The sequence below is a fragment of the Pyrus communis genome, chromosome 17, assembly GCF_963583255.1.
Source record: "Pyrus communis chromosome 17, drPyrComm1.1, whole genome shotgun sequence".
Classification (NCBI taxonomy): domain Eukaryota; kingdom Viridiplantae; phylum Streptophyta; class Magnoliopsida; order Rosales; family Rosaceae; genus Pyrus; species Pyrus communis.
In genome coordinates, this window is record NC_084819.1 from 5,947,606 (window position 1) to 6,091,784 (window position 144,179).

The 144,179-nt window shown below is 35.8% G+C and overlaps 9 protein-coding genes and 2 long non-coding RNA genes across 12 annotated transcripts in view; 8 read left to right on the forward strand and 3 right to left on the reverse strand.

Annotated features, from left to right (window-relative positions):
• Positions 1-58, forward strand: part of LOC137721682 (ethylene-responsive transcription factor ERF027-like) — a 1,386-nt gene extending 1,328 nt beyond the window's left edge. The window contains exon 1 of the mRNA XM_068460706.1: positions 1-58. This exon is cut by the window's left edge and continues 1,328 nt beyond it. The gene's annotated coding sequence lies outside the window, so the exon portion shown is untranslated.
• Positions 59-29,056: 28,998 nt separating this feature from the next.
• LOC137723338 (dehydration-responsive element-binding protein 1A-like) lies at positions 29,057-29,860 on the forward strand. Its single transcript, XM_068462504.1, has 2 exons — positions 29,057-29,579; positions 29,628-29,860. The coding sequence occupies exons 1-2, from the start codon at positions 29,057-29,059 to the stop codon at positions 29,858-29,860; spliced, it is 756 nt and encodes a 251-aa protein (XP_068318605.1).
• Positions 29,861-33,654: 3,794 nt separating this feature from the next.
• Positions 33,655-36,457, reverse strand: LOC137723673 (uncharacterized). Of its 2 annotated transcripts, none has more exons than XR_011066943.1 (4): positions 36,218-36,457; positions 35,350-35,402; positions 35,161-35,266; positions 33,655-34,563 (listed from the first exon to the last, which is right to left on the reverse strand). It is a non-coding gene; the product is annotated as an uncharacterized lncRNA (long non-coding RNA). The 2 variants fall into 2 exon arrangements; XR_011066944.1 differs by adding an exon at positions 35,617-35,726 and having other exon boundaries at positions 35,161-35,402.
• Positions 36,458-39,055: 2,598 nt separating this feature from the next.
• On the forward strand, positions 39,056-39,739 carry LOC137723440 (dehydration-responsive element-binding protein 1E-like; the record flags this gene model as incomplete). Its single annotated transcript, XM_068462637.1, has 1 exon — positions 39,056-39,739. A coding segment is annotated over one exon (684 nt), but the record flags the coding sequence as incomplete, so codon positions are not given.
• Positions 39,740-64,122: 24,383 nt separating this feature from the next.
• LOC137723265 (uncharacterized) lies at positions 64,123-69,495 on the forward strand. Its single transcript, XR_011066885.1, has 7 exons — positions 64,123-64,701; positions 65,011-65,079; positions 65,235-65,321; positions 65,784-65,857; positions 66,212-66,304; positions 67,152-67,191; positions 67,263-69,495. It is a non-coding gene; the product is annotated as an uncharacterized lncRNA (long non-coding RNA).
• A 10,540-nt stretch (positions 69,496-80,035) lies between these two features.
• LOC137721934 (uncharacterized) lies at positions 80,036-80,503 on the reverse strand. The gene has a single exon (XM_068460953.1). It carries the CDS (start codon positions 80,501-80,503, stop codon positions 80,036-80,038), a length of 468 nt encoding a protein of 155 aa, XP_068317054.1.
• Positions 80,504-85,875: 5,372 nt separating this feature from the next.
• Positions 85,876-90,112, forward strand: LOC137723789 (uncharacterized). Its single transcript, XM_068462979.1, has 3 exons — positions 85,876-87,190; positions 89,022-89,151; positions 89,432-90,112. The coding sequence occupies exons 1-3, from the start codon at positions 86,423-86,425 to the stop codon at positions 89,932-89,934; spliced, it is 1,401 nt and encodes a 466-aa protein (XP_068319080.1). The 5' UTR covers positions 85,876-86,422; the 3' UTR covers positions 89,935-90,112.
• A 505-nt stretch (positions 90,113-90,617) lies between these two features.
• On the forward strand, positions 90,618-93,742 carry LOC137723499 (UDP-galactose/UDP-glucose transporter 4-like). The gene is made up of 7 exons (XM_068462692.1): positions 90,618-91,119; positions 91,714-91,742; positions 91,978-92,179; positions 92,262-92,504; positions 92,625-92,726; positions 93,192-93,299; positions 93,401-93,742. The coding sequence occupies exons 1-7, from the start codon at positions 90,994-90,996 to the stop codon at positions 93,635-93,637; spliced, it is 1,047 nt and encodes a 348-aa protein (XP_068318793.1). The 5' UTR covers positions 90,618-90,993; the 3' UTR covers positions 93,638-93,742.
• Positions 93,743-96,212: 2,470 nt separating this feature from the next.
• Positions 96,213-103,049, forward strand: LOC137723311 (suppressor protein SRP40-like). Its single transcript, XM_068462474.1, has 9 exons — positions 96,213-96,354; positions 97,394-97,545; positions 97,887-97,974; positions 98,459-99,164; positions 99,651-99,695; positions 100,753-100,850; positions 101,660-101,785; positions 102,100-102,189; positions 102,654-103,049. Exons 1-9 carry the CDS (start codon positions 96,298-96,300, stop codon positions 102,762-102,764), a joined length of 1,473 nt encoding a protein of 490 aa, XP_068318575.1. The 5' UTR covers positions 96,213-96,297; the 3' UTR covers positions 102,765-103,049.
• A 368-nt stretch (positions 103,050-103,417) lies between these two features.
• LOC137723310 (calcium-dependent protein kinase 26) lies at positions 103,418-106,706 on the reverse strand. Its single transcript, XM_068462473.1, has 5 exons — positions 106,606-106,706; positions 105,280-106,104; positions 104,873-105,169; positions 103,969-104,388; positions 103,418-103,829 (listed from the first exon to the last, which is right to left on the reverse strand). The coding sequence occupies exons 2-5, from the start codon at positions 105,866-105,868 to the stop codon at positions 103,567-103,569; spliced, it is 1,569 nt and encodes a 522-aa protein (XP_068318574.1). The 5' UTR covers positions 105,869-106,104; positions 106,606-106,706; the 3' UTR covers positions 103,418-103,566.
• Positions 106,707-140,749: 34,043 nt separating this feature from the next.
• The window catches only part of LOC137722688 (DNA-directed RNA polymerase IV subunit 1), a 12,141-nt gene continuing 8,711 nt past the window's right edge, over positions 140,750-144,179 (forward strand). Inside the window, exons 1-6 of the mRNA XM_068461749.1 lie at positions 140,750-140,974; positions 142,590-142,716; positions 143,340-143,466; positions 143,550-143,674; positions 143,905-143,976; positions 144,053-144,179. The exon at positions 144,053-144,179 is cut by the window's right edge and continues 59 nt beyond it. Of these exons, the coding sequence (XP_068317850.1) occupies positions 142,630-142,716; positions 143,340-143,466; positions 143,550-143,674; positions 143,905-143,976; positions 144,053-144,179 (538 nt within the window). The 5' untranslated portion in view covers positions 140,750-140,974; positions 142,590-142,629. The remainder of the gene's footprint in view (positions 140,975-142,589; positions 142,717-143,339; positions 143,467-143,549; positions 143,675-143,904; positions 143,977-144,052) is intronic.

Here is a 144,179-nt window from a genome sequence, read left to right on the forward strand (position 1 = left end):
AGATATGCTTCAACTTCTTATTTACAGTGGATGTCCTTGTCTCTGTGGATCAATCCTCTTCTAGTGAGCGTGTTTGGATCGATGTAGACTCTTCCTTCTAAATTTTTCAGGCACTGCTTCTCTTTGCAAACTATCAAACAATTATATATATATCATCAACAAATTAAACGATGCCAGCCAAGATAGCTCCTCCACAACGTAATTAAACTCAAACCTCAGAACATGATGAGAATGGTAACTTATTAGTTCTCGTACGTAAAATCTAGGGCTGATTACATTTCACGCTTTTCAAGTTTCGGGTGCTCTTTAAAATGGAGCATGAAGTTTCATTTTCTCATTCCATACTACAAGGTATTAAAATTGTAACAATTTATGGCTTTAGCCAATTGATCATTCACTAAATTGATGACATGATCAACAAGAAACCTTATATGGGCTACTGTTTAAGCCACATTTGTATCATATGACAAAAATAAAGAAGCTTATCATCTGAATGGAAAATTAGATATTTAAAACGACAAAAGATATAAATTGATATAATTTCAAAACTTCAGAGTATAATATTAAAAAAAATTAGAACCTCATAATTCATTTTAAAATTTAACTCAAATTAAAAGGTGTGAAATATAGTTGACCCAAAATCTATGAATATAACTCACTGGCAAAGGTGGGTTTTGAAAAGCAAGCCAAATCAGGTGCAGTTCTCCTGAGAATTATAAATAGATTAATACACAGAGTACAATCAATATTTGAAATTCTTTATTTTAATATGCTTTCTCAGTCTAATGATCTAATCATTTCATTCACTAGCTAGGCAGTTAATATTCGACCATTTCCGACCTTCCGGAACACTAGCTAGGCAGTTAATATTCGAAGATTTTAACCTATAAAGTGTCAGTATCCCTTTATGCAAGATTGTAATTTGAAAGTAAAGATTGTGGCTTCGAGTAACGAGAGATTGTCTCTCTTTTTAGTTAAAGTTCTACACTGTTCAATTGTCTGCTGCAATTCCGCTCTCTCTCTTTCAACGATGTCTTCTTGACATCTTTTATGTGGTAATATTATGCTTATATTCATGCAACCTTGAATATTCAAATGTGAAAAAAGTTAAAATTTTACTATAAAAATCAATTAACTATATATATTTTCGTAAGCACCAAAAGCAAAGCAACAGCCTCCTCACTTTTTTTTTTTAACACAACAGCCTCCTCTCTAACCCTAATAAAGGTGTTAGCCGGTTACAAACTGCTAAAATGTACGGTGAGGGTTGGCACAGTTAAATCATCACCACCGGATTCACTAATCTTGTATCAAAAACTCAATAGATTTACCATACTTCCGCTGAATATTGAGTTATTCTCAGTTATTGATATTTAAGTATAAAATTGTAATATTATCCGCATGTGTTTAATTGCAACCGCACAATCAAATTAAAACAGATCGAACAGTTCCCATACTATCCCCATTATTTTTCAGCTAAAATAGAGATTTCTCTCCTTAAAGAGCCAGTATGTGTGTGTGTGTGTGTGTGTGTATTATCATATTCATTTCGTAATATCCTCTGACCTCTCCTTTGGGGAAAAAAATAAAAAAGTAGCCAGTAAAAAATAAAAAATTAAGTTGTTACGAGATCAGTCTTTACCAAATCGGTCAACATCAATTCCTAAAAAAAAAAAATCCTCAGACCTCTGGTTAGGACGTCGATTCTCAGTTCAGTCTCATTAAATCGGTCAACATCTTATCAAAATTTCGTCAACATTTTTTTTATCATTCTTACCTTAGTTAGTGAGTTAATTACCTCATTGTATATCTTGATTTTAATTTTTCAAGTAACTCCAACCAATCGTTATTATTCAAACTATTCCAATTAATGAGTAAGACAAGTAAACTATTTGCCCAAAAAAAAAAAAAAAAAAAAAGGCAAGTAAACTAGATTGGGAGGAATTCAAATCAATAGAACTACCCTTAGACTTAATCATGTAATCAAAGTATTTGATTAGCGTTTGAGTAAACGGTGATTTGTAAAAAAAAAAAAAAAAAACACAAAAAAGAAAACGTTAACATGATTGTTGCCCATATGTTGAGACCACCTCCAACCCTTGGTCTAAAACCTAAAATTTTTAGCCTAAAAAATTTAGGTTTTAACCCATAAACAACCTGCTCTAACTGTCACATCCCGGCCCGGGGCGGATCACTTCCCGGGCCCGACTCCACCACCGTAGCACGATATTGTCCGCTTTGGGCTTACCATTCCCTCACGGTTTTGTTTTTGGGAACTCACGAGCAACTTCCCAGTGGGTCACCCATCATGGGATTGCTCTAGCCCCCTTCTCGCTTAACTTCGAAGTTCCTACGCAACCCGAAGCCAGTGAGCTCCCAAAAGGCCTCGTGCTAGGTAGGGATGGGAATATACATTTAAGGATCACTTCCCTGGGCAATGTGGGATGTTACAATCCACCCCCCTTAGGGGCCCGACGTCCTCGTCGGCACACATGCGACCAGGGTTAGGCTCTGATACCAAATTGTCACATCCCGGCCCGGGGCGGATCACTTCCCGGGCCCGACTCCACCACCGTAGCACGATATTGTCCGCTTTGGGCTTACCATTCCCTCACGGTTTTGTTTTTGGGAACTCACGAGCAACTTCCCAGTGGGTCACCCATCATGGGATTGCTCTAGCCCCCTTCTCGCTTAACTTCGGAGTTCCTACGGAACCCGAAGCCAGTGAGCTCCCAAAAGGCCTCGTGCTAGGTAGGGATGGGAATATACATTTAAGGATCACTTCCCTGGGCAATGTGGGATGTTACACTAACCCTTCTGGCCTATAATTTTACCCTCAGATTATTAAAGAATGAATTTAGGCTAATTTTTTTTAAATTAACTTTTAAAAAAAAAAATATGTAGACTATCCTATAATAATTTTATGAACATCTTAACCTAAAAATATTTAAATTCCGATAAACATTGAAAAATCACTAAACACATGATGAAACACTATAAAAGAATATGAAACACATGATAGAGATGTATAAACACAAGACACATGAGCAAACACATGGTTTTGGAACATGGTAGAAAGAAAAATTGGAAGAATTGTAGGAGAAAAGTGAGTTTTATGTGGATGTTTCAACAAATATATAGGTATTTATAGAGTTTTGGGGTGAATTTTGAGTTAAATTATTTTATAATTATTTTTTTAACCGTTGAATTTAAATTTGGACCGTTAGATCTTTTTTTTTTTTTACTGTTAGATTTGATCATATTCAATCTCAGTCGTTGGATTCAATAAATTTATAAATATAAAACAAAAATATTAACTAAATTAAATGTGGACCATTGGATAACCAACAGCCCATTTGAATGTGAGTCGTTGATCAACCAAAAGAGTCGTTGAGCTCAATTTTATTGGCAGACAAGTGGGAGACAAACCCATGTGGGTGGGGGCTCCACCACTAATCCTGGCCTAAATCCTGGCCTAAATCTAGTTTTTTTTTTTTTTTTTTTTTTAAGTTTTAGTTTTAGGTCCAAATTAGAACTTGGGTTGGAATGGATTGTGGGGAGAATAGAAGGGGAATTATAGGTTTTAGGCCATGGGTTGGAGTTGGCCTGATAAGGAAAGAAGTAGAGATTTTACTATACAATCAATTAGCAATATTAAGGGTAACTCAACTTCTTATAAACACATGAAAAGTTTGGTACATTTCTAGTGTGGCAATGTAGGACATTTCTTCAAATCCTCACACGCCATTTCACGTGTGATAGATTTTCAACCCTATAACAAAAAATTGGATGACGTGGAAAAAAAAAGACCATTGAAATTCATGTATGAGTCAATATGCTCTAATATCGTAAAGAGATTTGAAATCTTATTATAAAACAATCGATAATCTGCAAAGCATCTTAACTCGTTTAGGACATTCTTTAGCATCCTCACCCATAATCCTTGCCCTACTGGCTTGGTATGATTAAGGTTTTGTGTTATATCAATGTTATACCATGTTCATCATCCCTGACTGAAACCATGTTTGTGTAGTGTGTGTTTAAATCATTTTACTACTAACTGACGTGTCAAGCATTGAAAGATTGAGTTCCAATTCTGCAATCACACCCATGAGGGCCTCCGGGACGATTTCATCTCTTTAAGGAGACGCACATATCTGTCAATTGTCAAATCAGGACCTGATGAAGTAGGCCCTTTTTCTATGTTCCCCACACAAACAAGCTCAAAGCACAAAGCGATTTGTAGCAATGCCAACAAGTTTGACACTTGTAAAATGGTCAGACCTCAGCAGCATGTGCACACACCTAGCCAAAGCCAAGTTGAGGACAATGCGACACCTATGGATCGCCACCATATTTATGCCATACGAGGAGATCGTTCTTGATATCAAGCACTCTATTTTCATAAGGGAGAAATATGTGTATGTATTACAACCATCGTCACGTAATGTTATTACCTTTATTAATAATATAGTGAAAAGTAGGAAAAAGAATTTAAGATCTCAAAAAATGATCATCATACTCAAATAAAGAGGGAGGACATGAATGATTTTCTTAATTAAAAAAAAGTGAGAATTTGAACTTGAAATGCGATGGGTATAGCAAAATTGCTCTAAACACCATAGCAATCTACTATTTGCTGGAAGGAGATGTGTGTTATTTGAGTTTAACATTTGAAGCCTTAACTTGTAAGTGAGAGGTTTTAAGTTCGATTCTCGCCAAAAGTGAATTCGAACCAAATTATTATGGATAGCCCATTATGAGACTTGACTCACTTCCCCACCTCTTAATATAGATAATGTCACATGTATTTAAAAAAAATTCAAGCCCTAACTCATTTGTTCATTTTTTTTCAAGAAGTTTTTGTAAACAAGATTTGAACTAGCTAGTATGCCTCAATCAGTTTAACAAAGTAAAACTAAAGTTAACTTTTATTGATTGTAATTAAGCATGATAAAGCTTAAAATTAACCGATAAACGCAACAATCATCAAACGACTTAATCCATCAATGTCTCCTAGAGAATGTCAAAGAAATGAGTTGAACGCCTCTTTTGATTTCAAAAGTTTTTCCTTAAGAAGGGGCCTAGATTGGTTCACCTTGAGGTCGGCTAGTGCTCTTTAGATGTTATTATATTGGCTGTGGAGCAAAGTTTCACCCCCAAAATAGAAAATAGATTTGACCCAAAAAAAATATTTTAAACTCACATCATTGATCATATCTCCCAATGCTCTCCTCTCAAAACACAAAATATTAGTTTGACCAACAACCGAACACACTAGAATGAACATATTAGAATAATAAAAACTTATCCATACACATGATATGGATTAACATACTCTAATACCATCGATACATATTAAATAATACACACTTTTGCATGTTTGTTTTTTAGTTGAAAGGTATTGTTCAAGATTCCCTAATCATATTGGTTATATATACATGATATGAATCATGTGAATTATAAATAGAAGGAATAATAAAGTGTGGTAGCAAGTCGGCCATGCATGCATATAATCTGAAATTAATCTAAAGGGGTAGGGCAAATTCAGTGTGGAAAACTTGTAGTTGTAGGTACCTTTCCTTCATTCCTAAAAATCAAAAAAGGGCAAAAAGTATGTCTGTTGGCTTTTCTCAGATGCGAAAAAACAAGTTGCAGTTGAAATCCTTGGAACAATTTTGAATGAGCGAACAAAAGAGAAAAGAGTACGTTCTTTGACTGTGGGGGAAAAGTATAGCCGACATCGCCTCCCAAACACTTTTCTTCTTCCTAACAATTATCAGTAGCAATAGGTGATACATCGGTCCCTCGTCAGCCGCACTTTCCATACAAACCATGAAGCAGACAGCTACAATCTATTACAACATGTTTTCTTTCTTTGGGTTCTAACTTCTAAAGAATTCTCCAAGTTGTTTATTGAATAATAAGAATGATAAAACCCCAATAGCACCAAAGAATGAATTTATAGGCTACTGTAGCCCTAGGGTTGCTAGGGATCTAAGTAAACAAAATACCAAAAATGTCATCAAAATTTAGAATGTTATTTTTGTGAAATTTTTACCACTTCACGTAAAAAAAGGGTTAATAAAACATTTGATATGTTTTGTTTCTAGCTGTATATGAATAAAATATGAACTCACGTGTTATTGTTTGAGTAGAAGAGTAATTAATGTCACATAATTGTATTCTAGATACACAAAAAAAAATTACACGTTACTTTGGGCTTGTAAGCATTAGAATTCAACCAAAACTTTCGACTCTTATCGTGGCGTGATTCTTTTTGAAATATTGGGTCATTGGCCTAAAATGGACACCATAGCTCTAAATCTACATTTTGAACTAAATCATACAATTTGCACTAAAAGACATAAAAAAAAAAAAGTTGATTCCATTAAAAATACTACATTGTGAAAAAAAATGTAAGAATAGGGAAAACCATTGCCAACAGTAAGAATTCTTCCCGAAGGAATGAACTTGTTAAGCCTATCCTATAGCACTTCTTAAATCAGATGCTACCATGTTAGTTGGTTTTACTTGTATATTTTGGTACGTACTTACATGTCTCGATTTATTAGACCCATTTAATTATTTTTCCAACTTAAACTCTAAATGCTAAACCGAGTCCAAAAAAACCCCTTAAAAAATATCAAATGTAGAACGACATAGAATTTTGAAAATAAACATAAAATATTACCCCATTAAAGAGAGAAGAAATCCTATTTATAGCAGAACATGCTTTGTACGGTTGTAATAATTAGGGCACAATTGGACCACGACTTGACTTGGGTAAAAAGCAAAAATAAATTGGTAAAAAGTTAAAAACAATAAGGGAAAAAACATTTAGTTAATCAAGAAAATGACAATAGAAGGTGAGCTTCCCAAACCCAAACGCCATTTTTTCATGTCTTTCCCTCTTTTCTTTTTTCTTTTCACACGTTCGTCATTTTCTCTTCTCTTTTCTTTAAATCTATAGTTTCATTTTTTCTAAGGGGGAACTTGATGTAAGTCTAATTTTTTAGCTAATAGTAGGAATAGTCTAGTTTATTAAAATAGGTCTAATTCCTTAAATTTAATTATTTACTTATCAATAATTATCTCTTTAATGATAAGATTTATTATAAAAATCAAATTTCTTCCTAATTATCTCTTTGATTACTTCGTTTTTTTTTCTTTTTGTTATTTCTTGTTCTTCCTCTTGGTTTAAACCCCATTAATAGATTTTATTTTTAATTTTTATAATCAACCTATATCACAAGTTAATTGTATTTATCTACTATATGACAGATTCTTTTTTATAACCAACTTGTCACAGATTAATGTGTCTTGCTGGTATGTATGTTTTTTTTTTCTACCTTTTAGTTAGGCTTCATATCTCACGTATAGGTATAATACATTCATATATTTGTTACTTGAGTTAGCGTAGTACGTTTTGCATATAGATTTATGTTAGTACAGGCCCTTTTTGCATCAAGATCAAATTTCATTGTTTCTTATATAACAAAGTATTCCTTCATTTCATTGAACCCAATTAGATGTCTTAAATATTTCTAATTTGGCTAATATTTTGCAAGGATGATCTATGAGGTACAACTTGAAAAATAGAGGTTCGGATCGTTAAAGTTCGATGTGGTGTGGACCCCATGCCTAATCCCTATTTTTTTAAAATAAAAAAAAATGGAGATCTGTTCCCTTAAAGGCTTCCTTTGTTAGTATATTAGTTTTTTTGTTATAAGATATTAATTAGATTTTTTGGAGTTGGAAAATGCATAATATTAGAATATTTTAATTGATTTTTAATATTTTTAGAAAATATAAAATGAGTATAAAAGAAATAAAAACATATAATCACCCCTGAAAACACTCTATGTTTTTTGACCTGAATCTAAAAACCCCTTTTTTCTAATAGAATATAATTTTCCAAATACGTTGTAATCAAAGAGTGTTTTTCTTTTCTGAAATCAGCAGAATTATTAATGATATCCAATATGACACAAACGCAAATTGGAAAAATAGTATGGAGTTTGAAAGGCTTTTAGGGTTAGTTTACTTATAAGTAATGGGAATGAAAAGAAAGAGAATGAGTTCCCTTCATGACTTCTCCTGCATTAACTTGCATGCAAGGGCGGAGGAACTATAAGGACACCATAGGCCCAGGCCTACCCTCATTCTTTCACCCTTTTAAATAAACATAGTATCATACTTCTTTTAATTTACCAAAAACTCTTAAATTGTATTCATCAATGGTTAAAATAAGAGGTCTCTTTTCCTTTTCAATCCCAACACTCATCCTAAAACTAAATTTACATGAAAAACTTGGGGTTTTCATGGGTGATGTTTTTAAGGAAAACTTTAGGTTTTTAAACAAGGCATGTTTCTAAAAACTTCAGGTTTTGAAATAATTATGAACTTCAAGTTCAAATGTCTCTGCAAACAAACACAATTTTATATACAGAAATATGCAACAAGAAAATATGCAAATAGATCTTCAAGTCTTGATAATAATTGAATTAATTATTTGGACTTTGAGCCAAAAGTAAAGTGTGGGTGAAAAATTATAAGATCCAAATTGTCTAAAAATAAACAATTAAAATCGGGGGCCCAAAATAATGGGCCAAAGCCCACAAGTGGGCTTATCAAATTGGTGCCGTGGTCTAGGCCCAAAAAAAAATGAGTTGTGGTGGACACGAGCTAATCAGGCCCCAAAAGAATTGGGCTGCAAGCTCATTATCAACTAACGGGCTGCAGGAATAGGCCCAAAAAAAATGGAAGGCCCATATGGGCATTGATCAGGTGCAATAAGGAGGTAAAAAGCAAGCTGGGGCTATAAGCCCACTCAGAGGCATGCTCTCGCGGTGTAGTGCACCAATGTTCCAGCTTCGGGCTGGAATCTAGTGTGACGCAGATATATGAACCCAGGGAGACGCAATCCAATACATCGCAGGACACAGGGACACCATAACCATAGGCTGGTGTCGCGAGCTGAGTGCAATAAAAGCCTAATTAGGTTTTGTGATATGGGCCGAGAGAAATAAAGCCCAAGCGGGCTTAGGTCAAGTCCAAAACACCCTAGGTCAAAACTGGATTGTGTCGCCAAGGAAAGAAAGCAGTGCCGCCGCTTCAGGCGGCTGGGTTTTGAGACAGTTCTCGGTGCAAGGTCGTGGGTTCGACGGCGAGCCATTTCCGAGTGACGAAAAAGGTACCTCGATGTCGGGGGATGATAGGAGCATATTCATGCGACTTAAATGGCTTGTTTTCATGCATTTACGTTATGTTTCTTTAGTTATTTTAGTCCTTTAAGCTATTTTCGTGTGTTTGTAGGTCCAAAGGGCTAAAGGAGCAAAAAGATGCATTTTGGAGAGTTTTGGAGCACTTTTGGGCTAAGGATGGATAGCTTATGCTTGGCGCCAAAGTGTTGGACGAAATTGAAGACCTAATTGAAGACCAAAGTGTTGGAACCTTGTTCCCTTTAGTTTTAGGACATTTAAACCTTTCCAATTCCCTTATGCCGTGCATCTCCACCTTTCTCCCAAAACCATACACATGCATTCATTATTCATTCCCTCACATGCTCCCATTACTTATCATAACCACTTATCACTTATCATAACCATACACTTATCACTTATCATACCCATAATCATCTACACCTTGCAGCCACATTCATCACCAAAGAAACCATCATTTCACCACATTCCCTTGCATTCCAACCAAAACCGTGCACATGCTATCACCATGCATTAACATGCACTTGTTCCTCCATCATTCCATCCTTTAAAACATTGCACATGCACTTTAATCATTCAACACATGCACTCCATTCTTTAATCCATGCAGCCACACATTCAACCACATGCATTTCCACCCACATGCTCTCCCATTTCAGATTGCATTTCCATTCACACACCAACACATCCCTTTGTGTCGTGCAATAATCATTCAATTCAGCCATTCCACATGCCATTGTCATTCCACTTTAGCTTTAATTCACATGCACATTCATTCATTCAGAAAATACATCATTTGCCATGCACATGCACTTCCCACTCTTTAATTCATTTCAGCCACATGCATTCCCCCTTTAAGCCACATGCATTCCCATCCATTTCATCATTGCAGCCACATATAGCTTTAATTCACATGCTTTCACATGCATTTTCAGCACATTTCCATTCACACACCAACACATCCCCTTTGTGTCGTGCAATAATCATTCAATTCAGCCATTCCACATGCTATTGCAGCCACATGCATTTCTCTTTTCATTTCCAGATTGTCCCCTTGCACATGCAGCCACATATTCATTGCACATGCATTTCCAACCCACATGCATCCTTTAATCATTCAAACATGCAGCCACATTCCCTCCTAGCTGTCATGTTCCCCCCATTTCACCTATAAATAAGCATCCATTGCAGCCACAATTCACTCATTCATACACACCTCAATTCATCCCACACTTCCATTTCAGAAATTCATCCATTGTACATACCACAAACACTTCCCCCTTTGTGCCGTGAGTCTCCCTACAAATCCAAACACCATCCTTCCATTTTCACCACTACCCAAACCATTCACACCATCAAACTATCCTTAGACCTTGTGCTACAACGAAGAGGAAGAGAAGAGTGCCTAAACGTTCATACAATTCAAGTTTGAGTTGTTGGAATGTTTAGATGTTTCTTTGATTTCAATGTTTAATTTCAATACTCTTTGTTTTGTACGAATGAGGAATGGAAGAGAAGAGGACCTAAACGTTCATACAATTCAAGTTTGAGTTGTTGGAATGTTTAGGTGTTTCTTTGATTCTCTTTGTTTTGTACCATGAGGAACTAAATCCCCCTTGGTTAGGGGGTAATTCGAAATATATGTTTATGCTTGCATTTTGATTTGATTACTTCTAATTGCGTTTCATAAGTTGTGGATTCAATTTGTTTAACTGTTTGATTGATAACTTATTTATGTATGTTTATTGAGAGTGCACGCTTAATTTTCATGCATGAATATGACGCTAGAATATAAGTGAGTTTCACCTAATAGTTACGAACTTATATTCACAAGTAGTGGAGGTTGCTTATAAACAATCGCGTTAAACGAATTCTTGGCATAAGTTTCATGCAATCATAGTAACGAATGCCCCGTCAACACTTATAATTTTCATAGAGCGTAATGATTCTTGCTTGTATCTCTATTATGCAATCATGTAGGGGACTTGTGGGGAATGTTTTGGGTTGTCGTATGCAATCATCCAATTCAATAACGTTAGGAAGATTTGAAGGTTAATTAGTGCATCACAGTTAACTTGGGGTGTTGAGAATTAATGATTTGTTGAAATGCAATTGGAAATCGTTTATTATGCAAGTATAACATGTATGGAGATGAACCCCTTAGCCATTCTATCATCCATTCATTCCATTCCATCAAATTCGTTTTACAATCTGTTTAGTTTATTAACTTGTTTTGTCATTTCAATTTTCGTATAAATCTAAATCCCCCTTTACTTTATTGTCCAATTTAGTTAGAAAGTGTCTTAGTTTATGTTTCTAAGTGTTTTGATTAAATTTGTTACATAAATTCGTCCAAATTCACCAAAGTGCTCAAAACTGCCCAGAAAGTGATTTTAAGGCAGTTTTGAGTGTTTTGGGTGATGTTTGAGTCTTTTCGTTTGTTTTAGTGTTTTAAAGTTTAGTTTTGCATTCTTTGAGTCTAGTATAGTGTTTCATATTGTTATTTTACGTTTTTGAGTCAAATCCAAGTGGTTAACAATCCCTCCTAATCCCCGGTCTAGAACGATCCCTACTTATACATATACTACAATTTGACGAAAAGAGGGTTTAATTTGTGTGCGTATAAATTTCGCATCAAGGGAAAAAGAAAAAGGGAAACCATGAAATTCAAACTTGAGTTTCACCCAAATTCGATGAAATTCTTCTGGAATTTCAATGATTTTTGTTCAAAATCATGACACCATGTCGGATTTTGCCAAAAATTTGTACAGCAAGGCCGTGGTCTCACTGCAGGCGAGTTAGGGCATCTAGGTTTGATGCCATATGCGTCGGGGTTTCCTAGTGGAGCATGATGGCTCTATGCATGGCTCGGTCATGGGTTCGAAAAACCCTAAAAAAATTCATTTTTTTTTCTTTTCAATTAATTCAATGCATATTTAATCAAATAATTCAATGTCTGATCTGATATATGATGCAATTCATGGCAATATCAATTCACATAATTCAACAATTATGGATATAATGCATACACAATTTATGTAGAATCTAAAATTCAAAAAAACGTAAAGCTGGGTCATGCATTATGGTGAATGTTCATGCTATCAAGGCTGCAAAAATATCGAGATAAAAATCGTTGTTTTGAAAGAACCTGATTGCGTGATGATATTGGTGAATTGGTTTGATGTAGAAAAACTTCCAAGTCAGATTCCGAAGCGCAGTAATAAGAGCGTGCTGATAACATGTTGTGGCCTATATTTAACTTACAATGAGAGGGGGCCGGCGGCACTGAGAAAATAAAGAGAGATGTGTTTGTAGGGTTATGTAGAGGATGATGATATTCCCCCTACACAATGCCTTTAATTATAGTTATAAGAGATAGAAGAAATCCTTTCTCCAATAAGGAATACAAGTCCTAATTGGGAAGAATAATTAGAATCAAATCAAATCTAAGATTTACACAATCACACTTAAATAAGAAGTTTATAGCAGTATAATTATTGTTAAAGTGATTTGAGTAATTTTATGCAAGAGTATATTAGTAATCAAGTTGTTTTCATTCCGATTCTTTAGAGTTAGCAAACAATGACAATGAGAACCCGTTACTTTTTTATTTTAATTTTATGTGGTTAGTAAACAACTTAATGGGAATGAGTTCTTTTTGAGAACAAGGAAAGTGCATTCCAGGGCACATAGGCACTTTCCTTGTTCTCAAAAAGAACTCATTCCCATTAAGTTGTTTACTAACCACATAAAATTAATGGGAATGAGTTCTTCGCATACCGATTCCTTACTTTTCCCATTCTAATGGCACATTTACGTAAGGGTAATCGGAATAAGAAAAGGGAATTGAATTCTGATTACGGAGTATTCGGGTGTTTACTAAATATTAAGGAATCAAAAAAGTAGTGGAGCCCACACAAAACAAGGAATCCAATTTCTGAAATTGGAGGAACAGGATTCCCTAGTTTTGTGAGGTATTTGAATTCCTCTTTTATTCCTATTATGCCCATACTTATTTCTTATTATCCCAACATTGCCCTTCATTTGACACTCATTATGTCATTTTTAATAGATTAAAAAAACCTATTTATATATTTTTATATAGACAATTTTATTATATAAATTTAATTAAGAATTTAATATAATTAGTTAGTATGAAAATAATTTATTTATGTAAGGGCAATTTAGTCATCAACTTAGTTTTCATTCTGATTGAAGTGAATTTGTAAACAACTTATATGGACTCAACATCATTCTTGCCATCTTTTAATAAATAAATAAAACCTATTTATATATGCTTATATAGATGAATTTTATTATATAAATTTAATTAATTAGTATGAAAATAATTTATTTATGTAAGGGCAATATAGTAATCAACCTAGTTTTCATTCCGATTGAAGTGAATTAGTAAACAACTTATATGGACTTAACATTATTCCTAATCCGATTCCAGACAGTTTTAGTAAACAATTTCAACAAGAATCTGATTCTGATTCCACCTCATTTCAATTCCTCTTCAATCCAATTCTCCCTCAATCCAATTTCTCTCAATTTGATTACGGATTAGTAAATACGTCATAAAGTTATCTGAGATAAGTAATTGAACCCTTACGGTTTATTGCTTTTTATTTTATTTTTTTGGGAAAAGAGGATGAGTGATCAATCTGACCCAAAGGCAACCCTAATAGATTTCATATCCATCAGTTGTTCAGAGTCATCTGATACAAACGAAGGTTGTTGAGGATGTTGTGGACTCTTGTTTAACAAGAAAAGGATGAGTGATACAGTGTTTTAGTTGGATATTACATGAATGGCGTAGAATAATTAATGACCATCAGATTAATAAAATGGTTAAGATTATTCCAAATGCATGTAAATGCACTAACGCTAAATATAATCTAAAAAAAAAAGACAAATATACAAATATGGTTAGGATAATTAGGGGCACAATCTGGTTGAAGACTCGACTTGGGTGAAAAGCACAAGGGGGTTAAAAACGAAAAGGGAAAAACATTTATATATAGTTATGAAAAGGACAATAGAAGGCTAGCGTCCCAAAATGTCTGTGTTTTAGGGGAACAGCTTTCAATGTAAAAACAGTCACATCCTTGAGCCTTCATAATTTTGAAAGGATGAAAGACAATGTCAATGTTTATATGTTTGGGGCCCCGGGAAGAAGAAACGAACTCCCCTCACAGAAGGCTGAGAGGTCCTCAAACTCAGCAACTATAGTGGTCCACGGAAGATGGCTTCTGAATGATCACAATTATAATTATCTTCTTTTGATTTGTAGTGGTCATGATTGTAAACATGTATTAGCATTCATTTGTTCAATTTGATTCATCTTTAACTTTTCAAGATGGGGCACTTCTGGATGAACATTCCACGTTGAAGATTTGACAAACTAAATTACAATTTATATACAAGTGATTCAATTCAAAATTACAATGAGGTCTTTTAAAATAAAACACCACACATCCTTAGACCATTTGGCCCATCTCTCAAAAACTTTAACACTTCTAATCTAGAAAAATTTGAGATTTTCCTTGTAAGGTTTAAAACACCAAAGAAACAACTAATTTAGAGAGCCCAAACAAATGGGTCTCTGTCTAGAAATACCAGAAAGATCATCAATGTAGACAGTAGGACGAAAGAGAGTAGGATTCGCTCTCCTCCTAATCTTTCTCCCTTTTCATCCCCTCCTATTTAAACAGTTGCGATTACACTACGTCTACATCTTGTTTTGAATTTTTTATATAGAGAATAAAACAAAAAGAAGAGTGAGAGAAGGGGAGAGAATCCTACTCCATGAGGAAAGTGCTAAAACCAGCTGCATCCCATGCCAAAAGTAGAACCCTTATTTATTAGGATATACAACCATTTTCCACTTCCTCGTATGTAAAGTTCGATTAAAAACCACTATGGAAGAAGAAATCGATCGACATCACTGATAAGTACGAAGATGAGTAATGTATACAAGTTTTTTCTGTGTTTTTACGAGTTACTCTGCTATTACGTTGCATTGAAGCTCCAGTGGAGAAGGCTCAGTAATATAATTGACACATGTAATTGTGTTTAAGTGAAGTTACCAATACATGCACGGATAGCAACCTACTTTCTTAAACTTCAAGTTAATTTTGTGCATTTGAAAATAAACTAGGTATACAACGGTAAAAGTAGAACCCTATTGCAGTCTTATTTGTTTAGGCATATGATCGTGTAAATCATATCATATATCGGATATTCTTGTGCGATTCTATCATATCTCTTAGACTAGATATTATCCTATTAGAGTTGTGATCTTATTGAGGTAAGTAATTTAGCTTCCCTACTACTATAAATAAAGGCACAATGGGGGAATAACACACACCTCACAATTACACATCTCTCTCTCTTCTCTCTCTATTGCCGCCACACCCCCTCTCTGTCCTTTATAATGATTCAGTAAATTAGGCCTACAACATGTTATCAGCACACTCTTGACCCTGCGCTAAAGAGAGTTTTGATCTTCAATCAGGTGAGTCTTACATTTTAATCATTCTTTTTATGATTAATTTATTATTCTATTGAATTGATCTACATGCTATTGATTCAATTTAATTTTTCTTTGTTGGACGTGATACTCCGCATTGGACATGCAATTTCGGCTTTCCGAGAAGAATCTTCTACAAATTCAAGGCCTCAGTTGTTTTCTACCAATCAAATTATTTTATCAATATATATATATATATATATATATTGTATATTTTTCATATATTTGTCAATATATATATACACACACGTTTCATGCATTACGCAATTTTTGCTATGTGAAATTTGTAAGTCAAAAGAATCGAAAGAAATTATAAGCAATTAGGGTTTTTAGCTACTGAACTGCGACCTCAAGCTGCGCCGTGCCGACGCCATGAGAACCACGCCAAGCCTGAAGCTTAGGTCAGCGACAGGGTAGCCCTCTGGGCTTACTACTCAAATTGGACCAGGTTTGCTGCTTGGATCCCCAATGCATGGGCTTAACGCCCTCTGTCTATTCCAGAAGCCAGCAACCTTTGTTGGGCTTCTCACGACTTGGCCTGCTTCTCAAAAGCCAACTTCGCTGGGCTTTTGTGTTTTGGACCAAAAATTTGAAGCAAGCAGCCAATAGGCTTCCTTGGCGCCACTGCCCAAAGCCGACAATTCGTTCGGCTTCCTACGCGCCTCAATCCACCATCCAGCAATCCATGCGTTGTTGGGTTTTTCTCCCAACTTGGCCCGCTGCTTTGTAACTTGATAGGCTGCTGTTGCTGCCCTTATACCGAGCCCAAAGGCCTGCAGCTTGTTGCAGAGCCTTGACCAACAGCAACCAGCAACCACATGCTGGGGGGTGCGTACTCTTTTCGACCCAAGGACATATTTTGGCTTCCCACTTCATAACCATACCCATATAATTTTTGGAACGTTTTGTTAACGCTAATTAAGTTATAATTCACTTGTTGTTCGGCTTGCCGCCAATCAAAACTAATATGACCCGCATGTCATTATTTTGCTTCCACGATCAACCCATAGTCCCGATCTATTGAATTTAGTAAAAGTGACCAGCAGTCCATTAATCTAACAAGACGTCCAAAATTATTGGCTTGAAGCCCACTTTTGGACATTAACGATTCAATATTTTATTTCTTTTCTTTGAACCGCTGACTCTGTTTCGTAGTCCTGAAGCACTCATACTTGAGTTCGTAAAGCAACCTAAATCCACTACACTTAGTTGTAAATTATATTATGTGTTCTTACAGGTACCTCCTTTATGAACCAAAAGCTCAAAACTAAACTCAAACCTGTAGTTTTGAATTTAGTGCCTTTGAAACTTGAAGTTTTCATAAAACAATACACCCATGGAAACCCGAAGTTTTTCATGTAAAATCATGTCTTAGACCCGAATGTTCTAACTTTGATTGTTATGGATGTCTTATTTCCCATACACTATTCACAATTTTGTTCCTCCATTTAGTGGATTGTCGAACCGTCACAAGTTCAATTTCATTGATTTGGTCGTTTGTAACAAAAACTACATTATGTGGGTACAAGACGTGAATCTTGACTTGACTATCAAGAAGCTAAGAAACCATTACAGCCAATAATGGCATGAAAGAGCTGAATAAGCCTCCACCATAATCTTCATTCGAAGCCTTATGCCCGAAGCATTGCAAACGGAAATACCTCCTGAACAAGGATTCCATGGCTCTTTGGCTCGCTCTATGGACCGTCTAATCATGAAAGATATTGCATGAAGCATACCATGATTACATCCATAAATGAGTACAATTATGAAGTTTATAAATCTAATAGAATTCTGACGAGAGAATATTTTTCTCATCTTCTCATATTTTTAACTCGCTCCATAAGCAACAATATAGAGAGCGGAAGTTTACCAAATTCTCAAATCTAATTACTACCACAAATATAAGAGAAATGTATAAACCCAGCTTCGGCTAGAGTCTACCGAACAGTATAGACCCAGTTCGGCTAAAGTCTACCAGATGGCTCGACCTAGCTCATTCAAAGCCCACTGAAATGTATGCTCTGCTTTAGCAGAAACGTACCGAACAAACCTCTCCAACTTCAGCTGGAACCTTTCAAACCCAAGTCAAGGGTCTGTCTCTTTCACAATCCAATTTCAAGTTTGTTTTTACAACGTATTGTATAATCAGGCCGACCAAAGTATGGCATCATGCTTGAAGCATGATCGTTGGCACCTTAGGCCTAAAACTTCAAGAATAGTGGATAATGTTCCCAAACCTCAACCCTGTAGAATCTATTTGTCTTAATGGAAGAGATCATTGGTTATACACCAGTTTGTGCCCCTACCAATTTTGTTTAGGAGTATCATTCTCGTAGTCGATATTGAGACTAATTTTGCTCCACCAAACACCATTGGAAGAGCAGAATTTTGACATGAATGGCCTTGTTGGCCGAATCCCCTTATTAACTTTGGTTTACTTTGCGAACATTTTTCTATGTTCTTAGATTCACATTTGGTGTTTGTTTTCGTTATGGATAATCTTAGCGATATTGTCCTCGAATATGAGTTAATTGAATCATGTTTATTATATACATGTGACCGAATTCAATTAAACACGTGATTAAGTACGAATGTGGGAAAGTTAGTTGTCTAGATGATTGCAATATTACGCACACTAACTTTACACCTAAATCACATCTCTTGCAATGACTTTAGGCTTATCTAAGTTGATTAAGAGCATGGCACGCTCCTCGTCATATGAATGGTACTACATTACCATTTAAGAGACCTTATATTCTCCTGATTCCGGAAGAATGTTGTTGAGTTTTTAAGGATCGAAAGAACAATGATCATAAATGAAACCACTGAAGAAAATGGAGTGGAATATTTTTGCACCACCTCAAAAAATGAACCTGAAGCTTTGCTTTGGGGCCAATAAGTTGTCTCTCAACTCAGAACACACCACATATGCCCAGCCTGGAGCCCAGTGACTGAGCAGTTTACTTGTTTTTGGCACGACCTTTTGGGACACTTAGGTTAAACAATGATTCTACGACGCTTCCTCTTACCCCAAGTAAGGGTTTATGCTTATAAGTACACTTTTCCAAGCTCGCGCGTAGGAAATTTGATTTCTATATCATCCACTGCAAAGATATGAAACAACCTTCTTTTCATGGTGGATTCAAGGGAATATATGTGGACTAATCCAACCAAAATGCGAACCATATTAATACTTATGGTTTTGGTTGATGTATCGACAAAATGGTCACATGTTTGTCCACACACATTGCTACTAAACCTCCTGGTTAATTTTAAGGGATCACCACCCTACAAAGTCTAGAAAACTGGATAACGCCAAAAAGTTTATGCCGAAGGTTTTCGACAAGTATTTCATTTCTTTTTGGTTTATAATTGGACATCGAATTCCCATGTTCACCCCAAAACAGCCTCGCAAAGTGATCATAAAGCGCAATTTAATAATTGCCCGAACCTTTGAAACACACCAAGATTTCGATTTCTGCCTAGGGCCATGCAATCTTTTACGTAGTTATGTTGGTCCACCTTGAAGCCCATTTCCACCCAACCATTTATGGCATTCAAGTTGGTTAAATGGTACGAGCCTGATGTTTTCGTATTTAAGCATTTAGGGTGTGCATTCCCTGTGCCAAGTTGCGTTGCCATAACGTACCATATACCAGCTACAAACATGCCTACAATGATAGACATACTTAACGAACGTCGAGTCAACATCCCCTAATGATGTTTTCAATTATATGGTAGTTACCGACATAAATGAAAAGCGAAGATATCGAACAGCGTTCCGCTAATTAGTGATAATGTAGAACTGATTAGACAACCGAAATCACAATCAAGGTTAAATTCCTTACCAAAATGTTTTTGGATCTATCATTCCTATGATGCCCAAGGTAACCCTATTGTGTTACAAGTGGGAAAGGAAGCGTAATGAGATGAATGAAGTAGTGCGATATTATGTACACCTTACGGCCTAAGGTTTCTCTCAAACTCTATATGATTGACAATAGCATTATAAAATGTGGTTAGTGTTTCTCCATGGGGATATTAATATGGAGATTTAAATATAAGTTCTCAAAGAATTACATGGACTGGCTCAAATAGTTCTAGACCACGAAACATACTCTCAACTCGTTTGAGGTGTTCACTTACGGATTGAAACAATCCATCGGATGTGGTATACCCGTCTAAATGATTATTTGATCATATAGGGATATGAAATTATGCCCTTGCGTGTGAAACTATGAAGTTTTATTCCAAATTGCTAGAGTTGCAGTTTATGTCATTAACAAAATCTCACTAAGACTCTAGAAGAGCTTAAGAAAATTGTCTCACATCTAAAGACGAAATTTGAGATGAAGGATCTTGGGAAAACTCGTTTATGCCTTAACCTGAAGTTGAAGTGTTGTTCTAATGGTACTTTGGTCTACCTGTCGAACTACACCCTAAAGGTTTTACCCTTGAACATACCTATGATCTTCCAACACTATATACAAATGAGACCCTTGAAGAGGTTATGGAATCCGAAGTTCCATATCTAAGTTCAACTTTGCACTTTGTTGTACTTAGCTCATTGAGTTAAATAGGACATCTTCTTCGTTGTTGATCTATTAGTAAAGATGCAGCACCGCGCCTACCCAGCAACTACTAAATTGGTATTAAAGACGTTTTACCGCTACCTAAATGTACTACCGATTTGGGCTAATCCCAACGCATCTTAAACAGATCCGACCCCTTTGATCCTCGAAATGATGCTTGCCTTGTTTGTTATGCTGACGCAAGTTACTTATCAAACTACCACAAGACACATCCACAAATGGTTATGTCTTTACCGTTAAGAATATCACAATATCTTAGAGGTCCATGGTATGGCCTTAGCTATGAAATCTTTAAACTGTTCCAAGACTCACCGCACTTCACGATGCCGCACGTGAAACATGGTTAAGAGCTCTTGTTGAGCATATTCGAAGTACTTGCTGTTTTCATTCATCGTTGAGTCCCAACGACGATCCATGAAGACTATGTCGTATGTATCAACCCGACCAAGACATGATACATCAACAAAGTCAACGCCAAGACATATTGGGTCTACATCTACATCAACAAAGCATCAAGAAACTGAAAGAATGCAAGCTAATCCTTAACAACCTTGCCAACCTCTACACAACGTCACTGCTAAAGTCAACCTTCTAGAAGTTTTCCGAGGAATTGGTATGCCTAACTATTTATATGCAATGCTTTGTAGTTCTCATTTAGAAGTTTTGTCAAACTTAGGGAGAGTATCCATAAGTATACTCACTTGATCTTTATGTACTCTTTTTCCCTACGATTAAGAGCATTTTTCTCACTGGGTTTTTGCTACCTAACTAGGTTTTGACTAGGCACCCATCTTGGGCTGGTCATACCTTTGTAAGCTTTTCTACTTGCGTCCAGGAGACATATAGTTTTGACTTAATGCAACTTACTTTTCTCCTTAGTTTATGAATTCTTCTCCCACCTTGGGTTTTGCCACATCCAGGTTTTGTGAGTTTTACCTTTTATACATTCTTTTGTTGACCTAAGACTTGCATTCGCTCATTATGTCAATGACTTCATCAACTGTACTTACTTCATCGCTGAAGACCTAATGTGTCATTTTAATTGAGTATTTACACATTCAAGAGGGAGTGTTGCAGTCCTATTTGTTTAGGAATATGATCGTGTAAATCCTATCACATATTGGATGTCCTTGTGTGATCCTACCATTTCTCTTAGACTAGATATTTTCCTATTAGAGTTGTAAACCTATTAAGGGTAAGGAATTTACTTTCCCTACTACTATAAATAAAGGCACAATTGGATGGAATAATACACACCTCAAAATTACACATCTCTCTCTTCTATCTCTATTGCCCCTCTCCCTGTCCTTTATAATGATTCAGTAACTTAGGCCTATAGCAAACTTACAAAGAAAAACAATCGAATTAAGTAAAAGAAAGGGTATTCTTAAAAAAAAAAAATTAACAAAAAAAAAAAAAAAAAAACTCATAACATATCTTGGGCATCCAGAGAATTTCGAGAAAAAAAGGGTGTCCATATGAACCTAAAACTAAGAATGATCTCTAGCCAAAATGTATTAATAGTGAAAATCCTACAACAACTCATAAGATTAAAGGATAATGCTAGGTAGACTAAATTTGTGAATTAAATGACGTGTCACCGATAAGAAATGATTACGTTCATCAACACGTAAGTAATAATCCAATCATCAACTTCCACGTCGTTTAGTTTACAAAATTTTCTACAAATTTAGTCTCCCTAGCATTACTCAAGACTAAAAGAGCACTATCACCACCTCATCAAACCACCACACACAAACAAACAAACAAACAAACAAAAATTCACCAAAAACACTTTCATTCATTTTAAAGTATTTTTTAAATAAAATTAAACTATACTAATTTGGTTAATTCCAATCTTACTGATGATAATCAAATGAACTAGCCCAATACAGCTCACTGAGCAGCCCAATAAAGCTAAACAATGGCTGGATCAAATTGATGGGCTGGACCATCATACACCCTGAGTTGTTAGTTGGACAAAATTGGATTTGGGTGAAATAATCAAACATTTATCTAAACTTTGTTAGGGTATTAACGAGAATTGTCCATGAGTATTAGAATTGTCCATGTGCAATACTCAAGTGACTTAAGGGATCTTACTTTAGGGGAGTAAATCCTTACAACAGTTTAAAATGACTTGATTGGTCACTTAAATGAGGTGGTGAGGTGGTTCAACTCCCATTAATTGTGAGTTCGATACCAAATTATTATGACAGACTCAGTGTATGACTTAACTCAATTTTTCACTCCTTAGTGTAAGTGTATCATTCTATTAGAAAAAATAAATGATTTGAATCTACCACTTAGTACTACAGTTTAGTAATATTCTTCTTTACTCCTCAGTTCAATTATCGCCAAAGAAAAATTTGAACCATATTATTGCTAGCCTATTATGAGGCTAAACCCGTCTCTTCCCTCATTTGTATAGATAATATCGTTTGTTAAAAACAAAAAAATTTGAATCTTTCCATCCATTGCCAATTAGAGGTTGGACATTCTAAAGCCCTATCAATTCAACCCAAAGCATTTCGAATGGGACGCTAGATTTATAGGCATGGAAACCCAAAAAACTAACCACATTGTCCTAGTGCCCCATGGGTAAACCCTTGTCTAAGACTCGAATTAGTTGTCGACAAACAGTTTCTTGACTTCATTCCCACACCTCTCCTCGTAATGGATTACGCATGAATAAGTACAGTTTGGTACTGTTGTGATTTTAAAGAAAGTGGGTATCAAAAAAAGCTATGATCTTTTTAGTGTTTGGTAAACCTCTTAGAAAGCAACTTTTTTTTTCACAATTTGGGTGAAAGAAAAAGCCGAAAAGTCAAAGCAGCAAACCTACGCAAACCGATTTCGAGAGAGGCGAACTTTCTAATACCCAAAATGACCTTAAGCAATTAAATAATTTACACATCATACCCAAATGCTTTTATCATCTTCCATCACCTCTCTCCCCATGGCGCTACCAACTGACCAAACTCGTAAATCCTCTTCGTTAATCCATCAATCTGATCAGACTCAAATAAAAAATTTCTCTTCCATTACAACTATGGTAAAAAACTACGAATTCGCGAGAAGATTACCACACAAATACTAAGCCAAAATTGGTCAGATTCATCTTCCCTTTCCCAGCAGAAGTTCATCTTCAAGCAGTATAAGGGATGTCAATTAACTCAATCTTGTTCCCCTGCATAAGATATGGAACAATTGAAAACTTTTACCTTCTCTGTCTATGCCGCGCACCCGATCCGACAATCTCGATCTCATCAAGATCCGCGGAATTTATTTAGAGAGGAGGTTAGGGAGAGAGACAAGTGAGAGAGCTTGAAGAACAACCCATCAAAGACGGCGTTGAGAGGAGTAGTGCAATGGGCGTAGCCACAGCGCCAGAGTGCAGACTTGCTCCGATGGCAGTTGCTATGTCGGCCAGATGAAGAAGGAGGAAAAATAAATAAAGACAGAAAATTGGGGGAGGGGGGAGAGTCGGGAGACTTCTACATAGATTATTAATAAATGAAGATGGAGAAAAGAAAGATGAGAGACTTCTAGAGAGACTACTAATATATAAAATAATTATTATTTTACATTTAATATCATATTCATTTTAGTCATTTGACATGTCACAACAACTTTATATAAAGGTTTACAAAACACTCTTACACCTTTTTTTTTTTTTTTTTATTGTTAAAAGCACTTTTATTTATAAAAAAAGAAAAAAAAAAGTTTACAAAACAATAAACTGCTTTATTTTACAATTGTTTATTCCTACAACACAACAGAAACATTTTTTTTTTTTAAACACAACAATACCAAACTAACCCTAACACTCCCCGAATGATGTTATTTCCACTTTTGTCTCCTACAAATTTTGGACTGGATTGGCCGGACTACTACTCCTTGGCAAATTAAGGCTTATGTGTCTGTAAAGTCTCCCCTCTAATGCACATGTTATTTGCTATATCTAATAACATTTCCAATGGAGATTGTAAACAGAATTCACACAACCATATAGTATTTAAATATAGGGACAAAAGTCTTCTAATGAATCGGAATTGAAATCCTCCAAGTATCTCCAATATATAAAAGCTCACCAAATACATCTAATAAATTCTCAAATATGAGGACTCAAATAAGGACTCAAAGACCGTGCCCTATTTCAATTGCGGGTATGGTGCATATTGTGCAGCAACTGCTACTCTTTTTGTTATTTTTCTTATTTTCTGAACCCACCCACGTGAGAGTCTGTCATTTTGGTTTTCTCTTGTGGGTTTTTTTTTAAAAAAAAAAAAAAAAGAATTCTTAAAAAATCAATTGTAGAGATATTTTTTTATATTTTTTTTTTAGCTTTTATCAATGATCACAATATTCCAATAAAATAAATAATATTTTTTAATATTTTAGTCTCTATATAAAGATTTTTCATTGCATACAATACTTTTTTAAGGACTCTAATATTCCTCAAAAAAAAAAAAATTAAGAAAAGATGTAAGTTCATTATTTTAAAAAAAAAATTATTTTAATAGAAAACAAAAATATCTAAAATAAATAAAACTAAAACAATAAAAAATAGAATTTTCATGAAAATGGCTTGGGCTAAGTTTATTTTAATAAAAAAATCATGTTATAACTTTATTTAATTTAAAAGACTTAAATTTTAATGAAAAACCCTTAAATTTTAATAAAAATGATAAAAGAACTTAAATTTTAATGAAAAAGACATAATTTTAATATAAAAAAAAAATTTAACATGCGGATCCACGCATCATTACACAAACTGTTTATGAAACTTTCTACACGGTTTATGAAACGTAACGGTATTATACTGTTTATGAAACTTATTACACTGTCTATAAAAAATTATGACACTATTTATGAAACTTACTACACTGTTTATAAAACTTAACGGTACTACACTATTTATGAAATTTAATGGTGCTACATTGTTTATGAAACTTAATGATACTACACTGTTTATGAAATTCTACGGTACTACATTCTTCTCTCTCTCCTCTTCTTGAATTTTCTTGACACATTCACACCTTCCAAACACATTTTCTTATTCTAATTTTCTTCGATACTGATCAAATTTTCCCTGTATCTCTTCAATTTCTTAACTTTCTACACCAATTACTTAATTTTCTTCTATTGTACGCCCATTTGCGGCTTCCTCTTCTCCTCCACCTACAATCTTAACTTTCTATACCACGTGTTATTATGTAAGTGGTGGGAAATTTTATTTTTTAACACAAGAATCTCACCACTTGTATAGATACGTGGTGTATCACTCTGTGTTCTAAGCACATTGAAAAATCTCTCATCATCTTAACTACTATTGGGAAACAACACCACAAAAATAAAATTGAGAAAATGTACTTCAATTTAAAGTCTTTCTATTATTCTAAGCAAAAAAAAAAAAAAATAATAATAATAATAATAATGGCTTAATGTTAGCTGACAATGGAGATAAAACAGAGTGGAAATTGGGGGTGGTGTGGGGTGTATGCGCGCCAACGCATGTGGTGTGTTTCTATGTTTTTTTTTGTTTTTTTATTTTGTCTCTTATCATCAAATAAAGTTAGTGGATAGTTTTTCATTAAATTGCAAAGATTTGAAACTATCTTCATTAATTTTTCTTAAAAAAAAAAAATTAAAAAAAAAAAGAAGCCATTTTCATTATTCTTAGGCGAGGCAAGCCTCTCTTCGTTGTAGCATACTGCTAATTTACTGCTCAATGTCGATTTCCACAATTTGCAACTTTTCAACTTCTCCTTGACTTGGGTCACCTACCAACTTGCCGTAAAACTCGGTGCAAATCTAGGATGACTTGGTCAGAAAATTGCATGACCAATTTCACCCGTCGAGCATCTTGACCGTTTCAAAACGGCAAAGAATTGGTGCAAGGTTCCCCTTCTTGAGAAAGGGTATGTCATGACAGCTCAGAACGGCCTCAACATGTGAGCAGTATGATTCCTTGAACCCACCCACCGGCCCTCTCTCTCTCACCGTCTCTCTCTACCCAAACGAGCGATGCAACCAAATTAATGGCAGAGTCTCTCCATCTGCCTCACCAGGTGCAACTAAAACCCTCAATCTTCATCACCTCCTCTTCCCACAAACCCATCTCATCCCTCACCCAACAATTCACACAAAATCCCCAACCTCTCTATCTCCGCTGAGCTCGCACTCGCAGTTGAACCCAAACGTGACTTGGTTCTCGAACTGAGGGTGGTGAGGTGTTGGTTTTTGCTCTGTTTTTAGAGATATGAAGGTCAGTCTTCTAGCATACACAATAATTTCATCGAATCTTTTCTCTAACTTCTGATTTCTGGAGATATGAAGGTCAGTCTTCTAGCAAATTCGGTGGCGAAAAGGTCGCGGGCAAGGGTTGGGTTGCGGACGACGGCGAGGTTCCTTGACAAAGTGAAAAAATAATTGAACTAATTTGTGCCGCAGGATTGCACATGAACGGCCAGGATAAAACCGTCCGCTGGCCCCGCATAGGAAGGATCCGGAGAGGTGCCATCAATTTCAGTGACAGCGTGGTTTAGGTTATTCTTTAAAACAAATTATATTTAAAATATTTTCCTTCTTAGATTAACATTTCTAAAAAATTCTATGTTCTATTTCAACTATGTGGCATATTATTGACAACCACATCAGCAAAAGAGTGAGATTTACAATTACCGCACCATAATTTAACGGTTAAATTGAAGATTTAAGTAACAGATGAAGAAAATTGCAACGAAAATACAAGTTTGTTTATGATATTCAAATTTTTGTTTTTAAATGTATGAGATTTAATGTATATGTGAAGTGGTTTCCTCCAAGTGGGACAGCAAAAATGGACAACCGCCAAAAATATTGCCGCAAAGAACTTAGCTGGGATCCACAGCACACACTTCGCACGTAACACATCCACATCAAAACGTGCCAATTTCAGTACAAAAAGAAAAAAAACAAAGTAAATAATGTGTGTGGTCCTTGTGCTTGGAGTTTACTCATTAATTTGCAACGACTTATACTTTATTATAATATTTTAAAGGTTTTTCAATCAAAATAATTTTTTAAATTTGTATAATTCTTCATTTTGATCTTTGAAATTTGAAATCAATAAAAGTGATATCTGAAATTGTTCACTATCAATCATTTTGGTCCTTGGGTGAAAAATTATGTTAAATACAGATCAAAATGACATAATTCTTTTTAATTTAATAAACAATAGGCCAAAATAATTTGACTAAAATTTAGAGTATTTTTGTTATTTTATTCTTATTTTATGGAGATTTTTCTCAAACTGACTAAAATGATTGATTGTTGACAAACTTATGGATCAATTCTATCTATTTCAAATCTTAAGAATCAAAATAAAGAATTATGCAAATCTAAAGCTTATTTGTAAATCTAATTTGCAAGACATCTTATGCCGTTTTATCAACTTAGGAACGACATCCGGTACTTTCTTAAAAATCACCATCTTACTTCAGTAAGCTTCCTTCTGCCACCTGTCCCCAGTCTTCATATAGTCAAAGTCAAATCAATCTATATATTCTCCACGTTGTGTCAGTTTTTGTGTGCGTGTGTTGGGAACTCCGGAACTTGCGCATATATGCAAGCAACATTTCCCCACCTGGTGCCTCTCTCCTCCCTCGTGCCCACCCATCTTTCAGCCTCACCCGTTGGATTTGAAACCAGGCCAAACCCAAACTGCAGGCCACATTAGGCCCAAAAGTTGGAATGGTAAATCGGTAAATAAAATAAAATCAACCCATTTTTGTGAAGAGTGGCAAAAAGGTAGATAAATCAAAATCAACCTAATTTTACCGTAACTTATGAATAGTGTCAAAACCCGTGAATTGCTATTGTGTCCTATGTGACATATTACTGACTCCCACATTAACAAAAGAGCGTGACTAACAGTTGACAGAGTCTGATTTAACGGTCAAATTGAAAATTTGATAAACGAATATATAAAGTTACAATTAAAATAAAAGTTTGTATATAGAATTGATATATTTTAAAGATTTTGTACGAGATAACAATTGTATTCAAATATATATCAAGAAGTGGTTTCCTCCATGTGAGACAGCCAAAAAGGGACAATCGGAAAATTGTTGCGGCAAGGAACTTAGCTGGGATCCATAGCTCACATAGTTCGCACACAACACATAGACATTAAAAGGTGCCACAATTTCAGTAACAAAAAAGAAAAAATAAATAACACGTGCAGTTATGATGAATTTGGACCAGTATTTGAGCTCTACTTATTATTTTGTAGGCGGTGATGATGCTTTATTGTAATATTTTTAAATTTTAAAATTTTCGAAGTATATTTATATTTGAAAATAAAATAAAATAAAATACGAACATTACTTAGTTGGGTAAGTTTCCTTCTGCCACCTTCCAACGGTCCTCACATGGTCCAAGTCAAAAATCATTCTATATATTTTCTCTACATTGTCTGTCTCACTCTGTTTTTGTGTATGGGAACACCGGAACTTGCCTCTGTGGGCAACATTTCTCCACGTGGCGCCTCTTGACACTCCGTGTGCAACTAGCATGGACCCGGGGCCCACTCAAGACCCTCCCAATCCAAAGCTATAAAAACCACCTCACTCTCTCCCCAATTTTCAGCCTGCAACCCTAAAAGTTGTACTAAAACACACTCTCAACTCACAGCTTTCTCGGACGCAGCAGAACAAATGAACACGATCACCAGGCAACTCTCCGATTCAGCCGAAAAGCCAGAATCGAGTTCCGACACAAGCGTCACGACTCGAAGCCAGCTAACTTCGTTCTCCGACGAGGAGGTCATTTTGGCGTCCAGCACGCCGAAGAAGCGAGCGGGGAGGAGAGTTTTCAACGAGACAAGGCACCCGGTTTACAGAGGAGTGAGGAGGAGGAACAACGACAAGTGGGTGTGCGAAATGAGAGAACCGAACAAGAAGAAGTCGAGGATATGGCTCGGAACTTATCCAACGGCAGAGATGGCAGCTCGGGCGCATGACGTGGCGGCATTGGCCTTTAGAGGGAGGCTTGCCTGCCTCAATTTTGCAGACTCGGCATGGCGCCTGCCTGTTCCGGCTTCCACTGATTCAGTGGATATCAGGCGGGCGGCCGCGGAGGCTGCAGAGACATTCAGGCCAGCTGAGTTTGGCGGAGTGTCGGAAAGTGGGGATGATGAGAAGGAGAGCAAGAAGATGGAGGGGGAGAAGGATTGTGGAGGTGCGGAGCAAAGCGATTGTGGAGGTGCGGAGCAAAGCGATTGTGGAGGTGCGGAGCAAAGCGATTGTGGAGGTGCGGAGCAAAGCGACTGTGGAGGTGCGGAGCAAAGTGGCAGCTCGTTTTACTTGGATGAGGAGGAAATGTTCGCCATGCCAAGGTTGCTTGATAGTATGGCCGAAGGGCTTCTGCTCTCTCCACCTCGCCGTTCAGCTGGTGGCAACATGAACTGGGATGATATGGGAAGCAATGATGACGTCAATCTGTGGAGCTTCCCAAAGTAATAGATATTTATCCAGGTGTATTCATCATCCCTAAGGACACTATGCGTTTATTTTTTCATTTAATTTTTGTCATTAAAAAAATAGTGTCCGTTGTTTATGCGTGTAAAAACAATTATAATTTATATATAGTTTGATTATATTTTAGTCCAAGGGAAATATCTTGTTTTAGACCTCTAAGGGTATTGATGGTACTAAATAATACACTGTTAGTGTGAGATATTTAGGTTCATTATCCATAAAGTTACTAAATTTGGATTGATTGAATATAAAGGTATCTAATTTTGTATGATTAAGATATGCTCTTTTATGGAAATATCTTGCTCTATTTTAGTATGTGGTGTAGCAGTGAAGTGAGGTGCTTGCCTCCATATTACGTCTGTGGCCATAAGTCCTTACACGTGTCAGGTATTGCATGAGTTGACTTGTTTCTTTATACGGGGTTTCATAGATCTGTTGAATTGGTGGCCTGGGTGTTAACTTTCTGAACTTGGCCTTCCTTCCTTGTCCCTGTTTCTCACCCATTGGTTAATCTGAACGTCGTGGTTCTATGTCCCCTTTATTTTATTTTACATGGAAGTGTTTTCAAAATAATCAAAAACGTTTTTGTTAAAAATGTTTTTAGAATTGATTCATAACAAAAATATAAGTGAATCTTGAAAATGCAGTTGGAGTGCTTTTTACAACTAGCTTTTCTTTCAAAACATACTTCAAGTATTTTTTAGAACTTAAAAACGTTTTCACCCATGACGATTTCAATCATTTAAAAGTACTTCAATCGAATTCTTACTTTAATTGTACGTGCTCATGAGAAACCCGGCATTAATCGATTATCATATGGGGAAACACAAGGGACCAGATCCCCAACTTTACTCACACCTGTTGCTGAGGTAGATTATATATTCCACTGCAACACCAAAATGAACGTAGGACACCATAGTCTTACTGTCTTAGGGTTTAGGGTTCAATCCACCTCTTACACAGGTGAACAAAGTTCCATGAAATAACTCACCCAGAAAATACGTACTTTCGAGTAAGGTAGATTAACCCAAGAGTCTACCTTTTACAGAGAAACATAAAAAATGAATGGCACAAGTGAAGAATGTATATAAACAACACCACTGCCAACAGAAAAAAAACTCCAGCCCAAGACACCTGTTACAGAGGAAGACAAACATGGCACCTATAAGCAAAGGTATGCGTGTCTTTTCTCTTCTCTGCCTTCGTCTTTCCGAGTTCGTTTCTTCTTCCAAAACAGGCATGCAGCCGTCTCCTTTTATTTCCCCTCATCGCTTGGAATCTTCCTTTAAATCCCAATTGTTTTGGTTTTGGTCTCAACCCTCCACTTGTCAATTTAGTGAGGAATATGAAGGATAATATTGGGCATAAAAGGGAAGCACGAACTTTCCTACAAAAATGGTCAGAATGGTTCTCTAGCTGGGGTTTAAATCCCCAGCTAAAACGGATTGCATAATTTTGAAATCCGGACAGCAGTCATTATTCACTAAAACGACCATAATTCATTGGACGAATATCGGACTGACATGATTCTAGCGCCATTGGAAGGAAGACTTCCTTAGCTTTCCATCCATATGTGCTATGCAATCTGGTTTCTCTGAATGCATAAATGGCAGCCTACTGAAGTCGCTTGGCAGAAACTCCCACATTTCAGATTTTCCAAATTTTGTTTCACATCTGGGTTTTAGGCATCGCTTTGATATCCCGCAATCTTCTTTTGAACGTTCATGGACCATCTTTAAGCTCTCAAAACTCCTCCACTCAGGCTCAAAATTCCTTTCTTTGCATTTAGTCCTACAAAATAAGAAAACTACAAATAAACTGCTAAAGGATGAAAAACTATTGCAAAGGGTATTTTTAAAGCAAGTCTTTTATCAGTTGGATGAGGAGGAAATGTTCACCTCACCCTTCAGGTGGCTGCATTTTTAAAGCAATGCTGATGTCAGTCTGTGAAGCTTCTTAAATTAATAGATTACACTTTGCGTTTATTTTTTCATTCAATTTTTACCACTAGATAAAATAGTGTCCGTTGTTTATACGCGTGAAAACAATTATAATTTATAAGGTTGTTGCGTTACATTTTAGTTGATCCTAAATATCTCACACTAACGTTGTCTTGTATATACCATTAATACCCTTAACGGTCTAAAACAAGATATTTTATATAAAGTTACTAAATTTGGAGTGATTGAATATAAAGGTATCTAATTTTGTGTGATTGAGATATCTTGTTCTTGTCTGGAATATCTTGCCCTTTCCTAGTATGTGGTGTAGTAATGAAAGGAGCTTGCTTTCCTCCATTATACGCATGTGGTCATAATTGTTACACGTGTCAGATATTGCATGGGATTGGTGCTCACGCGGCATATAATAATAGAAATGGAAAGAAAACTGTTATTAGCATTTCAAAAATCATATTCTACATTCTTTATAAGTGTAATTTTCTTTCTAATTATGGAAAGTTTGAAGTACCAAAATAGATTTTTGAAGTGCTAATAACAATTCCTAACGAAAATCACTTTTTACTTGTTTATGCACCAACACTATAGCTTTCCACTTATATTTACTAAATTAAGTGAAAAAGAGAAAAATTTCAAGAGAACAACTTCAAAATAGCATAAGAATTTGCTTCCTTAATTTGTTATCAAATAGCAATACATTTACACAAAAACGAGAGCAAGTACCGGGTTGTTATATTAACACTCCATATTTGGTTGACTGTACTCACATTTACTTTTTAAATTAAAATTTATCTTAGCACATCCCGCATGTTTTCTATTACTACCCTCATACCTAGAGGTGGAAAATTTTACCAAATTACCATACTAACCGCCCTACCAACCATACCATACCAAATTATTACCAAAAATTTGTACCAATTGGTAATGGTACGGTATTTGTACCGTACCATACTATTTTGATACGGCACTGGTATCCAAAACCAGTACCGATGGTATACCGTACCTACCAATATTATTAATATTATATTATGTATTTATTCATATAATTATTTGATGGCAAAATTAATAAAATTAATAATAATTATTGTAGAAGTGTAAAAAAAAAATATATATATACAATCACTCATAATGACAAACTTTACAACTTTCATAAAGAGGCCAGCTTCAAAATCCAACACTTTAATCCATAAACCTTAAATTTATATTTAATCGTCAATTGTCATTTACGCTTTATTCTTCTTACTGAATTTTATTTTTAAAATTTTATTTTTTGAAAACATGATCATCTGCCGGATGTAAGAAGATAAACAGTTTAGATCTTTGATATCACATTTCGATATTTACGGTTAACTGAAATATAAGTTGATGTCATATAGTTTGTAGAACCTTTATAAACATCAAGCAATATTTTTACTAACCGTAAAACTCTGAACATAATATTAACGATCCAAACCGTTCATCTTCCTGCATCCTCTAATAGATCATGGTTTCAAAAAAGAAAATCCAAAAAAAATAAAATTTGATGAGAAAAATGAAGCATAAATGTAAATAACAATCAACGATTAAATTTTGATCAATCATTTATATGATTATAATGGCGAATTTCAAAGTTAAGCTCTTTACGAAAGTTGTAAAGCTTGTTATTACGAGCATTTATATATTTTTTTACACTTCTACATTAATTAAAAAATATTAAATTTTGGGCAAACTAAGTGGCGTAAAACAAAGTGGCAATTACCATTGGCATACCATACCAACCAAACTATTTGGTATATTGAAAGTTTGGTACGGTAATGGTAATAGATTTTATCGTACCAAATGTTTAGTATGGTAATTGGTACAGAGGTTTTGGTACGGTAATGTACCAAAACCACCCCTACTCATACCTCACACTCTCATACACCCACAATCATCAATTTACCACAAATCAAACTCTTCATCTGTTTCAAACAAAAGAATAACTACATTTTAAAGATAAAAAAGATGAATTAAATTGTTGTATAAAATCTCCTTTCTACCATTTGATTTATATAGACATCCAAATGCCCTTTCAAATTTTCTTGAACAATAACGTTGGATTCCAAACATGAAGCATAAACGTAGGAATTGTTAAGGTCATATCAGTTTGTATAAATGGCTTTCCCGAGATTTGCAAAAGGAAAACATTTGTTTGTTTAAATACTGCCAACGGACGTACATCATTTTATGAAGGATTATAACCAATTCTAAATTCCTTCACTACAACAGAATTGGTCTTTTACGACACACACAGACTGTAAACGGTTGTTCATGACGTGTGCTCCCAAACAGTAAAAGCCCTTATTGTAAAAGATGTTTTGGCAAATACGACGTTCTCTAGTAGCTGTGAATAATTTAAGCAAAACACGTCCTAAATGCTTTTTAAGGCATGCCTTGCGCACCTTAATTGGTATTAGATACGGCGTTGATGAAATGTTGTAATACTACGAAAATAATTACGGCATACCTGTGTGTCGTAATTTATATTTGATACGGCGTTTGTTGAGTGTCATAATAATGTGAAAGCAATTACGGCATACATCGTATATCGTAAACAAAGACTAGCATCAACAATTACTGCTGATTTTGTATACAGTAAGAAATTTGTCACTTGAAAGACTTCACTTTTCGTTGAACACCTCCAAACAAAATCCTTTGAGAGTGAAATACTACTCCTAATGCTTGAACCACTGTAATTGCTATCTCTATCTGCATAGACATAAGCACATGGGGCAAAAGAAAATCTATTATACTACTACATGTAAAAATACACATTTAATCTCAAGTAAGAAATGTGATAATGAAAGGAAACCTAATCATTGTCATACAAACCTAAATTCCTAATTATGCCTTCACAGTTTTATTGTTTTACACTCATACATGTATCAAATGACTAAAATATACACAAATTAGCCCTTACAGTTTTATTGTTTCCTATAACTTGCATAAAAATCATATACTTGCGAGTAGATAAATTTATGAGTCTCTAACATTTCACGCATGAAGAATTGATGCAGCAAGTAGAAGATTGAATATTAGATTAGTGGACATGGTTATCAATTATGATATCCCAAAAAATTCTAAGGTAAGATTCACTGTTTTTTTACCTACTGGCTTGCTATTATCAATTTACATCAAAGTTAGCCATTTATCTGGTTTTTGGGTCTTAATATATTACAAATTCAACATCAACAGAAGCACCAACAAATTTCAATTTTTTTTTCATTTCTTTTTGTTCCATTTTCTTCAATCCAATCAACTTTCTTGGGAACTAAAACAAAAGAACAAAAAGAGAGAGTTCCCAACCTGCCTCAACTTCGTCTTTGGAAACTAGGCACTGGGAACAGAAAGAGTTCTCAACCAAGATACTCTAGCTAGTCAAAGGAGATGGATTCGGTTGGTAAGTTAAGAGCTAGTCAAAACAAAACGTTAACTTAGAAATTGATAAAGACTTTAATACTAATAAAATTAAGTATAAACTTTTCCACTCATTACCACTCCATTTGCAACCTCTTCGTTTAAAAATTCACCAAAGACTTGAATGCTACCTGAAAATAGTAAAAAGAAATAGAATATATAAGTGAATATAAATCATACCAAAGGAACTCAATATAATTATCATTTTTATCCGATAGTACAAACTAAACAAAGTACTACACTATTACTATAACAAACTCACAGAGTCCTAGGCTAAGCAACAAAGTCGATAATTCAAGTATTAGGCTAAGCCCCAGTGTTATTCTACTACCACAACATACTCACAGATTATTTGGATTTTCAAAACAGATTATTTGGAATGCAGTATCACTATAAGTCTGTAACATCTCCATCTCCTTTGCAAAAGTAGAACCTTGTTGAGTACCCTATATGACCTAGAGGTCCGGGACATGCATACAAAGAAACTCAAGTCACTCTGCAATCCCAACCAAATCACACAAAGAGAGAGAGAGAGAGAGAGAGAGAGAGCAAAATTAACAAATCCCCAACACCATAATTAAAACTCTTCAGAATTCTGAAACAGATCTAAGTATGAAACTGAAAAGCAAGAGTTTGCACTATAATTCTACAATTATCTATTCCTTATGATGACTTGTAAACTAAAAATCAAAAGATGTGATTTTGTATTCGATGACAGATCGAAAACAAGCACTAAGTGGTTACTAATTGACAAAGGGTCTTACTGTCAACACTTTAAATAACAAAACCTTAATTTTGCGCTCAAGTTGCCAAAAATTAAACAAATTATAATTAACATTTGATTCCAGAATTGACCAAATCCAAATCCAAATCCCTAAATTCAAATTCAAATACCTAAATCTAGAAAGCCCCAATTTATTTCAATCTTAAATCCCTAATTGCATACCTTATTTGGAACATAGATGGTGGTCAGGAGTCAGGACCGTTGAGTGCAGGTGGCGGGAGAGAGTCGAGAGTCGACAGGAAATGATGGTGGTACCGTGGTTGGAGACGAGAGAGATATCGAGGCCACTGGGATTGGGACATACGAGAGTAAGTCAACAACACTTCGACAAACGGGGACGGATGGAGGAGCTTCGCTGGGAATGAGAGATACGAATATGAGAGAGTGAAAGTCGAGAAAGATACTGTGTGAGAGAGGCAGAGAGAAACAAACAGAACCTGAGATATGTATGGTAAATGAAAGGTGTAGATTGAGGACTGGTTTGGTACTGAGGTGATTCTGAAAAAAGTTGGTATAAAAAAAAGCTGTGAGCTGTTTTTGTGTTTGGTAAACATTCAGCTTCAGCTTTTTTTCACAGTTTTGGGTGAAAAAAAGCCAAAAACAAGAAGCTGCAAAACTCAGCTTTGAAAAACTGGCTTTTTTTCACATTTGTTTTACATAAAAGTTTACCAAACACTATAATACTGCTTCTTTTTTTCAAAAGCACTTTTACAAAAAAGTTTACCAAACACTCTGCTGCTTTATTTCACAGCTGCTTATTCTCAAAGCACAGCAGAAGCAGCTTTTTTTCAAAGCACAACAATACCAAACCAGTCCTGAATATCATGATTTGGATCTGAAATCAACAGTCCAAGCCGGTTACCGGTTCCTCATTTATTAAAGAAAAATAAAGGGATGTTGGGGAAGCTATGTGGGAGCGAGATCTTGATTCAAGAAAAATAAAAGAACGCGCGGGGTGGGAAGTTTAGGTGGGAAGGTATTTACGACGTATTATTCGTGCCATAAAGGCTAGGTACTCAAATATATAGAAAATTCACTTTACGATATAACACGAAGCTTTAAAAGAGAAGGAAAGTACATCGTATAAATTGTCAAATACAGCACACAACGCTTAAGCCGTAAATATTTTTATTTAACGACTTGCATAAAAGTGATGTTGAGAATGTGAGATTATGCGCAAGTATTATGACATGAACTTTATGAATGTCACGAATAATATCATTTAAGCCATGTTGGTCTGTACGTTGTATATTTCAAGTCGTAAAAGACCTAAACTGTTGTAGTGCTTTGAAGGTTATTACCAAACGGCATTGCTTCCATTCTAACCAGCAAAAACATAGAATTTCTTCATCATCAAATAGCCACAATAATAATACATTTGATTATATTTAGAAATTTTACAATATTCTCCACTTTTCTTCCTATTTTTTGGATTTCAATTAGAGCAGGACTTTGCAAAAGGTCAATTTATATTGCATAAGTTGACTTGTTTCATTTCTCTGGGTTTCTTATTTCAGAGGGTGTTAACTTTCTGGACTTGGCCTCTCTCCCTCCTCTCGCTGTTTCTTACCTCGTGGTTAATGAACGCCGTTGCTCTTTTCTTTTTTTTTTTTTTTTTTTTTGTGTGTGTTTAGAAGAGCTTTCAAAATGATTAAAAGAGTATTTACTTTTTTTTTTTTTTTTTATAAAGATGTTTTTAGAATTAATTTATAACAAAAATACATATGAATTTTGGAAAGGTAGTTTAAGTGCTTTCTACAATTAGTGTTTCTTCCAAAATACACTCCAAGTGTTTTTGGAAGCTAAAAACTCTTTCACCAGGTCCAATGACTGTACACTTGTCTTGCTGAGTCAGTTTTGTATTTTTTTATTAAAATATTATTTTTCTTAGCAATATTGTCGTTTTTTTTTTTTTTTTTTTTTTTTGTGTGTGTTTAGAAGAGCTTTCAAAATGATTAAAAGAGTATTTACTTTTTTTATAAAGATGTTTTTAGAATTAATTTATAACAAAAATACATATAAATTTTGGAAAAGTAGTTTAAGTGTTTTCTACAATTAGTGTTTCTTCCAAAATACACTCCAAGTGTTTTTGGAAGCTAAAAACTCTTTCACAGGTCCAATGACTGTACACTTGTCTTGCTGAGTCAGTTTTGTATTTTTTTATCAAAATATTATTTTTCTTAGCAATATTGTCCTTATGATTTAAATTTGTATTATCTTCATCGATTTTTTTTTTAAGGAATTAATTGATATATTTTTAAGGAATCTATTTGTTGCTAATAAGGAATTGATTGATACATTTTTAAGGAACTTCTTGTTTGAATATGTTTTAAAATGACTAAAAGCGCTTTTAGGGAAAATGGTTCTGAAACAAATTATTAGTAAAAATGCAAGTAAATTATGAAAAAACACTTAAAGGTGCTTACTGCAAGAAGCACATAACTTATGTTTCTTGCATAAAACACTTTAAGTGCTTTTAGAATTAAAGTGTTTTAGAATAAAAAAACATTTTCTATACAAATGCTTTCAATCATTTTAAAAGTTTAACCAAACGAGTCATTTGTCATCCAAAACATATAATATCAAACAAATAAAAGAAACTACAAAATACCTACCAAAAAGGTACATGAAAATGGATTTGGATCCTCTCCTAAGCCAATGGAGAGGATTTTTCTGACCAATCATCATTGGCCGTTGGATTTTTATCCAATGGTTACAATTATTATAACTTTAAAAGAATCCCATGTTTGTAGCCGTTAAATAAAAATCCAACGGCTCACGATGATTGATTATGAGGATGCTCACCATTAGCTCAGGAAAGGATCCAAATTCCATGAAAATGAACACAAGTAGGGTGGTTACCTTGAAATATCAACCTCTAATAGATCAAATAAACTTCGAAATGCTTTCCAATATTTAATCCAATATCATATGAGGAAACATGAGAGAAACCCAGGCACTACAAAACTCTCCCAGATCCCCAACTTTATTTAATCGAATATCAACCTGCTGCTGGCTTCGTTCTCCGACGAGGAGGTCATTTTGGCGTCCAGCACGCCGAAGAAGCGAGGGGGGAGGAGAGTTTTCAACGAGACAAGGCACCCGGTCTACAGAGGAGTGAGGAGGAGGAACAACGACAAGTGGGTGTGCGAAATGAGAGAACCGAACAAGAAGAAGTCGAGGATATGGCTCGGAACTTATCCAACGGCAGAGATGGCAGCTCGGGCGCATGACGTGGCGGCATTGGCCTTTAGAGGGAGGCTTGCCTGCCTCAATTTTGCAGACTCGGCATGGCGCCTCCCTGTTCCGGCTTCCACTGATTCAGTGGATATCAGGCGGGTGGCCGCGGAGGCTGCAGAGACATTCAGGCCAGCTGAGTTTGGCGGAGTGTCGGAAAGTGGGGATGATGAGAAGGAGAGCAAGAAAATGGAGGGGGAGAAGGCTTGTGGAGGTGCGGAGCAAAGCGATTGTGGAGGTGCGGAGGAAAGCGACTGTGGAGGTACGGAGCAAAGTGGCAGCTCGTTTTACTTAGATGAGGAGGAAATGTTCGCCATGCCAAGGTTGCTTGATAGTATGGCCGAAGGGCTTCTGCTCTCTCCACCTCGCCGTTCAGCTGGTGGCAACATGAACTGGGATGATATGGGAAGCAATGATAACGTCAATCTGTGGAGCTTCTCAAAGTAATAGATATTTATACAGATGTATTCATCATCCCTAAGGACACTATGCGTTTATTTTTTCATTTAATTTTTGCCATTAAAAAAATAGTATCCGTTATTTATGAGTGTAAAAATAATTATAATTTATATATAGTTATTTGATTATATTTTAGTCTAAGGGAAATATCTTGTTTTAGACCTTTAGGGGGCGTTTGTTTGCCCTCAGTAAGTCGGACTGGACTGGACTGGACTAGCTATTAGTCCAATACCGTGTTTGTTCCATGCTGGGACTAACATTAATGAGACTAAAGGGGACTAGCATGGACAAAACCCTTCACAAAAAGGTCTTAGCGAGACCCCTCAATAACCATGGGACTAGCTAAGACTATCCTCTCTTTCTCGTCCTCGTCATGCTTAACGACCACTCCCGACAGACTCCTCGTCATCTCCGGTCACCTAGATCAATCATTAACTTTCCGACTCTCTTTTAGATCCATTTCACAACCAACTTTCATATAAAATATACCAAGTTGAAGCTGGGAGTGACAAGATTGCGGTTTTACCTGAATCGAGGCCAAAATGTGATCGGAAAATGGCCTGGAAGTCTCGGCCTGTTTGGGCTTCTTCAAATCCATGACAGATTCGAGCATGCAAAGCTAAGATCTCGGTCCAGGGATGGTGATGAATATTTTGGCGGTGCTAACTTCATCCAATTTAACGAGGGTTAGCTGGAAAACACATCGGGAAACCTGCAACTCGTCGGGAAAATTGGAGCCGTGAGGTTCCGTTCGAACAACGCATAGCTAGAGAGGGAGAGAGGACAGAGAAATAGAGACTGGAATCAATAAGGAGTTTGACCAGGAATGAGAAAGAGACATGAATTGAGAGGTCTGAGAGGAAAAAAAGAGGGAGAGGGAGGGATGATGAGAGAAGAGGAAGAGAGTGGGACGGAAATGGTAGGAAAAGATGGAGAAAAAGATAAGATCATAATAAAATATTAATAATTTAATATTAAATAATATAATATTAGAATTTGTTATTATCTAGCTTCTTAGTCCAATACTGCACCAAACGCTTCACTAAGTTAGTCTAGTTTAGTCTAGTCTAAGCCAGTCCAGCTTAGTTCTTGAAGCTAATCCAGTCCGAAATAATCTGGCACAACAATCGCCCCCTTAAGGGTATTGATGGTACTAAATAATACACCGTTAGTGTGAGATATTTAGGTTCATTATCTATAAAGTTACTAAATTTGGATTGATTGAATATAAAGGTATCTAATTTTGTATGATTAAGATATGCTCTTTTATGGAAATATCTTGCCCTATTTTAGCATGTGGTGTAGTAGTGAAGTGAGGTGCTTGCCTCCATGTTACGTCTGTGGCCATGAGTCCTTACACGTGTCAGGTATTGCATGAGTTGACTTGTTTCTTTATACAGGGTTTCACAGATCTGTTGAATTGGTGGCGTGGGTGTTGAGTTTGGATTCTTTCCTAAGCTAATAGAGAGGATCCTCATGATCAATCATCGTGGATTGTTAGATTTTTAACCAACTATTATAAACAAGAAGGTATCTTTAAAGTTATGATTATTGTAACCGTTGGATAAAAATCCAACGGTCTATGATGATTGGTCATGAGGATCCTCTCCATTAGCTCAGGAGAGGATCCAAATCCTGGGTGTTAACTTTCTGAACTTGGCCTTCCTTCCTTGCCCCTGTTTCTCACCCATTGGTTAATCTGAACATCGTGGCTCTATGTCCCCTTTATTTTATTTTACATGGAAGTGTTTTCAAAATAATCGAAAATGTTTTTGTTAAAAATGTTTTTAGAATTGATTCATAGCAAAAATATAAGTGAATCTTGAAAATGTAGTTGGAATGCTTTTTACGACTAGTTTTTCTTTTAAAACATGCTTCAAGTATTTTTAGAACCTAAAAACGTTTTCACCCATAACGATTTCACTCATTTAAAAGTACTTCAATCGAATTCTTACTTTAATCGTACGTGCTCATGAGAAACCCGACATTAATCGATTATCATATGGGGAAACACAAGGGACCCAGATCCCCAACTTTACTCACACCTGTTGCTGAGGTAGATTATATATTCCACTGCAACACCAAAATGAACGTAGGACACCATAGTCTTACTGTCTTAGGGTTTAGGGTTCAATCCACCTCTTACACAGGTGAACAAAGTTCCATGAAATAACTCACCCAGAAAATACGTACTTTCGAGTAAGGTAGATTAACCCAAGAGTCTACCTTTTACAGAGAAACATAAAAACTGAATGGCACAAGTGAAGAATGTATATAAACAACACCACTGCCAACAGAAAAAAAACTCCAGCCCAAGACACCCGTTACAGCGGAAGATAAACATGACACCTATAAGCAAAGGTATGCGTGTCTTTTCTCTTCTCTGCCTTCGTCTTTTCGAGTTCGTTTCTTCCTCCAAAACAGGCATGCAGCCATCTCCTTTTATTTCCCCTCATCGCTTGGAATCTTCCTTTAAATCCCACTTGTTTTGGTTTTGGTCTCAACGCTCCACTTGTCAATTTAGTGAGGAATATGAAGGATAATATTGGGCATAAAAGGAAGGCACGAACTTTCCTACGAAAATTGTCAGAATAGTTCTCTAGCTGGGGTTTAAATCCCCAGCTAAAACGGATTGCATAATTTTGAAATCCGGATAGCAGTCACTAAAACGACCATAATTCATTGGATGAATATCGGACTGACATGATTCTAGCGCCATTGGAAGGAAGACTTCCTTAGCTTTCCATCCATATGTGCTATGCAATCTGGTTTCTCTGGATGCATAAATGGCAGCCTACTGAAGTCGCTTGGCAGAAACTCCCACATTTCAGATTTTCTAAATTTTGTTTCACATCCGGGTTTTAGGCATCGCTTTGGTATCCCGCAATCTTTTTTTGAACGATCATGGACCATCTTTAAGCTCTCAAAACTCCTCCACTCAGGCTCAAAATTCCTTTCTTTGCATTAAGTCCTACAAAATAAGAAAACTACAAATAAACTACTAAAGGATGAAAAACTATTGCAAAGGGTATTTTTAAAGCAAGTCTTTTATCAGTTGGATGAGGAGGAAATGTTCACCTCACCCTTCAGGTGGCTGCATTTACCGGGATGACATATAAAGCAATGCTGACGTCAGTCTGTGAAGCATCTCAAATTAATAGATTACACTTTGGGTTTATTTTTCATTCAATTTTTACCACTAGATAAAATAGTGTCCGCTGTTTATGCGCGTGAAAACAATTATAATTTATAAGGTTGTTGCATTACATTTTAGTTGATCCTAAATATCTCACACTAATGTTGTCTTTTATATACCATTAATACCCTTAACGGTCTAAAACAAGATATTTTACATAAAGTTACTAAATTTGGAGTGATTGAATATAAAGGTATCTAATTTTGTGTGATTGAGATATCTTATTCTTGTCTGGAATATCTTGCCCTTTCCTAGTATGTGGTGTTGTAATGAAATGAGCTTGCCTTCCTCCGTGATGCGCATGTGGTCATATTGTTACACGTGTCAGGTATTGCATGGGATTGGTGCTCACGCGGCATATAATAATAGAAACGGAAAGAAAACTATTATTAGCGTTTCAAAAATTACATTCTACATTCCTCATAAGTGTATTTTTCTTTCTAATTATAAAAAGTTTGAAATGCCAAAAGAGATTTTTGGAGTGCTAATAACAATTCTCAACGAAAATCACTTTTTACTTGTTTATGCACCAACACTATAGCTTTCCACTTATATTTACTAAATTAAGTGAAAAAGAGAAAATTTTCAAGAGAATAACTTCAAAATAGCATAAGAATTTGCTTCCTTAATTTGTTATCAAATAGCAATACATTTACACAAAAACGAGAGCAAGTACCGGGTTATTATATTAACACTCCATATTTTGTTGACTGCACTCACATTTACTTTTTAAATTAAAATTTATCTTAGCACATCCCACATATTTTCCATTACTACTCTCATACTTAGAGGTGGAAATTTTTACCAAATTATCATACCAACCGTCCTACCAATCATACCATACCAAATTATTACCAAAAATTTGTACCAATTGGTAATGTTTATACCGTACCATACTGTACAAGAGAGAGCCAGGCACTACAAAACTACCAGATCCCCAACTTTACTCACACCTGTTGCTGAGATAGATTATATATTCCACTGCAGCACCAAAATGAACGTAGGACACCATAGTCTTACTGTCTTAGGGTTTAGGGTTCAATCCACCTCTTACACAGGTGAACAAAGTTCCATGAAATCACTCACCCATAAAATACGTACTTCCGAGTAAGGTAGATAAACCCAAGAGTCTACCTTTTACAGAGAAACATAAAAAATGAATGGCACAAGTGAAAGAATGTACATAAACAACACCACTGCCAACAGAAAAAAACTCCAGCCCAAGACACCTGTTACAGCGGAAGACAAACATGGCACCTATAAGGAAGGTATGCGTGTCTTTTCTCTTCTCGGTCTTCGTCTTTTCTCGTTCGTTTCTGTTGAAAAAAATAGGATCTAATTATTATATTAAATCATATGAAAATCAAAAAATAATTCATACAATTATATATATCACAATAATGCATGAAGTAACTAATGTTAAATGAACATGATATAATGGATTAGAAAAACCTAGAAAATACGGTCGAGACAAGTGTTGAACACTTTGTCCTTAAGACAAGTTTACGCTCCATTACGGTGCTTATGGTTGATCGGCGCATGTCTCCCAAGATACAACGGCCACGTTCTTGTAATAGTAGCACTTCAAATCACAAGGCTTCATGAACCACAATTGTGTTGAAAACTTTCTCATATGAACTCAATGTGACTCTCTAATATTTAGTACACTCTATGTGTGATTATGTAAAACAATGAAAAGTTCTTTTGGTGACTATAGGGGACTTCCCTATTTATAGAATATGAGATATCTTTGGAAAACATGTGACTGTTCATAAAGAGTCAAAAGTTACAACACTTCATTTAAGTAGACATATCTTTCTACCAAAAGGCTCTACTTCTAATTTCCATTTAGTTAATAAATTTAATATAATAATATTATTATAAAATTTTCCAACAATCCCCCACATAAATGGAAATTGACTCAATACCATGCAAATGACAATATAGACACTAGAGAGAGAATTTAGTAGGAAAAGTACTGCATCGGGATAAGTGGCTTTTGGCCTTGAACCTTCCGTAGTGAATTACTATTGGATTTACTTGGCTAATCAGTAAACGTGATGTCTTGAACTGCTCAGCCGTTTATGTAAACCAAAACAATAGTAATCACACAATACCCTTCCAGACACCTTGTGGTTGCTCGGTTGTGTTCATTTTGGCCCTAAACAATTCTTGTTTCTCGTGAGTGCTTTTAGAGAATTAAGCCCTTCAAAAAATTCTCACAGGAACGACCCCATTCATCACTCAAGATAGGTGACTTCCCATTAAGAGTATCCTGCAATACCCCACTTGTTATTTCCAAGTATAGGAATCATTAAAAGAAAAACTTATCCTAAATACGCTGCAGATAGCACTGTTTCATCATAGGATATGGGTAAGAGATTATCTCCGCAGTGCTCCCATTAAATCATCCACAATTCAGCTGTCCTTTTGAACTTAGATCTTGGAATCTCCAGTCAACTAGGTTGGGTTGTCATTATGGCGATTCTTAAGCTCTTAACGCATTCCCCTCGATGATACAACTTACTCTCTAGTTAAACCTTTAAAAATTGGTACCACTAGGTTGACTACTCATTATATGACCATCACAAACTTATATCCATGCATGGAAATTATTTCCTTTGAGAGTAGTTGTTTTCCAATGTAATTTCTCCAAACATGTATTTTGGACTTGATAAATAATTTGCTAACCTTGGGTAAAATCTCCCACATTTAAGGTATTTGCCAGAAGATCTCCAACCTTTCAATACCTTAAAACTTCAATTATAAGAGATAATCGTTATCTCTTTCTAGAAGCAAGTAATTTTTACATTTTTTTTTTATGTATATCCTATTTCCCAAAAATAGCTAAGCCACCCCAACAATTCCCTCACATTGTGGTTACTATTTAATGCTATCAATTTCTCATTTTTCATGAAATAGGAACCTATGAAGATATATATATATATATATATATATATATATATATATATATATATATATGTTCACTTGGTCTATTTTCATTTATCAGGCCTTAAAACCCTCACTAGAACTTTCCTAGCTAGGAGGAACACTGCTAATACTTTTTGTCTTTAGCCTTTAAACTTTCAAACTTCTAATGCTAGAACCAATTATGTCTAATGTGCCTTCCAATGAGAAAACATCACTTGAGTTGTTATCACTCACATTGCAATTTCATTGGACTTAGTATGACTCATAGAGGATCTTCTAAAGCATGCAAAATATATATTACTGCAGAATCTGCAGCTATTCCTTTAACAAACACAACTCTTATGATAAAAGAGTCGACCCTTTTCATTTGAAAGTGCATATTAATTGCGGTTTCTCTTATTCGACCACAATACATCAGCCATATAGTTGAACAGGTAGCCATTTCCTTAATGGCAACTGACATGCCTCGAGAGAAACTGCCATGATCTGCGTCTCGCCCACTTGGCTTCAAGGTGTGGGACATACATGAAGGTAGGAAATTGAACAAAGATATGTGTAACGCCCCGCCCCGAAATAAAGCTTTAAAATTTCCCAATTCTATTTCCATAACCATAAATCGATTTATTTTTTATTTTCTCCACATATTCATAATTATGAATATATAATTCATATATTTAATTTCCCTTCATAATTATGAATATATAATTCATATATTTAATTTCCAGGGTATTACATTCACCCCCCCCCCCCCGTTAAAATAAATCTCGTCCTGGAGATTTCAATTGTCAAGTTACGAGAATGCACAAGCACTATTTCCACCATTTCTTTTATGGTGAATAATATTATAACCTCTGTCTACGATTTTATTCAAGTTAGAAATAAATACTCAATGAAGAATTCATCGTGATCCCACACATTTTCTCAGCTTTCCAACCGCATTCTTTGATAAGTAAAAATACTAGAACTTCTAACCACATACATTGAAAGAAAAAAATATCGTAAATTCTAGCTGTAAACTTCAGTGGCCAAATAAATATCACAATTTCAAGCCAAGCCACTAAAATCGACAAATCAACTAGCAAAAATTCCAACCAAAATCATTGGAATTTCAACCATCATTACCCGCCACTATATTAAAATAAAGATCCTTCATTTCCGTTACCATGGAATGAAATCAAAATCTCATTCCCTGATTTCCTTCATTTCCGCAATTTACTTAATTACTCATAACAAAATCCAAACAATGCACATGCAGGCACAATCACATTGATTAGAGCCAATATTCTTCTTTCCGCATTCAAGTTTAAATCTTCATTTCCATAATGTATATTTGATTAAAAAGTCAAATATCCTTCATGTTGAGAAGAAAATAAAAAGGAGTAAAAGAGCATAAGGCTTGTGGGATTCCATGCACCCAAATTGATCATGACATCACGTAATGCACTCTGATATGTCAAGAGGCAACAATTTGTGCAGAAAATGGAGCACCAATAAATCTTTTTAAACTAGTAGTGGTTCAATTATTTTCTCTCACGTTGACAAAATCAAAAACCAAATTTCAAGTCATGACTAACGTGACTTAACAAAATATTAGAATTTCATGCCATAATTCGTTAATGGCAAACCAAACCAATCAAATTTGAATTTATAACTTTCTCTTCCCCAAACGTAAAACCCAACTGGGAAAACGTTAATATGAATGAACTCGAAATTTCATTCCACACTTTCAATTTCCAAAAATAAGCAAATCAACGAATTATAATTGTGATTATCACTCACATTCTCTTCTTCCCAGACACATTTATTGGCAGAATCAATATAAAAATTCTACCCATACTCATTGGCAACATAAATATTATAAATTTCCAGCCAAAACTTTATGATTGGCAAAACGAACATAAAAATTTCAACCAAATTCATGGAAAATTTTGAATCACACTCACTGGTTAATGGAAAGAAAATTAAAACTAAATTTGCAACACCACTAATATAAATTCTCATGTTATGGTTCCTTCATTTTTCGCAATTAACTAAATTGCCCACAATAAAGTAACGCCCTGCCCCAAAATATTCACTTTATTTTGGGAAATCATAATATTAGTGATAGGTCCAAACTAAACACTTGTTTATTTAGCCGACAATTTTCACGACTCTTAATTTAAGTTCATTAATTCCACAAGTTCTATAACCTTACTTCTCTTAGATCAATTTTCTAATCTAAGAACAATCCTAAAAAAAACTGTAATTTTTTATTATTTAATCTCATTTATTTTATGGTTGCATCTAACGTCTAGTTAGATTGCCTACATACCCTAAACAGGGATCAAGCCATTCGTAATTCACATTTCCAAAAATTCAAACCAAATCCCAATTATACATTTAAATTGAACATATACCACAATGGTATGATTATTCAACCCACAACAGTTAGATCTCAAAAACATAATTAGAATAACGAAATTCACATAAAAATACAATGTTGGCTCCCTGGCCATGCGCCGCCACGAGTGACGGTCGGCCGCCTTGACTCGTCGAAAAATTCAACTATTTCTAAAAATTCTCAAATTTTACAGAAATGTAGAGAAAATTAAGGTGAACAACCATTATACCTGAGCTGAAGTCCAATTCGGCCAGAAAACACCTGAATTTGGCTGTGAACCGCCGGAACCTTAGAATTTCAATGTTCTTGATTCGCCTCCAAAACATTCCCGATGCCCCAACCAATGCTTGGGATTTGTTCCTGAGGTTGAGGGGAGCCTATTAGTAGTTGTAATTGACGGAATACCTTTCAAAAATGGCTAATTTCTGTCGTGCACCCATTAAACCCACCGGTTTGTTCTAGAAGAAATCAAGGCTATTTCCCCTAAAATCTTTGGGGAAAAGGAAGAGAAAGGATTTGGGATATGCTTATAAGTCTTTTCCTGTTGAAATGCCCCGGAAAACCGCCGGAATTGGAGGCAAAGATCAACAATTTTCGTCGGGTTGCCATCGATTTCGCGGGTCTGCCTGTGACCCGGCCCGCTAGGCTTCCCTCTCCCTTTTCTCTCTTCCCTCCTTTCTCTCATTTCCTCTCTCTTCATTCGGCAGCTCTCTTTTTGTTTTTTTTCCTTTCTTTTCTCTTCTCTTTCTCTTTTCCGACCCCCCTAACATCCACAGCCACTACGTGGCTTATCTACACAAAACTCCAGCAAAATTTGGAGCATTCCAGATTTCAAGGCAAAATGACTATTTTGCCCCTATCTTCGTTCGTTTCTATTTCATTTGTTATAACTCTGTTTCACGAACGGTTTTTGCCTACGCGCTTGTAGGGTCGTTCTCTATCCAAATATGCCAAGAAATCCAATAAAATATATAAGGATAAAATACATCCTCGTAAATTACGTTCAACCAACTAGGGCATTTCCGTCATTTCACTTAACGACAAATTAAAACCGACGTAAATTATAAAAAAATTTCCCAGAAATAAAACTTTAATCAAATGCTCATCTTCAAAGCTATAACATGAATACTATATTTTAAAATTTTATACTCCCATTCAATTCAATTCAAAGCATCATAATTCGCAATATATGCATTTCACTTAATTTCTATCATACTCATAGAACTTATGAAATAAAGCAATATCAATACAATTCATAATTCACACCCACAACTCAATAATATCTCATAATACACACCATAATGTCAATCCAATTCATTTCACTTCATGGTGATTCTCAACATACATATATTTTTCACATAACTTTCTCATTACCCAAAGAACTTAGATAAATCATGCATTATTAACGCAAATCACAATTCCCAGTAACGAAACTTTCATATTTATCAAGGAAATTGCACCACAATCATAATACAATTTATATCTGTATTTCACAAATAAAACATGAATGTCACTTTATTCCTAAAAATATGAATTAATGCAACCAGAATGCATGTCATAATTCACACCAACAAGACTCAAGAATAGTGCATCTCGTAGAGTAGGATCATTTGCTCTGATACCATTTTGTAACGCCCCGCCCCGAAATAAAACTTTAAAATATCCCAATTCTATTTCCATAACCATAAGTCGATTTATTTTCGATTTTCTCCACATAGTCATAATTATGAATATATAATTCATATATTTAAATTTCCAGAGTATTACAATATGTCTAGTGAAATATCTTTTCATCATATGTTTCTCCATGAACGAGAATATGCTCCATTCATGTTTTTCCAAAAACTTTCCAAGAGACCCATCTTCCCATTTGAAAGATTGTGTTCGCTCACACATATAGGAACACAAATATGCATGCCACAAAAAATGCATTTTTATTTCTGCAGTCCAAGAGACACATCTTTGTTTTTACAGTAAAGAAAATATTTGCAATTGCCATAATGTGGCTTTTCGCATATACAACAAAGCCAATTAATCGATACCACTCAAATGGCATCATCGACCTTTTCTGTTTTTCCAGCATTTTTGGAAAGAGGGCATCCCTTTCCTTCACACATTTGTTCGGATTAAAACAATTTGGGCTTGGCAGAAAGATGCAATTTCTAGCCATGTAGACATATACATTATGCACAGATGCATATATACATCATAAGGGTTCACATGTCAAAATAGTTCTACAAAGAAATGTAAGTCATATGTTCAAATAAATTACGTGTCAAAACTAACATTGCAAAATGACATTTTAGAGAACAAACATACAAACAATATCCATTACCTTTCATGAGACACAAGCACCGTTCCACTTTCCAAAGTATACTCACAGGGACTAGAAGCAAATGAAGAAAATATACACAAATATATATTCAAATAATTCATGCAATTATATATATATATATCACAATAATGCATGGAGTAACCAATGTTAAATGAACGTGTTATAATGGATTAGAAAGACCTAGAAAATATGGTCGAGGTAAGTGTTGGACACTTTGTCCTTAAGACAAGTTTACGCCCCACTACAGTGCTCATGGTTGATCGGCGCATGTCTTCCAACATACAACGACCACATCCTTGTAATACTAGCACTCCAAATCACAAGGCTCCATGAACCACGATTGTGTTGAAAACTTTCTCATATGGACTCAATGTGACTCTCTAATATTTAGTACACTCTATGTATGATTATGTAAAACAATGAACAGTTCTTTTGGTAATTATAGGGGGCTTCCACTACTAAGAAACCATTTATTAGTGTCGCTACAATAACCGACAAGAAACGTGTATTACTATCGGATATTAAGCAAAATCCGACAAAAAATGGATGCAGTGGTGGATATAATAAGCCACAGAATTGCCTGCGTCAGAAAATGAATTTTCCGATAGACAATACTCTAAAACCGACAGAAATTGTGTCGGATATAACCAACAGAGAATATATTAATAATGAATAAATAAGAGCATTCTCTATTGGACAAAACCAACAGAAAATATATAAAACCGACAGAACTTGTGTCGGCTATAACCGACAAGGAATATATTAATAATAAGTAAGAGCATTCTCTGTCGGATAAAACCGAGACCAAATATATTAATAATAAAAAATATATAAAAAGGTCATCATCTCTTTTATGATTTTTCTGTTCAAATGTTATGAGCTCTTCCCTTTTATCATTTTTCCGTTCTAATGTTCTAATGTTCTAATGTTCATTCTCACGCCTAAGCCCATTCCCAAGCTTTCTTTCATTCATATGGCTGCCCTTGTCTCTCTCTATCAACTCCCCTTCTTCATCAGAACTTTCTCTACCTCTAGGATCCCTCTCAGTGGACTTCTCCCTGTTCACATCTCTATGATGCTCATCATGTCACTTAGTTCTACTTCTACGATGACGATATTCACCTCTCGCATCATCATCACTCGAATCGCTACTATATCTTCTAGCCATTATCTTATACAGATGAAAACTTCACAAGAGACTAAAAAACCAATAGCTCACCAATTTTCAACACCTGTTACTCAAATCCCTACCATAAATGACATCACACCGTTAGTGATTGCACCTATAGTGGTGCTGAAAGATCCAACACAAGTATAATGCATATAATTCACGAAAATTTTCTCGACTGTGATACTAGAGAGGATGACACATATATAACCATCTACAATAAGCAAAATTACCATATGTTGTATGCTTGATTTACTTAATTTTGATGTTCCGTAATCAGACATTCACAATTTTCGGGTGTTTGAATTTCACTAAGACGAATCTAGATTCCAGCGAGATTGAAAAATAACCACTCTTTCACTTTTTCAATTACGAAAACAGGAAACAATATACAACGTTAAAGGATTTAAGCTGCAAATTGAAATCTGAGTTTTCAAGAACAACAGGAAATAAATTCCACAACTTTATATATATGTAACGCTTTTTACAGAACAACTAAACCCTAAATCGCTAAATCATGAAATTATCCAAAAACCCTAAAATCGTACAAAACTGAAATCTGCAGGAAATCGAAAGCTCAAGAATTTCATACAGAAGCTCAAACTTTCAAATAAATAAATAAATAATAAATATGGAGAGAAGATAAGGATACCTAGCTAAGGAGGTGCTTCAATGAAGGAGAGAGAGTGGAAGAGAAAAGCAATGGAGATCCCAATCACACACAACATTCAAACATCAAACACTTACACAATCAACGGAAATGACCACCATAAATTGAAGAACGAGAAAAGCAATGAAGAAAAAAGAGAGGCTCACTCGTCTGTCTCTTCGGTGCTCTGTAACGGGCTTCGATTGGACTCTGAGGAGTAAAGGGGAGGAGAAAGAACAGATCAAGCAACGACACAAAGAATCAGAGAAAGCAAAAATCCAAAAACCATGTAACGGGGAAGAAGAAACGTGTACGGTGTTTGTATGCTATGGGCCGGACGAATCTGGAGTTGTATGCTCAACAAAAAATATAAAAAAGAGAAGGAAATGAGAGGAGAAAAGGGGGAATGGAAGGAAAATTTTCATTACTGTCGGTTAAAACCAACAGAAATATTTTTTAAAATAAAATCCTATAGAAAATTTTCATTATTGTCAGTTATAAACGACAGAAAAAAAAATGGCAGCAAAAATCCCCCCAAAATTTTGTTACGATTTTAAAAAATAAAATAATAATTGTTTGGTTTAATAAATAAATAAATAATATGTATTTAAATAGAATACGTTTTAAAAATTAAATAAATAATTGTTTGGTTTAATAAATAATAGCTCATGTAAAATATACGATAAAGAAACAAAAAGATAATTGTACAATGAAAATGTCATCACACAAACTAAATATTGCCTAATCAATACTAGAAAAACATAAATAAAAATTTAGCACAAATTACTTTTCCCACTTCAAAATTTAGGCAAATTTAACAGAGATATGCATTCTACGAAATTAGTTTCCATGATCTAACCGTCAAACTTGTTTGTAGATAATACAAGATCACATACGTAAAAATCGCAAAAAAAAAAAAATTAAAAAAAAAAAAAAAAGATATTAGGTAACGGAAACAAAAGTTTTTTACAGTTATAAACGAAAAATCACAATTTAATGGTTATCTTAGCTCCGAATTTGATGATTTTTTACAGCTACACTCCTCGACCCTATAAGAATGCATTGAACGAATTCAATCTTCAATTTAAAATATTTACACTAGTGGATACCACAAAATCTTATTTTATACTTAATGGAAATATAACATTAACTCTTAAGTGTTTAATTAATCTACCGTTTTGACACGATACACATTCTACGAACCTTTTTTCAATGATCTAACCGTCAAACTTGTTTGTACACACTCTGAGATCGCATACGTAAAAAATCACAAAAAACAAACATTCAGAGATTAGGTAACAGAACAAAAGTTTTCAACGGTTATAAACGAAAAATCACAATTAACGGTTATTTTAGCTCTAATTTTAATGATTTTTTTTTACAGCTAAACTCCTCGACCCTATAAGAATGCAATGAATAAATTTGATCTTCAATTTAAAATATTTACACTAGTGTTTACTTAACGGTTATTTTAGCTTCAATTTTAATGTTTATTTAATCTACTGTTTTAATGCGATACACATTCTAAGAAACTTTTTTCAATGATCTAACTGTCAAACTTGTTTGTATACACTACGTGGTATTGTCAACCAACTCTTTTCCATGGTTTACCATTGTACGAGAACAAATATTAAGTTGAAACTAAGATGCCTACAATCTTTCAATCCCTATCATGTAGTCATATGTAACAACCCGACCCAAAAATTTACGTTTTTATTGAGGGAATTGACGAAAATGCCCTAGAGGCAAGAATTTTGACTTTTGTAGACCATCGTCTAGAAAAACGTATGACTTATTCTTTCAGCGTAGTTGTGTAGTACTCGTTGATACGAACGCATAGGCAAAAGCCGCTTGCGAGTCCGAATTATAACGATATAATCATAGACGTTTGAAATTTTTTATTTAAAGTTAGTTAAATAATTGGAGCTCCCATTTTGGTGGGAAGGAAGCTAACCAGATTTTAAGGGAAGGTGAGGGGACCAATTAGGAGGAGGAGAAATGAGGGAAATGAGAGAGGAAAAAGAACAAGGGATCAGCTGGATCCCCTGACCCGCGACCTCGACCCGTTTTCACCATATTTTCCGGTGGTTTTCCACCGGATTTCTCATGAATTAGACCAAGCCACCACTCTCAATCATTTTCTAACCCTTCCTTTTTCCATTATCACCCAAATTTGGAAGGGATTTGAGGGCATTTGAAGGTAAATTCACGGGGGCGAACCGAAGGTGGTGTGGCGGCAATCCGCCATTTCTAAAGTAAATCCCATCAACCACCACCACCATTAGACTCCCCTAGAACCTAGGAACAAAGCCCAAGCAGTGGTGGAGGCGTCAAAGCAAGTTTGGAGGTCAAATCAAATCACACCAAATCTAGGTTTTCGTATGGTTTTAGCAAAATTGGAGCCTTTCTAGGCCAAATTAGACTTGGCCACAGGCGACGATGGTTCATGACGCCTTGATTTTCGAGCTAGAGAATCATAGCGCAGGCTTCAGGTGAGTGAATTTATTCTTTATTGTGTGTGTGTATATATATATATCCATATGTTCTAAAGTACTATGAGATGATTGAGTTTAGATTATGTTATGGTATATCCATATGCTTGTCACCTACAAATAATGAATGTGAACTACGAATTGCTTAATCCCTGTTTAGGGTACGTAGGCAGTCTAACGAGACATTAGATACAGCCATACAATAAACGAGACTAAATAATTGAGACAATGGCCTTGTTTGAGGAATTGAGTAGTGTGAAGAAGATTGGTAGAAAATGCGAGATATAACCTTAGGTTTTGGTAGTTAAACGTTGGTCGTAAATTAAGATGTAAAGAATCAAGAAATTGAAGTAAGGAAAGGTAAGTAATGATAGTTAATTTAATTAGTGTCTAATTGAACATTTCACCGATGATTACTCTCGAAAGTAAATAGTTCAGGAGTAGGGTGTTACAGTTATGCATTTCATGCCATTTGTATATATGTTTATATATCTGGAAATATTATGATATGGTTGAATTTCAGATTTACATCATGGCATATTCATATGTATATTACCTGAACCTAATTCTTGTGAATGCTTTGAAGTGCCAAATGATGCTCCGGACGTCCAGGTAAGCTTTAGGTGAGTACATGTTGATGATAGGGATAACAATGAGTATGATTGTGTTGAGATATGTTAGAGCTCATAAACATGCATTTCGGTGTTAGTGCTCTGTCCGTGGCCAGGGCCTAGCCTTCACATGATTGTTCACTTCCCGCACCACACGCTCACCTTGGATCCAAGGTAGGTGCCAGCCTATCGTACAAACCACTTTAGGTGGTTCCGACTCATAGGTGACTTGCAATACTTCACACAATCTTCACGTGATCGTAGCACTTGTGCGTATTTATTTACATCCAGCCTGTCATACAGACCACTTTAGGTGGTTTCGCCTCGTGTGCAGGAATTGGTTAATGAACTAAATGATGAGATATGTGATGAGACATATGATGAGATAAGGATAACTCATACAGGTCATTATAGGTGACTCCAACTTATATGCTAGCTATGATTGATGAGATATGTGATGAGTTATGGATAAGTCGTACAGGTCACTATAGGTGACTCCGACTTATATGCTAGCTATGATTGATGAGATATGTGACTTATATGCTAGCTATGATTGATGAGATATGTGATGATATGTGATGAGTTATGGATAAGTCGTACAGGTCACTATAGGTGACTCCGACTTATTTACTAGTTATGAATGATGAGATATGTGATGAGATATATGATAAGATATGGATAAGTCATACATGTCACTATAAGTGACTTCGACTTATGTGCTAGCATTGAATGATGTGATATATGTACAGTTGTACAGGTCACCATAGGTGATTCTGACTTGCATGCTAGTATGGTTTATTAAGCACGTGATTATTTGTATTGCTAATGAGATGTTGGATAGTGATATACTTCCGGGTTTACTATTAGTATACTTTGGATTTCATACTTTTACGTAGTATGATTTGTTGGAAACTATATAGGTCTTACGGCGAGGGATTACTACCTTTGATAATGGAAATGATTTTGAAAATCTTTGTTTCGACCACTCACTCTTTCTATTTTTGCACCCCTCCAAGTTCTAATAGCAAAGTTCCGTATCGACGAGGACTTGTGGCACTCCTAGTTCAAGTGGCTCCTTATGATAGTATAATCATTATCTTACCTTACTGTGCTTACTTATGCTCTGTATCACACGTAAAATGGGTCCATACTTGCTCACCGCGTATTTGTGTATATAGGCACTTTTAAGTTTAAATTTATTCACATTTTACACATTATCACATTCTATGGCTTCGTTACCTTCCAGGTGTCGACCAGCATAGCTTGATTCGGAATCTTAGTGGACTTTCCGGGTTGGGGTGTGTCAGTTAGGTATTAGAGCATAAGTTGGGCAATATTACGTTCATCACACGTGTGATGTAAGCATTCTCGGTTCTTGAGGTCTAATGTTTGAATCTTGCCACCTCGTCGAATACTGAAAATATGTTAGTTGTTCCTAAGTATTAAATAGATTTGACAACTTGTCGATGTTTTAAAAAGTTATTTTGGCAAACGCCTCTAAATTATAAGGGAAGAATTTCCCTTCCGAGGAAAGAAAGGGATTTGAGATAAGTTAATGGCCCTGAAGCAGGACTATTGTATTGATTGTTGTGTATCTCAGGGGAGAATCTCCAATCAATTACTAATTCCCTACATTACTGTTGGTGCTATACTCATCATTTTAATGAGCATTTATATAGTCTGCTTTGAAAATGGTTACCTTTGACATCAAATTCCTCAAATATTATCTTTGTGTAAATTGGTACTTATCCTGAGAGATGTGATTTCATAAATGTTATTTTTTTCTTTTCTCCAAAAAGGAAGTAGCAGAAGAAAGTTGAAATTTCTCACAAAATGTTGTGAAATTCGAGATAATCTTCGGTCTTGTCGAACTTATTAACAAATTGTTATCGATCTTTTTTACTATAGTGCTTTTTTCACTTATTGACCAAGGAAAATTAATTTGGTTTGGGATGTTAATCATGAATAAAGTTTTTGACAAAGGAACTATTGTCTCACCTTACCTTTTCTCTACACCTTTCGATGACATTGATCAATTGGAAATCCATGATGATGTGTTCATTAGATATTTTAATTGTTGGGAGACAACATGATGGAGCATTGCTTAGACTTTTCAACAATTAAAATCGTTCGAAATGAACCATTTTATTCATGACTAGAGTCAAGTGTTATTATCTTCCCTTGAAATATCGGATGACATTTTTGGTGTGAACGTGTCTAGAACCTTTATTAACCTGAGATTTCTCAACTACATTTTCAATTGAGATAAACTAAAAATTTCTGATAATGATGATGGAAGAACTAAATCAACTTCTACGATTGCACTATCGTGTAATATCCCGATTGTATGAATATAATTACTATTTAATGCAGCATAAGATATTTGTATACTTGAACACATTCGGCCTATCTTCCCGCCTTAGTTGGAGTTCACATGTATTGTTTTGACGTTTCTTGTGAGATATCAAGAAATGGTTTGAATAGTTATAATCACTTCTCATCTATGAAGGGAGTTGGGAAGTATCATTATACACTTTCAATAAGAGGTATCTGGTATATGTGGAAAAAATGATGATGCTTTGATGTTTATAGATAAACTTGATAAGTCAATTTTTTTATCATTATTGGTCCATAGGGACTACATTTTGACCACTTGGTAAAATTTCTCATTCAATGAAATTGTCAAATTCCCGGGCGTAGACCAGCGTATATTCTAATGGGGAATTTCATATTCACCTTTTTGTGTTGGAAGGTATTCAGTCAATTTTGGGCTCGTGTGTACCCTATTACACTTTGTATTATTTTTGACATAGGCAAACCGTCTAGGGAAGTTTCTATGATATTGACATTTAGTCGTGAACATTAATTTCTCAATCACCTAATAAATACTCTGCTAAACGAATCTTAACCATTGGTGATTGAATGTTTCAGAAGGTATCGTTGTAACGAGATGTCATACATTAATTTCAATTACCTTGTATTCTAGATTTGTTGGACTTGTTGGACCTTCAAACTTTTAATTGTTGTATTGGAGTAGTTTTGCTAAACTCGAGGGAAGATTTGATTTGAACCTGCTCACTAAGGTGTTATGAACTGCATTGTTGGGTTATGTGGTGTGTATGTTGTAATAAATAGTTATCCTTATTTTAGTTGGTTGTAACTACGGTTACAATTTTTGGTTTTGAGTATGGCATTGTTGAGACGTACTCTGAAAATTCTATCCATGGCACATGATTGACAGAAAAATATTATGAATAGGTAGTTGAATGATCGAGATTATAATGCAGTAAATTGTGTATTAATTGCGTTGTCGCCTGGGAAGGCAGTACGTGAGAGCAATTAAGGAGCTAATTGGATGAGTTACACATATGTTCCCAATGGGGGGCTTGATGGTAATATTTCACCCTCGGGAATTTATTACTTACTTATCGGGACAACAACGAGTTGTTGGAATTATGGACTGTAGACCGTGATACTGGAAACTTAATTGTAGAACATGTTAAGCAAGTGGACATCTAGGTCCGTCTACGGTTGGTTATTTAAATTTTGTTTGGACTTAATCTTAAATATTGTTAAGCAACTATTTTAGCTTCACTTTATTATACGTACTTCGACATTACGTTGTTATACATCTATTGTTCTACTTTATGTTGAGAAAGAACTGAGTAACTTAGTACTATACTAAAGAAGAAGGAAAGTTTGAGTTTAGAGGCATGAAAGAGAAATCACTGCACTTTGATCGCGATGGAATGACATTCTCTTTTATACAACATCTCTATTTGATTTTAAATTTCGAGGATGAATTTTTTTTTTAAGGTAGGTAGATTGTAACAACACAACCCAAAAATTTACGTTTTTATTGAGGGAATTGACGAAAATACCCTAGAGGCAAGGATTTTGACTTCTGTTGACCATCGTCTAGAGGAACGTATGACTTATTCTTTCAGCGTAGTTGTGTTGTACTCGTTGATACGAACGCATAGGCAAAAGCCGTTTGCGAGTCCGAATTATAATGATATAGTCATAAACGTTTGAAATTTTTTATTTAAAGTTAGTTAAATAATTAGAGCTCCCATTTTGGTGGGAAGAAAGCTAACCAGATTTTAAGGGAAGGTGAGGGGACCAATTAGGAGGAGGAGAAAGGAGGGAAAAGAGAGAGGAAAAAGAACAAAGGATCGGCCGGATCCCCTGACCCGCGACCTCGACCCGTTTTCACCATATTTTCCGGTGGTTTTCCATCAGATTTCTCATGAATTAGACCAAGCCACCACTCCCAATCATTTTCTAACACTTCCTTCTTCCATTATCACCCAAATTTGGAAGGGATGTTAGAGTATTTGAAGGTAAATTCACGGGGGTGCACCGGAGGTGGTGTGGCGGCAATCTGCCATTTCCGAAGTAAATCCCGTCAACCACCACCACCATTAGACTCCCCTAGAACCTAGGAACAAAGCCCAAGCAGTGGTGGAGGCGTCAAAGCAAGTTTGGAGGTTGAATCGAATCACACCAAATTCTAGGGTTTCGCAAGGTTTTAGCAAAATTAGAGCCTTTCTAGGCCAAATTGGACTTGGTCACAGACGACGATGGTTCATGATGCCTTGATTTTCAAGCTAGAGAATCGTAGTGCAGGCTTCAAGTGAGTGGATTTATTCTTTTTATTCTTTTTATCCATATGTTCTAAAGTACTATGAGATGATTGAGTTTGGATTATGTTATGGTATATCCTTATGCTTGTCACCTACAAATAATGGATGTGAATTACGAATGTCTTGATCCCTGTTTAGGGTACGTAGGCAGTCTAACGAGACGTTAGATGTAGCCATACAATAAACGAGACTAAATAATTGAGACAATAACCTTATTTGAGGAATTGAGTAGTGTGAAAGAGATTGGTAGAAAATGCGAGATATAACCTTAGGTTTTGGTAGTTAAATGTTGGTCATAAATTAAGATGTAACGAATCAAGAAATTGAAGTAAGGAAAGGTAAGTAATGATAATTAATTTAATTAGTGTCTAATTGGACTTATCACCGATGATTACTCTTGAAAGTAAATAGTTTGAGAGTGGGGTGTTACAGTTATGCATTTCATGCCATTTGTATATATGTTTATATATCTGGAAATATTATGATATGGTTGAATTTCATATTTACATCATGGCATATTCATATATATATATATATATATATATATATATATATATTACCTGAACCTAATTATTGTGAATGCTTTGAAGTGCCAAATGATGTTGCGCACGTCCAGGTAAGCTTCAGGTGAGTACATGTTGATGATAGTGATAGTAGTAAGTATGATTGTGTTGAGATATGTTAGAGCTCATAAACCTGCATTTCGGTGTTAGTGCTCCACCCGTGGCCAGGGCCTAGCCTTCACGTGATCGTTCACCTCCCGCACCACACGCTTACCTTGGATCCAAGGTAGGTGTCAGCCTGTCGTACAAACCACTTTAGGTGGTTTCGACTCGTAGGTGACTTATGATACTTCGCACAACCTTCACGTGATCGTAGCACTTGTGCATATTTATTTACACCTAGCCTGTCGTACAGACCACTTTAGGTGGTTCCGACTCGTGTGCAGAAATTGGTTAATGAGCTAAATGATGAGATATGTGATGAAATATATGATGAGATATGGATAAGTTGTACAGGTCATTATAGGTGACTCCGACTTATATGCTAGCTATGATTGATGAGATATGTGATGATATGTGATGAGTTATGGATAAGTCGTACAGGTCACTATAGGCGACTCCGACTTATATGCTAGCTCTGAATGATGAGGTGCGTGATGAGATATATGATGAGATATTGATAAGTTGTACAGGTCACTATAGGTGACTCCGACTTATGTGCTAGCATTGATTGATGTGATATGTGTATAGTTGTACAGGTCATCTTAGGTGATTCTGACTTGCATGCTAGTATGGTTTATTAAGCACGTGATTATTTGTATTGCTAATGAGATGCTGGATAGTGATATACTTCCGGGTTTACTATTAGTATACTTTTGATTTCATACGTTTACGTAGTATGATTTGTTGGAAACTATATAGATCTTACGGCGAGGGATTACTACCTTTGATAATGGAAATGATTTTGAAAATCTTTGTTTCGACCACTCACTCTTTCTATTTTTGCACCCCTCCAGGTTCTAATAGCAAAGTTCTGTATCGACGAGGACTTGTGGCACTCCTAGTTCAGGTGGCTCCTTATGATGGTATAATCATTATCTTACCTTACTGTGCTTACTTATGCTCTGTATCACGTGTAAAATGGGTCCATACTTGCTCACCGCTTATTTGTGTATATAGACACTTTTAATTTTAAATTTATTCACATTTTACACATTATCGCATTCTATGGCTTCGTCACCTTCTAGGTGTCGCCCAGTACAGCTCGATTTGGTATCCTAGTGGACTTTTCAGGTCGTGGTGTGTCACTTAACTATTAGAAATTTCAATCCCTATCTTTCAACCTCGAACTATCACAATTGCAATTTAATTTCCAACACCTATCATAGTAAAACAAATTAAAAAACAATTAAAGGTTAACAAAAATATGTTTATCTACACTCTTGATTATTTATTAAATTCAAGTTTTGTATATCCTCATAGCAATTAGAGTGAAATATTTACTTAATTAACATAATATATACCTATATAGCCATATTACTAAATATATTACCAATTTATGGTATATTAAATATTGTCAATTTAACATAAATATTTACAAATAATATTTGTCTCAATTTCTTCATAACATAATTGAGTGAATAAAATAAACTAATGGAACACAAATATTCCTAATTTATCTTACTAATTAACTTAAAATCTCTAAATAAATGAAGATTGAAGATGAAGAGAAGAAAAAGATTGAAAATGAAGAAATCTGAAGAGCAAGAGGAAGAAATCTGAATGAACAACAAATTGAAAAACTTTTGGCGTAAAAATAATAAAATAGTGAATTTCTGTAGGTTATAACCACCAAAAAACTAAAATAATAACTGCTAGAAACTAAAATAATAAAATAGTCAATTTCTGTCTGTTATAACTGCTAGAAAACTAAAATAATAACCGCCAGAAACTTCAAAACTGCCAAAAATCTAAAATAAAAACCGTCAGAAAACTAAAATAAAAAAATAGTCAATTTTTGTCGGTTATATCTGCCACCATTAACTTCAAAACCGTCAGAATCTGTTAAAAAATATTTAAAAATAATAATTCAAAAATACTGGCGGTTATAATACTTTTATGGCGGTTGTATCCGCCACTAAATATCAGCCAAAATTTTATGTTGGATATAACCGACATAAATTCATTGTTATCCGACACTAACTGAATAATGTGTCGGATATCTTTTATCCGACATAATGGCTTATTAAACTGACACAATCATCTGACACTTAAAGCTAATATTGTAGTGTTCCCTATTTATAGAATGTGATATATCTCTTTGGAAAGCATGTGACTATTTATGAAGCGTCAAAAGTTGCAACATTTCATTTAAGTAGACATATCTTTCTACCAAAAAGCTCGACTTTTAATTTTTATTCAATTAATAAATTTAATATAATAATATTATTATTAAATTTTCGTAACAGTTTCTTCCTCCAAAACAGGCATGCAGCCGTCTCCTTTTATTTCCCTTCGTCGCTTGGTCTTTCTTTAAATCCCAATTGTTTTGGTTTTGATCTCAGCCCTCCACTTGTCAATGTAGTGAGGAATATGAAGAATATGAAGTAAAATATTTGGCATAAAAGGGAAGCGCGGACTTTCCTACAAAAATGGTCAGAATAGTTCTCTAGCTGGGGTTTAAATCCCCAGCTCAAACGGACTGCACAATTTTGAAATTCGGACAGCAGTCACTAAAACGACCATAATTCATTGGACGAATATCGGACTGACATGATTCTAGCGCCATTGGAAGGAAGACTTCCTTAGCTTTCCATCCATATGTGCTATGCAATCTGGTTTCTCTGGATGCATAAATGGCAGCCTACTGAAGTCGCTTGGCAGAAACTCCCACATTTCAGAATTTCCAAATTTTGTTTCACATCCGGGTTTTAGGCATCGCTTTGATATCCCGCAATCTTCTTTTGAACATTGATGGACCATCTTTAAGCTCTCAAAACTCCTCCAGGCTCAAAATTCCTTTCTTTGCATTTAGTCCTACAAAATATGAAAACTACAAATTATATTATATTATAAATATACTAACAGTATAACTTTGGTTTTAATTCCTGTTATGTCCGTTTAGACTGAATTCACTGTTACTTGTACAGTGTATATCCGATTCTACCCCGCCTATTTTGCTGTTATTTCAATTTTGCTAGTTTGCTTTGCTGTCGAACGGAGAACAAAATGGGACGCCGCTTCAATCTTTCTCCAACTGCCTGCGGACTCCATCAAACCCTAGAACGAGAAATCTTAAATCCACAACCCAAAACTCAGGTAGATTAATTGAAGAAAGATGGCTCCATCAGAGCGGGCAAGATGGCTGGATGAGTATAATCCATTTAACTTGGTCAGACGGCACTGCCGTGAGAAACACCTGTTTGTGGATGAGATAGTCTACCAAAAGAGTAGGGAGGGCAACCCAGAAGGTAAATTGTACTAAAGTAGTTTGCCCTCTTCATCTCCTCAAATAAATTTGATTATCTATCAATTTCCTTGAAATTATTTTTGGTTTCAAATTTGTATCGATTGCTAGGGTTTTGGAAGGCTGTATGGATTTGGGTAATTTTCATATTATTTTGGGAGTTTGCCCACTTGAGGTAGAGCTTTTGTACACAGATTTTGGCTTCAGGCCAGAGTGTTTGCTAATCCGAATTGTTGAAGAGGATTTTGGGGATTGATATCTGAAAGGGATGAATCTCTTCATTTTCCATTGCTCTCAACCTCCGACTGCAGAAGGAGCTCAAGTTCCTCCTCACCGACCCTCCACCTACCTCGATTGCTGCAAGCAAAGACTGTAACAAAAATCACAGACGCAGAAGACGAAGAGAGAGAGAGAGAGAGAGAGAGAGAGAGAGAGAGAGAGAGAGAGAGAGAGAGAGAGAGAGAGAGAGAGAGAGCGGAAGCATGTCTAAACGTCAGGACGACCTTGATCTCCTTCTTTCTTTTCAAGACGGGGTTTTGGAAACCCCTCTTGGTTCTCCTTTCCATTCGCCAAGTATATATAAACCTCCCTAATTATTTGGGTTGCTCATTTTCTCTATCAATCTTGAAAAATCGACATGGGTATCTCTCAAGTCGAAAAGTTGATGGATATCTCCCAAATCGTTGAAATGTTTGTTTAGTGGGTATCTCTCAATTTCAGACTCACTGGGATAGTTTAGTTCTTGAGTTCATGACTTTCTACATGATTTAGATATCTTCTAATTTCTTGGTTTTGAGTTAAATATACTTTCTTAAGGATATTTAAGTTACATGTTGCTAACCCAGTTAATTTTTTATGCTATATTTGCCTTCTCTATAACAGGTCTTGGAAATTGATAAAGAACAAATGGTTGATTTACTGAGAAAAATAATAAATGAACAAAAACTAAAGGTATGAACCTCAGAGTGCTGTTTTTTTGGTAATTAGTTCTTGAATAATCTGTAGTAACAATCTTAGTTGTTGAGTTGCATGTATGAAAATTTAGCCCTTTGTTTGAAATTTGGATTGTATGATTCAAATTTTATTGTATTTTGTTCAATTTCCAGCTTCGAACTCAGAGAAGGAGGTGGCTGTCATCGTTCAAATTCAATTTGAAATCGTATTTCTGAGCATGTTGTTTTATCACTGATCAGGTAAGGCTCAATTTTTTTGAATTTGTCTTAATTATGGATTGCATCTGCTGAAGAATATTTTAGGCTAAGCTTAATACTAATCAATGTAGCTTCAAATTATTTTATTTTCAGTCTTCAAATTAAGACTAAAGATTTAACACAATATAGTTTCAATTGTTAAAGATAGTAGATTGAGGTTCTTTGAATCATGTTGGTATTGGTTTTTGGCATTGAATTTTAGTTTTGAATGTGACTTTTATGAAAGAGAATAAAACTATCCATTCCATCATTAATAATTTGTATCAAACTCGCCATTTCATAAGACTCGAACCACAGAACTGTATGAAAAAGAATAAAACTGTACCTTACCATTTTATTTATGTTTGATTACATTGGTTATTATTACTAATAGTTACGTTTTGTGCATATTGTAGCTTTCATTTTAACTTCCTTAAACTTTCTTCTGCTTTCCCTTTCTTACAGGGTTTTATTTAAGACAAACTTATACATCCCAACGCAAAGGGAGAGAGGAGGCAAGGGCTGGCATTGTTGATAATGTAAGTGAGTTTGAAAATAGGATTTCTAATAGTTTGCTAGCCGTAAAGTTATTTCTTCATCTCCCATAAAGTTCAACTTTTTATATACACATTCACGCTTTGTTTATTTCTCTTTTCAACTGCTGAATCAAAGAGATCTTGTATGTCTACTAAATTCAGAAAATCAATAATGTTTTACACAATTCTTTCAAACGGTTAATTGTTGTGCTATATCAAATTAGTCGGAGAGTTGAAGATAGAAAATTTAATCCTGTCAGTAATTCATCGTGTTCAATTTTCATGCTTTGCCATTCTTATCCACTTTTTTACTTCTTTTGATGTAATTTGAATTATATTTTTTTTCATCTTCATCAGGCACTTCTCTTTGGAAAGAAGCATGTTGGGTATTCAATCCACCATTTAATTGGGAAGGAGGAAGCTCCCCGTCACATGGTTAGAGCCGTAGAGGTAAATGATTCTTTTTTCTTGGATCAAGTTTTTGGTACTTTACCTTATGTCTAATGGCTTTTGTTGCTGTTTGTTTGTGTTAACTAATATTTTTGAATCCTTGGTAGTATTTTTATATTCTTTTGAAAAGAGATAATGTTATTTCATCCTGTGTTTTTTTCTCAACTAAATCCATGCTTTGTTAATTGTTAGCTTTTCTTTGCTCACTAAAATAAGCCACCTTAATTAATTAAGGTCTCTTGCTGCTGTTTTTGTGATAATATTACCATCTTTATTTCCTCTTCTTTTTTTTCATTACACTTTGACTTCGTGTTACTTTTTACATTTGGTCCTTACTTGACTGAGCCATAGTAAATTGTCCATAATTCACCTATATACTCTCGATTTTGATGATTACTCAAATGAAATTTGTGATTAATTTTATTGAATTGTTTTTATTTAATTTAATCTGTAATTTTTTTTTAAATATGCAGGGGGAGTTGAAAAAGAATCAAACTGTTTCAGTTGCTAACAGTTTTTATTCAAACTGTTTTTAAAATATGCAGGGGGATTTAATCTGTAAATTTTAAAATAATCTGATTGTCCTTCTCTTTTCCTTTTCATTTTGTTTATAAAGAATCAAATTGTTTCAGTTGCTAACAGTGTGGTTCAAGTTGTGGTAAAAAGGTCCTCCGCTTATATGATAATTTAATATATGAACAATTTAGATCTTCCATTAATTGACATTTCATTTGAATTATACTTTCATATAATTTGCTTCACATAATGTAAAAACTATTTTAATGGTTTCAATAGGATGATATAGAACAACTATATTCATTTTCTTGACTTTTTTTTTTTTTGGCAGCTCATGAAATACTTTTCTCGAGCCTTGGACCAATAAGAAAGTAAAACACAGAAGTTCTATATTACATGTTAGTTTTAATCCATTACTAAAAATCTTTATTTTTTTTTTCAGGAAATAAACTTTATTAAGATAAAGAGGACTGAACAACAACATGAAAAGCTGAGAATGAACAGTCGAATACCGAGTTAATTCCACTGCTACCCCCCAACAAATCCAAGTGCTGAAATTTCAATTATTGTTCTTCGGGTAAAGCTGCTATCTTTCTATACAATATGTTGGATTTTTTATTTGCGGTTTTTTTTTTTATCCTCTGTTGGAAATATTGGTATTTCTGTTAGTTGTTGATGGGTAGCTTGAATTTTGTTCAAGTCGTGGTAATTTCCGTACAAGTTTACATTTTTGTGTGGAATTGGTGCAACTTTTGGTGTTTGTGTGGTGTTATTTTGATTGGTTGTTGGCTGAAACTTGGTTCCTTTGATTTTGTTATGGTGAAATTGTTTCCTTCTCTTTGCTTGATAAAATTATGTCTTTTGGATTATGGTGCTTATTTTGGTTCTTATCTATGACTGTTGGTGATGTAACATTATAGGCTTTAGGTAGTAGGTTATGTATTCTTAAAGATAACCGAGTACATCCTAATAGCTTCATCCCTTGGTTTGTGATTTTGTTGCTCGATTATTGAGGTTTATTTTTCTGTGCTCTCTGCTTGGTTCTCACATTTGAGTCATCTCACCAAATCATTATATAGATTTCTGCTTGAAATTTTAGCTTTGGAATAGGTAGGTGGCGATCTCTGCTTGACTTTGTCGATTGAGTCACATCACCTAATCATTGGAGACTTCTTTTCCCTTGATCGGAAAAATCATTGGAGAGTAGTATTTCCTATTGAAATTAACTATGGAATGTAGTGCTGCTCTGCATTTGTAATAGGTGAAAACTGACGAGTGCCAAGTATGATTGTGTGAACTTGGATAAGTTTTAGAGTTTGGTCATACCACATATTGAATGAGCAATATGTGCCGGTGAATTTATTATGTTAAAAGCTTAAAATTTTTCATTCCAGCCTAATTGAATTTTCTTCTATTTTGAATTCGATATAAATGCATTAAGGCCACTCCAGTTTCATGTGTGTCGTCTAAATTATGATTATTAGTATTATGACTTTCTACATGATTAGCTATCTTCTAATTTCTTGCTTTTAAATTTAATGTACTTTCGTAACTAAATTTAAGTTACGCGTTGGTAGCCCCTTTGACATTTATACTCCATTTGCCTTCTCCATAACAGGGACATTGTTAAAGAACAAATGGTTGATTTGTTGAGGAAGTATGAATCACTAGAACTAAAGACATGAGCCTCAGAGTGTTGTAATATATTGTACAAACTGTTATAAATAGGCAAAAGTTAGAAAACCTTTCTAAGGACAGGAGCGAAGCAGGTGCAAAATATCACACTATAACTTTAGTAGCTATAACACAAAAAGGATGACAGATAAAGAGAGGGAGGGATACTGATATTATTTCTCTTGCTTTCTTTTGCAGTGCATTTGATAACAGATGGAGTGCTCTATTTATAGAGACTCTCGTAACTACAACCATCCACAAAACAATGATGATACTTTTGAAAGTATCAAACACTATTCTTAAGTCTTTGTTCTTTTTGAGCGGGCATTCATTCATCTATCAATCCAGCAATTTTACAACACAATTATGTATCTTTTGTTTTGTATTGATATAAAGATGTAAATATGTTTTGACATAGAAGTAAATATGTTTTAATATATTTTATACGTTTAACATGGTTTTAGACCCACGGCCTCGCGCGGGCTAAGTTGCTTGTAAACTATTGCAAAAGGTATTTTTAAAGCAAGTCTTTTATCAGTTGGATGAGGAGGAAATGTTCACCTCACCCTTCAGGTGGCTGCATTTACCGGGATGACATGGAAAGCAATGCTGACGTCAGTCTGTGAAGTTTCTCAAATCAATAGATTACACTTTGCGTTAATTTTTTCATTCAATTTTTACCACTACATAAAATAGTGTCTATTGTTTATGCGCGTGAAGACAATTATAATTTATAAGGTTGTTTGCGTTACATTTTAGTTGATCTTAAATATCTCACACTAACATTGTCTTGTATATACCATTAATACCCTTAACGGTCTAAAACAAGATATTTTACATAAAGTTACTAAATTTGGAGTGATTGAATTTTCAATAAAGGTATCTAATTTTGTATGATTGAGGTATCTTGTTCTTGTCTGGAATATCTTGCCCTTTCCTAGTATGTGGTGTAGTGTTGAAATGAGCTTGCTTTCTTCCATGATACGCATGTGGTCATAGGAACGGAAATCACTTTTTACTTGTTTTTGGTGAACCTTTTAGGAAAAGGATCCGACCGTTTATCTTACATCATGGTGTCAGTTTTCGTTAGGTACTATTTATATTTAATTTTAAATTTGAAATTTTGAAATAATTTCTCACCGCATGATGTACAATGAATGGTCACGATTACGGAATCCCTAGGCAATGGATCCAACGAGGATCATTTTCCAACTTTTTACTTGTTTATACACTAACAACTATAGTTTTCCACTTATATTTACTAAATTAAGTGAAGAAAAAAAAGGAAAAATTTTCAAGAGAATAACTTCAAAATATCATAAGAATTTGTTTCCTTAATTTGTTATCAAATAGAAATACATATATATTAACAAAAACAAGAGCAAATACCGCGTTGTTTTATTAACACTCTACATTTTATTGACTGCTCTTGACATAATTAGTACATCCACCTTTCCTTTTTAAAGTAATGCTCATCTTAACACATCCTGCATATTTTTCATTACTACCATCATACCTCACACTCTCATACACCCACAATCATCAGTTTACCACACATCAAACTCTTCATATGTTTCAAACAAAAGAATAATCTACATTTTAAAGACAAGAAAGATGAATTAAATTGTTTTATAAAATCTCTATCCTACCGTTTGATTTATATAGACATCCGAGTACCCTTTCAAATTTTCTTGAATAGTCACATTCGCTAGTACAAAAAACAGTTTGCGTGACATAGGTCCTTCGTCACGCAAAGTCAAAAAATGTCGCGCAAAAATTAGCCCAACGAAACCTTCGTTGCGCACCAACCGTCGCGCTAAGGCAGTGAAAGTAGGGTTTGTGCGACAAAGAAATAACATGTGTCGCGCAAAGTGTCTTTGTGTGACGTAAGATCTGCGTCGCGCAAAGTGTCTTTACACAATGCATGTTACTTCTTCGTCGCGCAAACCCTTTTTTTTTTTTTTTTTGGCAAAAAAAATTTTTATTTAATTTTTAATAAATATTGTAATTAAATTCTAAACCATAATTAATAAACCAAGAAAAAGTATTTAATTATAAAATATGTGAAAATGTACATACAAGATGTCCGAACAAAAAAGAAAAGACTACAACAAGTGGTCTTCTAGGTTTGATACATCAGGCTACTAGGTATCAGTTGGGCGAAGTGGCTGGGAGGTCGAAGGTGGAGCAAGATCAGGTGCTGGCATTGGGATTTGCAGGCCGGACATTTGTAAGGCCTGTACAATAATACTCATCTGCTCTCACTGGGCCGGAAGCTGACCTTTTAGGGTTGTAACTTCCTCTTTCAGGGCATTGACCTCTCTTGTGGTCAATTTGGAAGAGGAGGCACCCGTCTCACGAACCCGCACGTTCTGTATACACCGAACAACCTTGCCATGACGACAACCAAACTTCTGATCTAGGACCTCATTCAGGATCTGAAAACCTGCATCCTCAGATACAGTGACGTCCTTGATTAGGAGGCGTATTGGTCACACTCTAGCGACGAGTGATCAACTCCGACATCTATACACTTTTTGAACCATAAAAATATAACATTAGAAACTAATCCTTTCTTGCATTTAAAACTAATCATTTCAGAAAAAACAAAATACAAAGTAACGGGTATTCGGTTCAATCAATACAACGTAATACTCTAGGTCTTTGCATTCATATTTTTTCAACCTACAATGTTTTGTCTGTTTGTTTCATACACAAAGAAAATCCTAGTGTTCTAGTAAATGAATCATGTGGAATGATCCATGTGATTGTGATGGCATGAGGTCTAGGTTTGAAAATTACACGGAAAAAAAAAAGATAGAGGTAGTAGTGCTTGAAGAAAATCAATCAAAAGAGGTTCTTGTAAAGTTCACACAAGAAACATGTGGAAAGAAGAAAATAGTAAAAAAGATGCCACCCAACAATTTCCTTTTCGACTCACATACAAGACAAAATGTCAACAAGGGCATCAACCAGTCTAAACCAGTCAATAGCAAAACGAAGAAAGGTATCTGATTCTTTAGAGTGGGGAAACATAAAGGAGATGAATGCATATGGAATCCTTATCAATAAATTAGCTCAAAATGCATAAGGGAAGTTATAGTCTGCACTGTGTAACTAATCCCAGTCCACTATATCTACTAACCAACAAAAAACCAGAAGCAGAGCAAACCAGAATAGAAAATGGAACCAAGTGACATCTGGTAAACCACATGTCACAAACAAGTATTAAATAGCAATTATATTTCATCCTCACATTTGCTTTGCTCCCATCAATCACAATACCAGATCATTGAAAAGAAATAAGTTCTTCTCAAAAAGATAAGGCTAAGATAGACACTTGGGGACAAAAATCTACACCTACATGTCAAACCACATATAGCTCTCAACCACATATATCTACACCTACATGTCAAACCCTCTTAAGCGCCCCCTCGATAGTTGAAGAAATGTTCAGGAATCCGTCGATGTTCACTAGTAATGTTCGAAGCAAGAAACATGAGAAAGCAAAGCACTAGCAATTTGGAGGGAAATAGAACTCAGAGAAGACCAAGTAATAATAAATTAGAGCAATTGAAAACATGAGAGGACTCCAGGACGTACCAAACTTTTGGATGGGAAAGTATTACTTTGCAAGACAAATATCCTTGTGGTAAAGCACACCCTCTTTGTTCTAAATGAGTTGCCATGTGATAAAACGTAAGAAATGAGCCATTTCTCACTTAGACTCCAATAGGTTGCAGACAACATATAGGAAAAAAAAGAAGGCAATATACAGATTAAGGTTACAAAGGCAATACCAAAGTTCATTACATTTAATAGTTCTCAAAGCAAATTGAAAGCTTAAGTACATGGAATGATTAAATTGATTGACATCATGATAATATCATCAAGTTTGGCTTGTAGCTACCATTTGAAATAAAAGCAGTAATTCAATTATTAAATTGATTGACATCATGATAATATCATCAAGTTCATGGCTAGCAAACTAAGGTAGACAGAAAGTTTGAAAGGATAAGAGGTCGTCATAGTTGGAAATTGGTACATGATTTATATAATGGAAATCTGCCTTAATCCAATTATCAATCCTAAAAGTGTATCTTACGACATGGGCGCATTGCAAATTCTCATTTATTATTTTCAAATTCTCATTTAGTAATTTTCATTTGCTTGCTTGACATAGTTTGGTTATACATTTCTTTCTCCTCATAGTGGAACATAACAACTTTTGGTTCAAGTCCATCTCCAACTTGTTATAGGAATGCACTAATTCTCTTACATGTGTTATATTATACATATGTTTTTCTAAAAGGATTACAAATTCTTTTGGCCGACTTGACAAGACAACAAAGCCTAATCAACCCAACCATCGCCGGTTCAGTTACGCTAGTAAGTAATCAAATCACACTAGAAGAGTTGCATCTTTGTACTATTAATTATATGCCATCTTTTGCAAGGGTTCTGCTTATGCTAAATATGCACAAGATCAAGCCACTTTCCACAAGTTTTATCTTACATTAATTAGCATGTAGTCTGAAAACTAAAACAAGCTATCTAAAGATACTTCCAAAAGTTGGACCATGAGGTACAATGTTGAAGATGAAGCAGCTGTAAAAAGTGTGCAAATGAGTGATTTGCTAAGCATGTTAAGTTATTAATAAGTGATTGACAAGCAACTATAAAAAGTGTGCAGAGGAGGAATAAAAGGGTACTGAAGTTTCTAGTACATAATAATAGCAATATCTAATTTCAGAGCTTTCCTTCATACCATTTTCTTGAGCCCAAATACCTTTGCATTTGCCTCGCAACCAATTAAAAAAATCACAGATTTGCAACCAGAGCTTTCAATATACACAGAGCTTTCAAATAAAACCCTAATTTAGGATTAAAGCAGACACAAGTTCCTGCAACACTCACCAAATAAAATTCTAATTACCCTAATTACACTTAAATTAACAACAAATAAAACCTTAATTTAAGTGTATATATGATAATTAGGGTTTCCTAATTACCTAGTTACCTTTGTCTTCATCTAACGATGAGTGGGTAATGGCGAGGAGTTCCTTATGCACTTTATTGCATAAGGTGGATGTCTGGCGTCTTCGAAAATCACTTGAGGAAGTGGCAAATGAAGGAAGACAAAGACGACCGGAGTGAGAGAGAGGGAAGCGAGAGACCGAGTGAAAGAGAGTTGTTTGGACAATTGAAAATTGCAGGGCCTAAGTTTACCCCATTTTGTCCAATTCAAAAGAGCACCTAATTTTTACAATTGCAGTGCCAAAATTTTACCCCCTTGCGCGACGCATGTATTCATTATGACGTTGCGCAAAGGCTCTTTGCGCAATGATCACACTTTGGCGTCGTGCTAGTTATATATATATATATTTTTTTTTTTTTAAATTATAAAATTTACTGAAAATGTGACTTTACTCCTTTCAAATTCATTCATTTTTTTTTACATAAAACCCACAATAATATATTTTTCTAACAAAAACCTGATCCGAACTATAATAATAAATTTAAAGCTACTTAATAAATATACATACCATTCAATTTCTTAAGACGTACAAAATAAATAAATTTAAAGGTACTCAATAAATATATATATATATATATATATATCACTCAACTTGATGGGATACGCATTCTACGAAATTAGTTTCAACGATCCAACCGTCAAACTTGTTTGTATATACTTCGAGATCACATACTCAGAAAATCGTAAAAAACAAATATTCAGAAAGCAAGTAACAGGACAAAACTTTTCGACGGTTATAAACGAAAAATCACGATTTAATGATAGTTTTTACTCCGATTTTGATGATTTTTTACACTACACTCCTTGACCCGATATGAATACAATGAATGAACTCGATCTTCAATTTAAAATATTTACAGTAATGGATATCACAAAATTTTATGTTATACTTAATGAAAGTATAAATAAACTCTAAGTGTTAGTGAATCGACCGTTTTGATGGAATACACATTCTACGAAACTAATTTCAATGATCCAACCGTCAAACTTGTTTGTATATACTTCGAGATCGCATACACCAAAAATCTCAAAAAGCAAACATTCAAAGATCAAGTAACAGAACAAAACTTTTTGACGGTTATAAACAAAAAATCAAGATTTAACGATTCTTTTAACTCCGATTTGGATGATTTTTTTACAGCTACACTACTTGATCCTATATAAATACAATGAATGAATTCGATCTTCAATTTAAAATATTTACACTAATGGATACTACAAAATCTTATGTTATACTTCATGAAATTATAAAGAAACTCTTCAGTGTTAGTGAATCTATTGTTTTGATGGGATACGCATTCTACGAAACTAATTTCAATGATCCAATCGTCAAACTTGTTTGTAGATGTTTCGAGATCGCATACGCCACAAATCGCAAAAAACAAGCATTCAGAGATCAAGTAACAGGACAAAACTTTTCGACGGTTATAAACTAAAAATCGTGATTTAATAGTTATTTTAACTCCGATTTTGATGATTTTTTACAGCTACACTCCTTGACCTTATATGAATACAATGAATGAATTTGATCTTCAATTTAAAATATTTACACTATTGGATGCCACAAAATCTTACGTTATACTTAGTGAAAATATAAATAAACTCTTAAGTGTTAGTGAATCTATTGTTTTGATGGGATACATTTTACGAAACTAGCTTCAACAATCCAACCGTCAAACTTGTTTGTATATACTTCGAGATCGCATATGCCAAAAATCACAAAAAACAAACATTTAGAGATCAAGTAACGCGACAAAACTTTTCGATGGTTATAAACGAAAAATCAAGATTTAACGGTTATTTTAACTCCAATTTTGATGATTTTTTTACAGCTACACTCCTTGATCCTATATAAATACAATGAACTAATTTGATCGTCAATTTAAAATATTTACACAAGTGGACCACAAAAACACTTTGCAAGACGCAATTGTTTGTCATGCAAACAACCTGCGTGATGCATTGGTTGGTGCGTCATGCAAACAATCTTTGAGTAATGCATTGGTTGGTGTGTCGCGCAAAGTATGTTTGTGCAACGACCAATTGTGACGTCACGCAAGTTATATCTAAAAAAAAAACAATTATTATAAAATTTACTGAAAATGTGACTTTACTCCTTTCAAATTCTTTTTTTTTTGTTTACATAAAACAAAATAATATATTTTTCTAACAAAAACCCGATCCGAACTACAATAATAAATTTAAAGCTACTTAATAAATATATATACCATTCAATTTCTTAAGTGTTATAACAAAATAAATAAATTTAAAGCTACTTAATATATATATACACACACACACACATATATATCATTGAACTTGATGGGATACACATTCTACGAAACTAATTTTAACAATCCAACCGTCAAACTTGTTTGTATATACTTCGAGATCACATACGCCAAAAATCGTAAAAATACAAACATTCAGAGATCAAGTAACGGGACAAAACTTTTCGATGGTTATAAACGAAAAATCATGATTTAACGGTTATTTAACTCCAATTTTGATGATTTTTTTATAGCTACACTCCTTGATCCTATATGAATATAATGAACAAATTCGATCTTCAATTTAAAATATTGGATACCACAAAAATTTATGGAAGAAATAATTTAGTTTTGGAACCATTCATTAAGGTTTCCAGAAGGTCACTTTGCGCGACGACAGTCTTCGTCACGCAAAGTTCCGTTGCGCAAAATGTCTTTGCGTGACATTTTGTTGTCACCGTTGTGCAAACACATTTTGCACAACGCAATTTGCTCTGTCGCGCAAGTATGTTTTTGTACTAGTGGTTGGATTCCCAAAAACCTGATGCATAGACGGTAGGAACTGTTGGTGATGTCAGTTTGTACAAATGGCTTTCCCAAGATTTGCAAAAGGAACACATTTGTTTGTTTAAAAACTGCCAACGGACGTACATCATTTTATGAAAGATGATAACCAATTCTAAATTCCTTTGAAAGGTTATTATCTAATGGCATTGCTTCCATTCTAACCAGCCAAAACATTGAATTTCTTTATCATCAAACAGCCACAATAATAATACATTTAATTATATTTTAAATTTTACAACATTCTCCACTTTTCTTCCTATTTTATGGATTTCATTTAGAGCAGAGCTTTGCAAAAAGTCAATTTATATTCCATCATTTAAATAATTTCTTAAATTCCAAAACCAACAAATGCACGATGAGCCAAAACTCGATTTTATGTTCCGTTCGTCAAAAATAATATTTCTTCACTGATGTGTTTGTGTTTTTAGGGTTTTGTTATATAATGGAGAGTGAGAGTGGTTGTGAGGGCTTGAATAGTCCTTTCATATTAGAGTTGCAAGTTATTTAATATTAATTTTTTATTGGGGTGTATTAACAACATGTGGGGAGTTAATAAAACACCTGGGGTATTAAATTATTGTGCTTTTAAAAAAACACTTCAACAAAAGCACTTACAAATACAACACAATGTTGTACGTGTCCCATAATATGCAGAATAAGGGTGGGCACAGATTGGTGCAATTCGGAATAGATTAAAACAGAAATCAAAATTTATTGCGTTTTGGTTTGGTTCGTTTTGACAATGAAAACAAAAAGAACCATTCAATTTTGGTTTGGTTCGATTTAAAACGGTTATGTTTAAGTTTGGGCCTAACTTATAGGCCTGTTATAAAAGGGCTTAACTTATAAGCCTATTTCGGTTTAGGGTTGCCAGCATTTTTTTTTTTTAATTTTATTTTTATAGTCTTTCCACTTTGTTTGGCCCCAAACAAAGAAAACAACGCTAGATTTTTTAGTGTGACCAATACGGGATGATACACCACGTGTAACATCCCACATCGCCAAGGGGAGTGATCCTTAAATGTATATTCCCATCCTTACCTAGAACAAGGCCTTTTGGGAGCTCACTGGCTTCGGGTTCCGTAGGAACTCCGAAGTTAAGCGAGAAGGGGGCTAGAGCAATCCCATGATGGGTGACCCACTGGGAAGTTGCTCGTGAGTTCCCAAAAACAAAACCGTGAGGGAATGGTAAGCCCAAAGCGGACAATATCGTGCTACGGTAGTGGAGCGGGCCCGGGAAGTGATCCGCCCTGGGCCGGGATGTGACAGTTTGGTATCAGAGCCTAACCCTAGTCGCGTGTGTGCCGACGAGGACGTCGGGCCCCTAAGGGGGGTGGATTGTAACATCCCACATCGCCAAGGGGAGTGATCCTTAAATGTATATTCCCATCCTTACCTAGCACGAGGCCTTTTGGGAGCTCACTGGCTTCGGGTTCCGTAGGAACTCCGAAGTTAAGCGAGAAGAGGGCTAGAGCAATCACATGATGGGTGACCCACTGGGAAGTTGCTCGTGAGTTCCCAAAAACAAAACCGTGAGGGAACGGTAAGCCCAAAGCGGACAATATCGTGCTACGGTGGTGGAGCGGGCCCGGGAAGTGATCCGCCTCGGGCCGGGATGTGACACCACGTGTCATTATAAAAGTTAGTAACTTGAAAAGAAAATTTCCATCATTTAAATAAAAATATGTTGTGTACTATTCGTATTCCGGTCACAGTGAAAAAAACCTCACTTATTGTTGAATAAACAATCCACGTATTACATTAACACTCCACGTATTGTTGAATAAACCTCACATACTTAATACACTCTACATTTGATTTTTTTAATTAAAAATTATCTTAATACACCCTTCATATTTCCTCATAATACCCTCATACCCCACATTCTCAACATACACCTCACTTTTCTCCATACATCCCACCTTTTCTATACACCCCACATTTTTCAAATCTTATAACACTCGTTTTTAAATGTCTTATGATTTTATTTTTTCGTTCTACTCTGTTATTTTTCGTTCATTTTTAAACCGCTTAATTGGCTCATTGGACTGTGACTCAAGTTTACTGCTTCACCATCCGAATAACACTCTAACATCTTAGAAATTAAAGGTCTTATGATTTTGTTCTTCGTTCTAATCTGTTGTTCAGGCATGGGCTTGCCTGTGTAGCCTATTAATTTTTTATGGTGATTTTGATACATGTGAACTTTTAAGTTGTGCTTTGATGTAGTATCTTACAAAGCAATATTTGGGCCGTGTAATGAAACCAAAAGCTCTTACAAATTTGTAGGCATTTTTCATATGAAAAATTATGGTTTGCTAACAAATTTTATAGCTATTGGATATCTGTGTTCATCCAATTTGTAGTATTCATGCTTCCTAAATGCTCTGTACTTTCTATTCTGTTAGATAAACCTAGTTGAAAATAACCATAAAAAATGGAGGGTGTGAGGAGTTTTGATAGTTGAAAAAGATAAATAATAAAAGTGATTTGTGGTGAATTTTCAAATTTTTTATTTTTTAAAACCTAATAAGGTCAAAATTGTTATTGCATAGTAGGATACATAAATGATTTAGTATTAAAATTTAATGTGGGGTGCATTTAACATTTTGTGGGGTGCTAATATAAAAAGCCTTTACTAATTAAATTAAATATTTTTTTACATTATGTGTTCGGTTCCAAATATTAGGAATTGAAATCAAACTGTTATTTTAACTTTTGGTTATGTTTTAAATCAGAACTATTTCAAGACCGTAAAAATCGAATTATTTGGCACAGTCCAATTTGATCCGTATTTTGATTTCAGCTTTCGATCCAAAGTGCCCACCCTTAATGTCAAAGACTCTTGTCTGATGCTACTCCAAACCCTTCCCCATCCAGGAATCTTTCTCCTAGCTTCTTCTTAATTAGTCTTCTGGCAGAAATTTTATTCTTAAAAAAAAACATAATTTCTTGCCCGATTGTTCAATTCGACGATGCTGAGCTCCCCAATAGCCTGACTGATTGGGCTAGGGTGGAGATACACTTTTGAGTTTTGAGGCATTAGATTGCGTAATTGCCCAAGCAATTGGCATGGGGTGGACTTACTCTAAAGCAATGCTAAGGGATTTCGGACGAGCCACTTGGATTAGGGCTGATTTGGTATTACTGTGCTTTGAAAAAAAAGCTGCTTCTGCTGTGCTGTGAGAATAAACAGCTGTGAAATAAAGCAGCAGAGTGTTTGGTAAACTTTTTTGTAAAAGTGCATTTCGAAAAAAAAAGCAGTATGATAGTGTTTGGTAAACTTTTATGTAAAACAGCTGTGACTGTGAAATGATCAAAAAGGGTATAATACTATATTATTATTATGATATTTTATTTAACATTATTATTTTTATGTGAGGATTTTGTGTGGCTGTGGGGCCCACATCCCATTTCCCTTGTCCTTGTGTCTTTTTTTCCCTATACACTCTCGAACTCTCTCGAAAACTCTCAGCTTTCTCTCTTTCTCTCTCCACTCTCTCCTCCACCGAGACAACCCCACACACAAACCTTCGATCTCAGACCATCTTACCTCAACTCTCTCTCTGCACTCTCTTTTCCTCCTGCTTGGAATCCTCAGAATCAACTGCCTGAACTTGAGCTGAGTGAATGTATCGGTGAAATGGAGAAATGGGTTTTGGGAAATTAGGGTTCTTGATGGGTTTGGAGCCACCATAGCTCGGTGGATGAAATGACGTCAGAGGCTAGGTCTATTTTCCTTCGATTTCCGTTCAGGACGTTCTCCGCCAGCTCCCACTCGATCCAGTCCCGGTAAACGGCGTTGTCAAGGACCTGGTCGGCGAGCTTTGCCCAGTCATCGAAGTCGTGAGCACGAAGATTTTTGGAGACCCACTTGAGGTAGGTTGAAGGGAGGGTACCTAGCATCTTGCCCTTGTATTTTCCGAAGTCAATGACTCTGTCTTTGGCAAGCGACGGTGTTGAGGCGGATAGAGAAGGTGGTTTGGGGGGTTTTGTGGGTTTGAAAGAGTAGGATAGGCGGAGGGGGTGCAGAGAGGTGTGGGAGAGTGGTGGGTTTGATGGAGGAGTGTGGAGGTGGAAGAGAGAGCTCAGGGTAGGATTGCCAGAAACTTTCATTAAAGGGTCATTGTTCATCAGTGTTTTAGAGGTTTGAGCAGAAGCTGAAAAGCCAACTTTTCAAAGCTGCATTTTGCTGCTTCAGCTTTTTGGTTTTTTTTCACCCAAAACTGTGAAAAAATCCTGAAGATGGAAGTTTACCAAACACAAAAATTACCCCCAGCTTTTTTTTATACCAACTTTTTTTTAAATCACCTCAACCCCAAACCATACCTTAATGATGCAGGTGGTCCATCCATCATTGTGATCTACGGAAAGGGATCATCTCCGAATCCCTTCCACCAAGTCCACCCATTTAGACCATTGAAATTTGATCCAACGGCTACAAACAGGGGGTCCCTTTAAAAGTTATAATAACTTTAGGCGTTGGATCAAATTTCAATAGCCCAGATAAGTGGACTTGGTGGAAGGGATCCAAAGAGGATCTCTTTCCATGATGTACTAGGGTTCAATATCGAATCCTATAAAGTTTTGTAGGTAATGTGTAAAATCAAAGTGGGGACAAATTTATTTTTGTAAGAAGGAAAAGAATCCTCGCCGGATCCTTTTCTTGGGGATCCAAGGGATCCTGTAATCATGTCCGTTCATCGTACATTGTGCGGTCAAAAATCATTTGAAATTTAAAATTTAAAATTAAATATAAATAATACCTAACGAAAACTGACCGTACGATATACGATGAACGGACACGATCACGAGATCCCTTAGATCCCCAAGAAAATGATCCTGCGAAGATCCTTTTCCTTGTAAGAAGGCCTGGGAAGATTGTGGATATCATATTTGAGACTAGTCTATTTATATAATCTCAAATCTCATCTGTGTCAGGCTTGTTACTTGAGAAAAACTTCAGTACGAGCATCTTGATCAAGTAGTTGTGTGCCTAGAAATAGATAAAGCAACAGTCACCCCTCATTTTGTTACACCAACACCATGAAGATTCCCTCGATCATTCAAGGAAGAAGAAGCGAGGATATGACGCACCAAACCCTAGTAAGTGTTTTAAATTCCAAATCAAATCAAATATAAACAAAATAAAATCTAATTAAGCTAACCATATTAAGGTCTTTCAATAATATAGGTGAGTGTGAATTCCAATATATAAGAATTATCCACCATAAGTTTGATTCATTTCACACTATAATCGTAATGTTGTGAGTTTGATAGAAGTGAGTTCTATATAAAATGTGGGACCCATCTACTTTTTATGTTTCTCAATTTTATGATTGGTTACTTATTTTTCTCTCTTATAATTTATTGTAAAGGGATCACGTATAATTTATTGTATAGGGATCACACTCATGAGTTCAATATATCAAACTAAAAAAATAAGAATCATTCTCATAGCACTCAAATTTTTGGTCCACAATAAGATTTTGATTCATATATTAGTATGACCACAACCAATTCCCACTCCAATAATCGTGAAAAATAGGTTTATTTCCATGGCATAAATGAGTAATGAAAACTAAGTTGATCCAGCTCTTAGGTCCTTAAAATAAATGGATGGTTCATCATGAATATATTATTTGATACTTACGCCATCGATTTGTTCCATAATTATGGATGACTAGACGACCTCTGGTTCAAATGATTTTTAATAGGGATGATTTTCAAATGAAGATTAAGAAATTGAATAGTTCTGCTTATGGAGTTTATACAGTTAATATTCATTGTTCAAAAGAAGTAAGATATGCACAATCCTCCATGAAGGAACATAAGTATTATACTTAAACTCAACAATGTGTACTATACGTTGAGGTACTCTACAAATATTTTCACTCGAATATCATGTACTTGTTAATTGCTAACTATTACGATTGGTCCAAGTCCTCCTCAAAACCCCATTATAATTCTATGAACATTCTCGCTCTTTGTGAACTTCAAATCCTAGATCCAGAAGCACACTAACCCTAGTTTCAAGTTTCAGCTGCCGCCCTTTGCTCTTGCTAGGGGTGGCAGCAGCCCGTTACTCCTCATTTTTCTCCTGCTTCCCTCGCCTCTCCTTTGCCCTTTCCTTCTTTTCCTCCCTCTCATCTCCTTAGCCCCTTCCCCCTCCCTCCATCCACCTCATTTTCCTTCCCCTTTTTCAGTCTTCTTCCTTTGTTTTTATTCTCGATTCCCCCTAAGTTTTATCTCAGTTTTCCCTGAGATGGGTCTGAGCTATCCCCTAAGTTTGTCTTAGATTTGGGCTTCATGCCCCTTATTTGGCGTTTTCCCCACCTTTTACTGCTTTATGTCTTTTAATTTTCCTTCATCCCTATCCCCCTATGTGCTCAGACCGGCGGGCTCCGATCAGAAATTGGATATAAAATCCACTACCGCTCCCCAACTGGCATGCCGGATCCTTATCGGGGCCAACTGTTGGGCATAGTACATACCCATTTGCCTCACTCTCTACCCATGAGATACTTTGTTTGTATATATTTGTAGGGATTCGTGAAATGGGACTTGGATCTGGTGTCCACTCTCTCAGTTTGGAGTTTTGCTTCCTCTGAGAATGTGACGGCAGCGGCGTTCTGGTTTATGTTGCTTGAGATAAGGGTTTTTTGCTGTTTGTTTTTGCAGCTTTCGGCCCTGAGCTTGTATGGGTCTCCCATTGTATCTTAAGTTGCAGCTCTCATTTTGCTTAGACCTATTACTTTATTTGTTGTTATTTACCTGGTTCTGGCCTTGTACTATTTTTTAATGTAATGGAGGTTCTCTTGCGTGAAAAAAAATTAAAAAATTTAAAAAAAAAAAATCTATGATTAGTTAGCCCATCAGTTGTCCTTACAAGGATAGTCACGTTAGCTAATTACCAATTTGATACATGAAAAGTCAAAGTCATTGCATTCTTGCTCCATTGAGACGACCACACGGCACAGATATCATGTGATAATGATTATGTCAAAGCTCTAGGATTATGATGAATTGGTGATGAAGGGTCAAGATTTCATTACGTTCAAATGTAATTAAATATAGAAAAGAGGAATATCATCATCCAAATAATTCCAAGTAAACGTCAACTTTATTTCCCGATTTTGTAACTATATATATATATATATATATATATATATATATATATATTGTGAGTTCACATCTTCTACACCATTTTGTGTATAACATCTATCATTGATTGACACGTGTTAATAAACTTTACGCTTTTTAACTTTGTTGTCATAAACTTAACACGTATCAATTAATGATAAAAGTCACTCACAAAAGCGGTTCATAAAATTTGATCTCATATGTGGACCTGACTAACATTTTTTGTACGCACCCGTTCCCATATGTAATATAAATCCACTAATGCAATTTGAAGGTCCCAACCGTTCATTTTTAGGGTTTCTATTACGTAAAATAACCTTACAAGGAATCAACCAAATTGAAAATGTATTTTTCTTGGATTCCAAGTCTTTAATATTTAGCATCGGTGCATTTTTACACGTATTTAACAAAATCATAACGATTGGATTAATCTAATGAATACCCTATAAATGTATCACTTTCAATTATTTGGATCTCTTTCTTCCCTTCATCCTATTTTTCCAGTTCACCTTTCTCACTCTTCCGTTTTTATTAAAACTCTATGCAGCAATTATGTAGTTATAAAACTTAATTTAGTTTGCTTTATCTCTTCATGTTTTCCAAAATTATACATTGAAACCAATAAATCCAAAAAAAAAAAAAAAAAAACTTTCCAAACTCCAAATTTTTTTCCCTTTAATCTCTCTTATGGGCCAGATATATTAATTTCTCTTTTGTTTTGGTTTTTTTTTTTTTTTTGCTGATTTCAGGAAGAAAAAAAAAAGGGGGGAAGGCACTTTTGGCCTATGAAATTGAGATTGAAAAAAATGGGAGAGATAGTTCAAACACGGATTGCGACAAAGTCTGCGAATTAAAGATGGAAGAAGTCTTGGGAAGGACGAGGAAACATACAGAAAGGAGAGATGGGATTGGTGCTTGGTGTCATATAATTTTGCTGATGTGGTTAACTTTTGGTTAAACTAATGGTTAACTTTTTATTAAATGCGTATAAATGCACTAATGTTATATGTAGAAATTCGAAATTTATTTTGAGTGCTACTACGTCCACTCTTTAATGTTATCATTTTATCTATCTTATATTCTCATCCACCATAAAAACTTAAATACACATAATACTCTCTTTACACCCACAATTATTCCTAGAATGTCCTTGATACATTTTTCAACTATTTTCCTACAAAAAAACAAAAATTGAAATTCAAAACCAGGCCACCCGACCCAATTCGACGGCAACCCCCTTCCCACCGCCAGCCAACTTTTTCTCTCTGGAAATTTAGAGGAAGAGAGGGCCTTGACATGGCCCATTTCAATGGGAACGAGGTAAATGAGCGACATTCTCGAGCGAATCGATTGTCGTTTCTAGACTGGTTAGGATGAATTGGGTTGAGGTTGAGTTTGTTTATTAGTGGGTTCAATTAAGATGGAGAAAAGAAAAGATTAGGTTGGGGATGAGACACCAAAACGTTGGAGGATGGTTGCAGTCAGATTGGACGGGGAGGGCGTGGCTCTTTGCTTTCCTTCTAATTTTCAATTTTTGTCTTGTTTTTTCTTCAAATTTTAACAAAGCAGCAACAAGAGCTAGTGTGTTGATTGCATCCACCATTTTTTTTTCACATCTTCTCATATCCTTCTCCTCAAATCTCTCTTTGCTTTTTGGGACTTCTCCTCCATATTAAAGATAACAGGGTTTTTTTTAATTGGAAACAAAATGTTGAATTTATGTTATTTTGGCCATAAAAAAAAAGATAATAATTCATTTTGTTAGGTTTTCAAAAGTCAATTTACAAAAGGTTAAATATGTCATTAAAATTTTCAATAAAAATGGGTGAGAAAATAAGGTTGAGGGGTGGGTATATCATCACTCTTTATTTCTCTTTCTGAAACTGAAAGATATTTAGTTACCACAAACAAATAAGTACACTAGTTCAATAATTCTCAGTCGTGCTAAATTTAACAATGGATTTAAATATTAGATAATTTCTTATTATTAAATAACATTTATCTATTTTTTTTAATAAATAATATTATTTATGTTAAAATAAAATTTTAATTTTTTAATAAATTAATAATAATATGATTTAAATTCGTTTTTAAGTAGTTGATCATAACAAAAATTTTGCAAGTTTATGGTGGAGGCCGACAATTTGGTGATATTTTTGTAACCCCAGATGCACTATTTCACTGACACCGACACCCATCAAAGAGATGAGAAACTGGACAAAAACAAAGGAGAGAGTTGAGAGCTGGATGAAAGTCTGAGGAAAGATGCATGGCAACGTGTCAAAGCGTGTGAAAAGGTCGACAGATTTCTGGTGTGGAAAATGAGGACAGAATACCATAAACAAATAAAAGATCGCTGCAAGGTCAACTTATGGTCTCATACACCCCAAAACCTAAAAACAGAAACCGCATTAAATTTCCACATCTAAATTCCCATAAAATATTCAATGATTCCAATCCCTCTCCTATCTGCCTCAAAAAATATTCAATCCCCCAGTAAAGTTCAAATCTTTATATCATTAAAATACTCCAATCTTGGATTCAAATTCCACCCCAAGAACCATCCCAACTCCTTCTTCCTCCTCCTCTCTCAGTTTCTCTCCGGTTCTTCCGTTCTTCCTCTTCATCTGCTGCAACTCTCTTCTCTTCTGGGTCCTTTGTCTCCCCTCCCACCTTGAGATCTTCACCTCCTTAATCACAAGAACCTACCTCTCTCTTTCTCTCCTCTTCTCTCTCCTCCCTCTCTCCCCCTCTCTCTCTCTCTCCCCTCACCCTCACTAACTACCCCACTCAGCTTTTACCTCTCTAGAAACACAGCTTTCTGTTTTTTTAGTTTTTCTCTGAATTTCTCTATCAATTGCTTCGCTGCATCTTTATTTGACTTTTTGTCGTAAAGTTTCAAGTTTCGGAATGGATTTTCGAAAACCCAATGCGATCCAGCAGAGGCCGGTGCTGCTGAAAGATTTTCTGATGGACGATCTCAGCTCCTGCTCATCCAACGGCTTCAAATCCTTCCCTCGCCGCCAGTGCTGCACAACCACCGTCCGTTTCCTCCTCGACATCGAATTCAAGAGCTCATCGTCGTCGTCTCAACTGTCCACTCACAAGTATCCCAGTAAGATTACTCCTCAAAAGCCAGTCCTCCACCGAAGCCGGTCCAGAGCCGCCGCCGCTTGCGATGCCGTCATTAACGCCGTCAAGAGCATCCCTTCCTCCCCGTCCGTACGGAGAGGAGTGGTCTTGCTTCTTCCGAAAAGCCTTTCCCGGCGGCTGCGGAGGAAGAGATTCTGGAAAAAACAGAGCAAGGAAGAGAAGAAAGAAGAGAATGACATCGGACGGTGGAGATTGGTCCGTGAGTTTCTCCACGACGAACCTCCGTCGTCCGATCAAAACACCACCACCACAGCCAAAACCGCAGTCACAGTCTCCAGACATTCTACCAGTACCAGAAGCAGTGGAAATGATAGTAACAGTAGCAGAAGTAACAGTTGGGCGGAGAGCGAGTTTACTTTGAGCTTGCAGAGTTCAGGTGGAAACGACGGCGTGGATGTCAAAACGACGAGTTTAGTGAAGGACAAAGTCAGCGAGAAAGTTGGCGGGGAAGTGGGTGAGGATTCCGTTTCCATGGCATGGCCAACCACCACCACAACCACCACCTCCTCACCTCAGAATGATAAGGTACGTTAACCAAATGGGTTTTTATTATTTAATGCTACGCATGGTCATGAGAGAAATTTTTTATTGTGACCGAAACACATGATGGCACATCACGTGTTTTTATATAGAGTAATGTTATTCATACAATGTTTTTGTATCACATTTTCATACCATGTTAGGTGGTATTTGATATGGACAACCACATCATTTGAATTAATCAGATTTTTAAATTTATTTCATTATTTAATAAACTAATAATTAAGAAAAAACTAGTTAATTAAATGATGATTGTGGTATACGATGAGTCTTTCTCCTTCCATTTTTTGGGTTTTGCAAATTTTTCAAATGATGTAGTTGTCCATACTTGATGTCATCTAATGTGGTATAGAAATGTGGTATAAAAATATGGTATGAATAGCATTACTCTTTTATATAAGTGGAAAGAAATTTTATTTTTTAAGTTATTAACTTTTTAACACATATATCCTACAATTTGTATAGTGACACGTGGTCTACCACCCCGTATACTGGTCACACAGAAAAATTTCTCTGGTCATGGATTGTCCCTCTCGAGAAATTTTTCATTGTGATCAGAACATAGGTAGTACATCACGTGTTACTATACAAATGGTGAGATATGTGTGTTAAAAAAGTTAATAACTTAAAACATACAATATCTATTTCTTTTGGTTATTTGATTGATCTAACCACTCAATCCCACTTTTTAATCCATGTAGTTCAGTAAGATTTTAACTTAAAGAATAGTTATGAATAATTAATGCTTCACTACCACATTTTAATTCATATACTCGTGTATGTTACATAATACGAGTATACCGTTGTTTTGATATCTCATGTTAACAATACAAATTTATGTTGTGAGAAACTTCCACATACGGTATCGTCAACCTATAATCTCACGATGGAGGTCAAACCATGCCATGCTAGTCTTGAGTCCCTCCCCCAATTGTGGAGGCACAAACTAAATAAAAGCTAGAAGGGGGCCAAAACTACTTTTGGTATAGTCTGTAGGGTGGAATTAGCATGGGATGTGTTGGGAATTTTAAAATTGTGGGGTTAGCGGGAAAAATGTGGATTCCCACGTGTGTGGTATATCTGGGAAATCGTACGAGCTGCTTCTCAAAGCTGTAGGATTAAAATTTACTTCGAGAATTTCAACGCCTACGATCCCGCGACTTCATGTTGACCTGCCAGCTATACGGTGTCGTAAAGCGTGAGGCTACCTGGTATCATGTTACACAACACACCAGATTTTTCCTCCATCTTATAATTATGATATTACTATAAAGCCCCTGCCGAACAAAGGCGTTTAAATGGAAAGGCGTGTTTTGGTGGGCTTTGGCCCAGTCGTGTTATTTTGTTAGGTTTGGCATCTCTAACTGCCAATAGTATTTTATTGTCCGGTCTGATTTATTAATTAGGTATTTTTCGTGGGATTATTTATTAACTAAATCTTTTTGGTGGGATTATTTATTTTCTAAATCTTTTTTGTGGGTCATTCATTCCAATTTTCTTCTGACCTTTTTTGGGTGGACCAAAATGTTGATTCTAGGTTCATAATTTATAAAGTGAACCCACGGACCAATGCTTGTTGGGAGTGATCTATTTTCTTTTTTTTTAGTCATTAGGGAAAACGGAAAAAACAAAATTAATGGATAAAATTAAGCGAGTGGACAATATCGAAAAGAGGAATACTATAAAAACTAAATTTGTAGACAAAATGTTAAAAATTAAATAATATGGAAATCACTTCGCGTTAATTTGTTTTTCTTGTCAACTCACGCACATGGCAATATCTAATACATTTTTTATTTTTGTAACAATGACACAGGAGGGATGGCTGAATAATAAAGAGGAGAAGGAACAGTTTAGTCCAGTGTCCGTACTGGATTGTCCATTTGAAGACGAAGATGATGACCATGCTCGCTCACCCTTCAGTCGTAGCCTTGCATGCATGCAAGGTCTCTCTCTCTCTCTCTCTCTCTCCCCCCTTGAGTATATCTATATAGGAGTCTATTTTTCGTCTCATGATGGTCACGCGATAAGGTTAGGCACAAATTAATGACACATAAAACCGTCACTTAGAGTTTGTTTGACATGGCTTTTCAAAAGGCTAAAATTGTTTTCAAATGATCAAACACGTTTTTGAAAATGGTTGACAAAAAAGCCTAGAAGCGTTTATGTTATAACAGTACTTTTGAGTGCTTGTTTTTACTGATTAATTTTATGATCATTGTGCAGGTACTCAACAAAAACTTATGAGAAATATCAGACGGATCGAAAACCTAGCTCAACTGGAAGTGGACTTAGAGCAACGAATGAAAGCGATAATGGATTCAGAGGCTGAAGCCGAAGCACCCGCATCACTCATGCATACTGCAAATTGGCATGCAGTGCAAGTTAACAAGACGGAAGAAAAAACATCAGATAAACGGGTGAGCTTGAAGGCAGAAAAGGTAGTGATGGATTTGTGCAGGGAGACAATCGTTGAGAAAAACAGTGACGAAAGCGGGGTGATGCGAGAGGCGGTGAAGGCGGTGGAGGATTGGATAAATGGTGAGTCACAGGAGTTGCAGTTGGGATGGGAGGTGGAAGAAGGAAGAAAAGTGTATGTGAAAGATATGGAAAATGAGTGGGGGAGTTGTAGAGAGTTGGATTGTGAAAGACAGGAGGTGGGTTTGGAGTTGGAGGCTGAGGTTTGGAATTCTTTGCTTAAAGAATTGATACTTGATTTGGTTATCTAGCTAGTTAAACGGCGTCGTATTCAAAGACAGGTCATTGGCTTGAAATGACTTGCATATATAATGTAACTTCCAGCTTCAAGCAGGATCCTAGAGAGATCAGTTTTGTTTAAGTTTTATTATTGTAAAAATTCCTATGGCATGCCAATAGATTAAAAATTGGAGAAATTAGGTTTTGGAAACTAGAGAGATCGGTTTTGTTCAAGTTTGTCGCTTAACAGATTCGATGTACGTTGATTCTTCCATTATTTTTCATGTTACATCAGTTGGTTAAGATCTATATGATTAGGTATTACTCTTCCCTGACCTCCTCCATTTATCTTTCTCTTCCTGACTAGTAATACTTTCATCATATCATCGAAACTGTTTAAAAATGGCTTTGCAACAACTACGAAAACCTAAATATGGAAAAGTGTTACATTGAGTGTTTAATCTCAATTTACCTTTTCTCATGGTATGTGATCATCAATACTATATTTGGCACACAAATTTCATGTGGCCTCTCATTACTATTTTTCAGATTTTTTAAGTGGTCACATGATAATACAGTTAATAACAATCAAGTTTCACCTCATATGTTTAAGGCAAAGTGGCATGAAAAATGCAACCCCATTTAGTATTTACTCTTTTTTCAGGCACACTTCTGTCAAATACTATTAACAGACCAGTGACCAAAAACCAAACTGACCCCCCAAATCCATCAAATCTCTCCCCTTTGACAAACCAAATTACACACACAATAACCCTTCAAATCCTCCAAATTCTACCGTGATTCTTGGGGTGGAAAAACCCTTCAAACCATCCTCTTTTCAAAGCCCTCAAAAGCCTCATTGCTAGGTGCTACCTTCCCTTTCGAAGAGGCAGAGAGAAAGAGGAGGAGAGTTGAAAATTCGTACACTCTCTCTCTCTCTCTCTTTCTCTCTCCTATACTTTTTTTCTTCATCCAAAAGACCGACCTTTTCATAAAAACTTGAGCTTTGCAGTATAAAAGCTGGAAAGCTCTTGGATTTGTGATTTATCAGAGGTTGGAGTTTTCTGGGTTTTGATTGGATTGTGGGGAAGATGAAGAACGAGGACGACGAGAGGTTCTTGTTTGGGATTTCACTGTCTGATAGGCCGAGGTGGCAGCAGTTCATCATTTGCTCTTCTGGCTTCTTCTTTGGTTACCTTGTCAATGGCATCTGCGAGGTTTGTTTTATATTTATTTGGTCATTTTTTTTTTTTCACAGTTTTTGTTTAATTCGAAGATATAATTAGGAAAAATAGTTGCACACCTTCACATTCGTAATATGTCAACATTCTTCATTGATTATTTAATTCAAACATAAAAAATAAACGATGGATAGAGATTTTCGTATTCTTCGCTCATTATTTAATTCAAATGTTAGAAATAAACAATGGATAAAAAAGAAAAAAAAGCGCGCAAAAATCACTTACCATTAGCTGTTTCGTTTTATGAATTTTGCTTCTTTTTCTTTGTCAAGTTTTATTTTGTTACTATTCTGTTATTTGATTTTCTCTGATAGCAAAAACAGAGTTTGGTAGAATGTTTGGATAAAAACAATCCTTCATTGCTATTTTCTTGTTATGCCTCTCAAGTGTCATTCCTTTGGTTCTCTGTGGCAGGCCTTGAATTCTCTTGTCCTACTTCATAAATAATTTAATTAATATTCATGGATTTTTTTTTGGATTTTTCGTGAGTTTTTTTTTTTTTTTTTTCTTAATCCAAATTTAAGGGCAGCCCTTATTTTTTTTGTGTTAACATGTTTTCGTTGATCGCAGGAATACGTGTATAATCGTCTCGAATTCAGGTTAGTTACCCTTAATCTGATGACATGTTTTCTTTGTTTCAATTTCACTTAGAAATACAGTTTTGTTTCAAAGTGCTTTAGAATAGTTAAAAAGATTTTAAATCACTAGAAGCGCTTTATGGCAGCATTTGGCAGAAAAGTTAAAATCATGCAAAAATCATTTATGAGCAAAATTGCTTACTAGATAAGCATTTCCAAAGGGGCCCTTAATTATTTATGTTTTCTAATTTTGCAGCTATGGATGGTACTTCACTTTTGTACAAGGGTTTGTGTATATTGCGCTAATGTACCTTCAAGGCTTCACCCCTAAGAAAATGGTGAATCCATGGAAGACGTATGTGAAGCTCTCCGCCGTTCTTATGGGTTCTCAAGGACTGACCAAGGGATCCTTGGCATGGCTTAATTACCCTGCACAGATAATGTTCAAATCCACAAAGGTAAAACTGTCAATAAATTTACATAATCTGTGACCTTTTCAGTTAGAGCTGATTGCTGTAAAAAAATTTGTCGAAAACTCAGGTACTACCGGTGATGGTGATGGGTGCATTTGTTCCGGGATTGAGAAGGAAATACCCGATTCAGGAATACATCTCGGCAATGCTTCTAGTAATTGGTTTGATCCTTTTCACCTTAGCAGATGCAAAAACATCTCCCAATTTTAGCATGGCTGGTGTGATAATGATATCTGGTGCTCTAATCATGGATGCCTTTTTGGGTAACTTGCAAGAAGCAATTTTTACCTTGAATCCTGGTACCACACAGGTAAATCTTCGGTGCCTGTAATTTCTTTACTGGTTCTTCAAATGCTATAGAACTTAGGATTAAACGAAAAAGTTACCTCTTTGTCTTAGTAATTATGTCTTACTTTTTAACTTCTTACAGACAGAGATGTTGTTCTGCTCAACAGTAGTTGGGTTGCCATTTTTGCTTCCACCCATGATTCTTACAGGAGAATTGGTTAAGGCCTGGAATTCTTGTTCTGAGGTAAGTAATTACGAATTAGTAATGTCTAATCTTTGCTTAATTTATATATTTCACATTAATTTGCATTGGAGTCAAGTCATTAATGACGTGCTCACCATGCCTGTCCATTCGGAATTCATCATGGAGATCCATGACCATACATACATACATTGATATATATGTGTGTGTGTGTGTGTGTGTGTCAAATGGGGTATCTTACCTGCATATTGAGGTTTTCTGAGACAAAAATTCACTCCACTGATACCAGTAGAAGGTTAAAGTTAATGACTGGGGTCGTAACAAAGTGGTATGAGAACCGAATGGTGTTCTATGTGATGGACAGACAATTAGGATTTAATGATCTTAAGTTGGAAAATGTTAAGAGAATCAATCACAATTATACCCCATGAAAATCCCAAAAGTGTTTTAAGTTATTACACTAAACTGTTTCTTATGTAAATTATTCTTCTGTCAATGATTTTGCAGCATCCTTATGTGTACGGGGTTTTAGTGTTTGAAGCCCTAGCAACATACGTTGGACAAGTATCTGTGCTATCCCTCATTGCCCTTTTCGGAGCTGCCACCACTGCTATGGTACGCAATTTTCGCCTTCTAATCTTCGTAATTTTAAACTACATTATGAAATCGATGCACACATTTAACCGGTGGGTTTATCCTTCGTTCTTGTAATGCAGATTACAACGGCTAGAAAGGCGGTCACATTGTTGCTGTCATACATGATATTTACGAAGCCCTTGACAGGCCAACACGGGACAGGGCTGCTGCTGATAGCCATGGGAATCACAATGAAGATGCTTCCCGAAAACAAAGTCCCCGGTCGGAGTGTGATCTCTCATACTGTTGCCAAATATGCAAAATCTTTCAAACTAGGGAAGAGGAAAACAGAAAATGAAACCGAAGAGTTTCAATAAAGATGTGTACAATAATGATCTATACATATGAAAGAGTATACAATACTGATGTATTTGGTGAATCAAAGACCACGGTCTAATAACGAACCATTCTGATTAGTTGATAATATTAGTTGATAGTTTTCTGAAGTTTTATTTTCTTTTTTAGAATTTAGTTCTCTACACACCCAAGGATAAAAAAAGGAAAGAAGAGGTGGCAAGGCAAATCTCAGCTAGTAAGGATTTCTTTGTCACTATGTAGACCTCACATGTGAGGATTTCTTTGACGTACCCAGTGATTTTTTATACATTGGGATAGGAGTTGTACGGTTGTGGGGACTCTATTTAAAGTCCTTATTGGAGATGCTCTTAGTTTCTTCCAAAAGATCAGCCACAACAGTTGGTAAAAATGTTGCCACTCAGTATTAATTAAATTTTTCATAAAAGTAATCTTTAGCATCTAAGGCTTCGTGAATCACCCCGAAGTATTTTTATGAAATTCCTTCATAATTTTGCAATTTCAAGCATTGTTCGATACAAAGGAGAAATTTTTTAGTGTGCTAGGAATACGATCTAGTATATCAAGTGTCATAATAGAAGTGATTGGCTACTTAAAAAACAACATGTTTTCCATTACTTATATCATGTCACTTAAGAGAACCAAACCGTATTTCTAGTACACCTAAAAATGTTTCCTTAGAGCATTTCCACCCCTAAAAAGCCCCTAGGCAATAGTCAATTCAATCCATCCAAATGAATAGTAAATGCCTGTAATAAATAGTAAAAACCTAAGTACATCTTTACCCTTAATTACCTAGGCAATTCGAATTAAAAAATTATTAATTTTTTTTAGTAAAGTAATAAAAATAATTTAATTTTTAGTTTCGGATGGGATTTTAACCAATTTTGTCACGTTATGTATCATTATTCGAAAGTACAGTTTTTGGTTGAAAGTATGGAAAATGTTGAATCTGGTGTAAGGTGGAAGATAATGGTTAGTTATTTATAGGAAAAATTATAATTTTTTGCTCTATGTTTTTGTATTTTTTAACTTTTTTTTTTTATAAATGTTTATTAAGTTAATTAATCTGGACCGTTGGATATTAAAAAGATTGAAATCCAACATCCCAAATTTGGATACATGGCCAACGGTAAGATTTCTGACTTTATTTCTATTTTTTAGGCTGAAAAACCTAGACCATTGATCTAGAAGCCAAACAATCCAAATTGTGCCACGTCACTAACCGTTGGTTTTAAATTTAAATTTTTTTTTATCATTGGAAATCCAATGGTCCAGAAAACTAGTCGTTAGAAATCCGATGATCAACGTTGTGCCACATTGCTCCTCTACCGAATCCCTGAGTGCCATGTTGCTCCTTTACCGAACCCCCAACCCCCCATTCAGGCTGGCAACCAATCGGGAATGTGCGTGTTTCCCACGCGTCTAGTGCAAAAAAAAAGGGCTACATGTGGCTGACGTCAGCCTGGCATCAGATCAGCTGGGTATAGTGTCAAGGGATTTTTGTCTGGGTGAAAAGCTGGGGATCCAGGCCAAGCCTCTTCTTTCGGACCAGAGCAACAAATAATGCATCTTTATCTGGGAAGGCATGATTAGGAGCTAGCTTGAAATCTGAGAAAAATAATATCTCTTGGCCTCAGTTAAAAGGTTATTTGCCCCGCCTTGAGTTAAGACTAGAACAGTCAATGTACGTTTGGCTTCGATTCCCAAGAAGAAATGAAGGTCACTGAGATTTTTCATGGCGAAGCACGCACCTAGTCACTGAATGAAAGAAAAGAGACGAGAGGAGACTGAGGCAGGACGGTAGTCCTGAGAAAGATCCTTTTGCGAACTGCTCTGTGGCTAGACATGAGTAGTTTTTCAAGCTTCCCATCACGCCTTTGGTGCATCTGATCGAGACAAAGCTCGAAACGTCTGCTGGATTTCTTTACTTAGAAATAGATAATTCGTATTCTAAAATACATTATCTCACCAACATCTATGCTACGGCCAAAGTGCCAAAAAAGGTTGATTCTTGCCATCTAGGAATCAAGAATTTCTGGTTTGTGATCGATCCCTTCTTTATAGTCTAGTAGCCCTTCTAAAACAAGATTCAATAGCTTCTCCTTCTGTTGACTTCACTTCTTTTGAGCTATGGATTGGGAGGAGTGTAGTGAGTTTTTTAATTAGGTGCTCGGGGGGGGGGGGGGGCGGGCGGGGTGGATCTCAAATCCCCATCAATACAGCCACTTAGTATTACAGTTAGTGGTGTTCTTTTTTATTTGTAAGTAAGAGGTCTAACATTTAATTGTCGCTAAAGATAAATTTGAACCACATTATTATGGCAAGCTCAGTGTAAGGCCTAGCCTACAACCCTTATTACTTGGCGTAGATAATATCGATTATTTAAAAAAAAACAAAAAAAATCCCAATTGAAACAAAGACCCTCATGAAATAATACTGTAGTGGGAACCCAATCCGACGGTCCAAATTAAAATTTGGTTCCCCACTTGATCCAAAGGCTCTAATCACCGTTCCTTTTATTTTTTTAATTTAATATAAAAATGGAAAAATGCTTTTCATTTTTCCTCGTTTTGCTTGCAGTGTAGCTATAGTGTTAAGCCAAAAGCAGAGAAATTCTGAAAAACCCTATTCCGCTTTTTGAACCCGGAAAGCTCGAATCATGATGACGAAAGGTCCGAAACGTTTTTCTGTATCGGACTTCAACTCTGACTCGGCCGTAAGTAACACTTTCCCTTTCAAAAATTTCACCTTTTAGTTATTTGTATTCAATTTTTATTGAAAATTTGAGGGGGAAAAAACCCTATATTGTAGTTTCTGTTTTGTGGATTGAAGTGTATTGGAGGCCCTGCGTATTGGGGCTTTTATTTTTATTTTATTTTTTGTGAATAAATCCCAAACGGTTTGAATTTTAAGCTGATCAGTCGAGCTGTTTAGGGGGCAATTAGCTTATAGTGGTTGCAATTTTGCATTATATTATTAATTAAGGACTGTATAATCTAAAAGGGTTATGGGTTTTTTTTATTAGTTTTTCAGATTGGGATTGTGTATTTTTTGAAAAATTTCAGTTTTGGTCGATTCCTGAGCTGACCAAGGAATTGGGGGTAGACGAAGTAATAACGTAGGAATAGTAGTGGAAGATGTGCAGACTTTAAACAAGCAGTTAGGCTACCATTCTCTTTAGTGGGGATTTAGGGGAAGGGTAGACGGAGAAATTATGGTCAATGCAACCAATGAGCAGGTTTTATTGATGTCAAGGAAGATGTTAGGTTTATGAGCTTCGACTTGGAGTAATATTAATGTTTCACCTTTCGATAGAGAAGGTGTATATCTGTATTTATTGGAAGCGAATAAGTTAGGCTTTCTGTTAATTTATTTCGTTTGCGTCTGGTTGGTTGGTTTGTTGTCAGTTTGTATTTCAACACTCATTGTTTCAGTTCTGTACTGAATTGTGGGTTTTCATTGAAATCTTAATATTCACTAATTAAAGGGAGGAAAATTCACTTTCTAGTTAAGCAATGTTTGATGCATTGTTATCCTCAGTTGCCTCTCAATGTAGGCTCAATGGCTGTCAAATAATATGAGACAAATATTATCGGTGACTATGGATCTTATGCAAGACTTCAAACGGACTGTTGGTGGTTTCAAATCTCCACATTTAAGTTTTTCAATAGTTTTTCTTTTACTGGTGGGGGTTAGAGATTTTGAAATTTCAGTATGTTGATGTATATTATATTTTCTCTTTCAACAATGTGCAGTTCCGGAATAAAAGGATTATGGCAGGATCCTCATTTGACTCTAATAGGGCAGAGCCTTCTCAAGAGCAATTGGCAGATACAGCTCCTTTGGATGCACAGCGGGCTGCATCATCTCGGCAGCATGTGAGAGCTCTGAATAACCAATTTGCAAGGTCCGCCTTATTTCTATTTCTACAACCATATGCTTTCATCATGTTGTATATGAATATGTCAAAGTTTCTTATTAGGGTTCCAACTAAATTGGTTTCTTTTTATTGACACTATTCTTCTTTATCAAATATGATGTGCACATTTTATATGATGTGCACATTTTATTATTCAGTATGACTTGATATGCTTCATATAATTTTGAAGTTTCTACATTATTTGAATTTCCTATTTGTTCTCGAAATTATTCCTGCTACTCAGACACATAACCCTTAGTTGTCTTATGTTTATCGGACCTTCCAGAATTGATAATGTTTTCGCTATAAATATGCCTCTATTTGTACAGTTGGGTACAAACACAACTAAAGAATCATCCTGATGAACTTTGGGAAGATGGTGTCCATGACTACCTAGACCATGCTTCAAACATTATGGTAATTCTCTGCAACTTTATATCTGTTTTAAAGGATATGTCTCCAGTCTAGTACTTCTACGTTCTTTGCAATCAGACCAGGTGTTGAACAAAGATTCTTCACAGAAGCCAATTGGATCGGTTCATTCAATAATTGTAGGTTCAGTACCTATATTTCCTTCCTAATTATTTCCCCTTGGCATGGTAGGGTGGGGATGGAAAATGTTGTCACCTGCATACCCTTTTTTCCCTCTTGTCTTAATTAGTTTCTGTATCTCTCCCCACCCCCAACCTTCCTCCTTGCTCATTTTCTCTTTAAATGAATGCTTCTGTCATAGCATTATTGATATGCTTGGTGACGATAGGGCTGGTTTAGCCAGACCCCATCTTGTTTTGTTTCAGTTCTGCCATTGGTGTTGTCTCTCTCTATTGTACTGAAAAACAAAATCTTTATTAAATTTAGTGTTGTCCCACTTATATTTTCTGTATTCACCCTCTCATTTCAGGAGAAATTCAGTGATGTTGTTAACTGGCTTAAAGTAAATGCTGCAAAAGGAGAAAATTTGGCTGCAGCAGGATCTTGTATTACTTCTGAAAAGAAAATGGTTCCTGTGTCCACGGATAGTGAGACAAAATTAATTCAGACAAAACCCCTGTTTTCACCAGTTAGTACAACTGCTAGCTTTACAACTTCATGGAGTTCCGGAGTTTTCTCCAACAGCCAAAGCTCTGCAGGTGCCTTCTCCAACAACCACAGCTCCACTGGAGTAACACCTACTGTCCAAAGTTCTGCAGGAGAATTTTCCAACAGTCAAAGCTCTTCAGGAATATTCAGCAGCCAAAGCTCACCAGTCTTTTCGACTAGTCAGAGCTCTGGACTATTTCCCCACACTCAAAGTTCTGGAATGTTTTCCACAAGTCAGAGCATTGGATCAGATCAAAAGAAAACTCAAAGCTTTGGAATGTTTACCAATAGTCAAAGCTCGGCAATATTTTCTAATAATCAAAGCTCCGGAGTATTTTCTAGTAGTTCAAGTTCTGCAGCATTCTCCAACACTCCCAGTTTTGGGCTTTTCTCCAACAGTCAAAGCTCAGGGTTGTCCTCCAATACTCAGCGTTCTGCGGCTTTCTCCAACACTCCCAGTTTTGGATTATTATCCAACAGTCAAAGCCCTGGGTTGTCTTCCAACAATCAGCCCCCTTCCATGTTTGGTAGGTATCATATTAACGACATGTTTCATTTATGTTATAAATGGTCTTGACTCTTGATGTATTTCATAGTAGATCCAATTATAAATTCAGATTTCATGGTGGTCCTAAATTATGTCGAATTATTTTGATGGACTGAAAGAACATGGTACAAGTAATTTAGGGTATGCTGACTAGGAGAAAATACTGACCTTCTAGAGTGCTTTCCGAAGTATTTATGATAAAATTTGTAGATTCCTAAAAAGTTCAAAATGTTAAATCTACCATTGAAAATGGTAGCAAGTAGCTTGTTATGTTTTCACAGTTAACTTGTTACTTGCTTTCTTGCTCTCATTGATTTATCACTAATATCATGAATTATAGAATGTTAAGGAGAAATGGCACCCTTGAAAATCTAGCAGCTATACTCTTTCTAGTAGAGAAGTGTTACTTCTGTGAATTTGATGTATACTTGACATCCTTATTTTCTTTTTTGTAATTTCTTACCAGGATTTCAAAGTTCAGTTCCTCCAAAGCAAGATGAAGCTGATGATGGTGAGACAATAAGTTTTTGCTATTTTACCTTTCACTGCTTTTATTTTCTGTTAATTTTCTCCCTCAATTTATTCTTCATGTATGTTTGATTTCATGCCTTGTTTTTATTTTGTATGCTTTAAGCTTCCAACTATAGCTATTGTCTTGATGAATGAGTTCTCAACTTGTTATATAGAAACGTTTCTCTGAGTGAAGCTTTTAAGCTTCCTATGTTTGGTTTGAATTCAGTTTGTTCGAAGACTTTGTGATTGCTAAATACCACCTCTTTTTTGCTCCTTTTTATTAAGGGCTCGGCATTTGATTCAGTTTTTAATTTGTCAATTAATTTGAAACCTTAAAGGCTATTGCTGCTATTGCAGCAACATAAAATATAACTATGTTTTAAATTGGTGCACATGTAGACCCATCAGTAAATACCTGTATCATACGCGTTGAGTCCTCCAGCACTAACATGTTTCGTAGACATCCAATTCAAAAAAGAGTAATCTGGGGACGAAATTGACACATTCAGGACACCTCACTTAAGAAATCTGGGACAATTGGTTTATTTTTTGTTCCATCTTTGTTTTGTTTTTGTTTTCAAAGACTATCAACAAATAAAGGCACTTCCTTGACTTGCAAAGTCAGGAGTTAAACAAAATAATTTTTCTGTTGCAACTTGGCTTATCATATTCAAATGCTTCTGTCATGTTGTATTTTTCCTGACAGTCTAAAGAAGCTTTTCTTGATTTTCAGAATTTAAGGGAAGAAAGTTCATTCGTCTATGACTTCATGGTCATTAAATTTGAATTTATTGTCTCTTCAGTGTGCATTTCTTTTAGTTTTCTACTAGGGTGTCTATGTTGCAAATTGCAAGACGTGATTATATTTATGCTTCCATGTCAGGTTCATGGTCCAAGCTTGTGGACATATAGGGTTTGCATTGTACAACACTTCGCCATGTTTATAGCTGTTAAAGTTTAATGGTGAAGGTTACATTTGCTGATAATTGTAGGAATTATCTCGATATGGTCTTGTTGATTCTTTTTAAGTATTGAATGTTCTTGTTCTGGTTCAGAAAATGAATTGGAGCAACCTGGCAGCCCATCTGTGGAAAAATCTGAAGAGAGGGGTGTTGTTGTTGTCCATGAAGTCAAGTGCAAACTTTATGTGAAGGTATATGCGTATAAAATTTTGTAATATTTTCTATTATAACATTCATAAATAGCATTGGGAATTTGTTCACACTCTAGTACTCTACCAAATAAAACCCTGTCTTGATTTCCAAATTTTGTAATTGATCTCTTTTTTTCTTTTCCATGCATTTGATCTTTTTTCGTTCAAAGTTTATAAATATGCGTGATGGTATCAGTTTATTGATACCTCCCTTAGATTTTCCAAGTATGAGTTATACGAAGATGTTATCATGCAAGACATATCCATTTCCATATGTACAGAATATAGTATTTAAACAACACATTGGTAGACTTACACATGTGGATTGCTGCATCAGGGTTAAGTTATGCATTTTGTAATCTCAACTCCTGTACTGCAGTTACCGATGCTAATATTTTATTGTCCGGTATTGTATCGGTTTCCAACAAAAGAAAAGAAGCATACAAATAAATAAGGCGGGACAGTCTCATCCTTTAGAAATTGGACTGCATTTTACACTACAAGGTTTGGGGGTCATTTGCGAAATGAGTAACGAGGTTTTAGTTTTTGCACATTACACCGCGTGGTTTCTGAATTGCAGCAATTTAACCCCTCTGTTAGTTTCCCCATCTAATTAGACGCTAAGTGCTGAAGTGGCGTAGACTGGGCCACATTTGAAGCACATGCTGCACCAATTTTCCCTAGGAAATTTTTGTGATGCAATTTACATCTGTTTCACATCTGTAACTTGAGATTGTACATACCAAGCGCCATTTGTAGCTTCCACATTCTCACTGATTTTAACACCATTTTTCTTTCGGATATTCCAGTCAAGTGATCCAGCAGATAAAGATGCATGGAAAGATAAAGGCACGGGGCAGCTATCTATTAAATGCAAAGAGGGTATCAGCAAGGGTACAAAAGAATCAAAACCAACAATCATTGTCCGAAATGATGTATGTTTCCTTCTAGACATATATGGTTTTGAGTATTAGAATGCAGTCTGACACATTAACTTTTGTTTTTTTAGTTTTCTTGTGTGCTTTCAGAAGTGTGGTATGTTGGCAAAGGGATGTAATTATTGGATTTGCTTTTGTTTGAGAGAACAAGAAAATCTTCATTTCTATAGCTTTATTCCCATTTCGTTGTTCTTTTAAAGATTAATCTTTTCTATTATTGTTGTCCCTTTTCGTTGTTGAAGTCGTTGCATTTAAAAGTCATGTATGTCTTCAGCAGAAGTTTCACTTTGTATTCTCTTTACTGATGGCAGGTGGGAAGAGTGCAGCTTAATGCTTTGTTATATTCTGGCATTAAGACGAATGTGCAGAAGAATTCCCTTGTTGCAATATTTCATACTGCGGTAAGACAATGCTGGTATTTGATATTTAATTAGAATTTTTGGTCAATTTAACTGTACAAAGAAAAAAAAAATACGGCAGGGTTAGACGCCTAACAATTAAACATCTGGCCCACAAAAAGGCTATATTGAGCGGTTTAGCTGCCAAAAATACTCTTGATTGTTTTCTCTGGGATTGTGTAGTTGTTACTTGATTCATTGATTAGTTTTATCCTCATAGATCTGAGAGAAATACACACATTCAGTAGGGAAATTTGAAATTGTAGTTTGTGTCACGGTGGGTTTGATGAATTTGATGTGTTAATTAAATCTAAGAAGAAGAAATATGGTAGGATCCTATTCAGTAGTGGGGCTTAATTGCCTTGTACGTAATTTAGGATGATGCTAGGTACTCCGTGAAGCATGTATGTTTTAACTTGTGGTTCATATCATGTGACAATGTGTGCAATTTCTCTTGGATTTTGTAGGGCGACAGTGATGGAAATGTCGTGGCGCGTACCTTCTTAATCAGGTTGAAAACAGAGGAGGATAGAAATAAACTGGCCACAGCAATCCAAGAATATGCCCCTGCATCCTGAAAGCCAGTTGCAGTACCGTGAACTACAACTACGTAATCGTGTACTACTGGAAAATATTTTAATTCTTCACTCTTATTTTAATTTTTTTAGCTGGCTCTTTTTTGAGGCTCCGAATCGAGCAGGGTCAGTTTTGATGTTAGACTCAATAAAATTAGTGTGTTTTAAGAAGCTAGCAATCTTGTATCACCAAAATACCTATCAAAGTTGTAATTTATCCACTTTATCCCATTTACCTGACAATTGTTGGATCATATATGCATCAAATTTTCACCGTTTTTCGTCGTTGATTGTTCCGCATGTAATTTTTTTCGGCTGAGATGTTCGCCTTTTACTTGTTATCCACTTGTTTTTACTTGCGTAACCATGTTCATGTGCAAGGTTTTTGCTGTCATTCTACAGAATGTTGCAACTTGCTAACTGGAGAGAAGAAGGCAAGGGATTCTGATATGTATATCTACACCTGGAGATAAATGCTTGATCCTGGAGCTCTCTCATTGGATACTAAACCACGACGGCCACCGCAGCCATTGGCGGAACTAGGTTTTAACCGCCGCCACCGCATCCAACACCCGGCGGTTATCAAATGTACTTTCATTTTTGTTTTGATTTGTTAACGAGGAAATTTAGTTTTAGACAAATGGCTAGTTGCGGAATGATCACAAGAAACAGTGGAGCAATTACTTGAAGAAGTAGAAAAGCATGACCCCTCCATTACACCACAAGGCTTTTGTGTCTCTCTCATTTTACATTACATGGTGTGAATTACGTGTGCCTCAACGGCTGTTTCATACGCTTAACCGGTCTAGCAGACGAGCGACAATCTAAGCGATGGGACAGTAGGGATATGCGTGCATGACGCCCAACGTATGACTGATTCGGTTACAGCCAGATTAAGCTGATCAAGCTCGCCAAGTCCAATCGTGTTGTTCCTCTTGCTGTGGATTCCAGCAACCCTAGAAGGCCCGTTTGTTCCGCCTCTCCAAAATTCTTTGCGCTCTACTTCTCCACCGTCACACTTGACAGCTGAGCAATCTGTCAGCACAATTAGCTTCTCCACACTTGACTCTGCGTTTCTCCGAAGAAATAACCCCATTAAGGATTTTAAGGACGGATAAAACAGTTGATTAGTCACTTTAGCAACAACGTACCTAATTTGCAGCCAGCTTCGAATAAACAAACAAGCTAGGGAATAAGAAATGTATACCTACGTACGCTGTATCTAATGTCGCCATGTTGGTTTTAAATCTTAACGTGATGTTTCTTTGCTCTACCGCAGAACTTGGACTGAAGAAGCTAAAGCTAGGCATCGATGGAACTGGTGAAGAAAACTCCAGCGGACTTGATTCATAACAGCTGCTAAAAGAAAAACCTCCAGATGCAGGGCAAAGACTACCGTTGTCAACTAGGAAACCCGACGAAGATGATTTGCATGTGAATGCAGGTGATTGCCACAGTTCCACATCACCAGCTGTGGGTGAGCCATCATCTAAGCTAAAGTTCTGATTCGTATAGATAAATGGTGTAGAGAAAGAACCTCCACCCACTTCCAGCTGTTTTCGAAATTGATTGTCCAGCTTGTGTGTCTCTTGACTCGCATATGCACGATCTTCCATCCATGGATGAGCTGCATATCAAACATAATTATGAACGAAACTAAGAATAAACGTCTAGAATCAATATTTTAGCAATTTAAAGGACATGCGTGATGACTTTTCGTGGGCAGTTTTGGGAGGATTGAATTCTTGTGTTGGCTGGTTACAGGAAACAAAAAACTGCATTAACTTTTGACAGCACGTTACAACTCAAGATTGACGAACTTGTGGATTGATGGCGTGCAGATGAGATTCTATAACCATACACCCCCCTCCAAAAGAGTTAAAAGTATTTATGAAAATTTTCAATTCGCATAATTGTGATCGCTCCCAAGGGATAGGATTAATGGCCTAATCTAAAGTGTTTGGAAAGCCTCAATTATCATAAAATATATCTGAATCATATCCTTAGTGACAAGTTTAGATTCTCAATAAAGAGAACTGATATAGAATGTTTTAGTAATTACTACAGGTACGGGGTACGGGCTAAAATATAACAATGACGCAATGATGTACCTAGAACCTGTGCAGCTGTGAGCCTTCTGGAAGGATCAATGCAAAGCATTCCAGCGATCAATTCCTTCGCAGATGCAGATATGTGACCCCAAGGATCGGGAGGGAACCACAGATCTGCAACCCTTACAGCATCAAAAATTCTTGACTTAGTCTTCCCCCAGAAAGGAGGCACCCCACTAAGAAGTATGTATAAAATAACTCCAGCGCTCCATACATCAGCAGACTGGTTATAACCTCCTGCAAGTACTTCCGGAGCTATGTAAAATGGACTTCCAACAGTCCCATGCAGTTTCTGCCCTGCTGATACAAACACCGAGGTGATTAGAACGCGACAGACAATTAAGCCTAGTAGAAAAATCTAAACAGAAGGAATGGGGTACAAAATTGAGATTAAAATGAAAATTCACCGGGTTTGATGTAGGTTGCAAGGCCAAAGTCTGCCAACTTAATTGGTGAGGATGAAGAAGTTGTAGCCAAGAGAATGTTTTCCGGCTTCAAATCTCTGTGAACAACGCCGTTCTCATGACAATACATAACAACTTTCATCAGATGTCTAAAAAGAACCCGAGCATCAGTTTCTGAGAATCTTCCCTGCTTCTCAAGCCGATGAAAAAGCTCCCCTCCAGCACATAACTCCATCAACAAATGCACATGATTTTCCTCCTCATAAACTGCCTTTAGATTTACAACATTCGGGTGCCCAGACAACCTACACAATATTTCAATCTCAAGCTTGATGCTGCGCACATCATTGTGCGTGGCCAATCTGTCTTTGGCGATAGACTTGCAAGCTAAAACCTCACCAGTAAACTTATCCGAGCATGCCCTAATGACACCAAACTGTCCCCATCCCAATTCCTCACCTAGAATATACCGGTCTTTCAAATCTGCCACTTGGGTTGCTTCCAGAATTGTGTCGAAAAGGCTTGCCACTCTGTAAGAATTGCAGAATTGGATCGAAGGCTGGCTAGTCTCACTGTTGTTGGCTGTGGCCATACCACGCAACCTCAATAGTATCCTCAACTCTCAATGTCACAAAAATTCAGCATGTTAATTAGTGTGGTTCTTAGAACAAAGCTATCGTCATTTAGCCCTCTGGAAAAACCCGTGCTCAAAATCGACATAAAAAATCATCTAGCCATACTCTCATGGTGGACAACATGGTTGGAGAAAACATAAACTCATTTACTTTGTGCGAACGGCAACATTCGATAATCGACATCAATCACCTCCTGCATACCACTAACTGATCAAATTAAGATAACTTGCTTAAATCCCATTTGGTAAAATTCACGAATTTACTTTCTTTTGGGGGGATAACATCATTAAATTAATCCCATCTCTCAAATTTGGCAACAAAAATAAATCCAGAAATAAATTGAACAGTTCAAACAACGCATATGTAATCACCCACCACCTTAATTCTATGTGTTCAAGTCAAAACCTTAACATTCAATACTAAACACAAAATTTCTTCACCAGTAAGATTGAAACCCACCGCCCCCCCCCCCCCCCCCCCCCCCCCCCCAAAAAAAAAGGCAAAAAATAAATAAATCCCATAAAACACAAAGATTCATACTTTTGCAACTAGAGCGAACCCATATACCAGAACAACCATGCAAGTTCAAGCTCAAGTTTTTCTGAAACACTAACAAGAAAACGCACTAAAGAACTCACATTTTTCACACACTGATGAGAGAGAGAGAGAGAGAGAGAGAGAGAGAGAGAGTAACCTGGTTGAAGAGACATTGCGGAACAGGTCCGTTACGGCAAAAAGCCTCCAAAAGTCCAAACCAGTTATCGGCTCCTCACTTGCTTCAAAAGTGCCCTTTTTCTGTCCTGACCGGAAACCGGGAAACCTGTTTTGATTTACAGTCAAGTAAATATATGCAACCTTTTAATAATACCACAATAATTTTACGCATTGACCACATTCATCCAATACGTGTTCTTTAATTAAAATTGGTACCTGGAAATCTTTTCAAATTGTCACATGTAAACTTACGTTCTACTATGCTACGTTGTATTCTCTACGCCGGGATTTTTGGTTGTTATTACATCCTTGACTAAAATTTTAACAATATAAATCTTAGTATATAAGGTTTTCCTGTCCTCAAAACATATTAGAAAATCTCAACATTTACCTGAATACAACTAAAATTCAGTTTTCCGATGGTTAACTGCATTGGAAAAAAAATAAAATAAAATTCAGTTTTGCATCTCAAGTACTTATTTTTTATTGAAAAAATTCAGGTGGTAATTTGAAAAATCTCCCCCAAAATATTTTCTGTTTACCTGTACGTCCCAACAGTCATGTGACAATTGATAAACTCTCACGCACCCACCCTCCCAGTGGAGACAGCATTTGCTCTCTCCATCCTCTCTGCATAATAATTTGATACGTTTTCTTTTTATTAATAATTTGATTGTGAAATTCGAATATTTTTAGTGGAGGGGGAATCATAGTGGACAATGAGGTTGCCTATCTAGTTGAAGAGACTTTTCAGTATGTCTGGAACACGAGACGAAATACCACATGTCATTAAATAGTTGGAGGGAATTTTTTTTTTCAAGTGTCTCTTGAATTGTATAATAATATATAGTATTATGCCACATATTTTGTCCACATTAAAAAATCTCTCCATGAGTTGGAATGTTGGATACCTCCTTGGTGGGACCCACAAGTGATCCAATGACCAGTTACGGTTTTATTAATCATGCCATCCTAGGAGGAGGATTCTCTCCCCTCTTAATCTATCTCCTCTTCCCTCCCCTCCTATTTGAACAGTTACGATTAAGTCACGTCTATATCATATATTGCTTTTTTATAAGGACAAAATGACAAAAAGCAAAGTGTGAGAGGAGGGAAGGGAAAAGGATAGGAATAAGAGGGGAGATAATCCTACTCCGCCACCCTAAGACATGTAAATAGATCCGTACTCCATACCCCATTGTCTAAGTAAAATTTGTCTCCTACTGCTCGATTTTAATTTGATGGTATGTTGTCATTTAATTTTGTTGTTGTACTTTTTTTTTATTGTTGAATTAAAATTAAACGGCAAGTGACCACAATTTTCTCGAAGTATGAGTACTAAGACCACAGGAATAATACATACACACACACACATTTGGTGACAAGAGTGAGTCCACATGCATCATTTGATTTGTGGCCAAGTGGGATTGCTAGGTAGGTGTATCTGTAATGTGTAATGTACGATGGGTGCAGCAAATCTGAGTTGGGGGTCCATTTTTAGAGAATATATGTTGGTATGAGAAGAAATTGAAGAATCGATTGGGTGTAAAATAGTTGTCTGAGCCACGAGTATATTGGCTCGATTTAAGGAAGTGTTATTGACATTATAAAAATCACATTTTATACTCCTCACAAGTGTATTTTTCTTTCCTAATATAGAAAGTTTGAAGTGTAAAATGAGATTTTTGAAGTGCTAATAACAATTCCCTCGACTGAAATGAAACTTTATGTATAAATGGTTATTTTTATGTAGTTTTTTGTTTCGGCAAACTTAGCTCCCGTGCGATTAAAAGTTAGTTGATTAGAAATGGACGATATGACCGTCAGATTATATATAGTCAAAAGAAAATAGTTGAGGAGCACGCCAATATTTATTTTGTCCCTCTAGATCTCTCAATTTTGAAAGATTTTTCAATGTGCATGGAATACGAGTACATATGTTTTATGTCATTGTATAAATCGAGGGACACTTTAAAAAAAATATATTTCTCTACTTGTATAAAAACATATGGTGTACCATCCATGTTTCGGACACATTAAAAAATCTCTTAGCAATTTGATTAAGAACTTGAGAAAAGCCTCACTTTGAATAGACTTGAACTTGGAAATTCCCAACGGACTGGAATTTCAATAGGTGACCAAATAGACCAAATTATTAGCGTGAAGGGAACTCCGAATAATGTTTTGGAAAATAAACATTGAGAAGTTGGAAAGTTGGAAAGTGAGAAGTAGAAGTTGCATGAGCTAGGGTTATGATTGCAATGTGTACATTGTAAAAAATGATTTATGCATAATATCTCCTACAGCCTAGATCGATAGCAAAATTCGTTAAAGGGGAAACCCTAGCCAAATGAAGGTGCATGCATGATTGATTGTATTACTTGAATATCATCTATTAAGAATGAACGTAATCTAAATTTCAGTCGTAATCAGGTTGAATTATTAATAGAAATACAAATGAATGATGAATTTTTGTGTCTACATGTAGAGATGGAATATTGTGTACGTCCATTGCATGTTGTTTCTCTCAAATGAGTGGAACCAGGAGTTGAGAAGGAAGAAACAAAAATACATAGATTCAGTTTTGTTTGAGCAAGGTCGAATTATTTGACTTCTATAAGACTACAACAAGCGCATATTAATTTTTTTTTTTTTTTTAACGAGTCATTTTGATTATTTTTTACTTTGTGTCTATATGTAGAGATGGAATATTGTGTACGTCTACTGCATGTTGTTTCTCTTGAATGAGTGGAACCACGAGTTGAGAAGGAAGAAACAAAAATACATAGATTCATTTTTGTTTGAGCAAGGTCGAATTATTTGACTTCTACGACGAGCGGATATTATTATTATTATTATTATTTTTGAACGAGTCATTTTGATTATTTTTTATTTTGCATGAAGCTCATTAGTTTGCTCAATCACAATATAATGTGTGTGCCGAGCTTCGCGCATATGTTTGTATCTAAATAGTGCATTAAAGTGATTAAGCCTAAGCAAAGTGAAATATGGTGTTTGAAAATTGTTTGCCACCATATGATGTTGTGAGATCATCTTAAGCACACATTAAACTACTTGGATTAGTAGAACGCCCTACCCACTATGAGTAGGTAGCAAACTAACAATATAATGTGTGTTATTTTTTTTATTAAAACTAAATGATTCCTTAACAAATTAAACAAATAATATTAAAAAAATAAAAATAAAAGCCTTTTTGAATGAGGGACTGAGGAGATCATAAGACTATGAGCTAAACATTTCCTTTTCTTTTTCTTGGTGAACCAAACTAAAGCTCTATGCCTATACGAACAGGGACAACCTTTTCCAGTTTTCCGCCGTAAGTTGGGAGCTCGAGAAACCTCCTGCTTTACGAAAAGTTAGTCATCATGGAGAGAAGCACGGGATGTTAATGCGGGTTGTTGAGCCACAAATAATTTAGAAAATCTTAAATTTGACACGTAATTTTTATTCATAATACGGGAAATTCTCATTAAATTAGCAAGATTTGCATTCGTTTCACACGCAGTTTAACTAACAAAAAAAAACCTAAGTTACTGACTACAATCTCCCCAAACTCCTTTGCTCATGATAAGTCAAGGAAATTAAAGGTAGAGTTGATAACTAATTCCTTACATTTAAATTTTCCTAATTGAAGACATTCCTTTATTTAAAAAAATGCAATCAAATCGAATCAAGGATTCTCTAAAAATAATTTTAGGATATTAACCCTATTAATTAATTTAATAATATCTTTAAGTAGGGGTGGGCCTTTGTGCGGGTCAACTGACCAACCCACTTGACATTAATTGGGTTGGATCGGTTAGAAAGCCCAAAAAATAATTCCAGGATTTAAGAGCAGTTCCACCGGAGGTGGAATAGCCCAGCACCCTGTCAAAAAGTGAGGCCAGCACCCTGTCAAAATGCTCCAGCCCACAAAACAGCCTGGCACCCAGCCCAAGCCAGGCAACAGAGCAGCCCATTTCGGACAGACCCAGAGGCCGGCCTATTTGGCTGGCGCGTGCAGCACACTTGCGACTGGGCGCGAGTAGGAGACAAGGGTGCAGGCAGCAAGGCCCGCTTGTCAGCCCACTTGTGTTCACCCAGATGAGGGCTATGTGGCCCTCCTCATTGTCGTTGGATTTCCAACGCCTAGTTTTTGTAGACCGTTGGATTTCCAACGATAAAAAAAATTTAAATTTGACTTTTAAAATGGACCGTTCGATCATAGGTCAACGGTCCACGTTTTTTTCACCAAAAATTAAAAAAAAAAAAAAGGCCCAACAGTCAGAATTTTGACCGTTGACCACGTGGCAGCTCGTTAGCTGTTGGATTTGAATATTTTTCAAATCCAACAGTCCAGATTAATTAACAACATTAAAATTTATTAAAAATTATGAATTTTTTTTAAAATACAGAAAAATTTTAAAAAATTAATTTTTTTTTCTATAAATATCTAACCCTCATCTTCCACCTTACACCACATTTCAATATTTTCTACACTTTCTACACTTTCTACATTTGAATATTTTGTACATTTTGAGAGAAAAAAATGACTTCGTGGAAGCTCATTGAAGATGTTACGTTGTGTGAATGTTGGGTTCACACTACTCATAACCTGATTACGGGTAATGAGATGGATAAGCGAGAAATGTGGAGTAAAATTACGAAAACGTTTTGCGATGTACATGGAAAAGATGCCAGATCTAGTCAAGGTCTTCAAGGTCGTTGGAAAAAACTCAACGCATCCTTTACTTGTTGGAAAAATGCCATCTCTCATGCTTCCGGTAATCTGCGTAGTGGGACAAGTTTAGCGGATCAGGTAACAATATTTTTATTTATTTGTATGCATTCCACCCACATCAATATTTTAATTTATTTAATTTCTTATGTAATTTCTTATGCAATTTTTATGTAATTTCTTATGTAATTTTTTATGTAATTTATATGCATTCCACACGCATCAATATTTTAATTTATTTATTTGTGTTACACCCATATTTTTTAATACTATCTTATCCCACATTTTTATAGACACTACAAGCACAAGCATTCTACAATGCAAAGAACAGTAACAAATCATTCAACAAATGGGAATGTTGGCAAATTGTCAAAGATTGCCCTAGATACAAAATTGTGGCAACCGGTCCAGAAGTTGTCATGCATGGTATGGGTCTACACAGTTCGCCAAAAGCAGACACGGCCGAACAAGAAGCCAACACATTTGAAGACACAGAAGGGACGTCTGAAGAAGTGCTGGAGACCCAACCGACTCGTCAGTCCCTCAGGCCTCAAGGTAAACAAGCATCAAAGAAAAAAGGTAGTTCTTCCAAAAATGACTACACTAAATATATGGAGGAACTTGCTCGCCAAGGTGAACTGAACATGGCATGGGAAAAGGCTAGAGATGAGGAAAAAGCTACTGCTATGGTAGCAATAATAGCAGCTACTTCATCGAGTAGTGAACTGAACATGGCATGGGAAAAGGCTAGTGATGCGACGACTGAGAGACAAAGAGAAATAGTTAATGGAGAGAATGAGATGATTAAAGAAGCACTTCATCGAGAGAATGAGATGCTTAGAGAAGAAAGGATGCCTCAAGCAGATCGTGACACTACGAACAAGTCTCTAGTAGGACTGTTTCCGAATTCAAAATATTTTTGGACATCGGAAAAAAGAGATGTCGTGCGAATGAGGCGTGCAAGAGATGCCGAAACAAGTGTAGGGGCTTCTAGCTACAGAAATCCTAGCACCACATATCCTAACTCCACATACTTTGTATAATTTCGTATTTATTTGTTGTACTTTATTTAATTTGTTATGTAATTTCTTATTATTTTTAGAACTTTATTTAATTTCTTATGTAATTTCTTATTTATTTTTAGAACTTTATTTAATTTCTTATTTATTTTTAGAACTTTATTTAATTTCTTATTTATTTTTAGAACTTTATTTAATTTCTTATTTATTTTTTGTACTTTATTTAAACACATCAAATAAGATTACATAAACTCACCAAATAAACTTTAAAAAAAAAAACACCAAATAAAATTACATAAACTCACCATATAAACTTAAAAAAAAAAAAAAAAAAAAGACACTAAATAAGATTACTTAAAAAACAATACACTTTATTCTTCAACCACAAGCCTTATTTTAATTATCTTCGCCTTCGTGCAATCCCCACTAGTGGTCAATCAAGTCATTATGGCGGGTTACGTGCTAGTATGGCTTTTGCAATGAAGTGTACCGCTGAACGATAAATTCATTGTAACGTCCATCCTGTTCCAACGGCTCATGTTGCACAAGATCTTTGGTCCGGTCATGAGCATAATAGATTTGTGTTCTTGAGTTGTTCATCGGATTAGGCTCGTATTCATCGACGACATCATAATCATACTCATCTTTAACAATCATATTGTGGAGAATAATACACGTCTTCATGATGGATCGAAGAGCCTCGACATCAAACATTCTAGCTGCAGTCCTGACAATCGCCCAACAAGCTTGCAGGATACCAAAACAACGCTCGACATCCTTCCTACACCCCTCTTGACACTTTGCGAAGTGTTTTTCCTTTTCACTCTGTGGATGTGGCACTGTTTTGACAAATGTTGACCACCTTGGGTAAATGCCATCTGCAAGGTAGTATGGTCCCTCATATTTATTACCATTAACCCAATATGTGCATCTCAGCCCATTTCCTTGTAGCAGTTCGTCAAACATTGGAGATTGGGCAAGGACATTTAGGTCATTCTGAGCTCCTGGAACACCAAAAAAAGCATGCCAAATCCATGTATCAAATGAAGCCACCGCTTCCAAAATGATGTTTTTGGCTCATTTTCTGTTGCCATAAGCTCTTTGCCACGCACTTGGATAGTTTTTCCAAGTCCAGTGCATGCAGTCGATGCTTCCAATCATGTCAGGGAAGCCTCAAAAGCCTTCGCATGTCCCTTGGCGTGGGTTTCCGAAGGTACTCATTGGTGTAGAGGGCTTCAATTGCAGAGCAAAACCGCATCAGGGATTTCAGAACAGTTATTTTTCCCATCCATGCGATCTCATCCACTTGATTTGCAGATGCTCTATATGCAAGCATTCACAAGGCAGCCGTAATTTTTTGCTCAGGAAGAAGACCTAGAACATGAAAATCATCATCTTTTTGCACAAAGTATGGATCATGGTTGAAAACAGCACTCATAATTTTATCGAACAAACTTCGTTGCATTCTAAAACAACATCTAAAAACATGATCAGGGAAAACGCTGTTGGGAATAAAATAATCTTCCAAGAAATCTTTACCTCGTCTTTCCCTTCTTCTATCGATGTTTGCCGCACGTCTGGGTTTGGCTATCTGACCCACAACTTTCATGATACGGCAGGAATGTGAGGCCCTCCGCCTTCTATGGTGATCATCCTCATCCTCCTCCATTGCGAAGGCCACATCTCCACCTCCACCTTCGTCAAGATTGACCAATTCTTCCTGTTGTGCCAACAACCTTTTCTGCTGCTCATGCAACTGTTTATACACTCTCCTTGAAGAAGACATTGTAAGAACTCAAGATTTGAAAACAATAAAGAAGGATTCTGAGCTAAAATAAAGGATTGAGTTTAGTGTGAGGATGGATGTAGGGATGTAGGGTTTATATGGACAAAAAAAGAAAAAGATGAGGTTCTAGACAATGCCACGTGGCACTACGTGATTGGTTGAAAATCTTATCGAAATCTTGGCTAAATTATTGTAAACAAGAAGTGACACGTGGCGTGTCGGGATTGATTGAAAATCTTATCAGAAATCTATCCACAAAATAGTACGTTCGGATAATGACATGTGGCGTGACAAGATTGGTTGAAAATTTTATCGAAATCTTGCCTAAATTATTGTAAACAGGAAGTGACACGTGGCTTGTCGGGATTGGTTGAAAATCTTAGCGGAAATCTATTCACAAAATAGTACGTTCGGATAATGACACGTGGTGTGACGAGATTGGTTAAAAATCATATCCGAAATTAAAACTATTTTTTTAATTTATTATTTTATAAAAAAATTATTAATATTTTAAATGGACTGGGTGCCAGCGCATTTTGTAGAGGTGGAGATCATTTGTGCCAGCGCATTTTTAGACTGGGTGCCAGCACATTTTTTTAGGGGTGGAGATGCTTTGGCCTATTACTGTTTATTAGGGTATATTACTATTCACTAAAGTGGATAAATGGGTTGGATGTTGGTGCAAAGTCTTTAGGGGTGGAGTTGCTCTAAACCCGGCCACGCAAAGTCATGGCTAATCTTACACGGGTTGCAATATTACAAAGCCGTCAAAACCCGGTCATCCAAATATAGATATATGTTAGCCCATTTACGCGATTTCCTCTCTCAATTACTCAATCTACTATTTTCATCCAACCCTCAGACACAATTTTAGAAATCAAGCAGTTGGAAAATCACCAAGAATCAATTTCATCCCTGATTATTCTCTATGGCCTCTTCGAGATTGATTCCTCCTCTTCTCTCAATCTATAAAAACCCTATAATTTTATTGTTTTTCTCTGAGCCATTGCATCCCAAAACCCTAATATCTCAGTTTTTGTCATTCTTGATTAGTTGGCTGCTGCTTTTAGGTGATGATTTTAGTTTTGTCATTCGAGATTGAAATTCTAGCTCGATCGTCTCTTTTTAGTGCAGTTTTCTGAGGCTTTGTATTCCTAGGCGATAAGGACTTAACCTTTATCCTTTCAGTGAGTCTTAATTTGAGTATTGGTAATATCATGATTTGATTGTAATGATGCTTTGGTTAAATTTAAGTGAATGAAATTTTAATTGTGAAAATTTGCAGAATGTTTATGAGTATAAGTTGTAAATTCATGTATTATGTATTGAGTAGATTTTAATTGACAATATATTGGTTACTGATATATTGTATGTTGGGTTTGTTAATTTCCAAAACATACAAGCATCTTTCTTATTAATATAAATTCATGTATTATGTATAAGTTGTAAATTTATGTATTATATATTGGGGTTGTTAATCTCCTAATATTTTGATATCTAATAGACTAATATTGGTGTATTGAATCAATATTGCACATTCAGATTATATTATGCATGTTAGAGTGTTTTTTTTTTCCTTTGTTTTTTCCACTTGTTTTCTATGTATTATTTGACATTCATATTGTATTTTATTATATTAGATTGAGTGAGCTTTTTGGAACACAATGGCTGGGAAAGATGTGTGTTGAAGCTATTGAAATAGTAAGTTCTCAAACTTTGATTGATGTTGATGCTTCATCAGTGCCACCTCCTCCACTGGTGGATAGTGGTAAGAAGAAAAAACCAAGTAGGAAAATGTCCACAGTGTGGGATCACTTCACCAAAGTTGATGGTGGTGAATCTTTTGATCCCAATGACCTTAGAGCTACTTGCAACTACTACAAAAAGAGTTATGCTTGTGATACTAAGAAGTATGGGACCTCTAGTTTGTGGAATCATTTGTCTAACCAATGTAAAAGGTATCCTTATAGGGCTGAGGACAAAAAAAAAACAAAAAATCCTTAGCTTTGGGGAGAAAGATGGTAGCCTTATGGTAGTTGGCTTTAGTAAGGAAGCTTGTAGGGTTGGGATAACTAAGATGGTAGTTCTTAACGAGCTACCATTTAGCTTTGTTGAGAATGAAGGGTTTAAGCTTTTCTGTGGTATTAGTTCCCCAAAATTTACCCCTTTCATGCAGAACTGTTGCGAGAGATGTGTTTCAATTGTATTTCGATGAGAGGAGACTTTTGAAAAATGTGTTGACCACAAATGCACAAAGAGTTTGCCTTACCACTGATTGTTAGACATCTGCACAAGACATTAGTTATATGGTTTTAACTGCTCACTTTGTTGATTATGATTGGAATTTGCTTAAGCGCATATTGAATTTTTGCCCTGTACCTAATCAGAAAGGGGAAACAACTGGGAAACTAATTAAATATGTTTGATTGAATGGGGAATAGAAAATGTGTTCACTATAACTGTAAATGCTTCAGCAAATGATCAGGCTGTTAATTATGTGAAAAAGAAATTGAAAAATTGGAAAACTGATGTTCTTGTTCTTGATGGTGTGTATATGCATTTACGATGTAGTGCTCATATTGCGAATCTGATTACGTCTGAGGGGTTAAAGGAATTGCATGAGTCAATATTGAGAATTCGATCCGTTGTTAGGTATGTGAGGTCTTCACCTTCAAGGCTAAAAGAAGTTTAAGGAATGTGTGGATCGTGTGAAAATAGGGTCTAAGGGTCTTGTGGTTTTAGATGTACCAACAAGGTGGAATTCCACTTATTTAATGTTGGTTGCTGCCCTTAAGTACCAAAAAGTATTTAAAAGGCTAGAGGAAGATGATGGACATTTTGTTACTTACTTTATACACGGTGATGCCCAAAAAAAAAAAAAGGGTATATTCCTCCTACAAGTGATGATTGGGATAATGCATCAGTTTTTGTTAGGTTTTTGAAAGGTTGGAGGAAGATGATGTGATACTCAAGTTCAGTGGATCTTTAACTGTGACTTCCAATATTTCATTTCATGAGATGTGCTCAATACAACAAGAATTAACAGTCCTTAATAGCAGTAGTGATCATTTGTTGCAAAAAATGGTCATTAGTATGAAATCCAAGTAAGACAAATATTGGGGTTCTGTGAGAAATGTTAATAAGCTGCTAATTATTTGAATGGTGCTTGATCCAAGATTTAAATTGGATTATGTTTCATTTTGCTTCAGTTTTGTATACGGTGCAGATGAAGTGACTGAATTGACCAATGGTATTAAAGATGTGTTAGTGCAACTTTATGATTTTTAATTGAAGTCTAATAAACAAGCTCCCCAAGCCCATTGCCAAATGTGTTAGTAGCAATGTGCCAATGGAAATTGCTGATGGTAGTTCTATTGAAGATGTAAGGTTGTCTCAGTTTCTGAAGATAAGAAAACATAGAAAGAGAGGTGAGTTAAGAAGTGAGGTGGATAGGTTCTTACTGGAACCTCCTGGGAATCCAATGGATAAGCAATTTAAATGCTTGAAATGGTGGAAGGTTCACTAGGAAAAATATCCAATTTTAGTTAAGATTGCAAGGGATGTGTTTGCAATACCGGTTTCCACAGTGGCATCTGAATTTGCCTTTAGCACTAAATGGCATATTCTTGATGATTATTGGAGTTTCCTGACTCCTAAGATGGTAGAGGCATTGATTTGCACTCAAAATTGGTTAAAGTCATCTCATATCTCTTCAAAAGTTGAATCATCATTCATTGAGGAGATGGAAATCCATGAGCAGATAATATCAAGTAACAAACTATTTAAACTTGTATTTGGTTTTCATTTTTCAATTAAATACTTTCTAACTTGTTTTATTTTAATTTATATATGTCGTGTAGAACTTTCAGTTGCCTCCACATCTGAAATGGATACTGTTGATTAGTACATAGTCGATTTAAGGTACTTTGCAATTTCTATGAACCAATCAATGTAAACTTCTATCCAAATTCTAATGATTTGAGTTGTTATATATGGTTTACTAATGATTTAATGAATGTTTGGAATCCATTGCAGGCTTACAACCCCTTTTGAATGCTTTGGACCTTTGACTTTGGGAATAAATTAGTAGTTGCTGTCTCATGTTGTTGATGGTCGTCAACCTTTGCTGCTCAAAGCTCATGGATACTGCTACTATCTTAAAGCTTTTCATTATGTTTAAGTTTTGAATTTTATTATAATTTTGGGATTGATATGTCATTTTATGTTTAGCTTTGGATTTTATTAAGATCATAGAGTTGTTAAGTTGATTTTCTTTTATGGTTGAAGTTTGGAATGTGGATTTTAAGTTTAAAAATAAAGTATTTGAGATTTCAATATCATTTTTGTTAAGGAAATTTGGATTTACTTGGTTGAATGATTTTAATGTTTGTTTGTGAAGAATAATAAAATTGTTATTAAAAAACAGTATGAAGCCTAAACCGAGAAACCCGCCCAACCCAACCCGTATAACAATGGGTTGGTTGGGTTGGGTTACGTGTTTGAGCAGTTGGAAATGGGTTCTAAAAATCACTACCCGAGCCCATTGGGTCGGCCAGCGGATTTAGGCCCAACTCGGATTGACCCACCCATTGCCTACCCATGTCTTTAAGGATTATTCTTAAAGTAAAACTATTGAAAAAAAAATCTTCAAAACTTGAATTTTAACCAAAAGCAACATAATAATTTTATTTAGTAATTAGGACAAAACTCAACATTAACATCCCAATAAAATTGGCCTAACTACCATTTTTTTTCTCTTTCCCTTTTTTCTTTTCCACCCAACCCTAGTCACGTCTTTCTTTCTCTCTCTCTCTGTCCTCTTCCACCCAGCCCCACCTCCCCTCTCGCTTTCTTTCTTTCTCTTCTTTCTCCTCCCATTTGCTTCTCTTCTCTCTTCTCTCTCCTCTCTTTTTCTTTCAATCTTCTCTCCTCGTATCCATTTCCCACCTCATGTCAATTCCCTACAAATAAAATTTTTGTGTTAAATGTTTTTACAAAATTTAAGTCTTTTTATTAAAAAAAATTCAAAAATAAACTAGAAGTTAACATAAACCACCCACTAACATTGTTTGATTTTAAGTTCATTCAAAATTAAAGTGTGTTGAATTACTTTAACTCCTTTTAATTCAATTATAATATTTAAAATTTTAGGGGCAGTTTATGGTATTTAGAATGCTTCACCATTTTGGGGTGCTCCCTTTATATATGTAGATATATATCTATAACGGCGACAATGTTTCTGGAAACAAGGACACATTTTCAAAAAAAGGTGTCACTGTTTCTAAAAATATTTCTAAAAATAGAGTCACTGTTTTTAGAAATAGTGTCACTGTTTAGAATACTGACACCCATTTTAGAATAGTGTCATTGTTTCTAAAAACATTGTCGCCGTTATAGAAATAGTAGCACCGATTTTGAAAATAGTGTCATTGTTTAGAATAGTGTTACTATTTGTAGAAATAATTATAACTATTTCTAGAAACAGTATCACCGTTTTAAAAAAAAATAAAAAAGCTGACAAATATAATAAGAAAATGGCTTGAATTAATTTTCTTTAGTTTTTTTTAGCAATTTATTAGTTTTGAGAAACAATATCTTTTATTAATAATGTGACGACCCGTTCCAGTTTTCATTATAATTTTCTCCCCGAGTATGTAAGATGACGATTATGCTCTCGGTGGCTTAGTGACGTGGATGTACATATGCAGTTTTAAATTATCTTCCTCGTTATTGTAATTAAATCGTGCTCGACGTCACGAGTACGTTAACACGAGTTAGACTCGAATCGGAGTCGAAACAAGAAAGTTACGATTATTGAAGTGCGTAAACAAGTAATTACGAACCAATTATATGGGCTCATTTTCTCTTGGGCCCAATCAGATTTTATTATTTTCTTCTTTTGCCAATCACACACACACGTACACGTACACCCTCACCTTTTCTTTCATTCATTCTCAACTCTTCTCTCTGTCCGTACACCCAAGAAACCCCATCTCACAAGCTTAACCAAATCAGCACGGATCGAGCTTATAAAGACCATCATCATCCTTCTCTTGACTTCACAATCATCACCATACCCTTAGTTTTTTATTTTGGTGAACGTTGACCCGTTGATCCTCAAGCTCCGTCACGGTGGAACTTTGGACGACGTGATCGCGGACAATTCATGAAGTTTTAAGGCTTGAGGAAGCTTCCAATCAACTTTCCTAGCATTTTGGAGTAGTTTTGGAGTGGAGTGGATGTCAGAATAGGCAAGTTTGAAAGGTACGAACGTGTTCTACTCTTCAAGACCATCATATCCATATAAATTTCATGGATTTTGGTTGAGAAATGATAAAGTTATAAGCTTTAGAAGAATTTTCCAGTTTTCGGCGAGTACAGACGACGATCGGCGGAAACCGGCGAAGTGACCGGAGAAGAAGGTGAATATTCCATCAAAGATAACAGAATATTCCTAACGGCGTCAGGTACCGTTAGTTATCTTTAATGGAATATTTCGTCAAGCTGATGAAATGTTCCTAACGGCGTTAGGGTTTTCGTCAGCGTGCCAGGCAAGTGCCTAGGCCGGAGCATGACGGTGCGTCTGACGTCCAAATTTTTTTCTAAAAATATGAGGGTGTTCGTGCTGTCAAGTATATCAATTTGGTATATTCAAACACCCTATTTGAGCAATGTATGAGAAGTTATTCCTAGGGTTTGTGTATGTGCTTTAAAATTTACGTAAAATTAGTTATTTCGCATATAGGTGAGACGTACCCCGAGGACAAGCGAAATTGGGGGGCTACGATCCTGCTACTTATCAATGAGTGGGCATTTGCTTTCTATATATGTGTGTGTGTGTGTGTGTGTATCGTGGTTTCCAGAACATTTTTAAAATGATTAATGCTTTAAATGCCATGTCAAAAATGAGTTACATTTTAAGTATTGCATTATTATAAATCATGAATTATATCGTTTGATGCTGCAGAGGCCTAGGTAAATTTCAGGTGAGTATATTGTGATGGTATTGGTTGCATTGCACATTGTTATGCATAGATGCATTTAGAGCTCATCATTGCTGCACCTCAATGTTAGGCTCCCGCCCGAGACCAGGGCACAGTCATTCATGTGACGTTCACCTCCCGCACCACACGCTCACCTTGGATCCAAGTTTGGTGTCATCCCCGTCGTACAGACCACAATATATGGTTTTGACTTGTAGGTGACCCGCGATTATTCGCACAGCCTTCACGTGATCATAGCACTTGAGCGTACATATTATACCCAGCCCTATCGTACAGACCATAATAGGTGGTTCCAACTCATGTGCTAGCATATATTGATGAGCTATAGGTCCAGTAATACAGGTCACATTAGGTGACTTTGATTGGCATATTATTTTATGTTGATTTCACCTGGCTTACATCTTTTAGTGCGGAAACGTTATGGCATGGCATACTTTAGTTTTTATTGGCCTTGTGCTTTGGTATTCATATGTATATACGTAGTATTATTTTCTAGAGACTATACGGGTTTTACAATGAGGGGGTTATTATGTTTAGAAAAGATAAATGTGTTTTCAACCGTTTTGTTTTTTTTGCCCACTCACCCTTTTGTTTTGCGCCCCTCCAAGTCCTAGGTTGTACATCTTGGTGGCTCACGAGGATTTCTCGATGGTTTTGATGATCTACTAAATAACTGTAGGGATCTTCTCCCCATTTGTATAATTAGTATTTCGTTTGTCTGAATGCACTGTTGATACCTATGCTCTGAATACTTGTGTTTGGTTATGTTCACTTTCACACACTTATTTCTAGTCTAATTAAGTTTGAGTTTCGTTTTTTTTATTATTACCCAAGCTTTCGCATAATTATCACTTCTGTTGCGCACTTGGCTACGTCACCCTCACGTGACGGTCAGCATGTCTCAACTCTAGTCGGGGTGTGTCAAATAAACTTATAACAAAAATTAAAAAAGGAAAGAGCAAGGAAGAACTGACATGAAAGAGAGAGAAAAAAGAGATGATGGTGATGGGTGAAAGAAAAAAAAGAGAAAATGGTGCTGGGTGAAAGCGGAGAGACATGTTGATGATGGGGGTTGAAAGAGGAGAGAGAGATGGTGATGTGTGAAAAGATAGATGTTGATGATGGGTGAATGAAAAGAAAGGGGTTAAGCATGAGGAAGGGTGTAAGAGAGAGAAAGGGAGAAGTACGAGCCTCACGCATCAATTTTATTTCTTTATTATATTAAATCTTTTACTTTATCATTAAAATTTAAGTCATTTTCATTAAATAAAGTTATTATGTGGTTTTTGGTTAAATAAAATAGTTTGGAAGCTCTTTTTCATTAAAGCTCCCTTATTCTCAAGCATTTTAAAGAAATTTCAACATCTTAAAGATCAAGATTCTAAAAGATGTTGGACGCTAGTCGTGCGGTAAGCTAGAGCCTAACACCTAGGCGGTTAATTGGGGGCCTAGGAGGGCTGGACGAATTTAATTAAATTTATTATATAACATATAAATAGTGGCCTACTTACACTCTAAAAAACTATACTTGTATTGAGAATTTAAAAAGTTAAAACTTAAGCTACTTACACCCGACAAATTAAACTAAATTTAACATATAGACTAAGGGACGGAAACTGCGAGAGACGGTGTAGGCAGAGCCAGAGTCAGCGCGAGGGGAAACGAGAGAGAAAGAGAGAGAACGCGTGTACGCAATGAGATAGGGAGAAGAAAAACATAAAAATGCGAGGGAAATAATATGAGTTCTTTATGGGTAGGTTACCCAGAAAACCATTAACTTAATTAAAAAAAAAAGTAAAAAATAGTGGAACACTAAACCTGAACCGCCTAGGCTGCCTAACCCTTACCTGATTTTTCTCTATGTTTAGACCGCCTAGGACGAATTTAGAACAATGTTAAAGATACTTTCCTACTAGATCCAATTTATGGAGCCAAAAATAATTCAGAGAATCCTAGAGCTGATACATGAACTTTTATTCACAGTTAATCATAATGTCCTTCATTAAATTGGTAAGGTATACATCTGTTCCACGTGCAGTTCAACTACCAAGAAAACCTGAGCTGCTGACTACAATTTCTCGAAAATAAGGTAAGAGAATCAAAGGTAGAGTTAATAACTAATTCCACCCTTCAAACTTTCTTTATTGAAGAGTATTTATTTATTCAAAGAAGCACAATCACATTCTTCTCCAAAGATAATTCTTAGATATTATTATTTATTTAATAATATCACTAAGGATTATACTCAAGTATCTTTAAGATGTTCCAACATCTTAAAGATATTTTCCCACTGCATCCAATGGATCACACACTCTAGCTAATCGGACATAGACATATGGCATGAAAAACTCTACACATGTGGCCGATCTTAGCTCCCTGTAAATACCTATTCTACACATTTCTTAAGTAAGTTGAAGTTAACTCTCTAAAATTCAACCTAAATCTCTCTCTCTCTCTCTCTCTCTCTCTCTCTCTCTCTTTCTCTTTCTCTCTTTTCAGAGAAACTGACTTGGGCATTGGAGGTTCATTGGTTAAACATCCCTCTCTAGGTGAGTGGCTTTGGCCTTAACCAAATGTGTTTAATTTGTTTTGTAGGTCAAATCAAATATGTAAAATGGTGGAATTTTGTTACCACACAACGGATGACACACTCTAGCCAATCAAATGTAGACACATAGCATGGAAAACCATACACATGTGCCCAGCCTAGCTCCTATAAATATCCCATCCCCAGTTCATTCTCTGGTAAGTTAATATTACACAATTCAACCTTAAATCTCTCTCCCTTCAAAGAAACTGACTTACGCATCAGAGGTTCAGTGACCAACCTCCCCTCACTGGGTGCGTGGCTTTGGCTGTAAGAAATGTCTTTAATTTGTTTTGTAGGTTTAATTTCATCAAATCCGAAGATGACAAAATTTTGCCATCACAAATTGCTATTTTCATTGAGAGCTTGATTTAACTCTCAAAGCGGCTCTTAAGTTTATTTAGGACAACATTGGCCTTATTAAAAACTTATAAGCCAATTACACCCATAATAACACTTCATATTCAACTTATTTTTTGCCACCTTGTACTACAATCTAGTGATATTCTTCTCCACGTGTAAGTGTGAGGTATTTGATCTACTCCCATGGATGGTGAGTTTGTTACCAATTATTATGGTTGGCCCAATTTGCGACCTAACTCAATTCTCGACACCTTAGGTTGCGTTTAGTACGTGGAAAAGAATTCATGAGAAATGATTACCCATGTCTTTTATTTGGAGAAGGAAAATGTAAAATTTCTTTCATGTATTTGGTAACGATGCGAAAGTAGATAGAAAATTCCCCTTTTTCGGGATTAATGGGCATTTAATTGTCAATGATGACATGTTTGTCATAAAAATATAGCAATTAATGATTATATCTTTTTTCCATTGGGAAGGAAATTGAATACAAAAGGGGGTGGAGGGCTTCACTTTCAACCCTATTTTTCATTGGCCAAGAAATCATTTTCCAAACCCGAACTTACCAAACATGAGAAAGACAACATTTTTACATTCTTGACTTTCTTTCCACATGCCAAACGTAGCCTTAGTATAAATAGATCATTGTAAGAAAAGTTAAAAATCATTGAATCTTTACTAATTAACTATATATCAATGACCGATTTTTGTTTTTAACCTAATCAATGAGATAATTTCATTAATTAGGTTTATGTCAATTAGGAATGTCACATTAATTTCATGCACATATAGATAATATTTTCCAATACATACGATATTATCTACACTAAGACCATCTCCAACCCTTGGGTTGAAACCTAAAATTTTTAATCCATAAAATTTAGATTTTACCTCAGAAACAATTTTTCTTCTCCAACCATTATGGGTTAAAATTTTATCCCGTGATTATAAAAGAATGATTTTAGGCTATTTTTTTCCAAAATAATCTTTTGAAAAATAAATTTATGTAGACTATCCTAATTTATTTTTATGAACATTTTAACCTAAAAATATTTAGATTCCAATAGTTAAACAAATACATAGGTATTTATAGAGTTTTTTGAATTTGAGTTAAATAATTTTTTTTTTTAAATTGTTTGAGCTGTTGGATTTAATTTTGAGTTGTTAGAATTTTATTTATTTATTGTTAGATTTGATAATATTGGATCTCAGCAATTAGATTTAGTGTATTTTTTAAAATTGTCTAAAAATCACAACCGTTGGATCGAAAAAGAGCCGTTAGGCTCATTGATTGTGGCCAACATTGACGTCAGCATGGGGCCCTAGCATTGTCAGTCTTGGCGTGTTCTCTACATCTCTTGTGTCGTTGAGTTGTTGCGGCTCACATATTTCCTGGGCGTGTCCACGCATAGAAGTAAGCCAGGGGCTTTACCTTAGCCAATTACTTGGGTTAAAATTTTCCCAAAAATTAGTTTTAACCGAAAACTCATTTTAGCTCAAGGTTTAGAGCAAGTTGGAAGGTTGAGACGAGCGTGTCTAAGAGGGTGGGGGAGTGGAGAACAACTTGTATGGCACGAGTTTAGAGTCACGGTGGTGTCCAGTGCAAATAACACTAAGACATGTGAATATTGTGGTTCTGATAGGTCAAAGCTGACACACCCCGACCCGAAATGTTCACCTGGACTCCAAATCGAGCTCTGTTGGCCGACACCAAGAAGGTGACATAGCCATAAAGTGTGGTGTTGTGGAAAATTGTGAGTAAATTTAAACCTAAAAGTGACTAAGTACAAGAGTGCGCATGTGAGCGGGATTAAACCCATTTCACACATGATGTCAGAGCATAAGTATAGTAAAATTAGGATAAGAATTATACCATCAGATATAATCTCCTATAATAATGTTTGCCGTAAATCCTCGTCGACATGAGCATTGCCACTAAAACTTGGAGAGGCGAAAAATAAGGGTGAGTGGGCCTGAAAATAAAGTTTTGTAAAAACCTTTTTGAAAACGTATAACCCCTCGTTGTAAAACAAATATAGTTTCCAAAAATATACTACATATAGTATGAAAACACTTATCATAACAACAATATTTTAGAAATACGATCAAACACAATATTTCACATATAAGGCATATAACAACTGGTAATCACAATATCTCTCATAAACGAACATATAATATCGGGTGCTCATCGACATATGCTGACACACGAGTTCATGTAGAGGTATTCTGGCATGAACATGACTCGGTGTAATCATGATTTACACTATAGTACTACCATCACGTGAAGACTGGCACTATGCTCATCACATACGAGTCCTAATTGCCTATAACAATCTTGGACATGACTGGCACCTACAATGGATCCAAAGTGAGTGTACAGTGAGATGTGAACATACACATGAAGATTGGCTTTGGCCTAGGCGATTACTAACACCATGTAGCATGCATGATGAGCAGTAATATGAGTATGATCATGCACGATAAATCGATAATTCTAGTCAACATAATACTATTCATGGTCGTAAATATTATTAAGGCATCCCTTAATAATACGCATACATGTGCATCCCGTAGGACGTGGCATAATTTCATACTCCGTCAATGCGCTAATTCTTATAAATGTTAATCTAATCTAGGCATAGCGTAGAAAATTTCTTATTAAATATATAAATGGAAACTAAATATATTTAAAAGCAAAGACCCACTCACAAGACATGTCTTCGGGTCAAACCCGCCTCGCAGGCATCAAAGATCTTTGAGATGCGTTTCACCTAGAAACGAAGCCATTTATGTAAATATATAATGAACTACCGTAAATACTCGTTTTCGTACAAAGTACGGGTAATAAAGGAACTATTTTAGAATGTTCAAATTTCAGAAAACAGAGGGCGGATTATGATTCGACAAGCCGAGAAACCTAAGGAAGGACTTCGGGTTCCTCCACACGCCACCGCACGCGCCACCACAAAGTGGTTGCACTGGTAGCCACGCGTTGCACGCACACCCATGCGTCGGTCACCAAGCGCGCCCATGCATCTTCTTCACGATTTCCATATTTTGCAGGTTTTTGAGCTAACTTTCAAAGCTTAATTCTTCACCGAACTCGATGATTCAAAAGCCAATTTGAAGCTAGAAATGTAGGGAACAAAACCATACCAAAGTGGGACCGAGTTATGGTTGGTGTTAGCCAAAAAAAAGGCCTGAAAGTGACCAAATGGTCACGGATTTCACTTCTCAGAAAATTGGGAAAGTCTCCCCCTTCCTGTTTTCTGCATCAACCCTCTTCCAAATCAAGTATAAATGTTACAAACAGTACCAGATCATGTTTAAAAGGTGAATCTTACACTATGTTTGGATAAGGGAAATAAACTTGGAATTTGGATAAAAGTTAGAATTTATAAATTGACATGCACCAATCCTTTTCTTTGATTCATAAACATAGAAATTTAGAATTTCCGTGTGGAAAAAAACTTAAAATTTGGGACCTCTAATTCCCAAGTTTAAATTCCATGTAAATAGGTGTTATTTCCCAATTTCTATGATTGAGAGCTAAAAAATAACAAATTCTATATTCAAATTCCATTGTTCTTTTAGGTTAACCAAACAAGAAAATTCACGTTTAGAAATTTAAATCCCGTTGTTTCATTTTCCGTCATTTTAAAATTCCTTAGTAATCTTAAATTTCTTCATCCAAACATAGTGTTAGGGATTTCGAGGCTTACCAACGTTGGGGATGGTGGAACTCATCAGAGAAGATGGTGATTCGGTTTGCAACAGAGAAACGAGTGTGTTTTATGGGAGCTTGAGGTTGGTGGGCTTGCTGCAAGATCTACAACAATGGTTTGTGTGGTGGTTCTAGTAGGGCTCGCCGAAGAGGTGGCAAGTGAGTTGTGTGTGGTGCTCGGCTTCTCTGTATTACCGAGATGAGAAAGAGAGGGATAAAGAGAGTTTCAGTGAGAGAAAGAGAGGTGAGGTGAAATGAGAGAGAATGATCCAAGAGAGTTGGAGATAGAGTGAGAGATTGGGACAGTGAGAGGAGACATGAGAGTGAGGGGAAGGAGTGGTGTGGGCCCCACTTGGCACATAACTCAAAGTCACAAAAGACAATACAGAAAAATATCTCCCATAAATGTGAATTTACCAAAACACCCTTCATGCTTCGTAATTCGTAAAATCTTTGTCGTAACTCCGAATTCAGTTCTGTTTGCGCCTACGCGTTCGTATCGTCGAGTACTCTAAGAATATGTGTGTATGTATCTTTAGGTCAAGCCCAAACAATAATTAATTATGTACGATGCCTAATTAATAAAATACTAAAGTAGACGGGTCTGCTTGCCCACTTGCTTAACAAACCCAACAAATAAGCTATTGATATTATAGTCTGCAGCCTACAATACCAATAACTCACTGTCGTCTTGATAAAGAAGTAATAAATTCCCAAGAGTACAAAATTATCATTTTGCCCCTCATTGGGAAACATACATAAATCATGCCCGTTCACGCTCATGTGTTTGTAAGAACATGTACCACCTACAAATATGTGACAAGGAACGAAGAGTGATAAAGACTCGAATGTCTACGAAGGATTTCCACCCATCAAGGACATTTTCGTAATTTTCTAATGTTAGATAATAAAATAATGTTAAATTCGAGACAAGATGTCACAGAAGCCACCTTCTTCCATTAGTTTGCAATTGTGCACTTTTTGGCCATTTTAGTGGCTGAGCCACCTCACATGCTTATATCCGAGTCGAATTCACCTTGTTTGGGCCATAATTGATGCAAACCCATCTTGATTCGGCGATGGTATGAACCCATGGCTAAACCAAGTTTAGATCTCTGGCCAAGAAGTCTTCACTGGCAGCATTTACAACAGGTTTTCTTGCTTTGGTCATGGTACTGCGAATCATTCGAGGTGCAGTGACATTGATAATCAGAATGAGATGCCCTGTTTTTCTTTTTGGAGATAAGCCACAAGCATCCCATTGATTGTGTGGCCTTAACTTCATGATGGCTTTGTGGGTTCTTTAGTCTTGAATTTGCCACCACTGATCTATTGTGGTAGATTTCCACTGCTAGTTCTTGTAAATTGAGTTGCTTGTGGTGGCCATGTAGGGAATTTATTATGTTTGTTTGCTATGCTTTGCTCTCTTCAGATCAATGATTTGGTTACTAAAAAAATGTACCCAGTTTGGCACCCTCTCTGTAATCATGTTATAATTGTGTTTTAACTTTTAATGACAATCGCTAACATTTTGAAACTTACACAAAAAAGGAAGAGAAAAAAAAAATTGGACAATACTTGGATGATAAAGAAATTAAACATGTGGAATGAAGAACAACTTGGGTCCTTGACAATTGATCTCAACCGTACGTACAAACGTTGTGCACAAAAATCTAACAAATATTAATAAGAAAAGGCTTGAAAATATCAATGCTTTTCTTTTCTTTAGATCAAATTACTCTAAAAAAATCTGACAAAATTACTAAAAAAGGCACTGCCCAAGAATACCCCAATTATTGATGAGAAAAGTTTTGGAATTATTCATTGCTTTTATTTTTTAAGCAAACCAATAATCCAAAATATTCTTACAAAAAAAATGCTGAAAAAGCACTCACTCCCCCACTGAAAGCTTAACTATTTCGCCCCTACCTGAGCTCTCAGAAATCAGGATTCCTTCCCTCAACAGATCCACTGCATGCTCGCCACGTGGCAAACTTTCTTCGATTCCTGATGGGCCTCTTGAACTTTTTATGTTGGAGTCCTGAATAAAAGTATGAATCCTTCTCACTGCTCCCCACACTCACATACTTCCAATTTAAACATTTTTTTTCTGAAATATTTTTATGAAACGTTTTATTGATATAGTAGTTTTGGGTTTTTAATTAGAAAATTTCTACACTTTTTATTCTTTGCACGCTTTTTTTAAATGATTCGATTGAAAAATCAAAAGCAGACTTAAAGGTCAGTCTAAAAAAAGATGTGTGTATAAAATGAAGATTAAATATACAGATAAAATTTTGTAAATTAAATGACATAAAAGCTAATGTTTGGATTATGATTAAAATATTGATAAACGTGCTTATTCCTATATGACATATCACTTAATTTGTAAATTTTATTAACAAATTTAATCTTTTTAGCATTTCTTTAAATTAAGTAATTAAATATTTTATTTTCGAAAACGATGTGAATAGTTAATTTTATATTTTGATTCTCTATGTATTTGTCCCCATAATAAAACAAAAATTATGTTGGAGTAGCAATAGAAACGTGATTGTGGGCCCCACTTTCCTTCCGATTCAGAAGCCAACTTTCTTTCTTTTTTTCTTTCTTTCTTTCGTTTTCATGGCAAAAGCAAACATTAAATCTCAAGTAGTTTTATGACCAAAGTACCCTCGGACCTGCGGGTCGACTTCCAAATAACAACTTTCTTTAACCTTCAAATTAATTATTTTATTTTATTTTATTTTCAACAAAGGTTAGTTTGAGAAGTGAATTTATCAGCTTGATCAAACATGGAATAAAATTTATCAACATAATAGACTTCTGATGAGAACGAAACCACATTTTGATTTCTCCTCCTAATCTCTCGTCTCCGTATATTTCTATTTATTCTATTTGTTTTATATTTTATTTCCAACAATCATACGAATGTACTCTTAATTTTTATTTTTAGAGAATACTGACATAAAGAGAATCACACAAAATTACAAGATCAAAGGAGGGTAGAAAAACAACTAATTCTTTGGAGATTATGCTCTCTATATTTGTTGTTGAAACTTTGGCACTGATAATACTAATTATTTATCTTTCACAACATTTCTTATAATATTTTAGCTTTTCTTTCAGATTCATTAATTAATGAGTAAAAAAAAATGTGTTCTGCACTCTGCTACGTTGCCAGACGATGAAAGTAGAAAAGAGGAGATGTGGAATATGCTTGTAAGACATCCACCATGAATGGATCTTGGTTTGCATTGGTTATTAATTCAATAATCTCATCTTTCTACTCTCTCTATTACACGGCATATCCATTTGGAAAATCAAATCAATTGCCTATATTTGCTAATCAATTAAAAGCGTATGACTTTCTATATTATCTAACTCCACTACAACATTATGAATTTAATTATAAGTAATGCTAGTTAAACTAATTTTTTAAGTAATAATTTAATTATCAATGATTACGTTATATAGTTTACAAAATATGATTTAAAATGATCTCTCTAGTATTATCCTTTTAATTACTATGTCGTTAAATCAAAATTATGATGATGAATTTTTAAGAGGCAAGGACACGCAGGGTTTGCTTGGTATTGTTTTTTCACAAAAAATTATTTCATTTTAAATAAATTTTTTTTTAACAAACGATATTATGTACACTATGGGAGTGGGGGGGGGGTAGGTTAAGCCTCACAATGAGCTACTAATAATGTGATTCGAATTTGCCTTTGTTGAGAATCGACTATAAGACTTTTCACTTACAAGTGAAGAGGAATATCACTAGATCGTAGTACTAAGTGACATGTCACTTTAAACTTAAGCAACAAAAAAGTGTTTGATAAAATAAAATATCATGCTTATTTTTAAAGCAATAACCTCCAGACATCAGCTTTTAGAACAGTCTGTAGATTGGTTTTAAAAGTTACTTTAATAAAATAAAAAAAAAACAGAGTTCAGTCTTTCATGAATATTTTTCTTTCATGTAATATCCTTATTAAGTTTAAAAAATGATGTTATTTATCCTTCTACATACATTTCTCTCTTGGAGAACAAAGTAACTGCACCTACCACTGCAACTACTAACCTTAAATCACCACTGCCATTACCACCACCATACCACTGCTACCACAACCGTCACTACCACTACCACCATCATTGCCATCACCACAACCACAAGCGCCACCACTAGCACCACAACCACAATTGCCATTATCTTCATCATCGTTGTCGTTATCGTCACCATAATTGTCATCATGGCTGCCACCACAACCACAAACGCCACCATTGCCACCACACCATTGTAACCTCTACAACCCAACCACCACACCCACTAGTAGGAACAAAAATTTATTAGCACCACCATTGTACCCTTACAATTGTCACTGTCATCACCATCGTCATTGTCGACCCCAACACTACCACCACTACTATTGCCACCCCTATCGTCACGACCACCTACGATTGCAACTACCATCATCACACCATTGTTGCCATCACCACCACCATCCTACCACCGCTAACAACGCTACAATCGCCACCACCACTGTTGCCAGCACTCTACCTCCACACCTCAACAACTACACTCTACTACCACCACTACTACCTCTACATCATAACCACCACAACCTATTATTGGCACCACCCCTATCTTGGCACTGCCATGACCGCTATAACCCTCACCATCGATGTCCTTATCACCACATCCACTACTATGTCTAGTTTTGTCTTTATATATAATTCTATCACAGTATCATTTTTACATTGAAATTTACCAAACACCTTTACATTGCTTTTCATATTCACAACACTTTAAAAAATACAATTGATCAAACGCTCAACTGCTTTATTTTATAAATGATTATTCTTAAAGCACAGAAAAGCAATTTAAAAAAAAAAAAAAAAAAATACATCAACCCCAAATTGGTCCGCAATCTCTCTAACTTTTAGCATATAATTGGATTCGGACCTCTGTCTGTTGAATCCTTAATTCTCAACACAATGTTGCGTGGGAAACCTACATCCTTGTACATAAATTTAAAGTTCATATACAAAGCAATTGGGAGCGTATAGCTTGTTGTACCCATAATCAAAATGGGTATATGGATATGTCGAACTCGGTGGATAGTCAAGCCTTGAGTATTTTTCGACACTAGTGAGAAAATAATTTTGACTAGTTTACTAGGAATGGAATTGTAAACCCTAGATGTCAAATTATTGCATATTTGTATCTAGAGTTCATTAATTCTATATTATTGAGGGCCTGTAGTGCTAATTAAAGCTTATCTTTGGGGCTTAATTTTCTGATATCATTCTTCTCACCAAGGAGGAAAATATATAATGTACAAGAGTGATTTACAAGGAAAGAAAGAAACATCAAATAACCTAATTACAATCTGATTACAAGGACTCAAATAGGTAACTAAACTAATTACAAAAAGTCAACTCTCCAACACTCCCCCTCAAGTTAGTGCATAAATGTTGTTCATACCCAACTTGACAAGAGAGTTGTAGAACGCTTAACTTGCAACAACTTTAGTTAAGATATTTGTTAATTGGTCCTTTGACTTTACGAACGGGAATTGAATAATATTCCCTTCCAACTTCTCCTTAATGAAGTGTCTGTCAACTTCCACGTGTTTTGTTCGATCATATTGAATTGGGTTGTGTGAGATATCGATAGCTGCTTTATTGTCACAAAATAAATTTGAGGCTGAATTTGAAGGATACCCGAGTTCACCAAGTAACCTTCGAAGCCATAATAGTTCACATACTATTTTTGCCATACCCCTATATTCCACCTCTGCACTTGATAAAGCAACCACTTTCTGTTTCTTACTCCGCCAAGTCACTAAATCTCCTCCCACAAATGTAAAGTAACCAAATGTGGACTGACAATCAGTAACGTTGCCTGCCCAATCTGCATCGGTGTAACCCTCTATTCGGTAATTATCATTCTTGGAAAACATGATGCCTCTACTCGGTGAGGACTTCAGGTATCGTAGGATGCGTTCAACTGCACCCATATATGCCTCACTCGGAGAATGCATAAATTGACTAACAACACTTACTGCATATGCAATATCAGGCCTGGTGTAAGATAAATAAATTAACTTCCCAACTAACCTTTGATAACGATCTCTGTTAGTGGGAACTTGATTAGGGTGCACAGCAAGATGGTGATTTTGGACTACAGGGGTGTCAGCCAGTTTACAATCAAGCATTCCGGTTTCAGCTAATAAGTCTAAAACATATTTTCTTTGAGACAGAAATATACCCTATTTAGATCGAGCTACTTCTATACCCAAGAAATATTTCAAACCACCAAGATCCTTCATCTCGAACTCGGTTGCTAGGTACTCTTTGAGCCTTAAGATTTCCTTTTTGTCGTCACCTGTAACAATCATATCGTCCACATAGATGATAAGTGCCGTCAATTTCCCCATTTGACGTTTCAAGAAAAGTGTATGATCGAAATTGCTCTGCCTGAGCCCATATTTCCTCATAGCCGTCCGGAACTTACCAAACCATGCTCGAGGTGATTGTTTCAACCCATACAACATTTTATTCAACTTGCACACTACTTCGGGTTGTAAAACCAATGCATAACCAGGTGGAATATCCATATACACTTCTTCTTTAAGATTACCATGTAAGAAAGCATTTTTGACATCAAATTGCTGTAATGGCCAATCTAAGTTGGCCGCCAATGAAAGCAATACTTTTACCGTATTAATCTTTGCTACCGGGTGCAAATGTCTCTGTATAATCAACACCATACGTCTAAGTGTATCCCTTAGCCACCAATCGTGCTTTGTATCGTTCAACAAACCCATCAGCTTTGTACTTGATGGTGTAAACCCATCGACACCCAACTCTCTTCTTTCCTAGGGGAAGTGGAACTAAATCCCACATTTGATTTTTCTGGAGTGCAGCCATTTCTTCCTCCATTGCCTTGGTCCATCGATCGTCAGATAATGCCTCATTCAATGAACTTGGTGTGCTTTCATTGGATATTTGTTGTACAAAAGCTTTGCCAGGTTCTGATAACTTATGTGATGACATATAGTTAGCAATAGGGTATTTAGAGCCTTTCGTTGTGTTTGGTGGATATCGATTGGGTGGCTTTACCCGGTTATGCCTGAAAGGTAATTGATAATTCGGAACAACGATATCATCAACAGGGATGGTAGAAAAAAATATTAAATTAATATTAAATTAATTACTATAATAGAAAAAATTATTAAAGTTTTTTTATTTTTTAATTAAGCGGGAGAATGGTTGGTTTATTAAACTTTTAGATTTTTTTATTACATGTATAAATGTAACATGACGAAAATAGAAACCCGACCATTCAAGGAAATAGAAATATAGACATTGGTACAACAGGAGGCTCGAGAGACCTCGAGCGACACATCGTAATTTACGCTAACCTCAGCGTACCATCGGAGATACTTTAGCCACATTTTAACCCTTGGTTGAAGAATGAGGCGATCATGTTTTTCTGGAACAACCAGATTTCCGACAAGTCTTTTTGTTATAGCAAGAAGCGGAACTACAAGTGAATAGGAGGAGTAATATCAGTAAAAATCTCAAAGTTGACAAATGGCAACACCGTTGCCGTGGGTGAGGATTGCCGTGCCTGCCGTTGTTTCTGTGGGCAGCACTACAGCTGCTGTTAGCTAAGTTGGCAATGCAGCCGTTATAGGCTCGGCTAATGGCAGCAGAAGATCAATATTATCATTCATGGTCCAATCCTTCTCATTATACTGTGTCTCCACTTGATGAGAAGGATTGGAAGAATCCGAAGGGTAATACATCTCAGACTCAGAAAAAGTGACATCCATAGTAACATACATTCGACGGGAAGGAGGGTGGTAACAACGGTACCCTTTTTTATGGAGTCTATACCCTATAAAAATACAACGGAGAGCACACAGTTCAAGTTTTGTCCGTTGATTGTTATGAAGATGAACAAATGCAACACATCCAAAAACCCGAGGTGGGAGTACCAATGACAGTAGGTGCATGAAGGTAGCAAAGACTTGTAGGGGAGTAAGGACTTTGGATGGTAAACGGTTGATAAGATAAGTGGCGGTCTGAAGAGCAACATCCCAAGAAGAACGGGGAACAGACGCCCCAATCAAGAGTGAGCAAGTCGTTTCTAAGAAATGACGATTTTTGCGCTCAGTCACCCCGTTCTGTTGAAGAGTCTGAGGACATGTAGTTTCGTGAAGAATTTCATAATTAGTTAAATAATGGGAAAAATCATTATTAACATATTCACCACCATTATCAGAACACAAAATCAGTATTTTAGTAGAAAACTGTGTCTGAACCATGGTGTGGAAGGTCTTAAAAGCCGAAAAAACATCACTTTTATGCTTAAGAAGATATAACCATGTCAGACGTGTGCAATCATCTATGAACGTTACAAACTATTGAATACCAGATGAAGTAGTAATTGGAGATGTTCCCTAAACATCTGAATGAACAAGACCAAAAGGAATAACACTTTTATTAGAATTCAACGGATAAGAAACACGGTGACTCTTGGCGAGTATGCAAGTGTCACATTTAAAGTCTAAAACTGAACAACCAACAAATAAATTCGGAAACATATGCTGCAAATAACTGAAAGATGGATGACCCAAACGGTGATACCATAACCATATATGACGCCTCTTGTGATCAACAGCTCATTGAGCGAGAGTGACCCGTCATGTACTGACATCATCCACAAAATAATGATCCCCCTCTTAGTACCATGACCAATTATCTCATTCGTGAGAATATCCTGTATAAGACAAAACTTTGGATACATTAGCACACAACAGTTTAATTGTTTAGTAGCTTGGCTAGGAGACATCAATTTATGCTTTAGTGAAGGTACGAGTAATGTATAAGGCAAAGAGAGAGTGGGCATGAGGCGCATGATGCCAACGCCAGTTACCAGTGAGGTGACTTCATTAACATTAGTAATATTATGTCGGAGTGGAACATTATCACAAGTTAAATCAGTGGGATCATAAGTCATATAGTCTATGGCACCGGAGTCAATAATCCATCCGGATGGAGTAGCATCACTATTCATATTAAAAACATAACCACAGTTACCTGAGGACTCTGAAGACATGTCGGAAGAACTCGAAATCGGAGGAGGATCATCTGGAGATATCAAAGATAAGTGGGACATGGAGGTGGCGAGATTGGCTTGCTTGTGTCATTCCTGTTGTTTCTGAAGATTCAACGATTCCCACCAGTCAGGATAGCCATGTAATTGGAAGCAATTATCACGGCTATGCTTTTTACTACCGCAATAAGTACAACCACCGGCCAGGACTGGTGGTTTAGGACGAGGAGGATGAGGACTCGTGGTGGACCGTGAGGCTGGCCTAGCTGCAAAGAGAGAGCCATATGCTGGGCTTGAGGCAGTAGCATGTGGTTGTAATCCTGGGCTCGGTGCAGGTGACTTATCCGGGGCACGAGGACAAGGTGAAGCTACGGCTCGTGTGGTAGGGCGAGCGACCATGACTGCCCCATTTGGCAGCTGTCCTCTGGTATTCATCACAACTTGTTGCATTCCTTCCTAGCGAACATAGGCAAAAGTTTGTTCGACAGAAGGAAGGGGCTCAGTTCGTAGAATATCAATACGAATTTTATCAAACATCTCATCCAATCCTGCAAGCAAAGTGTACACACGATCCGTTTGAACAATTTTATTAAAAATTTCAATATCAGTACCGCACTTCATCGGATTAGGTCAACGATAATCAATCTCTTGCCATAAAGATTGAAGATTACTATAGTATGTCTCCACCGGTTGTCCATCTTGCCTTATGCGAGAGGCCTTGCAGGTAAGATAATAGACTTGAGATATATCAGAGTTGTCATAATATGTGTGAGTAACCGCGTCCCACACTTCCTTTGCTATCAGTAGTCGAAGAAAGTACCCAATCAAATTGGGTTCCATAGAGTTGATGAGCCAACCCTTCACAATAGCGTTCTCCATAAGCCATTTGGTGAAGGTCAGATCGTCGATAGGTGGTTGGGGATTACTCCTAAACAAGTAGCCCAACTTGTCTTTTCCAGCAACAAACATCTCAACAATCTAAGACCAAACTTCATAATTGGCACCATTGAGCTTAAGGCCAATCGAAGCAATAGACGAATCATGATGGACAATCTGTGTAACAACTTGCGGTATAGGTAGGGTAGGATTCATGATAGAGTCGGTTAGGGTTGTAGTGTTTAGTGTAAGAGTAGAATTAGTTAGGAAGTGGTTGTTTCCATCGTGGAGTGGTGGTAGGTTCTCCATGGGAGGGCCAAGTTTGCTTGAGGGAACGGGCAGAGTAGAAATCCTAGGTTCTTTGCTCTGATACCATGCTAATTAGAGCTTATCTTGGGGCTTAATTTTTTGATATCATTCTTCTCACCAAGGAGGAAAATATATAATGTACAAGAGTGATTTACAAGGAAAGAATAAACATCAAATAACCTAATTACAATCTGATTACAAGGACTTGAATAGGTAACTAAACTAACTACAAAAAGTCAACTCTCCAACATGTAGTTCCTTGGTTTAATTGAATAGCCAAACCAAACAAAAAAATTTGCGATAGTATTTATGCTATTGCAATTAGGCATTGGGCACGATTCTATTGCATGCCAAAATATTTGGTGAATTTTATGACAAATTTCTATTAAAGACAAATAAAAGATGGTTGAGACAAATTGACAATTCTCCTTTAATTTTGAACTCAATGGATGGTCAAGAATTCTAACTTGCTTTTCCTACTACAAATGGAAACTCATTTTTATTCCACTATTTGTGGTTGACTTTTATCTCCCACTTTGCTTAAGCAAGCAACTAACGATTGCGTTATCTTCTAATAACTTGGCTCTTTATTATTTATTTTTTAGCACTTTCATGTGGTTGATTTCAATTATAGTTATTTCTTTTTGTTATGTTACTATGGATTCATTAATTGAATTTCTTTTTACATCAAGATGTATTTTATTCTTGTTGAATTCATTTTTTCAAAGAAGCTCCTACTTTCTCTAAAGAGTTGTATTGCAAAGTCATAGAAGTAATGGATGCATATCATGAATCCAAAGTTCATTGACCAAATGATGACATTATCATCATGGTTATTCATGATCCATTATAATGTGTCGGATTATTGCAAATTTGTATGAACATATTTTGAGTCCTCAATAAAGTGCATTGTGCATGTCCTTGCAAGGATTGTTGACATGAGTAATTGTTCTTCAGACCATCTCAGTCAAAATTAACCTTAGATCCTCATATTGCTTCGCGCATATAAAAGCATATTTGTGAGCTTATTCAATATATAATTGTGGATTATTTGACCAATGACCTAGATGTATATCTACATGATGGTCATTAAATTATTTGCTTGCTATTATTAGCACAATTCCCAAATTTTGTAGGCTGTTTCATGCCATTTGGGATTAGTTTTGAGCGCACAATTTTTCTTGGCTTACTGCAAGTTTTAAGCATTCTATTTACTAATAATTTTCTACTTGGGAGATGCATCTTGATCACTTGCATCATCCTGATTAGTTCGGTTGAAGTTAATTTTCTGACCAACAAGTAATTGTGTACACAAAGATGGGTTTCACCCATTAAAAGTGGGATTCAAGTAGATGTATTTTTTAGTTGTGCTCATATATATTTACCGTAATTTTGGGGACTATCACTGTATGGTGAAACAATTATTCCGCTGTTAACGGGAGAAATGACAGTTTCAAGAACGTTATGAACCATAGTTGATACATCCACTTTTGTCTCATAAGTAGCATGAATTAAACTATTGCATGCCTAAAGCATGACATATATATAGATAGGTTCCAAACTTTGAACTCCTTAGAAGTGGAAGTTAATAAGTTCACCAGCCACCGGAAACACCTCCGATTCACCTACCGATACTCCTCGTGGCCTTTCTTCCTACCCTACAAAACCCAAAACCTCATTGACCTCTACTCTTTGGGGAGGGTCCTTGGCCATGGCTAGTTCGGTACCATCCACCGATGCACCGAAATTTCCTCCAGACATCCTTACCCCTGCAAGTCTATCCCCAAACGCAAGCTTCTTTGCCGGGAGGACTACGAGGATGTCTGGCGAGATATTCAGATCATGCAACACTATTTGAGCACCCCCAAGTCGTCAGAATTTGCGGCACCTATGATGTCGCCCTGCTGCCCATTTGGTTTCCCCGACTGAAATCTAAGGGCTTATAGGGTTGGTGGGATCTAACTTGTGTTAAAATATAAATAAAATAAATATATTGATCCATAACCGTTTGATTTGTAGCGAACGTTTGAACTGCAAGATACCCCTAGGATCCTCACATTCAAGATCCAGAGAGGATCATGATCCTATTGATTATGCACGACAAACACGTGCCATAACCTTAATTTGGTCAAATAATATACCCGTCGCAAAAATTGAAATCCTGCTCAACTTCACGTGATTGTCAGAAGCTTGTTTGAAAACTTAATGCTGCTCTGGAAAGAGAAACCCACCCAAAAAGAGGAATGCCAAAAAAAATAAGGAAAGCTATAACGAAAAATCGCCACCTATTTTAGTATTTTTAGTTTTTAGCGTGAATTCTTCGGTATAAGTTCAAAAATTGTCATTTAACATAAGTGTTGTATTCCACAAAACCTACACCCTAAACCCCAAAATTAAACTCTATTCATAATTTTTTTTTTTCTTTTTTTTTTTTTTTTTTTTTTACTTACAGAAAACCCTAAACCCTAAACAAAAACTCGGAAATTTTAGCATAAACTCTCAATTAAAATCCAATTCCAAGTTTAGCATTCAAAATCCCGAAAATCCAATTCAAATAGGCTCGAATGGTAATTTCCGGTCAGTCTAAGTTGTCAGATAGCGAGTACAGTGGGATATAAAAGAGCATGGTCAGTACTCAGTAGTGGTAAATTCACACAGAAGCCTTGGGGGATTCTTTTTCTGACACAAACCCAAGCAACAAAGAAAACAAGTCTTTCTCGGCATTGGACTCCTTCCAACTCCCCTTCTTGAAATCGGCGTTGTCTTTTGGTTGGCTGCAGTGACCCGGCGGCGTCGCTTTACTCATCACAGTAAGAAAAACCTCTCTCTCTCTCTCTCTCTCTCTCTCTCTCTCCCTCTCTCTCCTGCTTTTTTTCCCGTTTGCTATTTTCCTCTGTTGGGTCACCTTTTTCTTTGAGTTTTACAGCAAACCTTTCTGTTTCTGGGAAAAAGGCACATGCTTTTGCAGATACCTGTCTGAAATTTTGTATCTTTTTAGAACTTTGGTCTTTTGGTTTCCTGGGATTGCTGCTACATGGTAGTTTGTGCATGATCATGTTGATTTTTCAAGATATTTTTTTATGTGCTTTCATTGATTTTGCTGTGAAAGTTTGATTCTTTTGGGTGATAAGTGTATTTTCTTGTGTTTCTTGGCATCCTGGTTTGTGGGTTTGTTGGAATTTGATGGTTTTGGCAATGTGCATGGGAAAATTTGGGTCTGGTGGTCTGCATGTTGGGTTTGATCATTTGGGGAGGTTAAAAAAAATGGACCTTTGCACAATGTGGATTGAAATCTTGTGTTATTTGTAAGATTTGTTGATTGAAATGCTAGAATTTTAGCGTGTCCGAGACAATCGTGGTTTCTGGTGTATCTGATGTAATTTTGTTTGATTTATGAACAAATAAGGTGGTGAAAGCAAGGTATTCTGTTTTCCTATTGCTTAGAGGTTAATGAGATTGAGCAACAATGATGGTATGTGGTCAATTTTGGGATGAGTATTTTGTTTTGTTAGGTTTCCAGGTTACAATGATCATTCCCGTGGTACCATTGTAATGGATTGTTCCAAACATATAAAAAAAAATCATGTCTTACCTGTCTTTTTGTAGCTGAATTGTAGTTTATTGATTACGGTTTGATCACTAAAGCAGGAAGTGTGTTTTGTCAGTTTTATGGTGGGTGCGGTTGTTGTCCATTTGGTAATTCAACTGACAATCCCTGTTTGCGACTAATTTCCACGTGTATTTCATTGTTTGAGTGTGCCACCACACATTCTGTACCGGTAGGAGTTAGAGTTTCCAGCTAAATTTTATAAATTAGCATCTATGCATTGATGATATAGTGCTAAATTCTGTCGTTAGCCATGAACTTGTAACTTGTAAGCATAGTGATTGTCATACTGGTGTGGACATAATATCTATTCATCACAGCTGTTTTTAGTTGTTCTTGTTTATGTATTTGTATTTGTATTTGTATTTTCAGTGTGTTATATGCGATTCCATTCAGTTTTGTGTTTGATATGGATGCTTCAGAACGTGTCTGCAACGCGAATCAAGTTATTTATTGACAATGACTTGTTACCTGTTTCAAGGATTGGTTTAGTTTTCCCATATATAGGTTTCTTACAGGATAATTTCATATTGGATCAGCACCATTAATTATTACATCAGCTTTAATTTCTCCAAAAGGCTGTCTTTTGGTTTTGTATATGTGTAGCACATAGTTGAAGGCATATGTAGATGTATATTACTTTTTCCCCTTTTGGCCTTAAACTTGTGAGTGAACTCACCATTATTACCGAAACTATGTGTACAAATATCTGGGGGGTGTTCACTATGGATTTCCACAGGAAGCCCTTATTTTCTTATATAGTAAGCTTTTATGGTTGTCTACTCTTCATTGTTTTAACGCTCTGGCTATCATTGCAGGTTGTGTGATTTTTTGAGTAGCAGGGGTTAATCAAACCCCATGGACAGTGAATTGTATGAAGAAGAGCCAGTTCGATCTGGTATCATAACTGCCATACGTCTAAATGTTACAACTGGGGAAGATATTGTAAGTATTTTTCCCTTTCTTGTCTACTTCCTTATATTTTCTTTTGTCTAGTTGGTACTCTTTTGGTTTTGTTAGCAAGTTTTTAATATTAGACTTGAGCCATTTTATCTGCATATGTATCATAGTTATCCAAGTTTGATGTTTGCTATTAGTGTGGCATTTGAATTTATACAACTCAGACTGTCTTGTATTTGATTTTGTTTCTTTAATCATTTCGTATTTGGTTTTAAGGTGTTTTAAGGTTAAACACTTCTCTCTCTCTCTCTCTCTCTCTCTCTCTCTCCCACCAGAGTTGAACCATATTCTTTACATATATGACACTATGAATAGGTCTTTCTGAACTATGTTCTTTTATCATCTAATTAAGCTGTATTGGCACTCTTATTACACGATATCTTCCACTTCTTCATTCGTTTGTCCAGTGTTATTTATAGTCATAGGCATTTTTAATGTATGAAATCTACTTCTGGGGTGTGTTTGAACATTTTATCACGTGACGATAATATGTGTGTCAGTACAACTGTACAAGTGTGAAGGGGTTATTAGTTTCGTGGTTTAAATTTAGCATGATGCGTTTGATATATCAGATGAGAATTTATTAATACTTAATAATTCTGTAACAGCTAAGGATATCTGAAGAAACACCAATCAGTTCAGCCAGCGAGGTCACTGATCCTAGGTTCGGACTTCCAAATCCATCTGGTCAGTGCTCTACTTGTGGTGCCGAAAACAAGTTAAAGAACTGTGAAGGTGTGGATGAACATTTAACATAATTCTTGATGTGGTTATCTTCAGTATTGGAATTGGTTTTGATCAATCATTTTAATTTCTAGGTCATTATGGGCGTATCCAGTTTCCATGCTCAATAGTCCATCCATATTATCTTCCAGAAGTTGTTCAAATCTTAAACAAGATTTGTGTAGGATGTAAATCTGTTAAGCAGGATCTAAAGCCCAAGGTCAGCTACCACACTATTCGAGCTGATCACTGAGATGTGACTTACAGTTTGGCACTATTGAACTTTTGTTGCTATTTATTTTCCTTAATGGTTAAAGGTTAAAAGGCGATATGTTTGCTTAGTATAGAAAATTGTTGTGATTACTGACGGTTATCCACATTAACCTATTACTCTCGTGTGTGTTATCGAAAGAATTAGTTACTTACTATCTCCTATTATGCATGCATCAGGGTGCTGATTCTCTAAGTGGTAAGAGAAAGCGCCAGGAGCACAAGGAGCGCAAGGGCTGCAAGTATTGTAAGGTGAGTCTTCGTCTCTTTGAGCGTAATTTCATTCTGTCTGCACCATTGTAACTTCAGTGAGTTTTTCAATTAATAGGGAAGTTCGTTAAGCTACCCAAGAATGAAGTTCAGAGTTTCTACGAGAGAACTCTTTAAAAGAAGTTGTATTATCGTGGAAGCAAGCGGAATATTGCCTTCTGACTTTTGGGATTTTATTCCCAAAG

What these genes read in the sequence shown, in the direction of transcription:
- LOC137723499 (XM_068462692.1), top strand. Translation starts at nt 90,994, where the DNA reads ATGAAGAACGAGGACGACGAGAGGTTCTTGTTTGGGATTTCACTGTCT. An exon ending in TTGTCAATGGCATCTGCGAG is followed by an intron (nt 91,120 to 91,713) that starts GTTTGTTTTATA and finishes CGTTGATCGCAG; the next exon opens with GAATACGTGTATAATCGTCT. An exon ending in TAATGTTCAAATCCACAAAG is followed by an intron (nt 92,180 to 92,261) that starts GTAAAACTGTCA and finishes TCGAAAACTCAG; the next exon opens with GTACTACCGGTGATGGTGAT.
- LOC137723338 (XM_068462504.1), top strand. Translation starts at nt 29,057, where the DNA reads ATGAACACGATCACCAGGCAACTCTCCGATTCAGCCGAAAAGCCAGAA. An exon ending in GGGGGAGAAGGATTGTGGAG is followed by an intron (nt 29,580 to 29,627) that starts GTGCGGAGCAAA and finishes GCGATTGTGGAG; the next exon opens with GTGCGGAGCAAAGCGATTGT.
- LOC137721934 (XM_068460953.1), bottom strand. Translation starts at nt 80,503, where the DNA reads ATGAACAATGACCCTTTAATGAAAGTTTCTGGCAATCCTACCCTGAGC.
- LOC137723310 (XM_068462473.1), bottom strand. Translation starts at nt 105,868, where the DNA reads ATGGCCACAGCCAACAACAGTGAGACTAGCCAGCCTTCGATCCAATTC. An exon ending in TGCAACCTACATCAAACCCG is followed by an intron (nt 105,170 to 105,279) that starts GTGAATTTTCAT and finishes TTGTATCAGCAG; the next exon opens with GGCAGAAACTGCATGGGACT. An exon ending in CACAGCTGCACAGGTTCTAG is followed by an intron (nt 104,389 to 104,872) that starts GTACATCATTGC and finishes TTTGATATGCAG; the next exon opens with CTCATCCATGGATGGAAGAT.
- LOC137723789 (XM_068462979.1), top strand. Translation starts at nt 86,423, where the DNA reads ATGGATTTTCGAAAACCCAATGCGATCCAGCAGAGGCCGGTGCTGCTG. An exon ending in CCTCACCTCAGAATGATAAG is followed by an intron (nt 87,191 to 89,021) that starts GTACGTTAACCA and finishes ACAATGACACAG; the next exon opens with GAGGGATGGCTGAATAATAA. An exon ending in TAGCCTTGCATGCATGCAAG is followed by an intron (nt 89,152 to 89,431) that starts GTCTCTCTCTCT and finishes ATCATTGTGCAG; the next exon opens with GTACTCAACAAAAACTTATG.
- LOC137723311 (XM_068462474.1), top strand. Translation starts at nt 96,298, where the DNA reads ATGATGACGAAAGGTCCGAAACGTTTTTCTGTATCGGACTTCAACTCT. An exon ending in ACTTCAACTCTGACTCGGCC is followed by an intron (nt 96,355 to 97,393) that starts GTAAGTAACACT and finishes AACAATGTGCAG; the next exon opens with TTCCGGAATAAAAGGATTAT. An exon ending in TCAGCCCCCTTCCATGTTTG is followed by an intron (nt 99,165 to 99,650) that starts GTAGGTATCATA and finishes ATTTCTTACCAG; the next exon opens with GATTTCAAAGTTCAGTTCCT.